This window comes from Pimephales promelas, chromosome 2 (assembly GCF_988280905.1).
Source record: "Pimephales promelas chromosome 2, fPimPro1.hap1.1, whole genome shotgun sequence".
NCBI classification, from domain to species: Eukaryota; Metazoa; Chordata; class Actinopteri; order Cypriniformes; family Leuciscidae; genus Pimephales; species Pimephales promelas.
The window spans coordinates 4,208,310-4,342,912 of record NC_142770.1 but is presented as its reverse complement, the minus strand read 5'-3'; the positions used below and the strand labels follow the sequence as shown (position 1 = coordinate 4,342,912).

Genomic DNA, 134,603 nt, shown 5'->3' with positions numbered 1-134,603 from the left:
CGTTCCGATAGGCTCTTTTATGGCGTTCCGATAGGCTCTTTAATATGGCGTTCCGATAGGCTCTTTAATATAACTTTGCAACATGCACTCGTCTCAGTGAACGTGACGTCTGCGTCTGCCGAACGTGACGTCTGCGTCTGCCGAACGCCTCGTCTGCGTCTGCCACATCACTCGTTCGTCTGCCGAACGTCTCGTCTGCGTCTGCCGAACGTGACGTCTGCGTCTGCTGCGGGGGGTGGTGTACCAAATGGAATGCATAGGCCTACTGCTCTTCAATTATGTTTGTTTATAAATTAAGTGTTTTTACCTTGCTTATACATATATATTTTTTTCAAATAGTAGCCTAAATATTAGGCCTAATTCACACAAATTATCTTATTAAAATTTTGTTTGACATAGTTTCTTGTCAATATTCCCAAAGAACAAGATGTTATTGCATCATGCCTATTTGAGAAATGTAAGCATATTTACGGCATTTATTTTAAAATAATGAAAAGGGTAATCTAAGGACAGGGTGACCCTGATATTTATGGAAATCCGTCGTAGGTACTCCCATAGCGACGCATAACTTGAATCCCTGAATATGAAAGTGTATCACTGAATATTACATATTAGTAAATATATTGTCTCACATTTTTAAATATATGAAAATTTCTTAGGTAATATGCAATATATTGTACTAACACCTTATAATTCTGTATATTTTCAAATATAGCCTACTGTTAAACCATGCAGCGTTTCTCAAAGTGTGGGGCGCGCCCCACTGGTGGGGAATAGAAACATGACAATTGGGGCGCGACAAACGGGAGAAAATGTGGTTATTTTTTTATTTTTTTCCATCTCTATTAATTCCTTTATATAGGCTATTGAGCGTAAACTCAAAACAAAACAACGACATAAAGACTACACATTTTATTTTAATATTGAATTGTTTCTATAAGAACGCTTGAAATGTATTTTTATTGAATTTCAGGCTTTAGAAAGCTTGAACTTTCTTTAAACGAAACAGTTCAAAACTAAAATAAATAGATTACTCTTTAGGCTAGGCCTATTTCTAGTTTCGTTTCATTTATGACGAGATGTGCTTCAGTTAACGAGTTACCGCGGCCCCGTGCAACTCCATGCTTATGGCTGTCTGTTATATTTGCTTTATTTATTAAATCCAGGCAATTGATTGATGAAAAAATTATTAAAATGAATACAATTTAGGCTATACAAAACGAAATTTACTTCAAATAAAGCCTTTCTTCTAAACAAAACTTAATGAAGTGGTCAAAATCATCTCTGTCGACCCACATCTCTCGATATATATTGCCTATCTATTTCCATAATCACAGATGAAAAAAAATAACATTATAACAAATATGAAACTAATTGCAGACTCTTTTTTTTATTAGAAATGGCTGAACATTCATTTAATTCTGAAGTTTACAAACAAGTTGAAAGGCATTCTTTTGTAATATCTGCAACATTTATCAAGTACACAGATAATTTTGCATGCATTTATAAATTATTATGGTAAATCACAATAAAGTAATAAATAAATATGAACGCAACTCGTTTAATTACACGTTATTAAGCATTTTACTCCCATAGAAAATCATTAAAAGAACGTTTAAAGTGGTTTAATGCAGATTAGAAAGTGGTTTAATGCAGATTAGACCAGGGGTTTGTGTGTGGACCACTATTTAATCAAGAATTTTTTTATTCAGTCTGGTTGAAGTCCCCATTAGGATAGAAAAACATGAACCCAATTCCTATTACAGACGCAGACGTGACGTTATAAGGCAGACGCAAGTGTCACGTTCATTGAGGCGAGTGCATGTTGCAAAGTCATATTAAAGAGCCGATCAGAACGCGCGATACACTCGCTTCACTGAGCCGTGCTGTACTGTGGATAGCGTGTTAAATACGTGTAACAATAAATAACTTCACTGCCACACGTGAATAACGCGTGACGTCTGACTCGACACTTCACTGCCACGCGTGATTTGCGTGACGTCAGCGTCACGTCAGCGTCACGTCTGCGTCTTAAGTTGAATAGAAAGAAATAGCAGAATAAAAAAAAAAATAAGACGTTGAGTGAGACGTTCATTGAGACGAGTGCATGTTGCAAAGTTATATTAAAGAGCCTATCGGAACGCCATACTTTAATATAACTTTGCAACATGCACTCGTCTCAGTGAACGTGACGTCTGCGTCTGCCGAACGTGACGTCTGCGTCTGCCGAACGCCTCGTCTGCGTCTGCCACATCACTCGTTCGTCTGCCGAACGTCTCGTCTGCGTCTGCCGAACGTGACGTCTGCGTCTGCTGCGGGGGGTGGTGTACCAAATGGAATGCATAGGCCTACTGCTCTTCAATTATGTTTGTTTATAAATTAAGTGTTTTTACCTTGCTTATACATATATTTTTTTTTCAAATAGTAGCCTAAATATTAGGCCTAATTCATACAAATTATCTTATTAAAACTTTAGTTTGACATAGTTTCTTGTCAATATTCCCAAAGAGCAAGATGTTATTGCATCATGCCTATTTGAGAAATGTAAGCATATTTACGGCATTTATTTTAAAATAATGAAAAGGGTAATCTATGGACAGGGTGACCCTGATATTTATGGAAATCCGTCGTAGGTACTCCCATAGCGACGCATAACTTGAATCCCTGAATATGAAAGTGTATCACTGAATATTACATATTAGTAAATATATTGTCTCACATTTTTAAATATATGAAAATGTCTTAGGTAATATGCAATATATTGTACTAACACCTTATAATTCTGTATATTTTCAAATATAGCCTACTGTTAAACCATGCAGCGTTTCTCAAAGTGTGGGGCGCGCCCCACTGGTGGGGAATAGAAACATGATTGGGGCGCGACAAACGGGAGAAAATGTGGTTATTTTTTTATTTTTTTCCATCTCTATTAATTCCTTTATATAGGCTATTGAGCGTAAACTCAAAACAAAACAACGACATAAAGACTACACATTTTATTTTAATATTGAATTGTTTCCATAAGAACGCTTGAAATGTATTTTTATTGAATTTCAGGCTTTAGAAAGCTTGAACTTTCTTTAAACGAAACAGTTCAAAACTAAAATAAATAGATTACTCTTTAGGCTAGGCCTATTTCTAGTTTCGTTTCATTTATGACGAGATGTGCTTCAGTTAACGAGTTACCGCGGCCCCGTGCAACTCCATGCTTATGGCTGTCTGTTATATTTGCTTTATTTATTAAATCCAGGCAATTGATTGATGAAAAAAATATTAAAATGAATACAATTTAGGCTATACAAAACGAAATTTTCTTCAAATAAAGCCTTTCTTCTAAACAAAACTTAATGAAGTGGTCAAAATCATCTCTGTCGACCCACATCTCTCGATATATATTGCCTATCTATTTCCATAATCACAGATGAAAAAAAAATAACATTATAACAAATATGAAACTAATTGCAGACTCTTTTTTTTATTAGAAATGGCTGAACATTCATTTAATTCTGAAGTTTACAAACAAGTTGAAAGGCATTCTTTTGTAATATCTGCAACATTTATCAAGTACACAGATAATTTTGCATGCATTTATAAATTATTATGGTAAATCACAATAAAGTAATAAATAAATATGAACGCAACTCGTTTAATTACACGTTATTAAGCATTTTACTCCCATAGAAAATCATTAAAAGAACGTTTAAAGTGGTTTAATGCAGATTAGAAAGTGGTTTAATGCAGATTAGACCAGGGGTTTGTGTGTGGACCACTATTTAATCAAGAATTTTTTTTTCAGTCTGGTTGAAGTCCCCATTAGGATAGAAAAGCATGAACACAAGTCCTATCACAGACGCAGACGTGACGTTATAAGACAGACGCAAGTGTCACGTTCATTGAGGCGAGTGCATGTTACAAAGTCATATTAAAGTATGGCGTTCCGATAGGCTCTTTAATATAACTTTGCAACATGCACTCGTCTCAATGAACGTCTCACTCAACGTCTTATTTTTTTTTTATTCTGCTATTTATTTCTATTCAACTTAAGACGCAGACGTGACGCTGACGTGACGCTGACGTCACGCAAATCACGCGTGGCAGTAAAGTGTCGAGTCAGACGTCACGCGTTATTCACGTGTGGCAGTGAAGTTATTTATTGTTACACGTATTTAACACGCTATCCACAGTACAGCACGGCTCAGTGAAGCGAGTGTATCGCGCGTTCTGATCGGCTCTTTAATATGACTTTGCAACATGCACTCGCCTCAATGAACGTGACACTTGCGTCTGCCTTATAACGTCACGTCTGCGTCTGTAATAGGAATTGGGTTCATGTTTTTCTATCCTAATGGGGACTTCAACCAGACTGAATAAAAAAATTCTTGATTAAATAGTGGTCCACACACAAACCCCTGGTCTAATCTGCATTAAACCACTTTCTAATCTGCATTAAACCACTTTAAACGTTCTTTTAATGATTTTCTATGGGAGTAAAATGCTTAATAACGTGTAATTAAACGAGTTGCGTTCATATTTATTTATTACTTTATTGTGATTTACCATAATAATTTATAAATGCATGCAAAATTATCTGTGTACTTGATAAATGTTGCAGATATTACAAAAGAATGCCTTGTTTGTAAACTTCAGAATTAAATGAATGTTCAGCCATTTCTAATAAAAAAAGAGTCTGCAATTAGTTTCATATTTGTTATAATGTTATTTTTTTTCATCTGTGATTATGGAAATAGATAGGCAATATATATCGAGAGATGTGGGTCGACAGAGATGATTTTGACCACTTCATTAAGTTTTGTTTAGAAGAAAGGCTTTATTTGAAGTAAATTTCGTTTTGTATAGCCTAAATTGTATTCATTTTAATAATTTTTTCATCAATCAATTGCCTGGATTTAATAAATAAAGCAAATATAACAGACAGCCATAAGCATGGAGTTGCACGGGGCCGCGGTAACTCGTTAACTGAAGCACATCTCGTCATAAATGAAACGAAACTAGAAATAGGCCTAGCCTAAAGAGTAATCTATTTATTTTAGTTTTGAACTGTTTCGTTTAAAGAAAGTTCAAGCTTTCTAAAGCCTGAAATTCAATAAAAATACATTTCAAGCGTTCTTATAGAAACAATTCAATATTAAAATAAAATGTGTAGTCTTTATGTCGTTGTTTTGTTTTGAGTTTACGCTCAATAGCCTATATAAAGGAATTAATAGAGATGGAAAAAAATAAAAAAATAACCACATTTTCTCCCGTTTGTCGCGCCCCAATTGTCATGTTTCTATTCCCCACCAGTGGGGCGCGCCCCACACTTTGAGAAACGCTGCATGGTTTAACAGTAGGCTATATTTGAAAATATACAGAATTATAAGGTGTTAGTACAATATATTGCATATTACCTAAGAAATTTTCATATATTTAAAAATGTGAGACAATATATTTACTAATATGTAATATTCAGTGATACACTTTCATATTCAGGGATTCAAGTTATGCGTCGCTATGGGAGTACCTACGACGGATTTCCATAAATATCAGGGTCACCCTGTCCTTAGATTACCCTTTTCATTATTTTAAAATAAATGCCGTAAATATGCTTACATTTCTCAAATAGGCATGATGCAATAACATCTTGTTCTTTGGGAATATTGACAAGAAACTATGTCAAACAAAATTTTAATAAGATAATTTGTGTGAATTAGGCCTAATATTTAGGCTACTATTTGAAAAAAATATATAGCCTATGTATAAGCAAGGTAAAAACACTTAATTTATAAACAAACATAATTGAAGAGCAGTAGGCCTATGCATTCCTTATGAGCTATTTGGTACACCACCCCCCGCAGCAGACGCAGACGTCACGTTCGGCAGACGCAGACGAGACGTTCGGCAGACGAACGAGTGATGTGGCAGACGCAGACGAGGCGTTCGGCAGACGCAGACGTCACGTTCGGCAGACGCAGACGTCACGTTCACTGAGACGAGTGCATGTTGCAAAGTTATATTAAAGAGCCTATCGGAACGCCATATTAAAGAGCCGATCAGAACGCGCGATACACTCGCTTCACTGAGCCGTGCTGTACTGTGGATAGCGTGTTAAATACGTGTAACAATAAATAACATCACTGCCACACGTAAATGACGCGTGACGTCTGACTCGACACTTCACTGCCACGCGTGATTTGCGTGACGTCAGCGTGACGTCAGCGTCACGTCTGCGTCTCAAGTTGAATAGAAATAAATAGCAGAATAAAAAAAAAAATAAGACGTTGAGTGAGACGTTCATTGAGACGAGTGCATGTTGCAAAGTTATATTAAAGAGCCTATCGGAATATGGCGCTCGCTTTGTGTCATTCGATTCCTAGCCAAGCTTAAAGACGTGTTAACGTGCGTGTGGAGAACGTCTGTACGTTTTAACGACTGCCTTTCTGGACGTCTGCCCGTCTTAACGTCTGCCCGTCTTAACGACTGCACGTCTTAACGTCTGGAGCTAGGCTATCTCCATTCAGCTTTTTTTTAATTATTATTATTCAGCCAATGACTGAATGGCGATCCGTCTTAAGTTGTGGGTTTCTATCGTTGTTAGGACTATGTTGTAGCCTAGCTCATTTCGTTTTCATATAAGGGGGCCAAATATTTTTTTATTATGATCTGAGAAACAGACTTCTCACCGGCCTATTATTACTGAAGTAGCTAGATAGTCCATCATACAAACTAGACCACAGCATTATAAATATAATAATGTTTCGATGTTTCGTTTTGTGTAATAAAGCATATCCTATAGCATAGCCTATCTTTCTGACAGGCGGAGGGTGAACCAAGACGCTCTTCCCATTTAAAAACAAGTTTCAAGTTACTTTTCACGTGACTGTCCGCTCAATATCCGATCAGTTTCACATTTGTCTAAATATTACAATAGGCTTTTGTTATTTAATTTTCATTTATGTTGATTATGAACAGTGAACAGCATGAGTAAGAGCAACATATAGGATGCGATATGACGGGAGACAAGTGGGTCAGACATGATTTTGACCACTTCATTAAGTTTTGTTTTGTTGAAAGACTTTCTTTAAAGTGAATTTCGTTTTGTATCAATTATGCACGAGCATGCATGGGAATAGGCTATACAGGCTAATAATAACACAAAAAATATAGATATAGTAGAGTGGCAGCTGGTGGAATTATATTCTGAAATTCAATGTTATAAAAAAAATCGTTATAACGAGTTGTAGCCTAAATCCCGAAATAAAGGAGCTCGGCCAAACAAATATGAAACTACTAATTATAAATATAAAACCACCAGTAGATGGCGGCAAGGCACTGTTCTATTGACATTACTGGTTAATGTTCAAACTATTCTTTCAAAAAAAAAAAAAAAAAAAAAAGAGGCTATATATTTAATATCCACAGAACTACTCCTTTAAGACAATTGCAATTGTTCTGCTGTGGTGATGTTTGGAACAATTTTTTTTTTTTTTTATTGTGTGAAATGTCATTACCATATAGTTTATTTACAGGCATTCTGGTTTTCTAATGATTTTTTCAAAAGCTAAAGACTGCTCATTACAGAAATATTAAAATAAATATTTACAAATGTGTTTTTTACTTGGTATTTTTTTCTCAGCAGTTAATTTTCATGTATTGCGGGTTGATATTTTCCTAATTATGTTACCCAGTTAAACATGTGAATTTAAAGTGACTGTGTTATAAATTGAAATATAGCTAGCCTAAATATATATGCCGTTATTGGTTCCAATGACATGCTACATTTTAATGTTTTAATGACAGCAAGCATTTCTTGGCTATACATTTTGCATTTCACCAATGAAGGGGAATGTAAAGCATTAAATCAACCAATGATCAACCAGTTCTCTGAAGTAGCTCAGAGGTGCATCTCATGAAGCTTCATCTGGATATCTGAGTATCTGATATACTCGAGGCATGCAGACTGTTGCTGGCTTGCTGCAGAGCATTAACACATCTGAAACACACTAATATATAATGATAAGACTCAGTTTTTCTGATTTTTTTTTAGCCCATTTTATTTTTTTTATCTCTGAAGATCGAATAATCAAAATACATGCCATAGACTTTTATTAAAAAGTTACATCATTGGGATACCAAATGTATGGTACATTACCAGACATTCAGCATTATAAAAATAAGTGTATCATAGTCCTACATAAAATGTGCCAAAATAAGTCTTGTTTGTAAACTTAGATTGTGGCAGACGTGCAGACGTTCAGACGTGCAGACGTGCAGACGTTCAGACGTGCAGACGGGCAGACGTGCAGACGTTCATACGGGCAGACGTTCAGACGGGCAGACGTGCAGACGGGCAGACGTGCAGACGTAATCCACACGTTAAACTTTTAACGTGACGCCGCCGTGACGTCTGCATAGATCAACAGCTACACGTTATTGACGCGTCTACGTGACGTGATATTTGCGTGTACGTCTCCATATAAAACAAATGGAGACGTACACGCACGTATTCACGTGTGTTATCTGTCTTGCTTGTCAGTCTCGTCGCCGAATGGAACATTCCGAGCGCCATAATCGGAACGCCATAATTAAAGAGCCTATCGGAACGCCATATGACACAAAGCGAGCGCCATACATACAGCCGACCAATCACCGATCTTGCGTTCCGCGTCGTCGCGACGTGTAGTTACATTTTTGAAGAGGTGCGCGTCAGGCGACGGCGAAGGGTACGCGGTGAACCTGATTGTCCGAATGAGCCAGCGAGACGGACTGGGGAGCGCTAACGAGGCTCTCAGAGACTGTACAAGTGGGACGAGTAGGGATATTGAGAAGTACCCAAAATGTTCCGCCTCAGACAGTTTGCCATCTGTTGCGATGATGGGAGAAACAAATCTTTTCATTTTGCTTCACTGTTTTGAATCGCTGCACGCTGGGGACCCCTGCTGCTCAGAACTGTGAAAATGCAGGGAAAACTAGGTCCAAACATGCATAAACTCTTCACAAAACGATTGCAAATGTTTATTAAAGGTGTAATCTGTTAAATACAATAACCATCTAATACGATTAAATGTAAATGGCTTTAAAATATTTAATTTTATTAAATTTTAGGGCTGTTTTGGTCGTTTAATAGAGAGCATGGTCTTTCTGAATGTGTAATATCAAACATAAAATAAACACTTTATTTCTCCGAAGCTCCGACCTCTATGTTGCAGTACAGTAAAAAAATAATTAAATGAGATCCTCTTTTCCCAGTTGACCTGATGGCTTGAGAACCAGGTCCCTGTGTTCACACAACTGGTCTCGCAAGTGGGCCAGGATGAGCCAGTCGTCGAGATCCCACAGAGGGGTAAGGGTGACCGGGATAGCCCGAATGGGACGACCTTGTATTGGTATGTCTGTCTCGAATGCAAAGCGTAGGAACGTTTCGCTACTAGACCACTTTGGACATCATCTGACCAAGGGACCACACAGTGACTTTCTTCTCACTGAACAGAGGTAAGAAGGACATCCTCCACACTGAAAATCATTTTGTTTAGTTTTATAAAAGTGCAAGTGAAAAGTTCAGTCGCCAGCACTTAGACATTTTGTTTGTTTTTCATGTCCAGACATTGAGATCAATAAATCATCGATAAATAAACATTTATGAACAGAATTGTTTTATGACTAAGAATCACATTGTGTATTTAGAGCAAATTGATCTGATAATGTGGAGCGCCCCCTTGTGGCTCATCACCCCACTGTGGAAAAAATATTTTACATTTGGGAAATCTAAATCTCCTTTATGATATGAGTTTTTATTATAGCCTTGTTTGTCTAATCATTAGACCCCTACTGCGTTGTCATCATGTGCTACTGTTAATCATGACAAAATAAAAAAACTGAATAAAGGAGCTCAGATGTGGTAGAAACTGGACGCATTGTGTTCTCTTTTTTTGAATATTTGTAAATAACAAATAATTATGATAACATTTCCAACAATCAAGATCATGTTTGCTCTGTCCAGTGTTTAAAGGCCACATTAGGTCACACAAAACTCCAGCAGAATTGACGGACAACACTAAAGTCTAAACTTGTGTTTGGAGAAACGTGTGCTATTTTCTGGGGTTTGTTCATTACCGTTAAGCCTTCGGGTAAAAGAAGACAACATATTAATATACCAACAACAACAAGGTAAGATAAGAACTTCATTCAGCAATATATAGGCCACAATAATTGTTTTCTTTAACACAAATACAGAAAAACAAAAGAAACCAGAATGTGTATGAATGAAACAGTGCTCAGCTGGGTTAAAGGAACTAAGGTTTGTGTAAGTACACTCAAATAAATAAAAAAACGAGGAAGGTTGTGCACTTAATATATTTATATTTAGTTGACATGTTTATTTTTTTATGAAGGTCCACATAATTATGTCTTAACAGTCCAAAATCCTAATGTTGTCTAAACACAAACCATTTATGTTCAGTAAAAAATAATTACATCCACAGTAAAGTGCGACGCCAACTGCCATTTTGCCCGAACTTAATTTGATTGTGTTCAATCTGCTTAAATCTATGTAAAATTTAACATATATTACATATATTATACAAAATTTAACACATTAAATTACATGAATAATTTGTCAAACAAAATCTTTCTGAGAGTTAATCTTAAACTGAAAATCAACTTCAGAAAACACAACTTTAGATAGCTTTGATTTCCAACCCGTTTTAGAGTTCAACATGTTTCATAAAATATACATTTTAAATAAAATAATGTTCGTAAATCATTTTCAAAAACTTTTTTTTTTTGGGTCAACTTTTACATTTATTTATTTATTTATTTAAGCAATAATCTGCTACGGGTCTTCTTTAAAATGAGACCAGTCATATGGACTTGTGCAACTTTTTGTAATTGATGCTCAAAGGCTAAAATGACTCCCACACACATTGACAGATGAAAAAAACAAACAAAAAAACGGGTTGGGGTAAAGTATGAGTATATGATGCATATGCACACAACTCATATGCTATTTTCATATTTTGAAGTAATATCTCTGTATAATTGAAGACCTTTAGTCAAACAGCAGTATTGATGAGCTCAGCGTTTATAAAGCAGGTATGGTGTAGAGCAGAAGTCAAACAGTTCCTGGAATGGAAAAAGCCCTTCAACCGCAGTCTATTCACAGACACACTATTCACAGCAGATGCACATCAAACACACACATCTAGCAGAAGACACTTTCTCATGAACATGCAGTCCATCACAGCAGATCAAACCATGTTTATTTCAATAACCGAGACCGCAGCAGCTTCTCACCTCTTGAGGAGTGTGTTGAATCTAATGAGACTTACACACATGGTCTATTTAAGACCCAAACATTACATTCTCCAATGGGCCAAACGATTTAGATCATTTGTTAAATGTCCTCAAGTTCTTTGGCAGATTTTAGGAGACCGTTTCATGAATCATCTTTAAGCATCACACTTGAAAATGATGATTGATTCTCACCAAAAGCTCAGCCATAGACTCAGACTTGAAGGTTGTTGCTGGTCACACAGTTCGGTCTTGATGCTTTTCTCATTCCGACTGGTGTATAAAAAACACGATCCTCCTCTTTTACTTCCTGTAAAAAAAAATAAAAGAAGATCATAATAATTATTGTGATGATAGGTGTGATAGGTTCATCCTAAAGATTGCAATGTGATGCATAGGTTTTTTTTCTCTCTAAGTAACGTGTTTGATAACCTTATCTGATAAGGTGCTGTTATGTGTGTGTGATGATGATTATGCAGACAAAAACACTGATCTCCATCTGACTAGATGCAGAAATGATACAAACACACTCAAGAAAAATAAATAGTCTTACTGATTTGTGTGTGTTCCTCTTGGAGAACGCTGGTTCAGCGTAAGTGATCTCGTCTTCGTGAGTCTCGACTGTTTCAACAACATTAATAGATTAGCATTAAAACTACAAAACTCAATCTGATTCTTCACAACATGTGTGTTATTATTAGGACTGTCAGAAATAAGACTTTACACATTTCATTAATTGTTTAACATTGCCATTTTTAAATATTTAAGGAAATATGGGCCTTTTTCCCATATGTTCGTCATTACATTTAGAGAGACTTTCTTTAATCATCATTTATGAAACCCAGTAGAGAGTGACATTCAGTGTCATAATACAAAGAGACAGGTATTCTGATGAATGTAATCTACATAAATTGAATTTTAGTTTATTTTTATATACATGATCTAGAAGCTGCTAACTACAAAAATACATGTTTAAATGATAATGTACGGCTAAAATGGCGATCAGTCTACAAAAATATAGTACACAATGATTAGTTATAGTCAGTTTGCAACTCTTGCCTTCTTCGCCTGTTTTTCTTTCTTTTCTTTTTTTGCAGATCCAGAAGATCCCGACAGCAGCAATCATCAGAGATCCAGCCGAGATCAACACTATCAGAGACACTGACACTGGAGGAGGAGGAGAGAGACATTAGTGTGAGTGAATCAGTAAACACACACACACGTATATGATGAGTGGTGGTGTACCTGCACATGTGTGTCTGCAGAGTGTGTTGATGTCCAGATGTGTGGTCTGGTTGCTGATGGGATTGTTCAGCACACAGCTGTAGGTGTTTTTATCCTGATATTCCACCTCCAGAGGTAGAGAGAGACTGATGCTGAGATCACACACACTGATGCTGGACAATACACTCATTCCTGCGTACCAGGACAGAGTCGCATCACACACACTCAACACTGATGATGAACACACTACTGAACATGGTGATGATGATGAAGGACAGTGTGAAGAGTTACTGGTGATGACAGGAACAGGCAGACGAGCTGAGAAACAAAAGCAAAATCTATTTGACAATCATATTCTCCTCAGAGCTGTTCTCATCCTCAGATTTATGCATTTCTATATCAACAATATCAACGGTGAAATGAGTCTGCAGCAGTCATGTGGTACGAGTAGAGCTCTGTTAGTTGTTTATGTTCAGCATTGTAATGTTCTGTGCTTTGAGACATGAGGTAATGTAACGCCGTCTCTCGTGACGTTCTGCTGTGTGTGTTCATGTGTTTTGATGAAGGAAATGTGGGATCTCGACATGCTTTCAAACTCTGTTATTGCTAGCCGTTGTGAAATAGCACAGTACCGTACCTTTAAACTTTAATAATAAACTAGGTTTGACAGAAGAATTAATGCCAGTGCCTTTATAAAATTATAAGCTTCACATTTGTGCTTTTAAAGGGATAGTTCGCTTTGAAATCTCACTCTGAGGCGCGGAGACTTCGGAAGTGATCTCTCACACGGTTGCGAAAAAAATTCAACATTGTCTGTTGATGTATCGAAATTGTCTTCCATTGCGATTTCCTGTATATCTAAATATGTTTAGATCTTCACAGTGAAAGGTAACTTTTACGAAATCTCTGTGTAAACAATGAGTGACGTACACACGCGAGAGATCAGTTGGACGTGGCTGAGGTAAAAACGATATTAATACTGTTACTCGTTTCGTGTCTTAGCCCATCAATGTATACTTACATTTACGACTCATTAAATCATGTTTAATTTGGACTTCTCTGTGCATGCTCTTTGAGGTGGTGACCATAGACCTGCATTATATGACTGACAGACAAGAACGGTTTGACCTAAAAATGTCAAGATTGAAAATACTGCGGAAACAAAGACACCTACATCTTGGATGCCCTTGAGGTAAGATAAAACATACCAAAAATTATAGTTTTAAAATTTTCCATTGTCATAAGCGCCTCACCGTAACCTTGAGTTTTGCTAGTGATTAACATTATGGCACAAATACTGTTTGTTTAACTTGTTCTGAATATTCCTTTAATAAAACAAGAATATGTGAAACACAAGACAAATGATCTCGACTCACCATAGACAGAAACATTGAATGTTTTTGATGTTGTTTTTGCTCCATTTTTCTCTAGTTTATAAACTCCAGTGTGTTCAGTTGTGGTGTGTGTGATGGTCAGAGATCCAGTTTGATCGTCCAGCTTCAGTCTGTCTCTGAATCTCCCATCAGTAACATTATCATATGTGGAGAACATTTGCTGCTTCTTTTTTATTTTAGCTAATAGAGAGTTTCCAGGTCCATATATCCACAGTATATCTTTATCTTCAGGTATTTCAGTAAGATCAGTGTTTAGAGTAACAGAATCTCCCTCCATCACTGACACTGAATCACCAAACACACCTGATGAACACACAGATTTACACAGATTAAAGATTCTGATGGTTTACAAAAGCCCCAAAACAGCAGTAGATTTTGAGATCATTCAATGTTTGTCGCATCACTCAATGTTAAACACAGATTAACAAATCAGGGATTATAAATCTAACCTGGGATTTAAATTAATCTACAGTTTATTTTGTCCACCATGACGGATTCGCCATTGGAAATAAACAATGTTTGTAATATTAACAAATATTAACAATGTATACAATGTAATATTAATATAAACAATGTTAATATTCAATTTCCTTTTTTACTGACTACCAGAAACGTCTCACTGACATCTCTTGCAGAAAAGAAAAATAAATGTGTAAAAGTCTTTATAAACCTTCGTTAAGGGGGAGATCGTCAGAATCAAGCAGACAGAAAACATTGCTAAAAAAAATTGAAAAAAAAAAAAAATTTGAAAAAAAGGACAATTACCAGATTGTTCTGCCCAGATTAAGAACAATGTCCCCATTCATAGCGTGTTTGATCCTTATTATTGATTTCACAAATGTAAATTTAAAACAAGTACATAACCAAACTACATCTGATTTTCATACTAAATATTCCAGGTATTATTGCATTAAGAAAATAATCCATTATTAACCCAGATATGAACTCAACAGGTTTCTAAAAACAGCATTTGAACCTTTTTACTGAGCATGTGGCAGTCTCTGTATTACTCTAGTTGAAAAAAATAAATAAATGCATATATATATATATATATATATATATATATATTTATTTATTTATTAATAACTCACCAGTCAGACTCCTGTAGCAAAAACAGAACAAAACAAACATGTGAAACATATCTCCGGTAGTTCAGTGTATGATGAAACTTTCCACTGGAAACACTCTGTCTATGTGTGTGTGTGTGTGTGTGTGTGTGTGTGTGTGTGTGTGTGTGTGTGTGTCAGTCTATATGTGTGTATCCTCCCACGACATGGCTTGACCCTCCTTCACAAGTTGTTTTTGAACATCATATAATGTTATAGTTCATCTGGCCCTTATAAGACTTTAACTCTTTGAAAAGTAGTTGTATGACTGTGTTAAATGGCAAAAGAAGAATATCTAGTGAACTCTATGAATTCGAGTGATTTTAAGATGGTTATGTATATTTATGCAGTTCTCAATTTTTGTGTTTTTAAAATCTGAAGTAAAAAGCTAAAAGTGTGTGTGATCCCAGTAGCAGTTGTATTGAAGCTCATCTTCTGAGTCAGACTGAAACCATGAGTGGTGTACTTGAGCAATGTGGTGTGATCTGAACCATCGGCTACGTGAGAGTGTAGGCTTGTTTGAGATGAGCAAATTCTGCGCAGAATCGATCACCGGTGATCAGCGCGAGATGCATGCCGGTTAGAAATGTGTCCGAGAACGGTCCGCCTGGCTCTGATGTCATGCCGACGTATGTCAAAAAACTCTCGCGAGCGCAAGGCGGAAGGGTCGGATTCTGCAGTCGCGCGCAGTTGCTCTCCACCGACTGCGCTGATCAAAAGCATGATGGGAAACGACTTGCTGACGACACAGCTTAATGCTCATTGGTTTAAACAACATGATGAAGGTAAATTCCATATTCATTAAGCTAAATTCTCCAAATCAAGGCCATGTTTTATTTATTTATTTATTTATTTTTTCAAACTGAAACTGATAGGCTATATATTGTGAATCTCTTAAACGGGTTAAAAATAAGAAAGCTATAGTCAGTAACTCAAATATACTAGGCCTACTCTAAAATGTTCAAGTGAAAAATAGCTCTCATTTTATAGATGATGAAGTTTGTAAGTCTGTCTATTTAAGCTAAGCTTATTTTGATTTATTTTATTATTAATTTTATTCTGATGTTTATTTATTTGTCGCTGTGTAATAGGCCTATTTGTTTCACGAATTGTGGTGCTTGTAGGTAGGCTATGTTTGTAACTTGCATTCTAATAAAAAAGTAAAATAAATAAAAATAAAAGAACAACAGATGAATTGTTCTCTTTTAAAATGTTTGATTTTAAAACTGATATCATGTTTTATGTGTATACATATGGGTGAATAAACTCTCTGACAGTGCCATATGGGTTATATTTCATTTTTGTTAAAACAATAGGCTATATAAAAACACGTCTGTATTAAAGAAAAAAAAAAGATTAATAAACACATATTTGGAATGTAATTAAATAACAAGTAGTCTTGTTCATTATATTTATTTTTATATAAAAGCAACAGAACTTAAATCACATCCAGTTTATTAGCAACACGTGCACGAGCGTGAATCCCGTTAATCCCGCGATATCCGCCTTTGATCTCACAGGTGTCTGATTCACTGCGAGAACCGAGATCTGTCCGGCTTTATTGCGCTTTTTTCACTCCTCCCCTCACTGCAGCCGCCTACTCTCGACTACATTGCAGGCGAGGCGAGGCGCATCTCAAACAAGCCTTGTATATTCAGTGTGTGTGTGTGTGTGTGTGTGTGTGTGTGTGTGTGTGTGTGTGTGTGTGTGTTTACTATAGGTGAAGAGTTTCTTCCTGCCCTGCTTTTTATGAAAACGAGCAAGAAGGCCGCACACTGAATTCAGTACAGAAGTCTATCAAGTCTATTTCTGGATTGCATAGAGAATTAAAAACAAATGAACAAGAGCAAAGAGGAAAATAAAATCAGCTGTTTTTATGAAGTTCACAGTTAATACTCTCACAGAACAGCTTTACATTAAAATAAAATAAAATAAGCCTAACAAAAGTCAAGTCAGATTCAGATTCAGAGGTCAATATTGACTCTCCCACCCCTGAACAATCCCGAGATTAGGGGTACACACTACTTTATACACAACCTGAAGTTAGGAAAACATGTTCATGTAACTTTTTGTCCCGCATGGACTTGGTTAAAGTGTGTAGATTGTGGTTGGGACAATGTGGGTTAAGTTCTTTGTGCATTGTGGGAAAGCATGTTTGGCTTGTATGAGTGTGGGAGTCATGTTTCCGAGAATCTAGAAGGCAGAAATAAATATATTCTTTGTTAAACTGCCAGGACTCGGAGTTAAGGCTTTTTATCTTTTATCTTTGTTTGGACACAGTGACGATATAATCTGATCTCCAGGGCAGATTCAGTTCTTGTATAACACAGGATTTCTTTGTAAAAATTCAGTTCATAACTTTGACCAGTGGAGGGCAGTAATAGGCAGCGTCTACACTGCTGTAATACTCCAAGAAGAAGGTCTACACTCAAAAAAATGAACTAGGGAGGTTGTGCACTTTACATATATATATATATATATATATATATATATATATATATATATATATATATATATATATATATATATATATATATATATATATATATATATATATATATATAGTTTACTTATAACAATTGTGTTTTTTGACTTTAAATGTTTTTTTTTCTATTTTTGGATGTAATTGTGTCTCAACTTAACAGTACAAAATCCTAATGTGTTGTCTAAACACAAACCATTTAAAATGTGTACATCCAGAGGGTGGCAGTATAGTGCGAGCCGACTTTTTTTTTTTTTTTTTTTTTTTTACATTTTGCCCGAACTTAATTTTATTGTGTTCAATCTGCTTAAATCTACGAACAACTTAAGTTTACTTAATCCGTTTGTGTTGGATTACATGATTGATTTGTGTTGCATTAACTGAAACTGGGCAGTGCTTTTAGTTCCCAGCATGCTTTGCATATGGTTGAATTAAGAGAGAATAAATGTCAAAATTAAGTGTTATTTTATGTTTTTTGAGAAATTTAGAAAAGGGGAAGACTTGATAGTGTGTAATAGTGTTTAATGTTAAATTACATTGGAATTATTAAACCATTTCAATTAGAGTGGGTTACCATTTTGGAGAAGAGTGGAGCATTTTGTTTGTCTGTCGACTGATTTTCATCATTTTCAATTGCTTTGAATGAATGAACATGTAAATCTTAGCTATGAAGGTGCTAATATGTGCTTCTGCTAGCATATAGCTAGCTAAAGTCTATCAATTTAAATAAATCTCACTGAATCAAATAATATATAAATGGATGAATGAATATAATAAAATGCCTTTGAATCATACCAGGTCGCCTTTAAAGGCTTTAAGGAAGGTCCCGCCTTTTTCGCCTCTGATTGGCTAGAAGGGCTCTCCTCCGATTGGTTATTTGATTTGGCCGTGAAACGTCATCTCACGTTCATCATGGCAGGCTGTCTGCTAGCAGAGCCCGTCTAGTCTGTTTTGACACTACTCCTAAACCTACCCAACAGACATACACACACACACACACACACCTAAACCTACCCAACCCAAAAGACACACACACATAAGCCGTTTCTCGCCAAGTTCGACTCAGGAGAACGAACTCCCGTGGACGAGAGGACGCAAGTATATTTAAAATGTATTGGTTAACTTTCAATGTACATCACTCTCCTCACAAACCCATCAACCAGACTGACTGAGCCAACAAAGACTCGTTAAGGTTAAAATGTGAGGCTTCATTTGTCATCGATCACGTGACTCCGGAAAACCAATACACACCCCGACCGTCTCGCACATCCAAGCATCAGTCTCATACGTAACATCACCATCTCTCACACAAACCGAATATAACCATTATGTCATCTAGCCCACTCGCATTGTGATTTCACTATAGGCGACGTTACACACTAGTCCACTATGGAGGCTCCCATGTTTATTTCACTGCGTTTTCTTTAATACAGAGGAACAGAATGATCAGAATCAAAACGTGCTGCAAATGAATCTTCTCTTTTATTCGCTCTCGGTGGTCTTCATTTTACTCCACAATGGTAAGAACTTGTTACAATCTCTCTCTCTCTCTCTCTCTCTCTCTCTCTCTCTCTCTCTCTCTCTCTCTCTCTCTCTCTCTCTCTCTCTCTCTCTCTCTCTCTCTCTCTCTCTCTCTCTCTCTCTCTCTCTCTCTCTGCAGTTAATGCTTTTATTTCAGTTTTCTGCTTTTTCTGTTGGAGTTTTTATTTGTGGTTTCAAATACATCCGGAGACACAGATTTAGGTGTAAACTTTTAAACTTTCTGCTAGGCCAAGCTAAAATGGCAATTTATAGCACCAGAAAACATAAAATTGAACGTGACACGAGCTATAATTTGGAAGCAGTGTTTTTCAATTTAGTGAAATCCAGAATTTTAATTGATTTTCAATATTTTAAAGCCATGAAAGATCTTGTATCTTTTGACCAGATTTGGTGTACAAAGGGGGCTTTGTGTGAGATTATTGATGACAACCTGTGTTTTGCACCCCTTTTAAAATAATTTAGTCTTGTCTGTGCTGTAGTGTTTTTTTTTTTTTTTGTAAAAAGTAAACAAGGTGTTAATTGACTGGACAATGTTTTAATTTTTGTAATAAATGGATTTAGAAATTCGAAATTCTCTCTCTCTCTCTCTCTCTCTCTCTCTCTCTCTCTTCAAGATAGAAGATTCTAGATAGGTCGTCAACGTATTAAAGATATGACATAAAATTTAGCAAATCAGCGTCCTCTAATATAATCTAACAAGGGCGCTTAATATTAAGCATGTAGGTAGCAATATTCAATTTGAAATGTTATATGTAAAATGACAATGCAAAATGTGAAATGGCATTGCATTCTGTTTTTAAATTTACATTTTACATTCTAGCAACGTTTGGTGAAAAATGAAATTGAGATTACATAATTTGCAATTGCCATTACATGCACTAGTTTTAATATGCATATTGAAAAGCTTAATAAGTTGCAAAATGAAAATGCATTACAGAAATGATGTGTAACATGTTCAAGAAAAAACTGTGGCAAAAGAATATCTTCGGAAAAAAATACAACCCTTCTATGAGGGTTGTATTTTATAACTCCCGTGGTCTGCATGTTGGGCAGGATGCTGGAGCTAGAGCCCAACGCACTGTTATTGTTATTGACAAGCTCTTTGAGAATGCTGATGTGGTGTGTTTGCAAGAGACTTTTTTAGCTATTCAAGATCTGGATAAACTCAACACTGTGAACAATGACTTTCATGGGGCAAGGGAATCTACAACAGACTTAAACTCCAGAATTTTGCGTGGTAGGATCCCAGCAGGTGTGGCACAAGAAATTTGACCCTTTGGTCACTGTGATCAGGCTAGATGTGGACTGGTGCATAGGAATTAAGGTGGTGCATAATAAGAATGTCTTTATAATCTTAAATGTATATACTCCTTATGAATGTCAAAAAAATGAAAATGAGTACTTGAATAAGCTTGCTTTTATAGGGTCTTACATAAGGGAAAGTGAATGTACATCCATATTTGTCTTGGGGGATCTGAATGCTGATATAGCAGATATTAATTCACTTTTTGGTCACAGTTCTGCGAAGATAACAAGGTTATTCTGTCCACTAAAGAATTACTGCCAGCAGATAGCTATACACATGTGAGTGAAGCGTGGCATACTACATCTTGGTTGGACCATTGTATATCTACTGCTGATGCACATGATTGCATTAGATCCTATATGGTTTGGCCACAGCAGACCATATTCCTGTCTCAGTGTTTATAAATATTAAGGGTTTACCTGAGCTTGTCTATAGTGATAGCCATAAATTAGGTGAGATATTGGACTGGACAAGGCTTACAGAAGATGATCTGCAATATTATATTGGGGGTGGTTTATGTGTCTATGTGGATACACGCTGGGCCACCCAGTACACCGTCCGGGAACGTGTGTGTACACATGACTATGAAATCCTGGTCATCTCATTTCGCCCTTTCTATCTCCCGAGGGAGTTTGAACAGATCACTATTATATTGGCCTATGATTTTGTGGGAGCTGCAGCCAGGATAGCAGAGAGCTATAACATCGCCCTATCCCGTGCAGTCAGTCAACCTGTCCTGTTACTCGGGGACTTTAAATTCTGTAACCTGTCTGATCATTTACCCACCTTACATCAATATGTGGACTGTCCCACTCGCCTGGAACGTACCTTAGACAAGTGCTATGGCAATATACTAGACGCCTATAAATCCATCTGCAGGCCTGCCTTGGGGAAATCGGACCATAATGTCGTCCGCCTACTTCCACGTTACAGGGCTAAGCTGAGACGGGAAAAGACTGTGATTAAGGAAATTAAGATCTGGACTGAGGACTGTACGGAGGAGATGAGATGCGAGCTGGAGACTACTGACTGGACATTTCTTAAATTATGTGATTCACCTCATGAACAAATTGACACTTTTACATTTTATCTGTTGTTTAATGTAAGTAAAATTGCTCGAACTAAAATTGTTAGAATATTTCCTAATAACAACGTATGGATGTCTAGTGATCTTAAGGAATGTATTCGTAAGAAAAAACAGGCGTTCAAAAGTGGTAACATCGAGTTACTCAAGGAAAAAAGAAATGAACTAAGATCGAAACTGAGTAAAGCAAAAATAGAATAAAAGGATAAAGTTGAACGCCATTATTTCTCAGGAAATGCTAAGAAAGCATGGGAAGGTTTAAATGTGATGATGGGTCGGGAAACTAAGCAAAACCGTATCCCTCTGTCACACTTCTCTCCATCTTTTGCAAATGATCTAAATGTCTTTTTCAGTCGTTTTGACAAAAATGATTTTAGTGTAGAACGTGACAGTGTGTGTAGGTCCATTTCGGGATATGTCCCTATTACACTGAAAGAACATGATATTATAGCCAGCCTGTCAAGTATTAAGTCCAATTCAGCACTGGGGCCAGATTGCCTGAGAGGGAGAGTTTTGAAAGAAAATGTCCATGAATTAAAAGGCATTGTGCTGGAGCTATTCCAGTACTTGGTTAATTCCTAAATCATGGAAAATGTCTTATATTGTGCCTATTCCGAAAAGATCTGGAGCTACTGAACTAAAAGATTTCAGGCCCATTGCCCTTACTTCCATCTTAGGGAAATGTTTTGAGAGAGTTATAAGCAAATATATTACAGCATCAATTTCTAATAGTTTAGATCATCTCCAGTTTGCATATAAAATTAGGAGGGGAACCGACGACGCAACTGTTACCATGTTTCACACCATGGCAAAGCACCTGCAAGCCCCCTCTCACTTAGCTAGGGCTCTGTTTATCGATTTTACATCTGCTTTTAACAGCATGCAGATCCATACTTTGCTGCAGAGACTGATTGATATAGGAGTAAATGGTGGTATTATTTCTGACCGCCCCCAACAGGTTTTGGTTAATAATAATCGTTCTGACATCCTTGTGCTTAACACCGGTGCCCCGCAAGGGACTATTCTTTCCCCATTACTCTTCTCCATTTACACAAACGAATTCCAATTAGATCAGGAAAATTTTCGTTTGTTTAAATATGCAGATGACATGGCCCTGGTTGCTTTATTAAAACGGGGGGCCATACAGTAGTTGGTGAGGAAGTATATAGAGCACATGTGTCATCTTTCCAGAAATGGTGCTACGATAGTTCCTTGGAGATAAATGTAGCGAAAACAAAGGAACTTGTTTTTTATGATAAGGAACCTGTGCTGCCCCTTATAATTAGGGGGAAAATCGTAGAGATAGTAGAAAAGTTCAAATACCTCGGCACTTATATTGATTCGAATCTAAACTTTGGTGTAAACACAGATTATATTTTTAAAACCTGTAATCAACGTCTCCACTTATTGCGCAAGCTCAACTCCTTTAGAGTGAGCAAGCACATTATGGAAATAATTTATAAGAATCTTATGGAGAGTATTTTAACTTTTAACATGGCGATGTGGTACGGTAATTTAAATGTAAAAGGGAGAAGCAAGTTGCAGAGAATAGTGAACCTCGCCTCAAAAATTCAAGGCAGAAACAACTAAATTCCATGTACGAGGAAGTCCTCGGGAAAAAAGCTTTTAAAATAGCAAAAGACCCTACTCATCCACTCAATAGGGAGTTTGAACTTCTCCCTTCTGCCAGACGTTACAAAGTACTTAGGGCAAATCGTAATATCTTTAAAAATTCTTTTGTTCCTAATGCAATTCGGACGTTGAACACCAAGTCTCGTTGATGCACTGTAACATGATTGCTACTGCTGTGCTGCATTTTGCCCTGAAGATGTCTGTGTGTTATTGTTCTTGTTTGTTTGATTGTTGTTTTTATGAGACCGAAGGGAAATTTCCACAGTGTGGACAATAAAATGAAATGAAATGAAATTACAAGTTACTGACTGATGTGTACTTGAGAAATATTGAGTTACCGGTTGATGCAATTATGTGTGTGGATAGCTGCTGTAAGAATGTAAGTCACAATAATGACCTATGTGTGATGTATGATAGAATTGTGAAAAGATTAGTTGATGGATGTCAATCACTAAGAAGTAAAGTGGTGTAAAGACCAGGGTGGAATGACTATGTCCATGATGTTGAATATGGAGGCAAGAGATGCGTTTAGAAGATGGGTCTTAGCTGGTAAACCTAGACATGGCCCAGTCTGTGAGCACAAGGTATGGTCCAATGCTAGGTTTAAATATGCTGTGCGTTTTATAAAAAGAAATGAGCAAACTATGAGGGCAAACTCTATGGCGAGAAATTTACATACTAATAATGTTTATGAGTTCTGGAAGGAGGTGAAAGTGGTTAACAACAGCAAAATGCCACTGCCTTCTAGTATTGAGGGCATTTCTGAACCTGAAAACATTGCAGAGCTATGGAGGAGACACTATGAGAACATTTTTAACTGTCTGAAGAGTGATGTGTTTAACATAGGAGAGATACCTCACAGTGATCATGTAGTCATTAGGCCAGAGGAAGTATTTTATGCTATTGACAAACTTAAAATGAACAAAGCCTGTTGGCAAGATAGAATAGCAGCAGAACATCTGAAATACGCTAGTCAAAGTATTTCAGTTTTACTCGCTGTATGTTTTTCTGGGTTAATGAAGCATGGCATACTTCCTGGATCCATGTTGTCTGTCTTGTTAGTTCCTGTAGTTAAAAATAAGACTGGTAAATTAACCTGTTAACTGTCACCCCCCTTTTTTGAATAGACATGAAAATGCACATTTCGAACTTAAATGGTTGTAATTCAAGAATGCTTTGGAATATAGACATATGATTGGTCTTGTTTTAAAGAAGACATTTGGCAGATTTTTGTAGAAGTGAAATAAATTAAGAAAGTGAAACAGAAAAAAAGTTATAGAGGTTTGAGTTTATGGAAATGTACAATGCAAAAATATTAATTATTCATATTTTACATAAAATATATATTTTCAAAACCTGGGCTACTCTAAAATGGCAGAAAAATCAAAGCCAAAAATCTGAACAAGTTGTGTTTCAAATTTTAGGTTGATATCTCAAAAAATGAGCTTTCAGTAAGATTTTGTTTGAGCGCAGTACCAAACTTTTTCACTAGGGCACAATCAGACTCCATTACTGCCCATATAAGGGCGCCTGCATTTCCATTTGTGTTTTGAGTGATATGAACCATTATTTCCACAATTTTCATACAATTTCTGAAGTAGAGATCCTATTCAGAAGTAGCATGGGAAGTTTGGCAGATTTTGATATGAATTGAACCTCTAAGAAACACATACAAAGAACACGCATGTAAGTCATAGCTAGCTGCCACGTCACAAATGGTGAATTTATTATTTTTTTCTTGATATTTCAAACTTTTCAGACCTTTTTTTTCCAAAATAATTGAATGGATTCTATCTTTTGAACTTTTGGCATGAAAACAAACTGCGGTATCTACCATTTTTTCATGATTTTTCATGTTTACTGCTATTTTAAAATAAAGGTCTGAACACGCCTTATGAGTATGAAAATATTCTTGTTTTACATTGATAAATTATGGCTCCTCTGTAATATATTTTGAAAATCATTCACCAAATATGGAAACTAGAGATTGTAAGCTTTCAAATGATATATAGTTTGTCAATATTATTTAAGGTATTTACTAAGATATTATTGTTTTAAAAATATAGTGGCAAACGTCCCACCTGTGGGACGGTGACAGTTAAAACTAGTATTGATAACTATAGACCTATTGCACTTGCAAATACACTATCTAAGGTGCTGGAAGGGATTCTTTTGGATAGGCTTGCAGAACACATAGCTTCAACAGATAATCAGTTTGGTTTTAAGAACAAGCATGGAACTGATCTGTGTATTTATGCTCTAAAAGAAATTGTCCATAGGTGCAGATCTCGCAATAGCACAGTCTTCATGTGTTTCCTGGATGCGCCAAAGGCTTTTGATCGTATCAACCATGGGAAACTGTTTGGTAAACTACTTGAGCGTGGTGTCCCCTCTTACTTAATTAGGATACTGCAGTTTTGGTACTCTCATCAAACTATGCAAGTCATGTGGGGGGTGAGTTTGTCAACACCTTTCTATGTCTCCAATGGAGTGCGGCAGGGTGGAATTCTGTCTCCGTTGCTGTTTAATCTGTACATGGATAATTTATCTAGGGAGCTGAAGGGCTGTAGAACTGGGTGCTTGGTGGGGGATAGTCTCATCAATCATATGCTTTATGCTGATGATTTGGTGATGCTGTCTCCCTCCAGTGCTGGCCTTCAGCAACTTCTTGGAATATGTTCTCAATACGGTCTAATGTTTGATATAAAATTTAACTCAATGAAGAGTGTGGTACTGATCGCCAGAACCAGGGAGGATATGAAATGTGTCTATCCTTCTTTTTTATTGGCTGGTGAACCCCTAGAGGTTGTAAAGAAAGTGAAATATCTGGGCCATGTGATAAGAGATGACCTCTGTGATGATGATGATGATGATGTGCAGCGTCAGTGTGGAAAACTGTATGGGCAGGCTAACATGCTGGCACGCATATTCCACATGTGCACTCCCGATGTTAAAATCTCACTCTTCATAACCTATTGCACTTCACTGTATACAGCCCACCTGTGGTGTAATTTTAGTGAGTCAAAAATGAAAAAACTTAAGGTGGCTTATAATGATGCGCTGAGGATTGTGCTTAAAATTCCTAGGGGGAGTAGTGCCAGTGAAATGTTTGTGGTTAACAATGTGCCCACTTTTAAGGCTGTTTTAAGAAAGTGTATGTACTGTTTCATGTGCAGACTGACAGGGTCTAAGAATATGATCATTGTGTCTATAACTGATGTTTCTAAGAGTGACACAAGGTATACATCTTGCTTTTGGAAACATTGGACTCGAAGCCTGTACGTGTTTTATAAATGATGCCTCTTCAATTTTACTGTTTTTAACTGTTTGTATTGTTATTTATTTATTTAAATATCTGTACTGTGTTGTCTCTATGGACCTTTGTGTCTGGAATAAAGTTGATTGATTGAATACCGGTCATACTAAATTGGTCACGGAGGTATTTGCCATATCATACACTAGTTGTAATATTGAAACGCTTTATAAGTTGCAAAATGAAACTGCATTACAGAAATGATGTTTCTCTGTTCCCGCTCCTCTTCATCTGATAAGAATTTAACGCCCGTATTATCTCTGCCGCAGCAATTTTTTCAACACCTCAAAACACGTAACAGCCATAACATGATATGTGTATCTGTCGCCGAGCCCCTGATATACAGTGATTGACAGATTGATCGGCTCGGAATGCATTTTCAATGTGCACATTGAATTTTCAACATTCATTGCGGGACATTTCATGAAAATACAATCGCAATTGTCTTGATTGTGAGTGGAAATGCAATTAAGAAAAATAACATTTGAATGATCTTTTTGCCACAGTTTCTTTCTTCTCTTATCATTTCTGTAATGCATTTTAATTTTAATTTACCAACTTATAAAGCGTTTCAATATGCATATTAAAACTTTACTAATGTAAATTATGTAATTTATTTTTAATTTTGCACCAAATGTTGCTAGAATGGTAATGTAATGTAGAATGCAATGCCATTTAACACATATCATTGTCATTTTGCATTGCTTTGCTTCCAAAGCTTGAGGGTGCACGATCATCACAGTTCAATAATCAATACTTCAATGTCACTTTGAAAAGACAACTTAGGCAGAAAAACTAAACAAGCTGGTCCAGACCAGCATACAGATTTTTTTTTTTTTTTTTTTCCATCACATTGATTTTTTTGGTAAATTTTAGGTCTCTTTTCTCAACATTTGATAATGTATTAACTAACAGGAACTAACAATGAGCAATACATTTGTTGCAGTATTTTTTAATCTTACTAAATTTTAGTTAATAAAAATCCAGTTGTTAATAATTGTGTGTTCATGTTACTTCACAGTGCATTAATGTTGAAATAACGTTAATACATAGTGTAGAAGTATTGTTTGTTCTTAGTTCATGTTAACTAAAGTAGTTTACCAAAGTTAAGTAGTTTATTAATGTTTCATACATTTTCCTCTGTCTTATTTAAATGGGTCATGGAGGTATCCAAAATTTCATTGAAACTGGTTAACTCATTATAGCTGTTTTTATGAATAACCAGAAGTCAAGCAGATGTTCTTTAACTTTTCCTGTTCTGCAACAGATTGTTCGATAAGCCACATTCCCACCTATTAAATTATTCACCAGCCGCCACTGCGTCAACGCTACACATTTGTACAATATCTGAACCTAAAGGGTACTTGTTGTATGATAGGCTAATAATATGCATTTGTGCTCTTCACGTGTCAGTCAAAAATGACTGAAATTGTTTTTCCAATGAAAATTAAATCAATGTACTATATTTCAGTTCAAAAATGTTTTTTCATTAAATATTTTGTATTTTAAGGGGATTTCATTGTCGTGAATTATATTTACGCTGTATTTATAATTAATTTATTCACTCTTTGAGCATAGACTGTCGTAATTCCTGAATGCTTTAGTTCAGAGCAGACTTTTTCAAGAGAAACATTTTTCAAAGACGACACTAAGTGAAAAAAGTGAATTTTGTTGAAAAAGTGAAAAGTTACAGAATTTTACGTTTACTGTTATGAAAAATGTGCAGAAATACTATTTTCAATTTTCAAAAACATGTTTTACTCTAAAACTGAGAAAATCAAAGTCTTAAATCTAAACAAGTTGTGTTTAAAATATGAGACGGTGCCAAAAGTTAACTCTAGATAGAGTTCTTCTCCCATTCATTTCCCTGTTAACCTGTTGGAATCGTGTCTTTTGTGTGTTTGTTCACATAGCAAGTGCCAAAACCTTTACCAAGTTTCATACCATTCCAAAGAAGAAAAAAAATAAAAATAAAAACAAATGTACAATGTTTCAGACAAAAATTACGGAAGAGCACCAGATGTAATACTTTACTAAAGAATAAAAGTATAATATGTTTGCAGTCAGACATGTACTGTATAGAAAACACACTGATCACAGTTTTTTCTAATAATAATAATGCGACAGGCGTTTATTCTTCTTTGAAATGTGTGTTCTGTGTCAGAATGTCTGATAATGTTTTGGTCTGTGGGATTCTGCCCAGTAGTATTTCGACAGCTCGGGTCGCCAGTTGATGGAAAGCACAGCATATATCACAGTCATGGAAGCCAATGAACAAACCGGGTCAGAGATCACAGATCCTACCCGACCTAAAAAAGCCTCAGTATCCATAGAGAACCGGTTCAGATTCGCCAGTACATTTGTGTTTTTTCATTCTTAGTGTGATTGAATGATTTAATAGCACTTAAATGAATTATAGCACCATCATATGATGTAATGATAGGATGCCAAAACAGATGCTGCATTAACTGTTAAATATTTGTTATACTGAACCAATAAATCGCATACTTTAAAGTGTTGACTAATGTAACTTGAATCTAATATGAGAAAAGCTTCTTCCAAATTAAAATTTAATATAGCTAAACACTATTGATGTGGGAGATTCAAATTCAGATTAAACTATATTGTGAATTTGTTAATATATGTTAATTTCTTCTCCAGGTGTTTCCGGTGTCGGATCAGATGAAGTGTCAGTGATGGAGGGAGATTCAGTCACTCTATACACTGGTGTTCAAACAATCAAACAAGAAGATATTAAATGGTATTTTAATGACACTCGCATCGCTCAAATCAATGGAGATCTCAATAAGTCCTGTACAGATGTTCAGTGTAATAAAGGCACTGAGAGATTCAGAGACAGACTGAAGCTGGATCATCAGACTGGATCTCTGACCATCATGAACACCAGAAACACACACTCTGGACTCTATGAAGTGAAGATCATCACCAGCAGAGTCAGTGGAAATATCTTCAGTGTTTCTGTTCATGGTGAGTTAGTGAATGTTATGTTTAAACTGATATTGACATCAGCAAACCGCTCAACAACACAACACCACACACGCGGTCTGCCATCTGCCCTCTACAGTGAAAACCGGGATTCATCCTTGAAGAGAACAACTCTCCGAAGTGCCAGACGCCATCGAATGTGATTTGTCAGTAACGACGACAAACTCAAGTCATGTCGAGACACTGATGAGGGCAATGAGTATGCAGATGAGCTTCCCTGAGACGGTTTCTGACAGTTTGTGCTGAATTATAATTGGTTTTGATAACTGATTGTTGCAGCAGCTGTCCGGCCGTCTGGTCTCAGACAATCTTGGAGGTGAAGATGCTGGATGTGGAGGGCCTGGGCTGGTGGGGTTACACGTGGTCTGCGGTTGTGAGCCTGGTTGGATGTACTGCCTATATTCTCTAAAACGCTTATGTTAGAGAAATAACATTCAGCTCTGGTGGACATTCCTGCAGTCAGCACGGCAAATTGCACACTCCCTCAAAACTTGCAGCATCTGTGGCATTGTGCTGTGTGTTGAAATGGCACATTTTAGTAGTGGCCTTCTATTGTGGTCAGCCTAAGGCAATAATCCTGCTGTCTAATCTGCATCTTGATACGCCACACCCGTGAGGTGGATGCATCTAGGCAAAGGAGAAGTGCTCACTTTTGTGTACATAGAAAAAGTCTTAGGCCACGTCCACACGGACACGGGTATTTTTATAATCATGACTTTTTTACGCGGTTCGGCCGTTCGTCCACGCGGAAACGCAGGACACTGAAACCAAACATTTTTGAAAACCCCTGCTAGGGTGAGGATTTTGGTGATGTTGTCGTGTTTTTGCCTTGTGACGTCAGAGAGTGCGTCTGCGCTGCGCCGTTATCTGCCTACTTTAACCTGTAATAACTTATTGTTAGGCTTCTGATTGGCTAAAGTGGCTTTACGGTTAGGGTTATATCGCCACCTGCTGGTGTGGCATGCTCTTTACAGCGCTTGATGGCGTGTTTTTGCGTTTTCATTTGGACGGAATTTTTTTTTAAACGCTGGAGGAAAAAATACCCGTGTCCGTGTGGACAAGGCCTCAGATCTTTGAGTTCAGCTCATGAAAAATCACTAAATTAAATGAATCACTTTTTACAACAAAAATCTAACTTTTTAAGGACTGTGATGGATTATTTTCCTGTTATCTCTGTAAAGCTGCTTTGAAACAATCTGGATTGTAAAAAGCGCTAAATATAAATAAATGTTACTTGATTTGAAATAAATGTTTGTATTTTTCATCTAAAGAACTTTAATCATCTGTTGGTTTGTGTTTCAGGTGTATCTGCTGCTGAACGAGATGAAGTGAAGAGAAAGTCAGTGAAGGAGGGAGAATCTGTTGCTTTACATCCTGGTGTAATAAGAAAACCAAGTGATGTGATGATGTGGTATTTTAATGAAACTCTCATCGCTGAAATCACTGGAGATCAGAGTCAGATCTGTACAGATGATCAGTGTAAAGAGAGATTCAGAGACAGACTGAAGCTGGATCATCAGACTGGATCTTTGACCATCATGAAGATCACAAACACACACTCTGGACTTTATAAACTACAGATGATCTTCATCAACAGCACCTTCAGCATCACTAGGGTGAAGAGATTCAGTGTTTCTGTCATTGGTGAGTGTATAATTCAGCCATCAAATGCATTTTCTTTTGAGGAAAAAAAAAACAGTTCAATATTTTTAATCAACCCAATAACTGTTTGACACTTTGACTAATGTTATTAACATATAAATGCAGTTTTCCAGTGAATATTGTAATTTTAACGGCTGTTGTTAAAATAAACAGAAGGTGCCATTTATAAGTTAATTCAATATCATACAACTGATGACCAGATGTATGTGTAATATAGAAATGTGTAAATATGAGTCAAAGATATTGTTAAATACCGGATGGATTATCAGTCAATCTCTAGTAATAATAATGTCTGTTTCTCTTCATCTGTTCCAGGGTCAGGTCTGTCTCCAGCAGCTGTAGCAGGAATATGTGTTAGTGTTCTTCTGCTGGTTTCTGTAGTTGTGGGTGCTGCTGGTGCTGTGATTTACTATCGTCACCACGGTACACATGCAGGAGAACCACAGAATGTAAGTATTACATCAGATGATTTAACAGTAAATATAAAAAGAAAAATATAAATGTAAACCGTGAATAGTATTTTTTTATCCTTTCTTTTTTAACACTACAGTTCACCAGTGAGGCAGTCAAATTAACACTCACAAATTAACTAAATAACGGTTCATATAATACAACAGTACAACTTTTGTCAGAGAGCCAGTGTTTTGTTAGAAATCACCAATATAACAGTTTAAGCGTTTTTTAGTGTGATATTTAAATCAAAATACTTCAATTTTTGTATTACTGAAGGACAGGAGATGATAGTTTAATGCAGGTTTATAACTGAAAACATCTGTTCATAAAACACAATATTTTTGTTTTTGTGTAACTGAAACATCTATCCTTCTCATCACTTTAACCTTCTGTGAATCTGTGTTTTCTTACAGGAGGGTGATGCTGATAACCCACCAGCTGATCGCAGTGACATTCCTATGGAGGACATGCAACATCCAGGTGATGCTGATAACCCACCAGCTGAAACTCTTTAATTGTTACGATTCCAAGATTTCAGTGATCGGTACCAATACGAGTGAAATTAGCATTTAGCTTTAAACTCTACATGACTGTAGAACTGAGTGAATATGGGTAAAAGTCTTGACCTCCCTACAACTTCAGAAATCCATCTAATTTGAATTAATGTGCTAAAATGACCTTCGTTATCTTAGTTTAGGGAACAAGCTTCTGTTTGGGGAGACAGTTGTTTTCACCTCAATGACACATCTGTACCATTTCCTTCACACAGATGCTTTCATGTACATGCTGTTGATCTACTAGTGTGCCCTAAATTGTAAGTCATGTTTAGTCTCATCTGGCAGCTTATAAACTGAACTGAATGGTGCTGAATTTAATAGAGGTTTTAAAGTATCTAGGTGTAATGCTGCAATGTCTATTTATGCGTACAGACGTATGTGCATGTAATGTGTGTTGAATGTTGCTGTCTGGTACAGTCTCTGAATCTAAATGTTCAAGGATCTTGCAGGACGTCGCCTGTCTTTACACAAAAGTTTGTGTTTCGAGGTGTAAATGACACGCCTGATAGTAGTTGTGTGATTGGTTGTACTAACCAGATGAGATAAGAAACCTTCACAGTGTAACGTTACACGTCTGTGCAGTGATCACTCCATCACTCAAGGTCATTTCAACATTAGGTTGAATACAATGGGTGTATGATCATGCAATTAATCGTGTCTTTAAGTTAACCTGTAGATTCATCAATCAACGCCACCAGCTGGTTCGGCGAGTCAGCTGTTTGTCAAGGCTAACTACGTTCACACCAAAATTCATTGAAAAATGAATGACTTCTGGGAACTTTGACAGTTTGACGCTCTTGCTGGTGGCGGTGTAAATGAAGCTGTCGTATTTTGCTAACAACAACAAAAGTGTTTGATCGGTTGTTTTGAGGTTTGTGATATCTATGGTTTTCAATGGGAACAGTAGAGCTAGATTATTTACGGAGGAATTATTACTGCTCGATTATCCAAAAAAAAAACTTTGTCTGCTTTACGCAGTTTAACTACCTTCACCTTGGAGTTAATCCTAGTCTATATGCAGCTAGCTCGCTAACAGAATTAATAGCTAGAAAGACCTGGAACTACTGGACTCTACGTTGAAAAACCCGTTTGTGGCCCGCCAGGCGTCCATGCTAGTCACGCGATTGCGAAGTATGAATTAAACTGTATATTAAAACCTTTCTCTAAACAACTTTGCCTGCTTTGAGAATCTCTCCTTTTACACTGATAATGTTGAAAACTAAAGTGTTTGTAACTTTCGTAATCTAAACGTTCACGTTAAATCATGCTTTCCTATCAGAAAGACTTTTACGTTTTATTTAATATGGACATAACAACAGCATTTGATGAACCAGATACCTTGTTTTCAGTGTTAGCAAAATTGCTAAGAATTTTAATAAGAGAATAAAAGTAATTTATTTTCCATTTAGGGGTAAATGAGGTACGCGAGCAGTGATATATATATATATATATATAAACATCTGATGCCACTCACACTGCTGAGAGCGATGGTTCGATATGTAAATATGTGCTGCATGCTTTTCTCTCAATAACAAAATAAGCACAACAAATTTGGGAAAACAGCCAGCATTTTAATCAAGCACAGAAATCAAAGAAAGGAAACAAAAACACAATCAGCTGATGAAAAGTGAAAATGCAGACCAACTTTATTAAGAAGAAGATTATTAATATAAGGCCTTATTAGAAGACCTCATTAAAGTGTTTAATCTCTTTGCTAATTATAGCAAGAATATAGAGAGCAGGAGTGCAAAACCCAATTCCTGGTTAGCCACATCCTTGCAGAGTTTAGTTCCAGCTCTGCTCCATCACATGGGCTGTGTCCCAATGAGGCCCGGCTCCACAGGGGGGCGAGGGCTGGCATGACCCACCCAATCAGGAGCTTGGCCCACCTGACCCACAGTAAACAAGGACTGATTGCAAAACTGATGTTATGTTAATAATAATAATAATTCGTTACATTTATATAGCGCTTTTCTGGACACTCAAAGCGCTTCACATAGAAGGGGGGGGGATCTCCTCAACCACCACCAATGTGCAGCATCCACCTGGATGATGCGACGGCAGCCATATTGCGCCAGAACGCTCACCACACACCAGCTTACTGGTGGAGAGGAGACAGTGATGAAGCCAATTGGTGTATATGGGGATGATTAGGAGGCCATGATGGACAGAGGCCACTGGGCAAATTTGGCCAGGATGCCGGGGTTACACCCCTACTCTTTCGAAAGACATCCTGGGATTTTTTATGACCACAGAGAGTCAGGACCTCGGTTTAACGTCTCATCCGAAGGACGAATGTTCAATTTAGCTCTAGATTTTGGGGGAGTTCGTGGTTTTCGGTTTTTGCTGTTCGATATCAAAATTTGGCTTGTTATATGTTAGTGTAGAAACAGTATTGTAAACTGTGTTGTATTGCAATTGTAAAGCAGTATTTCTTTGCTTTAGAAGACTCGAAAGAAACCCAATTTTGAAACTGCACGCTGTTTTCAGTGCACATATCAGCATATTTTCATCATTTTTTTTTATATTCAGCGCATATTTTGTGTATGTATGTACATATTTGTACTCTTATAAACATTTTGCTGTGGCTGGTCATGCTTTTCATTTGGCTAATCCCATCTCGGCCAAGAGCTTTGTACCTCCTACATCAACTTGTTCAAGCCTTCCTAATATTTCCTTTACACAACTCTGGTAACACAGTCTCATCCCAAGACGTCATATAACTGACGTCTTTTGACCATACGTCAATATCCGCCTTTTTAGGGCCCCCTTCAACGTCGGTAGATGACGATCCTGGGCCGTCATACAACTGACGCTTTACCTTTAACGTCAGTTAGGTTTAGGGTTAGGTTTAGGTCTGGGTTAGAGTTAGGATCCCATAACCTCATCTACCGACGTTTAAGGGGGCCCTAAAAAGGCGAATATTGACGTATGGTCAAAAGACGTCCCAAAACGTCAGTTATATGACATCTTGGGATGAGACCGGGTTGACTCCGGACAGCCGATGTTTTGTAAGAGCTGTTCAATCTGGACCCTTTCTTTTTAAAAACTATCAGCTAAAATTATTGAGACTCTGATTAACAGCCTATTCAAGCTTTCTTCTGTATTCGTGTGAGATCCCTAGAGACTGGAAAGCTGCTGTGGCTCTCTCTTCAAAGGGGGAGACACTCTAGATCCAAATTGTAATAGACCTATATCTATTCTGCCATGTCTAGTTTGTGAATGCCAGATTACTGAATATTTTGAATCCCATTGAAGGAGGTGGATCCACTTCTGCTTCAAAGTATAGTAATGATGAGTAATTATAATCAAGGTATTAATCAGTATTTTTTTTCTTCTAAATATTAAATGAGTTGAATGACTTCTCTAGCCTTGTGCGATTTTCCTTTGTTATAGAAGTTACCAGTGTGATTACTGAAATGTTCTTTGCATGTACTCTTTAATGTCTGTATTTGTGCTTGCTCATTTAGCCCGGCTTCCAGAAATGAAATAAGGATTTGTTTTGTGTTTGAGAAAGGTCTTCAAAGTGTTAAAACATATAGGGGTAATTGAAGCCAATAGTTTCAGGGACCATTTCTTTTTTAAAGTTTTAATTTCCAGTTAGTCTAAAGTTTAGCTATCCTTGAGAGAAAGAATGCATTATCTTGATGTTTTGAGACGAGTCTCCAGTTTATAGTTAGAGCCTGGCCAAATCCAACCTTGGAAAAGCAGTGTGTCGGTGTGTGTTAGTCTTCTTCGCTGCAGGTTAAGGAACCACTGGCATTATTGGAGATTGACTGAGTTGTTGTTCTGGACATACTGGCGCCAGCAACCCAAATCTGTGACCTGGAGGGTCATGATGAGCTTATGAGTCTCAGCATAATCCATGGAGATATGCTTCTTCTATCTGTATATGTGTGGAAAATTACTGTTTTTATCTATTTCTTAGCCAATCAGAATCATTCAACATGTAAGCAATGACAGCTTAGACCTTGTAAATGGTATAACTGCTGTGATCTTTGTAACTGTAAGAAGGCGGCCTACGAACTCCTGTGAAAGTGCAAACTATCTTCAGTAAAACTTTTCTTTATAATTCTGACTCCAGGTCTTCATTCTTCAAATCCGCTTCCGGGTCTTTGACTGTATACCCCGCCCTTACACCATCGTATTTTCTCTGCTATGCAATCTGGTTTTCGAGCTGGTCATGGATGCACTTCAGCTACGCTTAAGGTACTTAATGATATCATAACCTCTATTTATAGGAGACATTACTGTGCTGCCATCTTCATAGATCTTGCCAAGGTGTTGAGTCTGTCAACCATCGTATCCTTATTGGCAGACTCTATAGCCTTGGTTTCTCCAGTGACTGTCTTGCTTGGTTCTCCAACTATTTCCCAGAGTTCAGTGTGTAAAATCGGAGGGTCTTCTGTCCAGTGCCCCAGGGTTCAATTCTTGGGCCAACCCTATTTTCTATATACATTAATGATGTTGCTAGTTCACATTAACTATCTCAAATCCAACATTAATTCTGTCACTTGGCCCACCTTACACCTGACCCCTGATATAGTCCATTTGTATTTTCTTGCAGACGTTCTAAACCTGAAGCTGTATCTGCATCGGGCGGATACATGTTTGCAGACCCATACTATATGATATTGTACCAACTTAATTGATAATATGCTGACATTTTTAATAAAAGTGCATCTCATATGTTGTGAGGTTTTTGTTTAGAGTTTTAAAATCTTTATTATTCAAACACTGAGAGCTTTAGCGTTTTTGATGACAAATGGTATTGAAGTGTGAGAGTACTCTTAGATAACAAAGAGATAACAAAAATCTTGCAAGATCTCATACCAATATAATGTCACGCTCACACACCGATCTAATCTGATTATAATCAGCATGTGATCGTGAGGCAGTTGAGAGGTTGAGCCCAAAAAATTGGCCTTTGACTTCAAGTCATGATGCAAACGTTGCCTTTGGTATGGACGTAACTTTAGGGTCATCCAAATAAATTTATTCAAAACACAAGTGAGATCATGTTTTTCAGAAATATCATCATACATAATCATGTTTTTTTTTGTTTTGTTTTTCAAAAATATGCCCACCCACCAATGCACCAAAAATACTCTAGAGCCTAGTACTCTAGGGTAAATATGCACATATCACATACAAATTGTGTCATCAGATTGACTTTACTTATCTTTTCGATCAAAAAATGTAATTTTGTACTTAAGCAGTAAAGCTATACTTCTGTACATTTGTAATTTTACAATTGGACATTCTTGTAGGAAATCACAGGCAAAAGAAGAGTAAGACCTTCCATTGAGTTATCAGCGTATTTCAGGGAAGTGCTTGTATATTTCAGCAAAACCACATACTTCAGATAATACAACTGCAGGTGTCCGGGTGTTGAATTGGCCCGCCTGCAGTCCAGATCTTTCACCTATAGAGAACATTTGGTGCCCCCGTTCCAACTATTTTGAGACCTGTAGCAGGCATCAAATTTGAAATGAGCTCATTTATTAGATAAAGTGTACAATTACTCTGTTTGAACATTTGTTATGTTATCTATGTTCTATTGTGAACAAAATATTGGCTCATGTGATTTGATAGTTTTCATTTTATTAAAAAAAAAAAAAACGTCCCAACTTTTCTAGAATTCGAATTGTACATTTCAACACATGCTATTGCTCACAATCTTGGACCATCCAGGGAACACCCTAACGGGATGTGTGTGACACTGCCTCTGCAAGAAGACAGCCTGGTCTGTGTGCCACTCCCTGTCTGAGATCACTTCAGCTGCTCTCTGGCACAGATTTGTCCTGATGCTCGATGGTGTATCTGAGGACAACATCTCAACTGTGGATGCTGCACGACTCTCCCTCTTCTTCCTCAAAGGAAAAGACTTTGACACATGCCACCAAGCAGTGATGCTCTTCATCAGCACCTCCATCGAGAAGCTCATCAGGTAGGGGCATAACATACACATGGCTAAGAATAATGAAGGGCCTTTGTATCACTAATAATGTTTCTCTTCAGAGTGGACATGTATGGGGGAATACATCACTTGTCAAAGACCATGCAACAGTATCGCCGTCTCTATGGGATGGCAGCAGGATTCCCCAGACTCCTCAGGGTCACGCCAGGGTGAATCATGTAATCCAACACCCTAAGAATTCAACAGCCTGCATGGCTACAAAAAGTCTAGAGTTTATTGCCTCTTTGACACTTTTAGGGGTCCAACACACACATGCAGCTGTGCGGGGTGTTTCCAGACATCTGAGACCTCTGCATGTCAGAAGAGCTCACTCCAAAAATAATAGAGATATAGTCATGAATGTGAGTGAGCGCATCAGTCTGATCTACAACAGAAGACAGAGATCAGGTCCGTAAACACACACACACACACACACACGTATATGATGAGTGGTGGTGTACCTGCACATGTGTGTCTGCAGAGTGTGTTGATGTCCAGATGTGTGGTCTGGTTGCTGATGGGATTGTTCAGCACACAGCTGTAGGTGTTTTTATCCTGATATTCCACCTCCAGAGGTAGAGAGAGACTGATGCTGAGATCACACACACTGATGCTGGACAATACACTCATTCCTGCGTACCAGGACAGAGTCGCATCACACACACTCAACACTGATGATGAACACACTACTGAACATGGTGATGATGAAGGACAGTGTGAAGAGTTACTGATGATGACAGGAACAGGCAGACGAGCTGAGAAACAAAAGCAAAATCTATTTGACAATCATATTCTCCTCAGAGCTGTTCTCATCCTCAGATTTATACATTTCTATATCAACAATATCAACGGTGAAACGAGTCTGCAGCAGTCATGTGGTACGAGTAGAGCTCTGTTAGTTGTTTATATTCAGCATTGTAACGTTCTGTGCTTTGAGACATGAGGTAATGTAACGCCGTCTCTCGTGACGTTCTGCTGTGTGTGTTCATGTGTTTTGATGAAGGAAATGTGGGATCTCATGCTTTCAAACTCTGTTATTGCTAGCCGTTGTGAAATAGCACAGTACCGTACCTTTAAACTTTAATAATAAACTAAGTTTGACAGAAGAATTAATGCCAGTGCCTTTATAAAATTATAAGCTTCACATTTGTGCTTTTAAAGGGATAGTTCGCTTTGAAATCTCACTCTGAGGCGCGGAGACTTTGGAAGTGATCTCTCACACGGTTGCGAAAAAAATTAAACATTGTCTGTTGATGTATCGAAATTGTCTTCCATTGCGATTTCCTGATATATCTAACTATGTTTATATCTTCACAGTGAAAGGTAACACTTCTGAAATCTGTGTAAACAATGAGTGACGTACACACGCGAGAGATCAGTTGGACGTGGCTGAGGTAAAAACGATATAAATACTGTTTGTTTTCTCACACAAACCGCTCGTTTCGTGTCTTAGGCCATCAATGTGTGGTTACATTTACGAGTCACTAAATCATGGTTAATATGGACTTCTCTGTGCATGCTCTTTGAGGTGGTGACCATAGACCTCCATTATATGACTGACAGACAAGAACGGTTTGACCTAAAAATGTCAAGATTGAAAATACTGCGGAAACAAAGACACCTACATCTTGGATGCCCTTGAGGTAAGATAAAACATATCAAAAAATTAAAGTTTTAAAAGTTTCCATTGACATAAGCGCGTCACCATAACCTTGAGTTTTGCTAGTGATTAACATTATGGCACAAATACTGTTTGTTTAACTTGTTTTGAATATTCCTTTAATAAAACAAGAATATGTGACACACAAGACAAATGATCTCGACTCACCATAGACTGAAACATTGAATGTTTTTGATGATTTTTTGACTCCATTTATCTCTAGTTTATAATCTCCAGTGTGTTCAGTTGTGGTGTGTGTGATGGTCAGAGATCCAGTTTGATCGTCCAGCTTCAGTCTGTCTCTGAATCTCCCATTAGGAACATCATCATATGTGGAGAAGATTTGCTGCTTCTTTTTTATTTTAGCTAATAGAGAGTTTCCAGGTCCATATATCCACATTCTTGTTCCTGTATTTCAGTGAGATCAGTGTTTAGAGTAACAGAATCTCCCTCCATCACTGACACTGAATCACCAAACACACCTGATGAACACACAGATTTACACAGATTAATGTTTCTGTTTGTTTACAAAAGCCTGAAATCAGCTGTAGATTTGAGAACATCCAATGTTTGTCGCATCACTTAATATTAAACACAGATTAACAAATCAGGGATTATAAATCTAACCTGGGATTTATATTAATCTACAGTTTATTTTGTCCACCATGACGGATTCACCATTGGAAATAAACAATGTTTGTAATATTAACAAATATTAACAATGTATACAATGTAATATTAATATCAACAATGTTAATATTCAATTTCCTTTTTTTAACTGACTACCAGAAACGTCTCAGTGACATCTCTTGCAGAAAAGAAAAATAAATGTGTAAAAGTCTTTATAAACCTTCGTTAAGGAGAAGATTGTCAGAATCACGCAGAGAAAACATTGCTAAAAATTTTTTTTTTTTTTTAAAAAGAAAAAAAAATAATTTTGAAAAAAAGGACAATTACCAGATTGTTCTGCCCAGATTAAGAACAGTGTCCCCTTCATAGCGTGTTTGATCCTTATTATTGATTTCACAAATGTAAATTTAAAACAAGCACATAACCAAACTACATCTGATTTTCACACTAAATATTCCAGGTTATTATTGCATTAAGAAAATAATTCATTATTAACCCAGATATGAACTCAACAGGTTTCTAAAAACAGCATTTGAACCTTTTTACTGACCCCACCCAAATCGGCACTTGACTCCTCACTTTCAATACCCTAGAGCAGCCTTTCTCAAACTTTTTTCAGTCAGGGCACTTCTGAAAAAAGTGCATAAAATCTCAAGGCACCCCAGTGTAAAATATAATTTAAAAACACTGCATAACCCAAATTTAAATGCAAATGTCTTGTTTAGTTAGACAGAACAGTAATGAACAGAGCATAATATGAACTGTAAATAACAATAATAATAAAAAAACTTTATAGCACCTTTAAAAACACAGGTTTGCAAAGTAATTCACAAAATAATTAATCAGAGACACAAATGCCATAAAACCGTAAGAGGTGGACCGCCCAATACAAGAACCCAATAACAAATCCAGACCAGGAGAACTCAAATGAAGTGCAGGATGCAGATAAAATAAAATAAAAATCCCCGGCTCTTATGGGGATTTTCTTTTCAAAAAAAGATCCATAATGCTGTAACTAAAGTGGCCAAAATTCACGTTTATTTTTACGTTTCTGTCAGTCTGAGGTGTTGCTATAACGCGTTGCTATGGATTGCGTCACTTGCGTCAAGTTGTGTGCGTCTTGCTTCGGTCTTGTGAGACGGATTTTTTTTTATGATTAATTTTATATATTTATCTAAAATGAACTTACAATTTTATTAATATGTTCATATGTTTAAAAAGAAGAACGTAAATATGTAAATTCCAATATATTTATATATGAAATGTCAGCTGTTTTTTTTCTGTTTTTTTAGCCTACGTAATTTTTTGGCGGCACCGCTGACACAGCTAGGGGGCACCCCAGTGTGCCGCGGCACCCACTTTGAGAAAGGCTGCCCTAGAGACCATTTTCTCTCTCTCTCTCTCTCTCTCTCTCTCTCTCTCTCTCTCTCTCTCACACACACACAGACCATTTGTCATGTCTTCTACTCGCATTGTGACTTCACTAGTGGCGACGTTACCCTCTATTTCCATATTAAGGAGGCTCCCATGTTAATTTCACTGCGTTTTCTTTTAATGCAAAAGAATGATCAGAATCAAAACGTGCTGCAAATGAATCTTCTCTTTTATTCGCTTTCGGTGGTCTTCATTTTTCTCGACAATGGTAAGAGCTCTCTCTGTGTGCATGCTGGGAGTGTTGGGGCGCGCTTGAGGGTGATCACGAGGAAAGGACGATTGTTTTCGGAGTTTTTTCCTCTTTTTGTTTATGAATGTTTTTTTTTTCTTTCTTTCTATTTTCTTTCTCCTTTTGAAATTTAATTTTGATTTGTTTTGTGAGTGTTTGTGAGTTTTGTTTGCGGCGGCAACGTGATGGCGTCTGTCCCTACTGGGACAGCGTCGCAGGTGTCGCTCCGCCATGGAATCGTGTGGGCGTCACTGTCGAGGATGTGTTGCCGGTGTTGTGCCGAATTTCGACCCCTGCCAAATTATTACCCCCCTAGTATTGGTAGGTTTAGGATTAGTTGTGGGGGAGGGGTTAAGATTAGGGGCGGGGTTGGGATTAGGCAATCAGGTACGGACTTCAACGAGGGGGGTAATAATTTGGCAGGGGTCGAAATTCATAAAGGAAAAGCATATTTTATTTACGCAAACACTGGTAGTATGAAATGTTTTGAGTGCGGGGACATCGGGCATAAAAGGCACACATGCCCACACAAGGCCCAAGTTACTGAAGTCGAGGTGAGGCCCAGTACTTCTGCTGATAATGAGAGTATAGGGCAGTTTCTGAGGACGTGCAGCCTCAAGCTGAATCACAGAGGGACAACGAGATTGATGGAGTGATTGAAAGTCAGACTGAGAACGTTCATGAAATGGTTGATATCGGTAGAAATCATGATGTTTCTGAACTGGATGAAAATAGTGCAACGGATGATGCTGCTACGGTTAGTGTTGAAAGGGTTTCTAATGAGAAGTCTGAAATGTCTAATTCTGTGGAAATGTGTAGCCTACTGATGCTGATTTTGGGGGTGAGAGATGATGATGATTTCTCGGATGTATCTGACATTGGATCACAGTGTGGGAGTGTGGACGATGTGTAGACAGTACAGGCTATAAACAACTTTCTGGATTTACCTTAGTTAAAAAAGATTTTTTTTCCTGATGAAAACAAATTCATTCATACGGTAAAACTTTTGCAGAGAAATGTTAGTTATGAGGTGTTTAGTAAACAAAGGTTCAGATTGAAGAAAATGTTAACAAAGCTAAGAAAGGACAAAGCGAATACGTTACAATACAAATCAAATGGTTAAGTCAGTCACATGGGGTGTTTTTTTTCTCTGCGTCTTTTTGTTCTTTTTCTATCCCTTTCATATTTTCTTTCTTCTATGGAGCTGTTGAGCTTGGGCTCTTTAAATATGAATGGGGTAGATGGTAAGTTAACAAAGCTAAGAAAGGACAAAGCGAATACGTCACAATACAAATCAAATGGTTAAGTCAGTCACATGGGGTGTTTTTTTTCTCTGTCTTTTTGTTCTTTTTCTATCCCTTTCATATTTTCTTTCTTCTATGGAGCTGTTGAGCTTGGGCTCTTTAAATATGAATGGGGGTAGATGGTAAGTTAACAAAGCTAAGAAATGACAAAGCGAATGCGTCACAAAACAAATCAAATGGTTAAGTCACATGGGGTGTTTTTTTTTCTCTGCGTCTTTTTGTTCTTTTTCTATCCCTTTCATATTTTCTTTCTTTTATGGAGCTGTTGAGCTTGGGCTCTTTAAATATGAATGGTGGGAATAATTCATTACGGGTAATAAATAAAACGCTAATGTACAGAGTAAAAGCAATTCACAGATGTAGCTTTGGGTGAAACGCACGTGGTAGCATTGAATGCACACATGTGGTAATATTAGACTGTAAAACAGTTTCAGTTCATAAAAATCAAGAGTAAAAGTTAGGAGACAAATGTTTACTATTGAAGTTTGTTCTTGTTTAATGTAATTTAATTGAACCTAACCTAACTGCAAATGGGATCTATTCTGTTTTATTAAGTGAACAATTAAATGTATGTAAAATGTATAATGTATACAGAAATACTCGTTTAATGAGAGATAACAGAGAAGGTGGTTTAGAGAGAGGTTGAGGAAATATGTGAAGATACATTTATGTGGAAATGTACATTTTTACGAATATGTAATTTCGTGTTATCCAATTGTGGATATTACCTGTGTTTCAGTACAGAGCAACCAAAAATAATAGGAATAATTCTCTATGGCAGATATAAGGTTGAAATGTTGTTAATAAAATCATATTCCGGTTGAATGGAAAAAGAGCAACTGTTGTCCCGTGTCTCTTCTAACTAAGTAATATATTCAATATTTCCAGAGCACTTCGACCAGGAGTATCAATATATATCTGCTAACGGACTCCTGGCTGGGATCCGTTACACTAACAATAGTAATACAAACAAATAAAACAAACTTTGGCGGAGTTTCCTTTGCAGCGCCTGGTACGCGTTAACGGCTATACGCTTTACGCAGCAGTTCGCGCGAGTCAATATTGAAACAAGCTGCAGCCGGTAACGTTGTTTAATCTAATACAGAACATTTGATTTATCCTACCATGCTACTCTAAAAGTTGCGGCAGCATGCGAGTTATACTAACTAACTCGATTACAGACGCATTCTGAGTGATTATGTCAGTGGTTTTATCCAAGTGTTATTGGCTTGGGGAAATAAATCTAGTTAAATTAAATCTTAAGTCCATGTCCTGCTTTAAATTGTAAGGAATTTTATATCTTTGATTTCATAGTAACGCTTTACATTTTAGTTAATAATACAATGTTAACGTTAATTGTTTATTCGCGTTATGCCACAGTCAGTGCATTAACTAATGATAACAAATACAACATTTGATTTTAATGTTTTAGTAAATGCTGAAATTAATATTAACTAAGATTAATAAATGCTGTAGAAGTGCAGTTCATTATTAGTTAATGTTAACTTATTTAAATAATGAAACATATAATTGCAAAGTGTTACTGATTCATGATAGCTACATTTAAAACATACATTAAATTTACAACAGCAAAACTAAAATTGAATTTTCCATAATTACCTTCTTGATTCTCACTGTTTTGTTTGGTAAAGTAAATACTATTTAGTAATTTTATCATAATTCCCCTATTTTCATTTGATGTGTGTTATGCATTCTGATTGAATCAAACACATTTTCTTAGAATGCCAAGGAAAGAAAGAATAAAATAAAAATAAAAAAGTGTTTAGTGTCCTCCTTGACCCTGAGGAGGTCTCTGCACGCCACTGGTGCACAGTCATCAAACACATCAATACTTCAATGTCAGTTTAATACAAGAACTTTGGCAGAAAAACTATAGAAGAGCTTGTTCTAGACCAACATGCAGATTTTTGTTCATCACATTGATTAATTCACTTTAAAAAAATCTCATTTGTCAACATTTGTTAGTTAACCCTTAATATGTGCTGTTCACTACTACGCTTTCGTTATGTTTGTGGCTGAAAACCACTATTTTAAACTGCTTTAAAAATGTATCAGATAAATATATTTTTTTTCTTTTTTGCATATTAATCAATCTTATTCCTGATCATAACTAAAAAAAAAACAGGTTTTAACTCTCTTTAATTGCCAAATTTACAAACGATGTCTCTGATTTGGGGGAAAAACACAGAAAATGACTTATTTTCAATATAAAATGTGATTGAGGACTGGATTGTTATTATTTTTTACTTTTTATCACAGTCTTGGACATGTCAAAGATTAGAAACAACATTGGTTTTAATGCATTGTTAGTTTTTGTGCAACTTTTTCTCCCTCATTTACGCGTTCAGTTCGTGGCTGAAAAATCCAGTTGTTAATTGTTTGTTCATGCTACTTCACAGAGCATTAATGTTGAAATAACGTTAATACATGCTGTAGGAGTATTGTTTACTAATGTTAAGTAGTTTACTAATGTTTAGTGTACATAACTTTTCCTCTGTCTTAGTTAAATCGGTCATGGAGGTGTCAAATTTCATCGAAACTGGTAAATGAACTCATTATAGCTGTTTTTATGAATAACCAGAAGTCAAGGTCAAGCAGATGTTCTTTAACTTTTCCTGTTCTGCAACAGATTGTTCGATAAGCCACATTCCCACCTATTAAATTATTCACCTGCGTCAACGCTACACATTTATACCATATCAGAACCTAAAGGGTACTAGACGTATGGTAATAATATACATTAGTGCTCTTCACATGTCAGTGAAAAATGACTGAAATTAGTTTTTTTTTCAATGAAAATGAAATTAATGTACTATATTTCAGTCAAACAAATTGTATTGAATATTTAGTATTTTTAGGGGAAAAAGTGAAAAGTTACAAAATTTTACGTTTACTGTTATGAAAAATGTGCAGAAATACTATTTTCAATTTTCAAAAACATGTTTTACTCTAAATCTGAGAAAATCAAAGCCTTAAATCTAAACAAGTTGTGTTTAAAATATGAGACGGTGCCAAAAGTTAACTCTAGATAGAGTTCTTCTCCCATTCATTTCCCTGTTAACCTGTTGGAATCTTGTCTTTTTTTTTTTTGTGTGTGTGTGTGTGTGTGTGTGTGTGTGTGTGTGTGTGTGTGTGTGTGTGTGTGTGTGTGTGTGTGTGTGTGTGTGTGTGTGTGTGTGTGTGTGTGTGTGTGTGTGTTCACATAGCAAGTGCCAAAACCTTTACCAAGTTTCGTACCATTCCAAAGAAGAAAAAAATAAAAACAAATGAACAATGTTTCAGACAAAAATTACGGTAGAGCACCAGCTGAATGCAATACTATACTAAAGAATAAAACTATAATATGTTTGCAGATATACTGTATAGAAAACACTGATCACAGTTTTTTTCTAATAAAAATAATGCGACAGGCGTTTATTCTTTGAAATGTGTGTTCTGTGTCAGAATGTCTGATAATGTTTTGGTCTGTGGGATTCTGCCCAGTAGTATTTCGACAGCTCGGGTCGCCAGTTGATGGAAAACACAGCATATATCACAGTCATGGAAGCCAATGAAAAAACCGGGTCAGAGATCACAGATCCTACCCGACCTAAAAAAGCCTCAGTATCCATAGAGAACCGGTTCAGATGCACCAGTACATTTGTGTTTTTTCCTTCTTAGTGCGATTGAATGGTTTAATAGCATTTAAATGAGTTATAGCACCATCATATGATGTATGATAGCCAAAGGATGCCAAAACAGATGCTGTTACTTGTTATACTGAACCAATAAATCACATACTTTAAAGTGTTGACTAATGTAACTTGAATCTAATATGAGAAAAGCTTCTTCCAAATTAAAATTTAATATAGCTAAACACTATGGATGTGGGAGATTCAAATTCAGATTAAACTATATTGTGAATTTGTTAATATAAGTTCATTTCTTCTCCAGGTGTTTCCGGTGTCGGATCAGATGAAGTGTCAGTGATGGAGGGAGATTCAGTCACTCTATACACTGGTGTTCAAACAATCAAACAAGAAGATATTAAATGGTATTTTAATGACACTCGAATCGCTCAGATCAATGGAGATCTCAATAAGTTCTGTACAGATGTTCAGTGTAATGAAGGCACTGAGAGATTCAGAGACAGACTGAAGCTGGATCATCAGACTGGATCTCTGACCATCACAAACACCTCAAACACACACTCTGGACTCTATGAACTGAAGATCATCACCAGCAGAATCAGTGGAAATATCTTCAATGTTTCTGTTCATGGTGAGTTAGTGAATGTTATGTTTAAACTGATATTGACATCAGCAAACCGCTCAACAACACAACACCACACACGCGGTCTGCCATCTGCCCTCTACAGTGAAAACCGGGATTCATCCTTGAAGAGAACAACTCTCCGAAGTGCCAGATGTCATCGAATGTGATTTGCCCACTCAAGTCAGTAACGACGACAAACTCAAGTCATGTCGAGACACTGATGAGGGCAATGAGTGCAGATGAGCTTCCCTGAGACGGTTTCTGACAGTTTGTGCAGAATTATAATTGGTTTTGATAACTGATTGTTGCAGCAGCTGTCCGGCCGTCTGGTCTCAGACAATCTTGTAGGTGAAGATGCTGGATGTGGAGGGCCTGGGCTGGTGGGCTTACACGTGGTCTGCGGTTGTGAGCCCGGTTGGATGTACTGCCTATTCGGTTGTTAAGTCTGACGTCACGCGTGACGTTTAGCCTCTTCCAGGTCCAAGCGCTCCGCTCGTCCATATCTAATTAACGTTACAACCCATAACGTTAGACTAAGCCCTTTTCTTAAAGGACTGGCTTCGCTTCAGCGCCAGTGGGTGTTAGAGATAAAGGAAAGAATTGTAACTTACCTTATCAACTGCAGCCATTTTCTCTTTTCTTTCTCGTCACAGGGAAAGCGGTAGAATGACAGTTGAATGTCACTTGTTTTTTTTAACTCCGATCTATTTAAACAACATGGGACACAGCACTGCGGCATGTTAAAACTCGGGCAAAAGCGGTAAGCAGATAGAGAGGACCCAGCATTTGGACCCGGAAACAGTATTATCAGAGCGTGATTACGTCACGACTTAACAACCGAATATTCTCTAAAACACTTACCGCATGTTAGAGAATTTAACATTCAATTCACAGGTAACAGCTCTGGTGGACATTCCTGCAGTCAGCATGGCAATTTCACGCTCCCTCAAAACTTACAGCATCTGTGGCATTGTGCTGTGTGTTGAAATGGCACATTTTAGGGTGGCCTTCTATTGTGGGCAGCCTAAGTCAATAATCCTGCTGTCTAATCAGCATCTTGATATGCCACACCCGTGAGGTGGATGCATCTAGGCAAAGTGCTCACTTTTGTGTACATAGAAAAAGTATTAGGCCATGTCCACACGGACACGGATATTTTTATAATCATGATTTTTTTTTTTACACGGTTCGGCCGTTCGTCCACACAGAATCGCAGGACACTGAAACTGAACATTTTTGAAAACCCCGGCCAGGGTGAGGATTTTCAGAAACGCCGGTTACAGTGTTGTCGTGTAGACGGTAAATACGGGGGTTTTGCCTTGTGACGTCAGAGAATGCGTCTGCGCTGCGCTGTTATCCGCCTACTTTAACCATAGACAGTAAAAGAAATGGACAGAGCGATCTCATTGGAACTCCATTGAGACGATTGAAGCTTGTTTTTTAGCACTTCCGTCCCTGACGCGCAGACTCAAACAGAGCTTGACTACGTAATGTGACGTGAGCAACCCGTGTCTTCTAGTGCTGTGGCATGAGAAATCTGAATCATTCCGTTCTGAAACTTGCAGAGGCGGAGAGTGTGAGTAGGAGCTGTCCATGAGCTAGCAGAAGGAAACACTTTTGCTAGGTATTCTGATTAATTATTTTGTCATTTTGCCTCCATGTTTCCCCAATTGCGCGTGAGCTTCTTCTCCTGTCCATACGGTAATCTCTCTACTGTGCAACAGAGAGTCGTGTGGGTATGACGCAATCGTTAGCCTACTTTCACTAAAACTGCTTCAACGGGGCCATAACATAAGCTACAAGGTAATGGAGCTATTTATACATTGTCATGTTTTTTTAGAAATAAATAAAGGACAAATGGGGTCTTCAAACGCCTCAGATGTAAAGTTATTCAACGCCAAAATGAATGGGAGTCAATGGGAATGCTAACGCAAGTGAAGTTCTGCTACAAGATGGCAGCTCCCGCGAGGCTTCAACTTCCGGTCGATGGATTACCCCCATGACTTTAACTTGTAATAAGTTTTTGTCAGGCTTCTGATTGGCCGACGTGGCTTTACGGTTAGGGTTATATCGCCGCCTGCTGGTGTGGCATGCTCTTGACAGCGCTTGATGGCGTGTTTTTGGGTTTTCATGTGGATGGAATTTTTTTTTAAACGCTTATAAAATATCCATGTCCGTGTGGACAAGGCCTCAGATCTTTGAGTTCAGCTCATGAAAAATCACTAAATTAAATGAATCACTTTTTCCAGCAAAAAACTTTTTAAGCTGGACTGTGACGCCATTTTCTTCTGGAAAAAACTGTGTTGTATTATAATTTATTTTCATGTTATCTCTGTAAAGCTGCTTTGAAACAATCTGGATTGTTGGTTTGTGTTTCAGGTGTTTCTGCTGCTGAACGAGATGAAGTGAAGAGAAAGTCAGTGAAGGAGGGAGAATCTGTTACTTTACATCCTGGTGTAATAAGAAAACCAAGTGATGTGATGATGTGGTATTTTAATGAAACTCTCATCGCTGAAATCACTGGAGATCAGAGTCAGATCTGTACAGATGATCAGTGTAAAGAGAGATTCAGAGACAGACTGAAGCTGGATCATCAGACTGGATCTCTGACCATCATGAACACCACAAACACACACTCTGGACTTTATAAACTACAGATGATCTTCATCAACAGCACCTTCAGCATCACTAGAGTGAAGAGATTCAGTGTTTCTGTCATTGGTGAGTGTATAATTCAGCCATTAAATGCATTTTCTTTTGAGGAAAAAAACAGTTCAGTATTTTTTAATCAACCCAATAACTGTTGGGGAATGGAATGTTTAAAAAAGCGAACTTTGACTCAAGGACACTTTGACGAATGTTAAAAATGCATTTTTCCAGTGAATATTAAATACATATTTTAAGTGTTATTAAGATTAATTAATAAGAAAAAAAGTAGATCAGATCATGAGCTGCCTAAAGATTCCCATCCCTACTCTACAAAGATGTACAAAGATTGATTGCTTGTCTTTGTCGACTAATACAAAAGGTAAAGAACTTTTTAAAAAATCGCATATTAAATCCCAATCGCAATATTGGTTAAAAAAATCGCAATTAGATTATTTTCCATAATCGTTCAGCCCTAGAATATTTTGATTTTAACGGCAAAGTTAGTTCAATATCATACAACTGATGATCAGAAAGGTGTATGTATAAAATAGAAATGTGTAAATATCAAAGATATTGTTAAATACTTGGTGGATTATGATTATCAGTCAATCTCTAGTAATAATGTCTGTCTGTCTTCATCTGTTCCAGTTTCAGGTCTGTCTTCAGCAGCTGTAGCAGGAATATGTGTTGGTGCTGTTTTTCTGCTGGTTTCTGCAGTTGTAACTTTTGTTGTTGTGATTTATCGTCACCACAGACATACAGCAGAACAAATACCACAGGATGTAAGTATTACATATCAGATGATTTAACAAGAAATATGAGAATAATTCTATATATAAACATAAATGTAAACGGTGAATAGTATTTTTTTGTCCTTTCAATTTTTTGACACTACAGTTCACCAGTGAGGCAGTCAAATTAACACACACAAATTAACTAAATAACGGTTCATATAATACAACAGGGCAACTTTTGCCAGAGAGCAAGTGTTTTGTTAGACATCGCCAATTTTTTAATGTGAAATTGAAATCAAAATACTTCAATTTTTGTATTACTGAAGGACAGGAGATGACATTTTGATGCAGGTTTATAGACTGTGTTAAATATTGAAGAACTGAAAACCACAGTATTTTTGTGTTTGTGTAACTGAAACATCTATCCTTCTCATCACTTTAACCTTCTGTGAATCTGTGTTTTCTTACAGGATGCTGATGACCCACCAGCTGATCCCAATGCCATTCCTGTGGAGGACATGGAACATCCAGGTAATGCTGATAACCCACCATCTGATCCGGATTCCTTTCCTTTGGAGGACATGGCACATCCAGACTCAGGCCGAGGCTCCTAATAAAATAATGTAACATCATTTATAATTTTGATGCACTGAAGTGGACACTGAAGAGAATTTGGAAATGATGGAAAAAGATCAGCTGAAACTCTTTAATTGTCACTATTCCAAGATTTCAGTGATCGGTACCAATACGAGTGAAATTGGCATTTAGCCTTAAACACTACTTGAACGCTTGACCTCCCTACAACTTCAGAAATACCTCTAATGTGATTTAACGTGCCAAAATGACATTCGTCATCACAGTTTACTGAAGCATATCTGGTGAAAGGGAACAGGCTTCTGTTTGGGGAGAAGGTCTCAAATAGAGGTCTTAAACTATCAAGGTCCAATGCTGCAATGTCTATTATGTGTGCTATGTGGATGTCATGCGTGCTAAATGTTGCTCCTGGTAAAGTCTGAAAACAAATGTCTCTGAATCGAAATGTTCTTTCGTACCGTATACACACCGCACATGCATTGCACACGGATTATGTGTGAAACCTGTGGTAAAATAATGGGAACAGACTTTTCTGTGGGGAGTTGGCTGAAAGTTTAGCCTATTTATCCTAGCTAACCTCTCCTGCGCTGTCTCAACCCTTCACGTTTTCTGACAGTCCTCGCTTGTCCATTGACAGACTGACAGTTTCTGGATATGCAGTATTTGATGATCAACTTTCTTTGATTTCTGCAAGGAAACAAAAACGCAATCAGCTGATAAAGTGAAAATGAATTGCAGACCAACCTTATTAGGTAGAAGATTATTAATAGGAGACAAGACCTCATTAAAGTGTCTAATCTCTTTGCTAATTATAGCAAGAATGTAGAGCAGGAGTGTAAAACCCAATTTCTTATTAGCCACATCCTTACAGAGTTTAGTTCCAGCTCTGCTCCATCACATGGGCTGTGTCCCAATACCTGCTCCGCAGGGGGGCGAGGGTTGGCATGACCAATCAGGAGCTTGGCCCACCCTGACCCACAGCAAACAAGGACTGATTGCAAAACTGATCAGTCTGAGTTCATGGTTTTAGGTTTTCGCTGTTCGATATCAAAGTTCAGCTTGTTATATGTTAAAAGCAGTATTGTAAACTGTCATGTGTTGTATTGTAGAATAGGACTGTGGTTTCTTAAGTGACTGCCTTGCTTGGTTCTCTCTATTTCCTAGATAGAGTTCAGTGTGTAAAATCGGAGGGTCTTCTGTCCAGTCCTCTTGCAGTCTCTATGGGAGTGCCCCAGGGTTCAATTCTGGGGCCAATCCTATTTTCTATTTACATTAATGATGTTGCTAGTGCTGCTGGTGATTCGATTCGACACCATTTTTACATACATCCGGCCCTTCTTTGGATTGTGTTAATTGATCTTTAAACTAGTTTCAATGCCATACAATTCGCTTTTCGTGATCTCCATCTGTTTTTAAATGCTAGTAAGACTAAATGCATGCTTTTTTAATTTAGCATTGTCCATAGCTGCCAACCAGACTACCATCACTACTCTTGGCTGATTTAGTATATGTGGACTCTTACAAATATCTAGGAATGTGGTTAGACTGTAAACTTCACATTAATTATCTCAAATCCAAAATTAAATCTAGAATCGGCTTTCTATTTAGTCAAAAAAGCATCTTTCCAGATATGTCCTTGTAAAACTTACCATCCTACCAATCTTTGATTTTGGCGATGTTTTTTACAAATACCCTCTAAAGCTCTACTTGGTAAACTGGATGTCATTTATCATAGTGCTATCCGTTTTGTTACCAAAGCTCCATACACTGCTCATCACTGTAATCTTTATTCTCTTATTGGCTGACCCTCACTAATCCATTGGCTCCAAGTCATTTATAAGTCCTTATTAGGCATATCCCCGCCCTATCTTAGCTCCCTGGTAACCATAGCAACATCCACTCGTAGTATGCGCTCTAGCAGGTATATTTTACTGGCTGTCCCCAAAGCTTATATACTTCTTTTCGTCGCCATTCCTTCTAGTTCTCTGCTATGACTGGATTGAATTGCAAAAATCCTTGAGGTTCTAGAGGTTCCTATTTCCTTTACCAATTTTAACCCAATTTTGGGCAAAATATGGACTAACCCAGCCATTGGGTTAAAAATTTAATTTAAAAATGTAACTCAATGGCTGAGTTTGTCCATATTTTACCCAAAATTGGGTTAAAACAACCCAGCATTTTTTAGAGTGTAGTGTTATACTATATTTTGCTTTTTTTGATGGATTGGTTCATTGATTGTATGTTTGTTTATACATTTATACACTTGATTTTGTATTATATTGTGTTTTTGCATGTGTATTGGTTATTTTTGATTGTTTACTTATTTCTATGTTTATCTCTGAGTTGCTGTTTCGCTTTGTCTGCCAGGTCGCAGTTGTAAATGAGAAAATGTTCTCAACTGATTTTACCTTTTTAAACAAAGGTTAAATAAAATAAATAAAAATGTTTTTATTAACTTATTTAGTGGGGCTAGTGACATTTTTGGAAGGGAAAGTAGGCCCATGAACACTATTGAGCTCTGTGTTTTTATAGAGTCCCTTAAGACTAATGCTTTTGTTATAAAAATAAAGTTACAACATTTATTACTAGGGAACATTTTTTAAAAATAATGTTAAAACCCCGGCTCGCCAGTAATGTCACTTAGCTTACCTTACACCTGTTTTGGAAATTTTAATAATTAGTGAAGATTACTAGGTAGTCTGAGCCATGTGTTTCCACTGAACCTATTCCATGAGTAAAACACTGTATAGATGTGTACGTGGTTGTGGGTGACGTTTCAGGAACATATGGGACAGGACCTCTGACCTTAGGGACGGCCAGTTTACTTCAGTACCAGTTTGTGTCCATAAGTAGAGACTAACAGCAGTAAGGGCCTTATCTGGGTGGGTGAAAGGTACAGCGGGTGAAGAGAAACCTTGAAAATAATATAAGAGCTGTCTCATGTCTCCCTGAAGGCGTCTCACTCTCTCCACAGTGTAACTGCTGTGTTCGCGACTGGGCCTATTCTTGCAAGAATAAACACTTCTCTTTCTTTACTAATTTGACTCTGTCTCTTACGCAGTGAGATAAGCGTATCTATTTATAATTAGCTGGATCAGGTGTGTTTAATTAGGCTGTGGCCCTACAGAAACTGAGGTTTGACCCCTGATATAGTCAGTCTGTATTTTCAGACGTTCTAAACCTGATGCGTCATCGGGCGGATACACGTTTGCAGACCCATACTATATGATATTGTACCAACTTAATTGATAATATGCTGACATTTTTTTTAAAGTGCATCTCTTATTTTATGAGGTTTTTGTGTAGAGTTTTGAAATGTATACGCAACCGCTTGTGAAAATCTTTATCATTCAAACACTGAGAGCTTTAGCGTTTTTGATAACACTCTTACTCTTAGATAACAAATAGATAACAAAAATCCTGCATGATCTCATCCCAATATAAATTCACACTCACACGCTGATTATCTGATTATAATCAGCATGTGATCTTGAGGCAGTAGGGAGGTTAAACATTTGAAAGTGAAAATGCAAATGTCGCCATTGGTATGGAAGTACCGTAGGGTCATACAAATAAATGTATCCCAAGACACAAGTGAGATCACACTTTGTCTCAGAACTAATCATGTTTTTTTTTCTCTCAAAAACATGGCCACCAATGCACCAAAATACTCTATAGCCCATATCTTTGCTTCAGTTATCGCGTTAATGAAATTTTTGGGGTCATGGAATCCAATAAAAATAGTTTCAACTTAATATTTCAAATTATAATTTTCCCCATACCACGACAATTGGGGGTAAATATGCACTTTTCACATACAAATTGTGTCATCAGTTTGACTTTACTTATCTTTTTAAGCAGTGCATTTAAGCAGTGCAGCTACTTTTGTACATTACATTTGTAATTTTACAATTTGACATTCTTGTAGGAAATCACGGGCAAAAGAAGAGCGAGATCTTCCATCGAGTTATCAGCGTTCAGTCCAAAAGCCGCATCTCTGATGGTATGGGGGTGCGTACTGTAAGTGCAGACGGTTTGGGCAGCTTGCAGGTTTTGGAATGCACTATGACAGCTGAAAGATATATAATGCAATAAAAGAGCAACGTATGCTCCCGTCCAGACGACGTCTATTTCAGGGAAGGCCTTGTATATTTCAGCAAAACCACATACTTCAGCTAATACAACTGCATGAGTCCGGGAGAACATTTGGTGCCCCCTTCCCAACTATTTTGAGACCCGTAGCAGGCATCAAATTTGAAATGAACTCATTTATTGGATAAAAGTGTAAAATTACTCTGTTAAACATTTATTATGTTATCTATGTTCTATTGTGAACAAAATATTGGCTCATGTGATTTGAAAGTCTTAAAGCTTTCATTTTATTCAAATTCAAAAAAATGTCCCAACTATTCTGGAATTCGAGTTGTACAACACATGCTATTGCTCACAATCTTGGACAATCCAGGGAACGCCCTAACGGGATGTGTGTGACACTGCCTCTGCAAGAAGACAGCCTGATCCGTGTGCCACTTCCTGTCTGAGATCACTTCAGCTGCTCTGGCACAGATTTGTCCTGATGCTCAATGGTGTATCTGAGGACAACATCTCAACTGTGGATGCTGCACGACTCTCCCTCTTCTTCCTCAAAGGAAAAGACTTTGACACATGCCACCAAGCAGTGATGCTCTTCATCAGCACCTCCATCGAGAAGCTCATCAGGTAGGGGCATAACATAAACATGACTAAGAATAATGATCAGCCTTTGTATCTCTAATAATGTTTCTCTTCAGAGTGGACATGTATGGGGCAATACATCACTTGTCAAAGACCATGCAACAGTATCACCGTCTCTATGGGATGGCGGCAGGATTCCCCAGACTCTTCAGGGTCACGCCAGTGTGAATCATGTAATCCAACAACCTAAGGATTCAACAGCCTGCATGGCTCCAAAAAGTCTGGAGTTTATTGCCTCTTTGACACTTTTAGTGGTCCAACACATGTACAGTATGCAGCTGTGTGGGGTGTTTCCAGACATCTGAGACCTCATGCGTGCCAGTTTGCCCATGTCATATTGGAGATCTATGATTTTATCATAGTATTAAATTAACTATAAGTGTGTATAATTATGCATTAAGATGTATCTTTGTAATTCCTATTCTTTTTCACATCTTCTAGGTATCGTTTTAATCATCTGGGTCTCACTGAGTCAGACACCTACAAGAAATTACAGTAAAATGTGTTATTCTGTGCGCAAAAGCTTTCTGGTTAGAAATCACATCTTTTAGCAGATGACATAGACTATGCAGACGAAAGACGAAATAATTCTCTCCCGCGCAAAGTTTCCGAGTGTTATTATTGGTCAGTTCACCCAGGAGATGCGTGAGCTAAGCTTTCCTTAATACAAGGTGACCATTCGATATTCAAGATCATACGATTATAAATTGACCCCATGCAAGATTATCCAGACAATGGATCTATCTTAGACAATTGACATATTAATATTTAATTATAATTCGTTGTGATTAATTATTGATATATACAATTGATCTAATTTTGCCTGCCTTTATGGAGAACTGAATATAATTTGTTGTATTCAGATGACCGTTGGAAACTCTATGTATGCGATAATTGGACATATTCATGACCAGTTATTAAAATTATATCCCCTTTATTTGAGCTAAGAATTGCTACACCACCAACTCCTGTCTACAGCTGCCATTATTTCAAAGAACTCGCCAAAACTTGTCATTTGCAAGTGTAAGACTGACTTTAAGACACCCGGCAAATCTGCTGCATGCCGACCGAGTCTGCCTTGCATGTTTCTCTGGGGATGCTGTGGCTCATGACGTTCCCACAGTGGTGCAGACATCTAAATTTATTTACACTAAACTATAAGTCTTCATCATTAGAATATGGTAGGTCTGGCTTTGCTTACTTATAAACTGTGAGCATAGTTATGAACTTGTTGTCTCACTAATCAGTTCATTTGCACCCATAATACACATATTCAACACTTTAAGTTGTTATTTATTAAATTATTATTAAGTTGCGAATGGACTGTGTGTTTGGCATGTGTTTTTTTTAAAGTGCATACTACCCCTCCACTCACTCAGACAAACAGTCGACATTCGGGGACAGGCGCTATGGCAGCTGTCACAGTTGGAGGCATTTCACAGGAGGCAATTGGTGATTTTTGGTGACAGAAATATTATCTTCTTGAAGTCACCTAAAGGGCCTTAAAGGGATAGTTCACCCAAAAATAAAAATTAAGTCATTAATTATTACTCATGCTGTACTCTTGTCTCAGGCCCAGTCAATTTTTTTCACGTTTTGGATTTTCTCCATATAATGGACTTCAATGGGAACCAAACGGTTCAAGGTCCAAATGAGAGTTTCAGTGCAGCTTCAAAGGGCTGTAAACGACACCAGACGATGAATAAGGGTCTTATCAAGCAAAACGATCGCTCATTTTAAAAAATAAGTAAAAAAGTTTAAGTTTTATAAGCACAAATGCTCGCCTTGCTCTGTTTTGTGATGCGCGTTCGTGACCCTCCTGTTCGAACTCGTTCATCAAAATGAACAAATCTTTTTTCGAGACATGACTCGAAGGGCAGATAAGACCCTTATTAATCGTCTGGTGTCGTTTAAAGCCTTTTGAAGCTGCACTGAAACCGTTTGGTTCCCAATGAAGTCCATTATATAGAGAAAATCCTGGAATGTTTTCATCAAAAACCTTAATTTCTTTTCACCTGAAGAAAGAATGACATGGACATCTTGGATGACATGGGGGTGAGTAAGTTATCAGCAAAAGTTTTCTTAAAAGTGAACTACTCCTTTAAGAACAGAAAAAAAAAAATAATAACCTGATTTATGGCCGTTTAGGCTACTAGTTCAAGGGACTGTTGCAGATTTGATTTTGTGATTTTAAAGTAAAATAATAATGTAGTGTTCAAATCTCGTTAACGGACAGAAGTCTACAAATTCTTTAAAATAATAAAATCCACGCCTCGATGTTTAACAAAGCACGACGAATCCCCTGGCTGCATGCGTGTTAAACGTCACACCCCTTCTCCTCGTCATCGCGCGCTCCTCTATGAAAGTTTAAGTTATTGTTTTCATTAAAACGTCTCAAATAAAACAGAAGAACCATTTTATGGATCGGAATTAGCGGTCATTTTTCCGAGTGAAAAGTGCTGAAAATGAAGCTTTTCATTCATTCGTTCTCAATGATCATGTTTTTTCTCGACCATGGTAAGACTTTAGAATCTCTCTTTGAGTCAACGATAAAACCGATGCATGAGTGAACATATGTAGATAGCGAAAGGGGACATTGTTGAAATCACACAATATGTTTTTGTTTGACTATTTAACCGTTTCTTCCTCAGGTGTTTTCGGTGTTAGATCAGCTGATGAAGTGTCAGTGCTGGAGGGAGATTCAGTCACTCTATACACTGGTGTTCAAACAAACCAACAAGATGATATTAGATGGTATTTTAATGACACTCGAATCGCTCAAATCAGTGGAGATCTCAGTAAGATCTGTACAGATGATCAGTGTAATAAAGACACAGAGAGATTCAGAGATAGACTGAAGCTGGATCATCAGACTGGATCTCTGACCATCACACACACCACAAACACACAGTCGGGAGTTTATAAACTACTGATTATCAGCGGCGACAGGAACAGTGAAACGATCTTCAGTGTTAATGTTCACGGTGAGTCATTAATGTTTATTATTTTAAACTGTATGTAGCCTACTTAAATCATATCGTTAATGTTTATTATTTTCACAACGATATTAAGAGTTATTTTCTTAATCTGTAGTTTTTAATTCACATATAGTATAAAGATAATATTTACAAACTTGCTAGCTTAATTGTCTCAGCACGTTAATCAAAAAGTTCGTTTTGATTTAAAATAAAATAATTTCTATTTGCAAGCTATTTGTTTTAAAAGTATTTTTGTAGGCTAAAGGAAGTTGTATTTTAGCTCAGATGACCGTGTTTAATCACATATCTGATCTCCTGATTAAATGTGAATACAAATATGCAAAATGGGTTTAAAACAGGCATAAATGGTTCTTTTCAGATCAATAGTTAAGAAGGGGCGTGCATTTGCATTCATGTGCAGTTCGTTCTTTTGTCCTGTAGTTTATTTGTTTTCCTCAAAAAGATCCTCTGCAGCTGTTGTTTTGTGTTTCAGGTGTTTCTGCTTCTGAATTATATGAAGTGAATAAACAGGAGGGAGAATCTGTAACTTTAGATCCTTGTGAAATAAGGAAACCAAATGATGTGATGAGGTGGTATTTTAATGACACTCTCATCGCTGAAATCACTGGAGATCCAAATAAAACCTGCACAGATGTTCAGTGTGAAGATGGTGATGAGAGATTTAAAGACAGACTGAAGGTGAATGTAACCAGATCTCTGACCATCACGAACATCACAATCACTGACTCTGGAGAATATAAACTACAGATCATCAACATCAACAGCAGCTTCAGCATCACTAGAGTGAAGAGATTCAATCTTACTGTCATTGGTGAGTGTATAATTATCAATGCATATCCATTGATTATTTTTTAAGGGATAGTTCACTTTGAAATTAATTTTTGGTATGTTTTATCTTACCTCAAGGGCATCCACGATGTAGGTGTCTTTGTTTCCATATATTTTCAATTTTGATATTTTTAGGTCAAACCGTTCTTGTCTGTCAGTCATATAATGGAGGTCTATGGTCACCACCTCAAAGAGCATGCACAGAGAAGTCCAAATTAAACATGATTTAATGACTCCTAAATGCAAGTACACATTGATGGCCTAAGACACGAAACGAGCGGTTTGTGTGAGAAAACGAACAGTTTTTATATTGTTTTTACCTCTTGTAATCACAGATTGTTTTTATATGATCCTCATAGACTAATAGCTGATATTACTATTGATAGTTGTTTAGTAATGCAATGTTTTAAAGTCTTAAATTGTGTGCACCTGCCCGGGGACTGTGAATGAAAATTAGCTTCGGCTAACTCTGGCACAAAGCATCTCTTCGTAAGACTAATGTATTTTGTGCATTGTCCCTGATAAATAAATAAAGGGAAAAAGAGAGTCACAAAGCGCCCGCGGCCTCACTTGAACGTGACAAAAACGATATAAATACCGTTCGTTTTCTCACACAAACCGCTCATTTCATGTCGAAGGCCTTTTTTTACGAGTCATTAAATCATGTTTAATCTGGACTTCTCTGTGAATGCTCTTTGAGGTGGTGACCATAGACCTCCATTATATGACTGACAGACAAGAACGGTTTGACCTAAAAATATCAAAATTGAAAATACTGCGTAAACAAAGACACCTACATCTTGGATGCCCTTGAGGTAAGATAAAACATATCAAAAATTAATTACAAAGTGAACTATCCCAAAGTTCACAATGCTGAGAAGCTGTTTTAGCTGCTGTTGCTAAAAATTACAATTAATATGTTAAATCAATATCATATAACTGAAAATCAATGTAAAAAAGGTGTATCAGTCAATATTGTTACGCACTGGATGGATTATCAGCCGCTGTTTCTCTTCATCTGTTCCAGGGTCAGGTCTGTCTTCAGGTGTTGTAGCAGGAATATGTGTTGGTGTTGTTCTGCTGGTTTCTGCAGTTGTTACCGCTGGTGAGATTTACTACCGTCGCCGCAAGTTCAAGCAGTACCAGGTATTACACACCGCTGATTTAGCAAGACATGACATTTACTATGCAAAAATCCTTTAAAAGAATAGTGATATGAATAAATGTCATATTGTTAAATAATTACAATTCATTTTTAAACATAAGGTGGTAAAAGTTATGTTGTTTTTTTTTATTATCAAATTATTTGATTGACATGTGTTTAACGTTGCTCTATATGTGTATTTAAGCCCTCAGTTCTTTCAATTTGTCGATGTTTAGCTGATTTCACACAGAGATTCCTGAAAATACACTGATAATGTGTCCTGGATTCGTCCTAGTATCTGCTGATTTTGGTTCATTCACACTGCCAGTGATTTCACACACATCGTGACATTAGACTGTCTTGTTTGACAGATTTTTTCACCATTCCTTAATTCATTGATGAACACAAACTTTTCTCTTTGTTCCTACAAATCCTGTTCATGTGCTGCGTGAATGTTGGGCTCGTCCCGGGACTGATCCCAATGTTACCCAGTCCCCATTCTGGGATCGATCCTGAATCTCGGGAAGTGTTTGTGTTTGCACAGAATGCTTTCTCCATGGCAATTTTCTGTGATCAACAGAGTGTGAAATGGGTTTCTGCTTGTTGAATAAGTCTTTAATTTCACAGTTCCATGAATATAGCAATTGCAGACTTAAGCCGTATTCGCACGGGATAAGCATTACCTGGTGACGTCTAGTCATTTGTAATAATTGCAGAGGTTGCCTGAGATCTTAATCCCATTCAAATCGGACATAAGTTGTAAAGAATGAATTACCCCGGAAATGACCTACTATATTTCACAGAACACGGAAGTCCTGTGATAATATTAGTCCCGTGCAAATCAGCATTTTACCGGATCGAATATATTTTCTCCAAGGTTTTTGTTTCATATGCGCCTTTTTATCCATCTTTCGCAAAGAATGAATTCAAGAATTTCAGATGCGATGTTAAAATCATACTACTTCACTTTTTTGATTATTGTAGTATTATATTGTAGTATAAATATTTAGTAAAAGAAAACCTCTGTACAAACAACTGAAAAAAAAAACACAATTTCAATTTAATTTATCCTTCTCATTTCTTCTAACCTTTTGTGAATCTGTGTTGTCTTGCAGATGCCTGAATGAACGAGATGGGAAAGGGGATTGAGGACAAGACAAACTATAGAATAATCATTGAATTGAACACTAAAGAGATTTAGAAAATGATGGAGAGAGGACGATCAACTGAAACTATTCCAGGGATGGGTGCCAAAAAGTACAAGTAAAAGTACTACAGTCAGATGTCTACTTAAAGGAGTAGTTCACTTTAAAAAAAAAAACCTTTTACTGATAATTTACTCACCCCCATGTCATCCAAGATGTCCATGTCTTTCTTCCTTCAGTCGAAAAGAAATTAAGGTTTTTGTTAAACATTCCAGGATTTTCTCTATATAATGGACTTCATTGGGAACCAAACGGTTCAAGGTCCAAATGAGAGTTTCAGTGCGGCTTCAAAGGGCTTTAAACGACACCAGACGATGAATAAGGGTCTCATATTGTTTGCAATCTGGATAGAATATTTCCTGGAAACTGAAACAAGGAAATAATTTACATTTCTTTAATGTTCATGATACAAATAACAAGATTCATTCATGAAGTCTGTAATCTGTGTCTCTAAAATATGTTTTGTGTGTGTTACCATTACCAAGTAATAATGAATTATTGAGTTATACATTATTATAACACTAATGCACTAAACTTTTACCAACAGTTATTAGTGATTACAGTAAAACTAATATTAGAAAAGAAATTGGAATTTTTTTTTAAAAAAAGACAGTTTTTTTAATAGTATGTATAATAACTGTAGTTTCTGGGGGAAATTATTAGTATTATCATTTGCTTTATGGTTTTTCACAATTAATGCATATTTTTTTTAACAAGTTATGAACAAAATGAATAACTCTAACCTTTAAACACATACTGACCGCTCAAACTCTTCCAGTAATACCCAATACTCATGCAGAACCTGTTCACTCAACAGATCGCAATACATTTTTGGTACAGATGTAAATGCATGATCTGAATTAGTTTTGAGGATTCAAGAGTCAACATGCTAAACTGATCATACAATACCAATAATTGGTAAAAGTCTTTGTATTTAGCACATTCTTTAGATCAGACTGAGGCTGTCGCTGGAGATCTGCTACTTTTTAAGATTTAAGTTTATTTATTTCTCTCATGCTGACAGGCACATAATCTACGTGATCTTCCTCTTCAACTTTCTGTAAAAAAAAAAAAAAAAAAAAAAACACCACAGAAGATAAAAAAAATGTGTAAAATTCTTCCTGATTGCTTGAGAGACAGAGTGTTTGATAAAATCCTCATACGGATGAGATGACATGAAATTGGCAAATTTGAGGAAAAAGTTTACTGACACTGAATCAGATGATACCAGGTGTTGATACCAGGTGTTGCTGCATTGCTGACATTGATAAAGACCTGTATGTTTATGTTATCATTTTAAGATTGACATCATGCTGCTATCACATACTTAAATTGTCCTCTCCGGATGCTAATTCTTACATACACCTTTTAATCCAAGGCTTTTAAACTTATTCTTACAGCACATTTTCTGTAAGTGTAAGTATTACGTGTAAGTTTTTGATTTACTCTGAGCAGGCGGTGTATTTAATGTTAAAATTTTATATTTCACTGTCATTTGCCAAAAACCTTCAAGGCTCGAAAGATATGTGTGTATGTTCATGCGATAAATGGCAATTAAAAAAATCTAATGAACATTCTTTGAACAGTGAATTCCTAGTTTAGCCACTAGATGGTGGTCTAACACAGCATGCATATGCTTGTATCAGTAACAGTAAACCAGCTTGTTTATAATTAAGACAATATAGCATAATTTGGTAAGAAACATTACCAGACTTGAGTGACTTAAAAGAGAAATGACAAAATGTATATTTAATTTATTTTATTTTCTTTGAACTGTTATAATCAGAAAAATACATGCAGCAACTATTTTGTGGAGAAATATAATTACCATGTTCAATCGCTCTATGGCAATGGCAAAGTGAATATTATTAATAACCTTTATAGAAACAGTAGGATAGTAATGTGCCGAAGTGATGACGTCACTTTGTAGGACAACTCGGAAGCTAGCGGCGCACGGGTTCCCTCGGTCGAAAAGCAATGCATTTTCCCCATAGACTTCTGGAAAATCGCAAAAAAAAGATCTGTGTTTAACAAAGAATTGTGACCCTTACACGTTTTGTCTATCAAGATAATCTTTACAAGTTAAAACACAATCAGACACAATAAAGTTGAAAAAAAAAAAAAACCACAAGCAGGTTATAACTGTGTGTTCTATGTCATAGATCAAAACGTGGAAATATTTAGAAGTTTTGTTCACCACAGACCTTATTTCAGGCGATTTAGCAAAAACCCATTCAAAAATCCCATAGGCTTTAGAGCGAAGGAACCGTAATGCTAAAATGCTAACTCACTTCCGCGTTTTGGCCCACAGAGTGAGTGGGAATATGATTAATCCCTCTAGTGGTCAAGTGTTGATTTTGATCTTTGGAATAGAAATACAGAGAGGTTTGAACAGAGGAAATTATTTACGTTTGGAAGAACATGACAGCTCTTAGTTATTCATTGTCAACAACCCAAAGTAAGAACTTAGACCGTTTCATGCTCTTTATTTGATAAAAAAAAAAACGAATGTTTTTGTGTAGGCTACTGGATTGTTCGCGACATCTTTGAGCGGGTTCCATTTTTACTTATCAGTTTCAGTCCTGTGTTCCAGACATGAATGAGTCCTAAAATAATGTGTTGTTGAGGAGACGTGTTATTCTTTTCACTGTCCAGAGTTAAGATTTTAACCCGAATGAAGATGAATCAGATACACATTGAAGGAGGGAACCGAGACATCAAACCAGAAGATCACAGAGACTGAGAATAACACAGAGATGTGGGCACTTTCACTTGTAAACAACACTCAGAGCACCCTAGGTACTCACATCCACCACCAGATGCATTTGCTAATAATATTAATTTATCAAATAGCCTATATATATATATATATATATATATATATATATGAAGACTCAGTTCAGATGCAAAAGCCTCTAAATGCCATTTGAAATTTTCTTCTAAAATGACCATTTTTATCAAGCTTGTATATTTAAGTTCAGTAATTTCACTTAAATGACAATTAATAGGTAATCTTCATTGCCATTTAAGTGAAATTACTGAACTTAAATATACAAGCTTGATAAAAATGATAATTTTAGAAGAAAATTTCAAATGGCACTTGTTGTCTGAACTCTTCATATATATATATATATATATATATATATATATATATATATATATATATATAGGCTATTTGATAAATTAATAGTATTATATTATAATAATAATAATGAAAGTATATATATATATATATATATACTTTTATTTAAAACAAGTAATTTGTATTGTTAAAAGGATTAACACTCCTTCACACTAGTGTTTTGTTCCCTGATTCCTCATCTGCAGGTGTTGGTTACACAACTGGAACTGGAGCAGGAGTGGATATCTTGAGCTGTCCTAGCTGTATCTGGACTTTACCACTATCAATGACATTAAAGGTGAGATTTTCTGTCTAATTAATTATAATCTTCATCTCATTTTATAATTTCCAACCTTAATGTCTTCTGCTGAACACAAAGGAAGATATTTTGAAGAATGTCAGTAAGAGAGTTGACGAGTCCCATTGACATCAATGGATTATCCAATCATTATCAATGCGTAAGAGATACTCCGAATCAAACTGTCTTTTGTAAAAGTATTTATTCTTGCATGAAGGACTCAGAAGTTACGCAGTGGCACGAGTGAGACACTGAGAGGAAGAGCCGAGCAGCTTTTATATTATTCACAAGGTCTTTATTCGGCGGGTAAATGGTCTGCATTTATATAGCGCCTTCATAGACCTAATGGCCATCAAAGCGCTTTACATATTGCCTCACATTCATCCATTCATACACCGACGGCGGTGTCAGCCATACAAGGCGCCATCCAGCTCATGGGGTGCAGCTGGGGTTAGGTGTCTTGCTCATGGACACCTGGTCAGGTGGAACCGGGGATTGAACCACCAACCTTTCGGTTTGTAGACAACCTACATGAACCACTGACCCCGTTCACGTTCAAGATACGACACATTCTGTTGTATATCCTTCTATTCATCAAGACTTAGCACTTAAGACCACTAAAGGTAAATACTAGTGTAAATACTAGGTCAAAGGTCCCTTCCCAGCTGTTCCCAAAGTGTCTTACCCCTGCATTACCGTAGGTGTACAAACATACATTTATCTTGTTCACATATCACAATAAAAACATATGACCCACACTACTTTGTAATACCTACTAAGGATCAATGATTATAAAAAATTCCACAAGACCATCAACTGTTTGATGACCAACATTCTTTAAATTATCTTATTTTGTGTTCAGCATAAGAAGCAAAAGTGTTCATACAGATTTGAAACAACTTGAGCGTGAGTAAATTATGAGTCAATTTTCATTTTCAGAGTTAATAAGGCACCTTTTGAAAGCGTATCACCCCAGTGACCGCTTTTGTATTTTTCTTTTCTGGGAGTTTAGTTTCAGTAGTTATTTCCAGCTCTAGCAATAATGTAGCACTGCTTAACTTCAGGATCACTGCATGTGTATTTAAGACTATCTTGTTTATGCACACAAAGCATGTGATATTTAAATTTCTCAAAGTACTATCATAGTTTGATTTGAGATCTTTTTTTTGTCAGACATAGTTCAGTATTTTGCACTATTCTTTTTTTTTAGCAGAAGTTAACGGCTTCATGTGAGCAGGAATGGAAAAAACACCTGCGACGACATGCTTTTCACACAAACGCTCAGACTGACACCTCAGACATGCATCCACAAAAACATGCAATTCACACCTCAGAGATGCACTCACAAACTGCCATCAAACATGCCCATGCAGAAGCTGTTTGTCTACCCAACAGATCAAACCACATATCTGTGCAGATGTCTAAAAAAGAGACCACATCCAGGGTTTACTTTGACTCCTTTTGACAAATAGTTTGCATCTACGTTTTACACTTTGACTTTAAGAGTAACACATAAAACTGCTCCAATGGGCCACAGGATTTATATGATTTATTTAATTAATCCATTGTTAATATCACATTTTAAACTCCTTCGGGATGATCCTGCTGGATGTCTGCTGTGATTTGCTCAATCCCAAAACTCATGGACTCAGAGTCTGAGTTTTTTCAGCAGGTTCCCTGTGAAATGGTCACACAATCTGGGTCTTGTACTCAGATTCGTGCATAAACCACACAAGTAGTATAATCTTCAACTTTCTGTAACAAAAAATGCAAAACACAAGATATAATAATAAGAATAAATGAGATTGTGTATGTGTGTGTGTCACGCTCCTGGTGGCACAAGCACACGATGACCAAGATGAATAAAAAATCAAGTCTTTTATAAAGATTCTAAAAGAGAAAACTTTTCTCAGGATTTAGGGACTTTGGAGTTGGTCTACGTGCATTTACACCTTAGGAACTAAATGAAGTTCTGGGTAAATATCAGTGTTGGGAGTAACGCATTACAAAAGTAATACAAGTAGCATATTACTTTTTGCTGTAGCGCAGTAGTGTAAGGCATTACTAATCAATTTTCAGTAATATTTTACTCGTTACATGTTCAGTGAGGCTTGTATTACAGTGTAGCTATTGTCTGCTTTTACTTCTTAAAGGCAACAGACTATGTGAAAGTTTTAAAGCAGTCTTTTAGTGCCAGTTCAGAGCGGTCGCATCTGTAACATTGTTTTTTCCTCATAAATGCGAACACGAAAACTAAAATAAAATGAATATTTTAAGGTCTATGGAGACTGGAGAGCCAACCCTTCCTCATCCGATTTGCGCAGTGTAATTACAAAAAATATATTTTGCCTCCTATTTTTTTTTTTGTCACGCATGAATGTGTGTCTTTTCCCTAATATTAAAAATAAAACATAGACTGATATTTGTTTAATGTCTGGAGTCCTTTAAGGAAGTATATATGTTTCAATACATGAATTTTCTGAGAATTTTTATTTCAAGTTTTGACTGCAAATGTCATCATGTCCATAATGCTGGACTTCCCCAATTTTAAATAATTTATCCTCAACTAGTTTGTGGTGTAGGTCCACGTATTTTATAATGTTAACTTCAAATAATTTAAAGATAAGGCAGCATTGGATCTGGACGGTAAGGAGAATAACGCTGGAGTTGGAAGAGGTGTGTCGGGATTCTGTAGGTTCGTGGATCTGAGTCGTGTGGCGAATCGCGATTTCGGTTTCATATTGCATATCGTTACAGCCCCAAAGTTAAGTTCTACTTAGTTATTTTGGTGAAAGTAACTCAAAAGTAATACATGAGTAATGTAACGCATTACAATTCTGAGACAGTAATATTGTAAGGTAATGAATTACTTTTAAATAACAGTAACAAGTAATACCTAATGTATTACAGTTTGGAAGTAACTTGCACAACACTGGTAAATATTTCCCCCTTCAAAAGTACCTGCTCACAAGGTATACTTTCTCCAAGTTCAGGAACTGTATTTGGCCCTCACTAAAAAAAGTTTGGACACCCCTGGTTTAGAGTTTGTTTTCAGTCATTGCCCTTTTTCCACTTGTCTGAGTTCGTCATTTCTTACCATGTTTCCTTTTTTGATTACTCATTCTGTTCAACTGTCTCTAAAGTAGTTCCCTTTGTTTGTATTTAAGTCCTCGTGTTTCATTTGAGTTTTTTTTTCCGATCTCGTCAGTAATTACGGTTGTTACCTTTCCTCCTATCTACTGAGGTTCATGTTGTGCAGTGTTGTAAGTTACTCCAAAAAAGTAATTAATTACTAGTTACTAATTACCTCTTCAACAGTGTAATTAGATTACTGTACTAATTACTCTCTCTAAAAAGTATTTCATTACTTTTAATTAGTAATTACTTTTAAAATCCCATATCAATCTCAACCAGCTGAATAATACAAGGATAGACATGAATCTGTTTTAATTCTTTCAAATAAATACTATAAAATTGCATGAATTATCCTTAAACTGACCACGGTGGAAATTACATTTTAAAAACATACTTTTTAGCATCAGACAATACATTTTGATGTTAAACCCACTATTGTTTTATGTCTGATCTCATGACATTTCACACTTTTTTCGTACATATTTTCCAATAATTCATACGAATTTGTACAAGTGCGGTCGTACTATTTTAGACACCTCATAAAATGCATACCAGTCGCTGTGAGATCGGATTGATCTACACACAGTATTTACCTCAATTACATCAGAAGTAACTGTAATTAAATTACAGATAAATGAAGAGTAATCCTTTACATTTTCAAGGAAAAAGTAATTAAATTACAGTTACACCCAACACTGATGTTGTGGATTATCCATTAAACAGTCCCACCAGGATTTCACGATTTTTTTGTGTGATTTTTGCGATCAAAATGACTGATTTTGTGGTGGTAATTTCCAAAAATTTGTGAAAAAATTTGCGATTTATATATAACATTTACCATAATAGTATTTAGTCCTTCCAAAAAAACGCTGAGTTTTTTTTTGTGTGATTGTTGCGGGCAAAAATTGATTGATTACGTGGCCCGTTTTCTTTAAAAATGCGATGGAATATGCGGGATACTTATGCAATTTTATGCGATGAAATTGCAGGAATTTGCAAAAATTGAGGGAACTTGCAAAAATTGCGGTTTGATGAAAAAGAGAAAAAAAGTGATTCCCCCAACATCCTGTTCTCACTAGGCTAATGTAAGAGTCATTTCTTATTACTTCCTTTGATAAGCAAGCATACTACATCATAGAAAGTGCTGGGAATATTTAATTTCCCATCTTGTTTTATTTCAGACTGTAACGAGTGTAAATAAGGTGTGGCCCCTTTAAGAGCTGCGCGCTCCCTGTTGAACTCTCTGCCGTGTTATATGTGCGCCTCGAACACCCCATGTGTGCGGGTAATTTCTGTTTGATGCTACTTCTTTTATATTATGTTGTTTATTAAGTAACGATGTGACGGTAGAACGTGTGACAGACAGTTATATGAGTTCGATTTGTGAGATTTCAATCGCCTCCTGCGATTCTGTCTGGCGTCGCGTAATTGGGTCACTTCATAACGTTCCCATGGAAACAGGGGGAAATGGCTGCTCTTGTGTGAAGCAAACGCAACATTTTTCAACTTTCTGCTAAGATACATGTGACTTTTTTTGCAACGAAAATGCGAGGATTATGAAATTATGCAAACCCCGCATATTTTGCACGGAAATCGGCAATTTATGCGGCGAAAGTGCGGCGTATTTGAAAAATATGCGGACCTTGGCTGATTTTGCATTGAATTCAGCGATCGCATAATCGCGTTTTTCTGGAGGGACTGATTAAAGACATTTGATGGATAATCATATTCATATCATCATATCATCTCTGTTGTTTGTCATCAACAACCGTATGTGACAGAAGACCAGACCGAAGACAAGATATTCGCGGCGTCGCAACAGTGTGAGGTTTATGTGATAGATCATTATTATATGAAAGCCCATTTCCACCACATAAGAAAAAAATGTATGCTCTGATAAAGTGAAAAATATTAGATACAAAACTCAAAGTTATGACATTCTAAATCAAAATTATTTTATAATTAAACATTTGAAGTCAGAATTTCGACTTTGTGATATTTTCGAATTTTGAAGTGCTATTTTGACTTTTTAATCTCATAATTTTGATTTAGGATGTCATGATTATTTTTTTTTTGTCATTATTATGATTTACCAGAGCGTGATTTTTTTTTCTAATGTGGTGTAAATGGGAGTCCATATTATGCAGACAAAAACACAAGCACACAAATCTACATCGGACTCTCTGCTGAAATGAAACAAATACTCAACAAAAAAACAATTGTCTTACCGATTTTTTCTGTGTGTTTCTTTTGTTGAATGTTGCCTCAGTGTAAGTGATCTCTTCTTCACGAGTCTCAACTGTTTGAACAATAATGGATGCATTAAAAAAACAACAAGATTCAAACAAGATCTGGTTCTTCACAAGCTAAATATGTCTATGTCATTATTAGGGCTTTCTAAGTTAACAGCATTAAGTGGTCAAAAACGGCATTAACAAATTTCAATTGGATTAGACCTACAACGTTTACCACACACAAAAAGAGTATGTATCGTGAAATTTGGAGAGACACATAAATGAGATGTTTACTTGAAAAGTAAAGTATTTTACATTATTTGTATTTAAAAAGCTTTTAAACCCAACAAGCGCAACAAAAGTCATCATTCATATATATTTTAATCTGAGCACTAGAATCATCTTTGCACAAGTACGCCTACATTCAATAATGGAGACAGCTTTAACAAAAAATAAATAATAAAATAAACATTTATGTTTTTGCATTTGCAGTGTTGATGCTGTTTGAGAAATACAGAATCAGTTTTTTTTTTGTGTGCAAGTGAGACGCGTAGCCTAAAGAGCGACATTATGTCATTATATAGAAATAGACATGAATTCTGATATGAGTGTGATCAACAGAAATTGTCAAACACAATAATAGACATTAGTTTGGTTTCAAAGGATGAAAACTAGAACATTATGCATGAGAATAATTTTAGTTAAATAATTTAGGCTAAAAAATTTAGAGCATATTTTCAAATGATTATTTGTTATATTTCTTGTTTAAAAGTAGAATATAATACTTGCCTTCTTTGTCAATTTTTCTACATTTCCTGCAGATCCAGAAGATCCAGAATCCTGCAACAATCATCAGAGATCCGGCCGAGATCAACACTATCAGAGACACTGGAGGAAGAGTGTGTGTGTCTGTGTAATGATGAAGAAAGAAGTGAGCGCATTAGTCTGATCTACAACAGAAGACAGAGATCAGGTCAGTAAACACACACACACACACATATATCTGATGAGTGGTGGTGTACCTGCACATGTGTGTCTGCAGAGTGTGTTGATGTCCAGATGTGTGGTCTGGTTGCTGATGGGATTGTTCAGCACACAGCTGTAGGTGTTTTTATCCTGATATTCCACCTCCAGAGGTAGAGAGAGACTGATGCTGAGATCACACACACTGATGCTGGACAATACACTCATTCCTGCGTACCAGGACAGAGTCGCACCACTCACATTCAACACTGAACACACCAATGAACAATTTGATGAAGATGAACAGTTTCTACTGATGACAGGAACAGGCAGACGAGCTGAGAAATGAGAGAATGAGCAGAAATATGAATTAGTGAATAGTAATACACTTTGTGTTGAGTGAGTGTTTATGTGTTCATGGTCAGTGAATGTGTCTATTATCTCAAACTATAAAATGATAAAACATTTGAATATGTAAACAGAATATATGAACGTTTGGACAGATGATCTCTACTCACCATAGACAGAAACATTGAATGTTTTTGATGTCAGTTTCGCTCCCTTTATCTCTAGTCTATAAACTCCAGTGTGTTCAGTTGTGGTGTGTGTGATGGTCAGAGATCCAGTTTGATCGTCCAGCTTCAGTCTGTCTCTGAATCTCCCATCAGGAACATCATCATATGTGGAGAAGATTTGCTTCTTCTTTTTAATTTTAGCTATCAGAGACTTTTCAGCTCCAAATGTCCACAGTATGTCTTCTAGTTCCTGTATTTCAGTAACATCAGTGTTTAGAGTAACAGAATCTCCCTCCATCACTGACACTGAATCACCAAACACACCTGATGAACACACAGATTTACACAGATTAACGCTCCTGATGGTTTTAGCCTGAAATCAGCAAATGTTTTGATTTAATATTGAGATCATCCAGAGCATAAGAGAAACACAACATGTAAAACGTCAACTGTCTTTATAAGCCGTTACTGTTACAGAGAAACTGTCAGAGTCCAACAGAGAGAGAAAACACAAATGTCAATTTTAAACAACACAACCCAACACAGACTATTTAATACATTAAAAACATGAATGCACAAGATATAAACTCAAAGAAAACCAAAAACAGCAACAACCTTTGCAGTCATACAGCTTCTCGAGGAGTTTAATTTAAAGTATCTTAAATGTAAAGTAAAACCAGTTTTGTAAGTCCGGTGTAACAGCATTATTATAGATAAATCTTGATTTAATCTCGATTGAAACTTAATCTTTATAGTGCATCACATCCTTAATCTTAAAATTTGTTTTAACATTATTTATAGTTTTTAAAGTTACATAACATCTTGAAAATTAATACATGATTGAAAGTACCGTTTTAATTGGATATTTTAATAATATTTCTTAAATAAATGAGATTTACATCATTAGATAGTCTGTGTATTAGATCAACTTAAATGAAAATAACCTGATTTGAACAATAGCAGGCACTTTCTTTTTTTTATGTTCTTAATGACTTACCAGTGAGACACCAGCCACACACACAGAAAACAAACATGCGAGACATTTTCTTCAGTTGTTCAGCATCAGATGTGACAGCAGAACTGATGTGTGAATCCTCCCACCGCCGCTTAACCCTCCTCACTCACTGCGTTTGCATAATGTTAGAGATCATCTGACCCTTCTTTTAAGACTGTATACATATTTTATATTTTTATTAAAAGTCAATAAAATCAGTATCTTAAACCTGTGTACCTTATAATATAATGGTTCATATTTGATTTAGAATCAGAATTAGCCTCATTCGCCGAGTGTGTGCAAGATGAGAAACTGTTTAACACTGCATGAGGTAGAAAAATATAGAAAAAATATCATATTTATCTTTTAAAAAGTTTGGAATACTTTTTTTTAAAGTGAGGGGGCCGTGATGATGAATTCAATGCATTTAGTGGTTTAAAACTGCTGTTATTGAAAACACACCAGATGGCGCCACTCAAAAAAGCAATGACAACAGACATTTTATTCTATAAACCAAAGTAATCTGTGTTTAATTGAGTTTGTTATAATAGGCATCAGTAGGCAGTGCAGTGATCAGGTTGGTCTGTTTCTTTTATAGTGTATTATATTGTTTCTTATGAGAACAGCAGTAATAGCGCACCCTATCGGCTAAAAGTAGCACTGTTATTAGAGAGATGTGATTTTCTGCTTTAGACACTAGAGAGCGATAATGTGTGTGGATACTGCTTCATAATATTGATAATATTCCGTTTTCTATTCATTTAAACAGGAGTAGATTATGTGATAGAGAACAGTGAAGTGTGGGATCAATGTTTAATAAAGTCTACAATCTACATTTTCCATGTGTATTAAATGAATACAGCAACAACATTTCAGACATAACTTGTGCATGTGCAAAAGAAAAAAAAAACATTATAACCAGACAATGTGATACCAGAGTGAAAACAAAACAAACAAAGAAGTAAAAGATCCTGGAAAATAATACATGTGAACTAAGGTGTGTGAGTCAGCTCATTTGCATACACAGCTTGATGCAACAGTTTAAAAACATTTTTTTTTTTAAATATATAGAATAATTGTCTTCAAGTTCACTCAGAGTGCTCTGTAAAACTCTGTAATATATATATATATTTATATGAAGAGTTCAGATGCAAAAGCCTCTAAGTGCCATTTGAAATTTTCTTCTAGAATGATCATTTTTATCAAGCTTGTATATTTAAGTTCAGTGATTTCACTTAAATGACAATGATGATTACCTATTAATTGTTATTTAAGTGAAATTACTGAACTTAAATATACAAGTTTGATAAAAATCATCATTAAAGAAGAAAATTTCAAATGGCATTTAGAGGCTTTTGCATCTGAACTCTTCATATATATTTTTATATATATATTAGGGCTGTGCAAAAGTTAATTGCGATTAATCGCATCCAAAATAAAAGTCTGTGTTTACATAGTATATTTGTGTGTGCTGTATATAATTATTTTGTATATATAAATACACACACATGCATGTATATGTTTAAGAAAATGTGTTATTCCTAAATAAAATATTTATATTTATATAATATAGATTATGTATTTATAAATATATACAGAATTTAAGCGCAAATAATTCTTAAATATATACATGCATGCATAGGTATTTATATATACAAAATAATTATATACAGCACACTCAAATATATTATGTAAAACAGACTTTTATTTTGGATGCGATTAATCGCAATTAACTTTTGCACGGCCCTAATATATATATAAATATAATATAAATATATACATATATAAATATATAATATAAATATAAAATATATCTGTAATATATATATATATATATATATATATATATATATATATATATATATATATATATATTTATTTTTTCCGACTGGTCATAGTTTTAAGAATTGAAAAAAAATAATTGATTCATAATTGATGTGTTGTTTAATGTTAGCTGTCGTCCACTTGATGTATATTTTCATCGGGACGATATTTAATTTTTGGATGAAATATCCCTTTAAATACATCAACGTCATTGCATTTTGGGAGGTTTAATGATAATTCTCGCTATAGGCTGAGCTGAAAGTGATTGACAGATGAGACCGAACTGATCTCAAATGTATTGATGGTGTCTGGGAGGCTCAGTGTTGATAACACTGTAGCCTACGTCGTGATAACTAATTTGTTTTCGATAATGTTGATACTTGACAAAGGTAAGAACTTTATTTGTTCCAATCGCTCTTCCGCTGTTTTCTGTGACCTATGAGGCGCCGGACTGGACAAAAGCGAAGCGAACTGCGCGAGAGAGAACGAGCGTTTCAGTGCGCGCGAGAAAGGCCGAGTGTTTGCGCGCGAGAGAGGCCGAGCGTTTCAGTGCGCGCGAGAGAGACCGCGTGTGTGCGGGCATTAGTACGTAGCCTAATTAATTGTACATTATATATTTACTATATAAGAGGCATGGAAGTTCGATTTATGGACAACAATAATCAGTACAAACGTCTTATAGTGTTTAGTTAACATAAATAATTCGAGCAGATAAACGTTCATAAGGAGGATTAAATAAGATTGAATTTATGTAGCCAATAAGATTTCATAACTAATCACTGAACCATAACCAGATTTTTCGTTTCTTGGGCGTCAAATAAAAATAACAATGACTCTGAATTGTATTCACCAAAATCGGGATGTTGTCTGTGCAAGTGTTTCCATGAGAGCACCAAATCAATAGGATAATGGCATCTGTGCGAAAGATGATTAAATCTGCAAAGACTGCCTTTAAAGAGAATACAGCAAAATATCTAACTGCCCTGACTTGTAGGCCTATAGCTACAGGAAATGTTAAAGTGTTGTTGTTGTTTTTTTCGTTGTTTTTTTGTCAAAGATGTTATAATCTTTAACAAAACGTTTAACATTATTTGACAAGCACGAATACACAAATACATGGACACAAAAGACACCGATGCACAGAAACACTACACCAGTTAATTTTAATTGGATTTTTAATTAAATATTCGTTAAAATTTCTATTTTATGAAATTGTTGTGTTGTTGCTATATCACACTAAAGACAACCGTGTCAATTTACTGTTAAAAAAATAAATACAGAATTACATCATCAAAGTATGGTAAAGTACTTTGATGCTAAAAAAAGCAACGTTTTCTATTACCATCCAATAAGCCATGCATGACATATATAGGCTATTATTATAAATTAACATGAGTCTCTAAAACATATTGAATTTTTAAGCGCAATAATGTTAAAAATTATGAGTTAGAGTATCAGCAGGTACCTTCGTGAGCCATGGAACAACATTCAGGGGCCAATACAAATAGAACAACACAGGTAATTTCGGCTGAAATCACTTTATTTTGAATAGTAAATTGACACGGTTGTCTCTTGCAGATTTAACCATCTTTCTCACAGATGCCATTATCTTATTTGATGCTCTCATGGAAACACTTGCACAGACAACATTTGGTGAATACAATTCAGAGTCATTCTTATTTTATTTGACGCCCAAGAAACGAAAAATCTGGTTATGGTTCAGTGATTAGTTATGAAATCTTACTGGCTACATAAATCTTATTTAATCCTCCGTATGAAAGTGTATCTGCTTTATTATAAATTATCTATATATAATTATTTATGTTAATTAAACACTAGTTAAAAAAGACGTTTGTACTGATTATTGTTGTCCATAAATCGAACTTCCATGCCTCTTATATAGTAATTATATAATGTACAATTAATTAGGCTACGTACTAATGCCCGCACACACTCGGTCTCTCTCGCGCGCTGAAACGCTCGGCCTCTCTCTCGCGCACTGAAACGCTCGGCCTCTCTCGCGCTCACACACTGCTCGGTCTCTCTCGCGCGCACTGAAACGCTCGGCCTCTCTCGCGCGCACTGCTCGGTCTCTCTCGCGCGCACTGAAACGCTCGGCCTTTCTCGCGCGCACTGCTCGGTCTCTCTCGCACGCGCGCGCACTGAAAACGCTCGGCCTCTCTCGCGCAGTTCGCTTCGCTTTTGTCCAGTCCGGCGCCTCATAGTGACCCCTCTGTCACACGGGTTACTCCGTTTGCGTTGCAGCAGCATGCGCCATTTGTGCTTTCTCGTCATAGACTGTGTAAATAGTTTCTCATGCTGTCCTTGGACGGCACAACTGAGCCTACCACAAAAACACAATTTATTCACTTTATTAAATCATTTCAAACTTTTATTTTCAGCACATATTTTTTTTATTAAAAAAAAAAGTTTATACGCACCACATGGTTCTCACTTCTTTTTGTCGGGGCTGAATCTCTGATCAGTTTTATACATTTGTTGACGTTTTAATTCGACATTATTAAAATCATGGTAGTTGGTCTCTTATTGGATTGTTTAGCTGAGTCATTCACAGAACAGGCACGACAACGTTTTTAACAGTGATTTTATTTAGCATGAAATGATTTTGAAGTGGAAAAATAAAAACTGTTAGCTAATAATTGTGTAGCATAGAAGTAGCCTAGTATACTTGTTTAAAAGCATTACACAACTGCTGAAACAAAGTCTATCACAGATAATCTTGGGGTAAGTGAACTTTTTTTTTCGGGGGGGGGGGGGGGGGGATATTTACCTACGTTGGCTGAAAACACAGCATATCATAGATCACAGTCATGGCAGTCAGTGAACAAACTGGGTCAGAGATCACAGATCCTACCCGACTAAAAAAGCATCATCTCTTCAACCAGAGCTGTTCTACAACACAGAATTGTTCATCCGCGCTTGAATGGTTTAATAGCACTTGAATGAATTATAGCATGTAACGCTAGCCGAAGGATACCAGGACAAAAAAGCATGAGAGATTCAAACAGCGGGTTTACAAATACATTGTAGAAAAAAACTGATCATTTCTTCTCCAGGTGTTTTCAGTGTCGGATCAGATGAAGTGTCAGTGATGGAGGGAGATTCAGTCACTCTATACACTGGTGTTCAAACAATCCAACAAGAAGATATTAAATGGTATTTTAATGACACTCGTATAGCTCAAATCAATGGAGATCTCAGTAAGTCCTGTACAGATGTTCAGTGTAATGAAGGCACTGAGAGATTCAGAGACAGACTGAAGCTGGATCATCAGACTGGATCTCTGACCATCATGAATATCATAAACACACACTCTGGACTTTATGAACTGAAGATAATCAGCAGCAGAATCAGTGGAAATATCTTCAGTGTTTCTGTTCATGGTGAGTTGAAATGCAGTTTATATGTTTAAACTTGTTAATTTGCTTGATGTTTTTGCCAATGATATTCGGTTATTCCAGCTATAAAACTTACAGTATTCAGATCTCATTTTCCATTGGCAAGTTGTTAGTTTTAACAGTTGAAGCTGCAGTTGAGCTCAGAGGGATATGACAACATATAATCATCTCATCAGCTTCTGTTATTATCTGTTTAAATGAGGATTTGATGTAAGTTATGTAAAATGGGTTTTAGTACAAAACAAATAGTTTCTTTTCAGATCGAAAGTTAAGACGGGCTTATGCAGTTTCATTCGTTCTCTGATGTTGTGGCATTTGTTGTTTTCATCTAAAGAACTTTAACCGTCTGTTGCTTTGTGTTTCAGGTGTTTCTGCTGCTGAAATAGATGAAGTGAAGAGAAACAAGGGAGAATCCGTCACTTTTGATCCTCCTGTAGCAAGAAAACCAAATGATGTGATGATGTGGTATTTTAATGGCATTCTCATTGCTGAAATCACTGGAGATCCAAATAAAACCTGTACAGATGTTCAGTGTGAAGATGGAGACGAGAGATTCAGAGACAGACTGAAGCTGGATAATCAGACTGGATCTCTGACCATCATGAACATCAGAAACACACACTCTGGAGAATATAAACTACAGCAACATCATCAACAGCAGCTTCAGCATCACTAGAGTGAAGAGATTCAATCTGGCTGTCATTGGTGAGTGTATATAGTCATTAATTGCATTTTCTTTTGAAGAAAAAAAAAACAGTTCAATATTTTTAAATCAACCCAATAACTTTTGGGCAATGGACTTTTTAACTCAATGACACTTTGGCTAATGGTATTAACTAGAAAAATGCAGTTTTTCAGTAAATATTGTTTTCTTTATTAGTGATTTTAACTGCTGTTTTTAAAGGGATAGTTCACTTTGAAATTAATTTTGGGTATGTTTTATCTTACCTCAAGGGCATCCAAGATGTAGGTGTCTTTATTTCAGTATTTTCAATTTTGATATTTTTAGGTCAAACTGTTCTTGTCTGTCAGTCATATAATGGAGGTCTATGGTCACCACCTCAAAGAGCATGCACAGAGAAGTCCAGATTAAACATGATTTAATGACTTGTAAATGTAAGTACACATTAATGGCCTAAGACACGAAACGAGCGGTTTGTGTGAGAAAACCAACAGTATTTATATCGTTTACCTCATGTTGTGGCTGTGGTTACAAGAGGTAAAACAAAATAAATACTGTTCGTTTATAGTTAAATCAATATCATACAACCGATGACCAGAAAGGTGTAAGGTATAAGGTATGTGATATGATATGTGTATAAGATAAGGTATAAGATATGTGTTACGGTCCCTGGTCTAGGTCAGACAGTAACATAAACACCAACAGCGATTCCTTCAGTTAGCTTGAATTTATTACCATTCTGGATTTGTTTTAAAAGCAGCATTGCTTATCATTCACCAAAACAATATCTTGAAAATAAATTAACAAAGAAAACAAACAGGAAAAAGATTAGAAGCAAGATCTTCAGGGGTGAGCTAATGCCAAAATAATAAACCAAACAGAACTAACTTTCCCCAAAGAAACTACCTTACCTATGAATTAAAAGAAAAGAAAAGAAAACATACAATGGGATACCCTACCTCCTTAACTAACAATAAACAGAAGAAAAACAACGACCTTTCGGCCTACAAAAGAAACATGGCACTCACCCCCTACGGCTTCTCAAATAATCAGATGCATACAGATGAGATCATCAACACTGGCGTTTTGATACAAATCACTCAGGATCAATAACCATACAAGAGCACATTAATCACATGATTGGGCTACATTTTCACAGAGAGCAAACACACAGTACAACCTCAGTTGCAAACAATGGCAGAGCGCCCCCTCTAGTGGTATTCCAGGGAATTTATGGTCCGGGCCTCTCCTCTGATCCAATCACCATCAGCATGTTGTTAGATCCAGGACCAATCCTAAAGGAGAAGGAGACAGCAGCAACAACAGCAGAACCAACATAGCTGCATTACATCACAACCGTAACATATGAAAGATATGTAAATATGAGTCAAAGATATTGTTAAATACTGGGTGTATGTATTGTCTGTCTGTCTGTAGATGTTCCAGGTTCCGGTCGGTCTCCAGCTGCTGTAGTAGGAATAGTTGTTGTAGTTCTGCTGGTTTCTGCAGCTGCTGCTGTGATTTACTATCGCCACAAGATCTATACACCAGTACAGCAGAACGTAATTATTACAATTAGCTGATTTAAAGGAGAACTGCGGCGCAAAATGAACCTTTGGTCTAATTACACATCGGTATCTAGTCGACCGTTCTCTGAGATTTGTTTTCATGATAATCAAATGTAAAGAGTTTTAGCTCTAAAAACTGTTTAGCGTACACGCTAGTACTGGGGGCATTTACTAAGTAAAAAGAAATCGCTAATTTATACCACTAACAAGGCTCAAAATAGCCCCACACTAACACAGCAGGCTGATCTCATGAAGTAACGTGTGTATGACACGCCAATTCGTATTTCCATTTTTGGCGTGCTATCAAGACGCATAATCGCTTTTCAGCGTGTTTATGAACGCCATTGACTTAACGTTATATAAATATATGACTTACCTCAACCCCGTCCCTAAACCTAACCGTCACTGGGGTTAATGGCATTTATGACTCGACATTGTACACGCGGAATGACACGAACGTTAATGGCGTAGACATACACGGATAGCACAAAATGCGTAGAGATAACACGGCACTTGACTCGAAAGTGGCGTGTATGTTTACGCAAAAGGCATGATGTCATGTTGAACACAGTAACATAATGATGGTCCATACATGCAAAACGAAGCATTGAGAACTTTGTAAGTTTGAAACGCCCAACATTCAACCCGAAAATCGTCATATAACCATTGCAATAACGTGCTATTCAGTTAAGGTAAAAAAAAAACTGCTTTAAAGCTACACTGTGTAACTGTTTTAGTTTATTCTTAGCTAAAAAACACAGTTCTTTCAAAAATATATGTGCTCATTAATGTATATTTACTTCGTTCAAGTAATAAAGTATTCTCGTGAGTGTATAATATGCCATTGAAAATACTTACGGGAAAGGGGTTCTAATGTCGGTCGCCATGTTGCCCCTCCATCTTGAAAGTACATTAGCCAAAGAGGGACATATCCATTAATTCAAGCTTCGCCTTTCGTGTTTACGTCTGAGTTAACACTCATGGACGAGGTCGAACTGGAAGCCATGTTAATCTTGGACTACATTGGCCAGTTAAAACGAAATCGGAATTGAGAGGAACAGAAACTAATATTCACTGGATGGTCATATACCTTTTCACCACTAGATGGGGTAAAAATCACACAGTGTAGCTTTAAGCATTTTAGATGTGATCGAAATCATAATACTTCAATTTTGTATTAACGAAGCACAGGAGATGACAGTTTGATGCGGTTTAACAATATTTAGGAATCACAAACCTCTATATAAAACAATTCCATGTCTGTAGTGTTTGTGTGTTTGTGTAACAATCCTCCTCATCACTTTGACCTGTGAGTCTGTGTTTTCTTACAGGAGGGGGATGATGACCCATCACCTGATCCCAATGACATTCCTTTGGGGCAGATGGGACCTCCTTAAATCAGACTCAGGCCGAGGCTCCCAATAAAAAAATGTAACGTCATAATTTCGATACATTGAAATGGGCACTGAAGAGAATTTGGAAATGATGGAAAAAGATCTATTCCAAGATTTCAGAGGTCGGACTCGGTACCAATACCTGTGAAATGTAAATGGGCTGAGTGACGTAGGGTCTCGACACTAATTATTCATTATATACAAAGGTTTATGAAACTCCAAAACTAACATCCCAAATGAAACGGTGTCGTGTTACGGGGCTGATAAGGAGATTTAACGACCTCCAAAAGGAATATGGCCACATGTAGCCTGACTTCGTCATACTGAAACGGCTCCATAGGGCTTTGATTATGAGGCGTGTCTTAACCGAACAGTCGGTAAACCTACAACCAATCAGAGCAACGCAGTAATTCAACTACTTTGCATACAGTTGTCAACAGAACTTACTTATTTTAGGAGTAAAATAACGAGTGTTGCTTCTTTTACTTACTCCTCCATGAGTGCGACCAAAGGAGAAACCACAACGACCACAGGCTTTTCATTACGTCCCATCTTCTTAGCGACCGTCGGAGCCAGCTGATAAGTTACACTTTTGCCGAATCATGTAGGAAGGACGGCAAAAATATCTTTCCGATCGACAAATGCCTTGATTGCAGTTTTCTGTTCGTCCATTAAAATTAATGCGCTGTTGATTTATTTTACAACAAACGCGACAGTGGAATCTATACATCTCAATTCTCCAGCTGCAGTCATCTCTGAGGGAAACCAGTGAAGCGCTATTTGATAACGTGGTGGTTTACTGTCTTGTGTACTATTATTATGGCATATAACCAACGATCGATGTGACCTCACCTGTATCATGCCTCATACCTAATTAAACCTCATGTAATGACTCACACTTTGATGTACATCACCTTCTTCTACAATGCAGTGAGGATGTGTTATATCTATCTGAGCATTAATGAAGGTATAACCACGCTTTGGACAACCCTTAGGGGTTGGATCTTCCTCAGACTATATTAGAGACAGTCCACAGTGACCTCCCCCTATTAGTTTTTCATCAGAGCCCGTATGAGCTCTAGGATCAGATCCAGTATGCAGTATGTGCACGTTAGTATAGTTATAGCCTACGTCACATTCACCGCCGCCCCTTGGGTGCTTCTCAATATCCCTCCTCGTCTCCTCGCTCCTCCGTCCTCCCTCCTATGACCCGGAAACCGATCGAGCTCAGCCATCTTGAAGGACATCTCAATGCTCTAATTGCACCGTAGGAGATAGGAGGCTTCCTGAGGAGTCATAAGCGAGGATACACAGGTGCATCCTATGCGGAACTGTTATATTCACTAAACGTGACGCACGTGTCAATTCTCCTCCCCCTTCACATCGGTCACAATCATTTTAATTTATACTTTACCTTTGCAGTTTATATAAACCACACATCTCAGATATTTCAACAGTATAGCCTATCTTTATTATTATTTATTATGAATTTATTAAATAACCAAACTTCAACATCATAAGGGCAGATCCTTTTAGCGCTGCTGATGACACTGTGGAGAGACGCTCGAGTGATCAAGTACTCCAATGTATATGAAAAAGCTTTTATTCGATTCCTCTGTCCTCCTTTCCTTTCCTCACTTCCCTCCCTCGTGTCCTACAAGGGGTGGAGCTGAGACGCAAGGAAAGGTAGCAAGGGAAGGAAACGAGGATGCACAAATAAGAAATGAGAAGCACCCCTTGTATTCGTCGTCTCCGTCTTTCTTTCACTCCGACGCCATTAAAGCAGAAGAACAAATAAGGGCAACAAAGGTGGGACCAAGAATTAAAAAGGAAGACAAAAAAAAAGAGGAAACAGGAGAAAAGAAACTATAACCAGATTAAGAATAGGACATACTAAATTAAATAGCACTCTTCATATAATGGGGAAACATCTAACTGGGTTTTGTGATCAGTCCCAAATATCTGAGACTGTATAGAACATGTGCTTATTAATTGGTCAAAATATGAATTACAGAGGATAAATATGATAAAAGACATGGAAGATGGGTATCAAATGAAATATGTGTCTTTCTCTGTCTGAATTTACTTGTGCAGATACAACTGTCACACACATAGTTCATTAATTATTCATAAAATGTTTGGATAGTGACAGTATAACACTGTGTTGAGTGCAGTGAATGGAGGGAGTTTAATAAAGTAAACTGCACAGAATAGTCTGGAAAAAGACTTATTTCTGGTGTGTTTTGTGCTGTGAACTGTTACTAGTTTGAGTCCATTGTTATTTTTATGGGACTGCAGATTGGGGTGGGAGAAGGAAGGGTTACAATAGATGTTTATTGAGAAACAAAAAATGTCTCAAGTGTGCTGGGGTTTAGACGATTCCTGTTTTTCAACAAAACCTGGAGAGGAGGTTTCCAGGGAACCTTTCACAGAGAACAGTGGATCCAGGGGAACATAAAAATGCCAGTGCCAGCTGGTTTAAATGAGGACACTGATGCTGCTGTTGAGCCCCGTGGAGGACCTCCTCTTTTTCTTGCTGGCTCCATTACCAGGACAAATGAAGAGTCGCAAAAAAAAATCCAAAAGTATTCTAACCTGATTTGATAATATATGGCGCTAACACGACACAATAACAACAATGGCAATGATATTTATCTGACTCTCTGAGTCTGACACTACTAGACCTGCTTCTGCTACTCCTGCAACACCCAGAAGGTGGCGCGAGTTTCAAACCCCGTTTATCCGGAAACGAAACCGGATAGTCACGTGATTTAAAAAGAACGCAGACCTCCGCTCGCAGCTGATCGCAGCTTCATCTGGCACGCACGCCCATTTTTGCTCGACACACAAGCTCCGACGTTTAAATATCAGATCATTAAAAAGACGAATGATGAAAGCAGAAGAACGGAACACTTTTATGGATCAAAATGTGTCATTTTTGTAGTGAAAATGAAGCTTTTCATTTGTGTGTTCTTAGTGATCTTGTTTTTTCTCGACCATGGTAAGACTTTGTTTACAACACTCTCTTCCGGGTTAACCATAACAACGATGTATTGTCAATAATATTCGTTTTGAGTCCATAAATACTTGGTTGTGTGAGTTAAATGTTGCAATGTATAGAAAAGCGAGGCTATATTTGAATCAAAGCACTTTTGTCTGTTTTTGTTTGGCTTATGTTTACTGTTTCTTAGGTGTGTTTGGTGTTTATGACATCGTGTCAGTTTCAGTGAAGGGGGGAGATTTAGTCACTCTAAACACTGGTGTTCAAACAAACCAACAGGAGAAGATTAAATGGTATTTTAGTGACATTGTCATCGCTGAAATCACTGGAGATCAGAGTCAGATCTGTACAAATGTTCAGTGTAATGTGAGATTCAGAGGCAGACTGAAACTGGATCGTCAAACTGGATCTCTGACCATCATGAACATCAGAAACACACACTCTGGACTTTTTAAACTACAGATCATCGGCGGCAGTGGAAAGATCTTCAATGTTTCTGTCTGTGGTGAGTCATTAAACTAAATACTATAGTATAACCTAAAATTTTGTTTGTATATATATATACTGTATATATATATATATATATATATATATATATATATATATATATATATATATATATATATATATATATTATGTAGCCTATGTATGTATGTGTGCGTGTTTAAATCACATTTTTAATGTTTGATTTATTTATTTTTTTTACAATGTTAAGAGTTATTTTATTTACCTGTATACTATTTAATAACGTGCTATTTAAGTGCAGTTTATAGTTTGTCTTATAGATGATATCGGAAGGGCATTAAATGTAGTCACACAATCCTTGTTAAAGGACAACTGCGGCGCAAAATGAACCTTTGGTCTAATAACACATTGGTAGCGAATCAACCGTTCTCTGGGATTTGTTTTCATGATAACTAATCAAATGTAAAGATTTTCATCTCTTTGCGTCAAAAGCGTGAATGTACCAAATAAAATCATTTGCATAGGCCTAATTTGCGCCGCAGAACCTCTAGACATGCGTAAACGCGTCTTTAACATTGAAATCATTCACGCCAGGCACTATATTCGCGTTTGGTGTGAACTTACCATCAGATGTACTGAAATACGTCCACGCCGCAGACATGTTGCTTCAGACACGGTTTCTGTTTGTGTCAAAATTTTGGGTGGCCAAATATACTGTGCATCCTAATCTGCGCTGTGCCATGCCGAGGCACAACTCATGTAAAGTTGGTAATTCTGCGGATAACTGCAGATTTCAAACAGAGGAAAAACTGCGAACTGCAGCTATAAGTACTGGATGCGTTATCATTTGCTCTCCTAATGAGGACTGTTTCTCTTTATTCCAGATTCAGGTCTGTCTCTAACTGCTGTAGCAGGAATATGTGCTGCTGCTGTTGTGGTCCTGCTGGCTGGATTTGTAGCTGGTGCGGTGTGGGACAGGAAAAATATTTACAACTGCTTAAAAAATAAGAAAAAAGAAGATAATGTAAGTATTACATACAGCTGATTTAACAAACGGGAGATTTACTGTGGAAAAATACCTTAAAAGAACAGTTATATGAATTTATTTTTATGTTATTAAATAATTACAATTTTTTTTTTAACGTGGGGTTGTAAAAGTTCTGTTCTGTTATGTTGTTTTAGTATTATGGTGTTTTGGTCTCCATGTTTGCTTATGTGTTCTGTTCCCTGTGCTCATGAGGCCACGTTCAGACTGTCAGAAATCAGATTTTTGTGCATATCCGATTGAAAGTAGAATTAAGTTCAGTTCAGTTTTTATTTGTCAATTCTTACTCCATGTACAGAACATAAAGAAGATTGAAATTTCGTTTCCCTCAGACCCATGGTGTTAAAAATCCCCAACACATCACTAGACAATCAAAATTTTTATATAAAATCACAATACAAACATTCAGCACATATTGTTTCAATAAATTATAAGTATAAAAACAGCAAAATGTATGTATGTGCATGTATGTATGCATGCTTATGTGTGTGCATGAATGTATGTGCGTGAATTAGGTCAAGTGAACAGCAAAAATTAGATTTTTACTAAAAATGCGGTTTGAAATTTCGCGTTTCTGGAAATCTGTTTCTTTCTGACTGCTCTGATCGGATTTCGCGTGTTTTACGCGAAGAGACTTTCTCACGGCACATAAAACAAAGTCGTTGCAGAAACAATGCTATGTTTTTGCAAAGTGCCGGAGGAACAGAAAATGACAATATAAAGGAGACATATCTTGAAACCGGTGTTCGATTTTTGCTGCCTTGTCGAAAAATGCTACCGTAGCGCGAATTGATCACAGAATTCCGATTAAAGTCGTATGAAATACAATTATGATACAATTCTAAGTTATGAGTAGCTACTGTAAACTGTAGACTACTGTTTTTATTTTTAAAATGATGTGAAAAGTAAAAATTATCATAAAATATTCATCTTTGACTTGTCAAAGTACACCTTTCCTCATAGTACTAAAACTTTAAGTTATTCTTTTTCAGCTGGCTGACCGTACAAATATTCATATGATAGTAAGCATTTTTAAAGGGAAATTATACATTATAACAGGAAAATGTACCTTTTGTAAAAAAAAATAAAATAAAAAAAATGTAACTCTGCACATGCGCATAACCGATAAGTAGCAAATCGGCTGGCGCGTCCTCCGTATCGTCGACGTGTCTGTAGTTTTTTAACACTTTTTACTCGTGTTTGTAGTTCTAACCGAATCCTCGTCCAACGCGCAATGGTTTGTGGGCAATATCAGCCGTTAGAGTGTGCATCGATCTACACTTCGGATTCTGACCGGAAAAAGTAGACCATCCGGGTATCTTTGAAACACTCATTTCAACATACTACGGTTTGGGACGTACTAATTCTGTTTTCGAATACTATTTAGGACGGATAGTATGCGAATTGGGACGCAGCTCTGCCTCTATCGCAAACACCGCCATGTTGCGATTGCTGTTGTTTTGGGTGTATGCCTAGCCTGGGTTTCCCCATAATGCCTTTTTGCCGCGCGATTTTATTCACGCTCCAGGACACCATGGACCAAATTTTTGCCTCAGCGAGTGGATCAATCACAGAACGGGGAAGGAGCAGCAAGATGATGATGACGTCTATGCGACACACTGAAGCAGTTTGTTTATACCTATAGATCAAACATGGCAGCAGACGCGGAGTTACCTTTCGATGCAGACTTAAGATATTGTACTAAGTAGTTTAGAACGCAAATAAATCTCGGACCCATCGTCTACTTTGCGTCGCTCTACATACGTCATCTGATATCATTGACCCGATTGACCCACGTACAGGCACATTTGATAGACATTCGTAGCGCCCAATAAACGGCTCTGGGCATTCTTAAACCACGCCTCAAATACGAGAAAATTAACATGTGGTCAATGAGACGTGATCTGACGTTAGCAAGGCTAGTATATGCCTACAACTGCAATGTTATTGTCATAGTCAATACAGATTTTCACTCTGAATTCACATTGTGAATCTGTGTTTTCTTACAGGAGATAACAATTACAGAAGAACAGAACAAACTTATGACACAGGAAGAGACAAAAAAATCGACAGTGTAACTACATTTCTAATGTATTTGCTAAGGAGAATTAGGAAACGATGGAGAGACGATCCACTGAAACGGTGTCGGGGTTTCAGTGGTCGGCACCTTAAAAATAATATAATATTGCATAATATAAATATAATATTGAACTATGATGTAAGAAACAGAGCAACAGTTTCCAGCGATCAGCGAGAGCTTGATGTTTCTCTTGTTTATTAAAGCTGATGTACTGATACAGACACACAGAGACAGTATCTCTGCTTCTTGTCATTTGCACTTTAATGCTGCTCTAGTTTGACATATCAGATATTTTGTGACATGTTTCTGCACTGGATCCAAACCCTGCTTAAACCTTAATAAGCTTGGTATAGCACGGTTTTATTTTAAAGTTGGTTCAGTGCCTGTAACTGGACTCGTATGTGAAACGTTGGTACTCTTAAACTTGAAATATATTTGATAGAGGAATGTTTCTGCAAAATGAACACAAATGTGTTTTTACTGGTACTTGATAAAACAATGCTTTATTTGTTTTGTGAGTCTTCATATACATCTTCAACATTGAAATGTGCAAAATGAGTAACATGAAGTGGAGAACAAACATCAGTAACATTTCATGAGATTCATTCTTTCATTTTATCTGTTGGCATGAGGATAGTTTTTAGTTTTTTTAGTCTCTTTAAGTTTTATTAATGATGTATGTTCAGCTGTGATTGGTGAGTTTGATTGTTTTGGTATTTTGCTGGTACGCATGTTAGAATATTGTCACTGATTTATAGAGATGATAGTTTTCTCTTTAATACTCAGTTTGGTCCGTTTAGCTTTTTTTTGTGTTTTTAGTTTTATTTTTATTTTTTATTTTTTTGGCTTAAGGGTATTTAATAAGCTGTGTTGTAAGACATATTGTTTGAATATTGCACTGAATATTTCCTTTCTATTTTTCATATGTTTACATCATTCAAGGGAAAAGTGTCTTGAGGAGAATCCCGCGTAAACTCTTTTTTCTTTACTGAAACAATGTACTTGAAAAAATCTTTGAATGTTAATGATAAATATTAAAAGCATGATTCATTCATAAAGACTGGAATCTGTGTGTCTTTAAAATATTTCTGTGGGTTATCAGAAAAAAATAGAGTAAATCATGGAGTTATAAATAATTTTAACACTAAAATATATAAAATATATCTGAAAAATATCTTACACTTTTTAAAGAAGATTCCACCGCAAATTATCATATAGTAGAAAGAATAATTGGAGAAAATGAATAGCAGTGTCATTTGCTTTATGGTTTTTCACAATTAATGCATAACGTTCTATAACAAGTAATGGATACAATAAAAAACACAAATTAGAGTTGCTTGATTAAGCAAATATATCACATTACTTGCTTGATTTATTCTGTGTGAATATATAACTCAATCCTTCTAGATGTTAGATTCATTTATAATGCTATCATTAATGTTGCGGGTTTTATTATAATGTAGTGTACTATAGTGTCGTCTTAATTTACTCGCCCTCAAGTTGTTTCAAACCTGTATGAATTTATTTTTTCTTTCTATTTACGTGTGTCATGTTATCATGGAAAAAGTTATGACCAATTATAACAATGCCGACTCTGTAAAATATTACTAAATTTAAGGTAAGGCCGTCTATCTCTGGACAGATTCTTATTGCAAAATTAGGGCTGTCAAATGATTAATCACATCCAAAATAAAAGTTTTTGTTTACATGATATATGTGGGTAAACTGTGTATAATTATTTTCTATGTATATAAATACACACATATGCATGTATATTTAAGAAAAAAATATTTATATATTAAATATCTATATTTATATATAATATCATTTATATATAAATCTATATATACAGTATATACATGGAAATATTTGCTTAATATATACAAGCATGTGTGTGTATTTATATATATAAAATAATTATATACAGTTTACCCACATATATCATGTAAACAAAAACTTTTATTTTGGATGTGATTAATCACGATTAATCATTTGACAGCCCTATGCAAAATATGTTGAAAATCTGCAACTAGTGTTTTTCCTTTGAGCAGCACTGTATGCTTTTGTCAGAAGTAGTCACTGATGAATTTCAGCATGTTTTTCAGTATTTACATTTTTTTGTTTAAAGCAAAAGTAAAATTGAATTCCATGAAAGACTACCACACACTCATGCAGAACCTGTTTATCCACCAACAGATCAAGCCACATGTAAATAAATGTAAATGTCTGAATTAGTTTGGAGGCTTTAAGAGTCAGAAGGCTAAATTTATCCATACAATATCAATATTTGTCACAAAATAATAATCACTAAAAAGTAGATCATGAAATAAATTACCCCTCGCTTTAATGTAATGTACATCTAAAACATTTTTTATTTTATTTCTTTTTAAAAAATTGGATCTGCTACTTTTTAAGATTAAAATTTATTTATTCCTGTCATGCCGACCGGCACATAATCTACGTGATCCTACTCTTCTATTTTCTTTAAAAAAAAAAAAAAAAAAAAAAAAAAAAAAACACACACTGTGACACATTCTTCCTGATTGCTTGTTTGATAAAATCTTCATACTGATGAGGTAACTTGAGATTGGGTTCTCAGTGGTTTCACTTCTGGTCTCAAATTTTCCAAGTAATGACAAATATGAAAAAACAAGAACAACAAGTTTATTAAACAATGTCTTCTCTTCCATATCAGTTTGACGCAGACACTGAATCAGCTGCACTTCTGATACCAGGTGTTGCTGCTGGTACAATATTGCATTTGTCTTTTGTTTCGTGCTTAGATCTTGAAGCTTTCTGTCATGTAAATGTTTTGTACACGTCAGAGCTAAAATTCTGTAATTTGCTAAACCACTCCATAGCTTGAAAGATGTGTGTGTGTGTTCATGCGATAAATGGCATTAAAAGCATTTAATGAACATTCTTTGAATAGTGAATTCCTAGTTTGGACACTAGATGGTGGTCTAACGCAGTATACGTGCTTGAATTACAGACTTTATGTGGGCCTATTAATAAAATATCAGACAATATATTCACTTCATTGTTCGCCATGGAAGTAAGGTGTTTTCTGTGAATGTATTTTTTTTTATTTTGTTGCCACGATTTATATACAATTCTTGATTTCAATATCAAGCAGATATACTTTTTTTTATTGGTTGTTGCGTTAAATCTTACCCAGATACAATAGTGCTATTTTCTGATTGGCTATTGTGAAGCCAAGTTCTTTTTTTGATTGGCTGGTAAGTGGCAGACTTGACTAAACCATAGACAGTTAAAAATAATGCTTATAAAGTATCAATAATGATATTGTTTACGTTAGGAAAGAAAGCTATGTCTTACGTTACGTTTGGCAGCAGCTATGAAGTTATTAATTGTCAACAACCCAAAGTAAGAACTTATATCGTGTTATCTCTTTATGATTAAAATTAATGTTTCTATGTAGGCTATATTTCCATGGATGCCGCGATGGTCACGTGAAGTTATTATTAGCTGTTTCTTTGAGCGGGATCATTACAAACAGTTTCAGTCCTGTGTTCCAGACAAGAACGAGTCCTAAAATAATGTGTTGTTGTGGAGAAGTGCTATATTTTCACCTGAATGAAGATGAGGAATCAGACCCTCAGATACATTGAAGGAGGGAACCGAGACATCAAACATGAAGATCACAGACTGAGAATAACACAGAGATGTGGGCACTTTCACTAGTAAACAAACAATATATATATATTTCTAAAAGATAAAAAAAACACGTATTTTTAATAGGATTAACACTCCTTCACACTGGTGTTTTGTTCCCTGATTCCTCATCTGCAGGTGCTGGTTACACAACTGGAGTGGATATCATAAGCTGTATTTACCACTATCAAGGAAACTTTAGGTGAGATTTTCTATCTGATTATATTCTTGATCTCATTCTTTAAATTTCGACCTTTATATTTTACCTATGGACAGGATCACTTTTATGTTATAGGCCTACTGAAAAAAAAATCGTTAGCAGCAAGGTTAATGTCACTCACAACTGATGAAAACACAATCAATAAAATTAACCATCATCATACATAGTGCATTGTAAGTCATGCATTGCATTTATTCTTAAAATGACCCAGACACTGGCAAAAAACAAAATAAAAAAGAGGATATGACATCTAAGGGAAATAAAGTGATCAAGAATAGTTCAGCTAAGAGAGAACTGTTGCCAGATCTAGAAATAACTACTAAAACCAAATTCAAAATATCTTCTTTTGTGTTCAGCAGAAAAAGGAAATTAATGCAGGTTTGAAACAACTTGAGGGAGAGTAAATTATGACATATTTTTCATTTTTAAGTGAACTATTCCTTTTCAATTTTATAATTGGGGTTATATGTTACCTTTTTAAAGCATACCACCCCAGTGAACATTTAGTACTTTTGTTTCCTGAGAGTTTAGTTTCAGTTGTTATTTCCGACTCTAGCAAGAGGATCAGTTAAGAGGATCTTAACTGCAGGATCAGTGCATATAAGACACAAAGTATGTGATACTGTATTTTTATTTGATTTGAGACCTTTTTGTCAGACATCATTCTCTGTTGATCAGAAGTTAACGGCTTCATGTGAGCAGGAATGGAAAAAACACCTGCGACGACATGCTTTTCACACAAACGCTATTCACTCCGACTGACACCTCAGACATGCATCCACACAAACACGCAATTCACACCTCAGAGACGCACTCACAAACTGCCATCAAACATGCCCATGCAGAAGCTGTTTGTCTACCCAACAGATCAAACCACATATCTGTGCAGATGTCTAAAAAAAGAGACCACATCCAGGGTTTACTTTGACTCCTTTTGGCGAATATTTTGCATCTACGTTTTACACTTCTGACTTTAAGAGTAACACATAAAACTGCTCCAATGGGCCACAGGATTTATATGATTTATTTAAAGTCCCTGTATAATAGTTAAGGAAAATTCTTTTGAGGTTTTTAGGAGAGCATTTAATAAATCCATTGTTAATATCACACTTTAAACCCCTTCGGGATGATCCTGCTGCGTGTCTGCTGTGATTTCCTGATGAAACATATGGTGATTCTCACAATCCCAAAACTCAACCGTTGACTCAGAGTCTGAGGTTGTTCGGGAGGTTGTTAGTGAAATGATCGCACAATCTGGGTGTGGCACTCGGAAAAAGACTGAAGTTTGATCATCATAATCTCGTTGCGATTGGTGCATAAACCACACAATCCTCCTTTTCAACTTTCTGTAAAAAGATGCATAACACAAGATATAATAATAATAATAATAAATATAGCTGCAAGAAGCAATTAGCAGGGCCAAGCGCAAAAGACAAGACATGCCAACATGTCTGGGAGTGTCAGACCAACAAGTCTGGAGATACGATTCAATTTTGGTGAAAATTGGACAAATGGTCTAGGAGGAGTTCGAAAAAGTAGGTATTAAACAAAAATCAAGAAAGCGGACAGGAAGTTTGGCTGACTATGGCATCTATGGCATCTATGACCATTGGTATCTATGTTTTCGGCATAACCCAAGGAATCTATTAAGACCACTGTCATTGCAAATAGGCAAATTCATTCAAAAGTTATTAGCATTTTTGTACATTTAATTATACATTTTTTAACCAAAAGGTGGTGCTGTCTCAGAATATTTTAAGTATCTTCAGGGCAAAAAAGCAAAACTGTATTGAAGTCAACGGTAATTTCACGTTTTGTTCCATTATAGCGCCAAAAAATGGCACAATCCCACTATTTTTTTTCATGTGTCCTCAGGGTGAGCCCTTACATGTATGTGTCAAATTTGGTGAAAATATCTCATTTAGTTTTGGAGTTATAGAAATTTAAATGTTTAAACATATAAACCCTCACCTTATTTTGTTTGTATTTTTATGCCCCTTACTATTCATATTTTGATATTTGGGCATAAGCATATCGCCATCGACTTAAGTTTGTTTAACAAATGTTTTTTAAGCGTTAAATCACAAGCCGTAAAGCAACACCTAGCATGTTTGGTATCTGTGGACTCGGCAAGGATTCAGGAACCAAAGGAGACGACTCCCGTGAAAATCAGTCAACCACACCCAGAGTTATAAGCATTTAAAATTTAATTTTACCACTAGGTGGAACTGGTTCGAAACTTATCAGGCTCCTTTAGGGCATCGTACTGATGACCCATACCGAGTTTCGTAACGATACATTTAGACGTTCGGAAAATACAGCATTTTGGTACACAATTCAAAATGGCCGACACCTAAAATGGTCAATATGAAAACAATAGCAGTCGATTCGGCATGACGCCCTGAATCTAATAATACCACTTTATGATTTTTGGACAAACTGTTCATAAGTTATAAGCAAAAATAGCCATTATTCGTCTCGATTCGAAGGTAAATCGCCACCACGTATAAACGTATTTCTCACGTCCCATAGATGAGACTGGACAAACTCAAATGCAAGAGGGAGACAGGAAAGTAACAAAGGGAACTAATGAGGGAACAGAATGAGTAATCAAATGAGTAACCATGGAAACAAAGACAGCAAACATACTCAAACTGAACATAACTGTGACACTACGGCCCTTCCTCGCGCCAACAGTTCCAATGAGGGATGAGGCGGAGGTGGAGGACACGAACCCTTTTAATTTTTATCAAGCCTTTTTATCAAGACATTTAATGGATAATCATATAATCATAGCATCTTTGTTTATCAACGACCGTACGTGACAGAAGACAAGATATTTGCGACATCGCAACTGTGTGAGGTTTATATGATGGATCATTATACTGTGAAAGTCCTTTGACATTCTAAGTCAAAGTGAGTATTTCATAATTTAACATTATAAGTCAGAATTTCGACTTTGCAATATCATAATCTCAACTTTGTGATATTTTAGAAATTTTAGTGCTAATTTTGACTTTTTAAGCCCATAATTTGGATTTAGTATGTCATAATTTATCACAATTATGATTTACAAGAGCATGAGTTTTTTTCTGTCTAATGCAGTGTAAATGGGATTATGCAGACAAAACCACAAGCACACATATCTACATCAGACTCTCTCTGAAATTACAATATTTAACAAATTAACAATAAATTGTGTTACCGATTTCTGTGTGCTTCTTTTGTTGAATGTCGTCTCCGCGTAAGTGATGTCTTCTTGACGTGTCTCAGCTGTTTGAACAATAATGGATACATTAAAATATAGCAAGATTCAAACAAGATCTGGTTCTTCACAATATATCTATAAGTCATTATTAGGGCTTTCTAAGTTAACACAGCAGTTTTTAAAAATGCCATTAACAAATTTGCATTAGACCTACAACTTTTTCCACACAAAAAGTTCCCAAAACAGTGTTTATCATTACATTTAGAGAGACACATAAATGCACACATATGGGATGTTTGACAAAAGTAGTATTTTACATTATTCGTATTTATTAAGTTTTTAGGCTCAACAAGCACAACAAAAGTTATCGTTCATGAGCACCAGCTGCATCTTTGCACGTGTAAGATTACAGTGTGTTCATAAAATGAAGACTGCTTGTTATTTTTATTTATTAAAAATAAACATTTCTGTGTTTTTTTATTTCCAGTGTTGATGCTGATTAAGAAATACGTTTTTTTTTCAAGTGAGACGAGTAAAGAGCGAAATTCTGTCATTATACAGAAATAGACATGAATTCTGATGTGAGTGTGATCAACACAAATTGTCAAACACAATAACTACATATATTAGTTTAGTTTCAAAGAACGTTAACTACAAAATTATGAGTATAATTTTAATTAAATGATAAAATAGGACAATTAGTTGGCTAAAATATTTAGAGCATATTCAAATTATTATTTGTTATATTACTTCTTTAAAAAGAGAGTTGATACTTGCCTTCATTGTCAATTTTTCTTCTAGATTTCCTGCAGATCCAGAAGATCCAAAATCCAGCAACAATCAGCAGAGATCCAGCCGATATCAACGCTATCAGAGACACTGACACTGGAGGAGGAGTGTGTGTGTCTGTGTAATGATGAAGAAAGAAGTGAGCGCATTAGTCTGATCTACACCAGAAGACAGAGATCAGGTCAGTAAACACACACACACACACACACGTATATAATGAGTGGTGGTGTACCTGCACATGTGTGTCTGCAGAGTGTGTTGATGTCCAGATGTGTGGTCTGGTTGCTGATGGGATTGTTCAGCACACAGCTGTAGGTGTTTTTATCCTGATATTCCACCTCCAGAGGTAGAGAGAGACTGATGCTGAGATCACACACACTGATGCTGGACAATACACTCATTCCTGCGTACCAGGACAGAGTCGCATCACACACACTCAACACTGATGATGAACACACCACTGAACATGATGATGATGATGATGATGAACAGTTTCTACTGATGACAGGAACAGGCAGACGAGCTGAGAAACATGAGAAAATGAGCAGAAATATGAATTAGTGAATAGTAATACACTTTGTGTTGAGTGAGTGTTTATGTGTTCATGGTCAGTGAATGTGTCTATTATCTCAAACTATAAAATTATAAAACATTTGAATATGTAAATAGAATATATGAACGTTTGGACAGATGATCTCTACTCACCATAGACTGAAACATTGAATGTTTTTGATGTCAGTTTCAGTCCAGTTATCTGTAGTGTATAAACTCCAGTGTGTTCAGTTGTGGTGTGTGTGATGGTCAGAGATCCAGTTTGATCGTCCAGCTTCAGTCTGTCTCTGAATCTCCCATCAGTAACATCATCATATGTGGTGAAGGTTTGCTTCTTCTTTTTAATTTTAGCTATCAGAGACTTTTCAGCTCCAAATGTCCACAGTATGTCTTCTAGTTCCTGTATTTCAGTAAAAGTGTTTAGAGTAACAGAATCTCCCTCCATCACTGACACTGAATCACCAAACACACCTGATGAACACACAGATTTACACAGATTAACGCTCCTGATGGTTAGCCTGAAATCAGCAAATTTTTCGATTTAATGTTAAGATCATCCAGAGCATCAGGAGAAACACAACATGTAAAACGTCAAATGTCTTTATAAGCCGCTACCGTTACAGAGAAACTGTCAGAATCGAGCAGAGAGAGAAAACACAATTGTCAATTTTAAACAAAACATACAAACAGAGAAACATTTGATTTTCATACTAAATATTCCTGGCTATTTAAAACATTAAAAACATAAATGTATAAACCCCAAGCAAACAGATTTCCAAAAACAGCAACCACAATATAGCTTCTTAAGGAGTTTAATTTAAAGTATATCTTAAATGTAAAATATAACTTTGGTGAAACAGCATTATTATAAATAAATCTTGATTTAATCTAGATTGAAGCGTAGTCTTTACGGTGCATCCCTGAATCTTTCATTTATTTTAAAGTGATGCAGTGTTTAAAGTTACAAAACGTATTGAAATATATTCATTATTTTAATTGTGCTAGGTATTTAAAAAAATTAACTTAATTTTTTAATAAATTAACTTAATAAATTAACTTAATTTTTTTAAATAAATGAAATTTAGATCATTAGATGTCTGCACTATTAGGTTGTGTTGTGTATTAATTTAACTTTAATGAAAATAACTAAATTTGAATAGTAGCTTTTTAGCCACTTTTGTTTCTGCAAAAAAATCGGACAAAAAAAATAAACAAAAAAAATGATTTTAATAACTTACCAGTCAGACACCAGCCACACACACAGAAAACAAACATGCGAGACATTTTCTTCAGTTGTTCAGCATCAGATGTGACAGCAGAACTGATGTGTGAATCCTCCCACAGTTTAACCCTCCTCACTCACTGCGTTTGCATAATGTTAGAGTTCATCTGACCCTTCTTAAGACTTTAATTGCTCCTAATGCATTAGTATTTTATATTTTTATCTGTAAAAATCTGTATTTTTCTATCTTACTTACCCCGTAAGGGTTCATATTAGTACCTTATATGTACATATAATCAGAATAAGCTTCATTTGCCAAGTGTGTGCAAACACACAAAGAATGTGTCGTGGTTTTTCATTTAGTGTCTAAGCAGCTCATTTTAGTTACTTTAAAAGGACACCGCCCCAATGAACGCATGTTACCTGACCGTTTTAGAAATAAGTAAAATATTGTGTGAATTGTGGATGAACTAAGTAAGTATATTTAGGCTATTCTAACTTTTAGTGAATTGAAAAACCACAGTAAAAAGATAAAACCGTCTGCCACATCTTGACTGAAGTTCATCATCATGACTCAAACTGAAAGAGACTGCAGGTTTTTAAATGAAGTTCGATCTGCTGGTGGACAGACGAGTGTGTGACACTGGGCATTTGTGTGTTTAGTCTAAAGGTAAAGAGTTTCTTCCTGTCCTGATAGCTTTTCTGACTCTGTAATCTGCCAGGGGGAAAACGAGAAGAGAAATTGTTTGACTCAGCATGAGGGAAAACGTCACAACAATAACAGACGCTCTTCCGGGGGGCAAAAGCCGAAGCGTCCCTATGGCAACACTAGTAAATTGCTTGGAGGGAGACACAACGTCGGCAGTAGCCTAAACAACATTTCAACAGTTGATTAAAAACCAGACGTGATGGAAATTCAGACATAGTTAAGATGATCATTAGAGCTTAGATTCTTTGATCTAGAGACGTGCACTCCCAACGTAGCGCGTCGCGGGACTAGATCTGATGGCCGAGTGCGAGCACGGGCAGTAGCTAGGCAGTTTGCATTTACTCTGTGTGTGCGGATTGCGGGAGAATAAAGCGATTCGCGGGACTCCCGCAAACTAGAAATATCTATGAATAAAACAAATAAAAACGAATACATTTGTATTCATCTGTTGCAGAAAAGCAACAAGAAGAACTAAAACAAAATAGAAATGATTTACATGGTAGAGTTTCTTTTTATAACGTGACTGCAGCGATGTAGCCAATCACAGACATATGTGTTGATTTATTGAACGCAATGGCCAATCAGAAGCATTTACGATGAAGAAGCATTTACTGCTCAAAGAAAGTATCCTAACATAGAAAGTAATAACTAAGTTAGTTGAGAACGTCAGTTATATAACGACCCACGTATTAAAAATGGTTGGGTTTAAATCGGGCTCAGGCTCATAAGCAGAAGAAGACATGCACTTTTGACGACGTCCACTCGCTTTAACCACCTCACCCACAGGTTCGCTGGATAGTTTTACTTTTTTCTGAAGGAAATCGATAAAAAAACCTACACCTTTTGCTGTATATCTGGTGGCACAACCCCAAACACAACATGTTTTCACCGTTTCAACTTTGATCAACAACAATGATTTTAATTATGTAATTGTTCAGTTGCCGGCTGGATCTCTTCTGTAGTCAGTAGAAGCCGCTCGCGTTCTGCCACCCGGAAGTATCGCGGTGCCTATTGTTTACAAACATTCTGAAATGCCCTATAATAATAATTCCGTCCTCCCTCATTTCCGGTTCTGGCGCTTGGGTTCTGAAACTGGGGTTATGAAACTGGTTGCGCTGCGGGTCTGCAGCTGGATATATCTCGCCTTTTTCGCTTTCCGTACATCCAGCTGAGCTTCGTTGCAACTGCTACGCATGCGCTGTCAGGGGGAACAGGAATTCCAGTAGGGAACAGAGGTCGAAGGAGAAGCGAAGAATGGGGGAATGGCAACGCAGTAAATACAGAATGCAGACTGTGAAAAAAAATTTAGTTTTTATTTATTTTTTGTGTGAAATGGCGGATCGATTAAATGTGTTCTTTGTGTTAACGCTTTTATTCGACCATGGTAAGACATTTATGTTACAATCTCTCTTTTCCCGATAACGCGTCCAAAACGAAAGTGACCCGGTGTTCTGTCGATTTTTGCTGCCTTGTCGAGAAATGCTACCGGAGCGCGAATTTTATCACAGAATGCCGATTAAAGTCGTATGAAATACAAGTATACAATTTAACGGTGTGAATTTTCAGCCGAAATTTTTAAAGTTATAATAATCGACTCTGTGGGTCCTGGTTTGGTACCCTTTATTAACAAGTGCCTCAATACGGGCTCTGTTCCAATTAATCTTAAAGTGGCTACGGTCACTCCCTTGCTCAAGAAGCCTTCACTGGATCCATCTGTGCTACAAAATTACCGACACATCTCTGTCTTGCCTTTTATTTCCACGGTATTGAAGAAAATAGTGTTTAATCAACTCCAGCACTTTCTTCTAAATAACTGTATTTATGATACTTTTCAATCTGGGTTCAGGGCTGCTCACAGCACTGAGTCTGCCCTTCTGCGAGTGCTAAACGACATCTTAATCTCCACTGATTCTGGTGATTCTGTGGTTCTAATTCTCTTAGACCTTTCGGCAGCTTTTGACACCGTTGACCACCCTACCCTGTTGGCTAGACTTGAGACTGAGGTGGGACTAAAAGCTTCTGTCTTATCATGGTTTCGGTCATACCTTTCCGACAGAAAGTTTTTAGTTAAGATGGGTAATTTCTCCAGCTCCACGGCCCCTCTAACCTGTGGTCTTCCACAGGGCTCCGTTCTGGCTCCCTCTCTATTTTCTCTTTACATGCTTCCGTTGGGCACTATTTTAAGGAAACGCAGTGTATCATTTCATCTGTATGCGGACGACACCCAAATTTACATTCCATTCAAGAAAAATGACCCTGCAGCATTAAACTGTCTTCTACTATGCTTAGAGGAAGTGAAGGCATGGCTGGCCCAAAACTTCCTCTCCCTAAATAGTGATAAGACAGAGGTCATTGTCTTCAGCCCGAGTGAAAGGTCTCAGTGCTTAAGCCCAGACTTGGGGAGCTTAGCCCCCTTTAAATCGACAGGAGTGCGAAATTTGGGTGTTCTTATTGACCAGTCGTTAAAACTTGACAAACACATATCAGGTGTCGTCAGCTCCGGTTTCTACCAACTACGTCTATTATCTAAAATCAAAGGCTTTCTTACTCCGACAACCCTGGAAATGGCAGTTCATGCTTTCATCACGTGTAGGCTCGACTATTGCAATTCACTCTATTGTGGGATATCTGCTTCTCAAATTGCCCATCTTCAGCTGGTCCAAAACGCTGCGGCAAGACTTATTTCCAACTGTCGCAAATATGACCACATCACTCCAATTCTTGAGTCTTTACACTGGCTACCTGTCCGGCAGAGAATTGATTTTAAAGTCCTACTATTTGTCTTCAAATCGCTACATAGCCTAGCCCCAGCCTATCTCTCCGAACTTATTCATCCCTATATTCCATCCAGAAGCCTAAGATCCCACGACCAGGCTCTGCTGGTAGTCCCTCGTGTCAGACTTAAGCGCAGAGGGGAGCGTGCTTTTGCTGTGGCAGGGCCCCGTCTGTGGAACACCCTGCCCCTAGAGATTTGAACGGCCCCAAACCTGTCTATTTTTAAATCTTTGGTGAAAACCTACCTTTTCTCTTTAGCATACTGATCTCCTTTTAAGTATTTTATTATGTTATGGGTCTCTGACAAGGCTATTTTTTTTCTGTTTTTAATTCTGTGTTCTGTAAAGCACTTTGGTCTGTCTGAGCGGCTGTTTAAATGTGCTATATAAATAAATGAACTTGAACTTGAACTTGAAAAGTAAAAATTATCATATTATATTCATCTTTGAGTTGTCAAAGTACACCTTTCCTCATAGTAAGTGAAACTTTCAGTTATTCTTTTTCAGCTGGCTGACCGTACAAATATTCATATGGTAGTAAGCATTTTTTAAAGGGTAATTATATATTATAACATGAAAATGTACCTTTTGTTAAAAAACAAAAACAAAAGTCTGCACATGCGCACAACCGGTAAGTAGCAAACTCGATGGGGGTAGCATGAATCGTCAGAACACTTGTTCTTCACACGTGATTTCAAACTAGTACTTAAAAATAAAAACAATGTTTTGTAATTTAAGCACTTAATTTTTCTGGCTTATAGACCATTTCACAAGATGTAAACAAAACTGGTCCAGAAGCACTTCCTGTTTCAGTTTTTTAACACTACATAAAAGCTGGGATAAAATACAACCAACAGAACATTTAAAACCGAATCAAAAAGTTAAACAAACATCTTTAAGATTTTTTCTTTACATGTGAAATAAAGAAAACAGTTACAAACTGAAACAGGAAGTGCTTCTGGACCAGTGTTGTTTACATCTTGCAAAATGGTCTATAAGACCCTTTTACAGTTGGTAAACATGGTGACGTTTTTTTGTGGGCGGAGCTTAGGTGGAGACTGAAAGATCCCTCTGGCGCTTTACTAACGCTAGTTAGCAAGGATTGTTAGCTTGTTTTTTAATAATGACTGGAGAAAATCCGATATTATCTTAATGTGTAAGGTCACTCAGTGTCCAGGACCGCAATTGTTATTTCCAAAAGTTATTTTTAACGGACGGAACCAGATTGGCCGACCCGTAGCCACCTACACGCTCACTCGATGCATGGATGATCTGACTGACAGAATTAACGTACGTTACCTCGGTTGAGTGGCCTGACTTCTACACCTACAGTACCTTATAGAGAAACCGATCGTAAATAGAAACTGAGGGCATATAAATCTTTAGATGCCTATAGACCATTTTGCAAGTTGTAAACAACACTGGTCCAGAAGCACTTCCTGTTTCAGTTTTTTAACACTACATAAAAGCTGGGATAAAATACAACCAACAAAACATATAAAACTGAATCAAAAAGTTAAACAAACATGTTTAAGATGTTTTCTTTACATTTGAAATAAAGAAAACAGTTACAAACTTAAACAGGAAGTGTTTCTGGACCAGTGTTGTTTACATCTTGCAAAATGGTCTATATGGTCCTGTACAAGACTTGTAAAGAGTGACATTACAGTGCGATTTTAATGATGTGAATATTTTCTAGAAATAAAAGTTCCAGATACAGCATATTAATTTTTCATCAATTCTTGCGCCAAACAACACAACAAGATGACATTTAATAATAGTAACAATTATTTAAGCTCCTTATTATGTAGCCGAATCTGTGCTGTTTTACATTGGCCACCAGTTTACACTTTGTTTTGCCTCCAGCTAGCGCCGTGACGTAACTGTGACGTCGACGCAAAAGGGGTCTATACGATGTTCATCAATTTTAAGATCATTCACTCATTTTGTCTGAGTGAAAATGTAAATCAATGATGTTACATTATGAATTCAAACGAATTTCATCATTAGATAAAAATTTTCTCTGCTCTTACATGTTGTTTATTTTTGTGTGGCTCATAAATAACACTTTTCTTTTTCAGTTCTTTTCCTTCCAGATATTGCCGGAGTGTCAGTAATGGAGGGAGATTCAGTGACCTTGAACACTGATGCTAAAACAAAGCAACAAGAACATATTAAATGGTATTTTAATAACATTCGAATAGCTGAAATCAGTGGAGATCTCAGTGATATCTGTACAGATGTTCAGTGTGAAGATGGAGATGAGAGATTCAGAGACAGACTGAAGCTGGATCATCAGACTGGATCTCTGAACATCATGAACATCACAAACACACACTCTGGACTCTATGAACTGAAGCTCATCAGCAGCAGCATCAGTGAAAAGATCTTCAATGTTACTGTGTATGGTGAGTCAATTAATGAATATTAGCAGGTTGAATAAGTTTGAATAAGTTCAACATTCAGAAGTGTTTTTTTTCTCTTGTTGTATTTGAATGCTGTTAATACGGTTTGCTTTGCTCACGCTTGTTTGAAAGTGTGTTGATCCCTTTACTTGTCTATCCCATTCAGTGACTGTTAAAGGATTTAATGTAATATTAATGTTTTTTTTTCATTTATGTTTCTTTTTAAAGAGTATGAGCAATTGTTCTTATATCGACAGTGCTTTTCCATTGTTGTTAATCCTTCAGTCGTCTGTTGGTTTGTGTTTCAGGTGTTCCTGCTACAGAACAGGATCACAAGTCAGTGAAGGAGGGAGAACCCGTTACTTTAGATCCTGGAGAAGTAAGAAACCCAAGTGATGTGATGATGTGGTATTATAATGACATTCTCATCGCTGAAATCAGTAGATATCAGAGTAAGGTCTGTGAAGATGATCGGTGTAAAGAGAGATTCAGAGACAGAGTTGAGGTGAATCATCAGACTAGATCTCTGACCATCCATGACATCAGAATCACAGACACTGGACTTTATAAACTGAATATCATCAGCGGCCTTCGTCGTATCAACAGCGGTGTCAGTGTGAAGCGCTACGATGTCACTGTCAGTGAGTATTACTTAGTTCCCATGAGCAATTTTAAATTATAGTTATAGTTTTTTTTTATTTTTTAGAAAAAGGGCAATTAGAAAAAAATATATAGTATGTCTGAAAATACATGAGCAGCACATGGTTTTGTGATGCTGTTTTAGATGCTGTTATTTATTTATTATTAAAAGATGCTGCCAATTAATAGTTAAATCAATGTCATACAACTGATGACCAAAGTACAAAGGTGTAAATATCAGACAAAGTTATTGCTAATGCTGGTTATTATCAGTCACTTTCTAGTAATGATGTCTGTTTCTCTGTAGCGGGTCCAGATTCAGCTGTGTCTTCAGGTGCTGTCGCAGGAATAGTTGTTGCTGTTCTGCTGCTTGTTGTTGCTGTAAGGGCTGCTGTGATTTACTATCGTAAGCAGCAAGCAGGAAAATATGGTGAGTATTACATATAGCTGCTGAATCAACAAGATGGAAATTGTGTGTAAATAATAATGTATATATGTATTTTATTCTGATTAACAAAGTGATCTGTGTTTTGTTTTCATTATCATTAAACAGAGGGCGGAACGCGACAGGTAAGATCATACTATAGCCTCTTTCAAGTTCTGATCAGATTGTGACATGCAATGTGATTTTTACAAATCCGGTTTGATCGTCATTCATATGTGTTTCAGTCTGATAACATTTCACGTGGTTTATCCCACTTTCTCACCACACATAAAATATGCTGTCAATAAGGCCATGTTTACAATTGGTATTAAAGGGATAGTTCACTTTGAAATAAATTTTTGATATGTTTTAGCTTACCTCAAGGGCATCCAAGATGTAGGTGTCTTTGTTTCCACAGTATTTTCAATTTTGATATTTTTAGTTCTTGTCTATGGTCACCACCTCAAAGAGCATGCACAGAGAAGTCCAGATTAAACATGATTTAATGACTCGTAAATGTAAGTAGTAAGTACACATTGATTGCCTAAGACACGAAACGAGCGGTTTGTGTGAGAAAACGAACAGTATTTATATCGTTTTTACCTCTTCAGTCTTATATAAGTATATTAAGTTTACTTATAATGTATACTTAAAAATATACTTGAACATTACCTAAGTATACTTCATAAAATGAACTTGAAGTATCTTGTCTTTAGAGGTGTGTTAGGGTTGTTTTTGGTGTGTGAGATCCAAAAGACAAATTTTCTATCAACTTTATTCATCACAATGCTTGTAGATGTTAAACTCACAGTTCTGATGCACAAACACACAGAAAATCCCACAAGTTTGCTTTCACCCACAAAAATGTGCTTCACATTACACACCTGACTTTTCTTACTATAGACGAATCCGACGAGCGTTCTGTGTAGGCTGCCATCTTGTGGCGACGCCATTACTGAGCTGTTACACAGGCATATAGACACATGCACCGGTATGTAAACAAACCTCGGTGATAACGCGAACTCACCCTCGATGACAGCTACAGCCAGGCAGAATGACTTGTTGGTTTGATCTGTGACTGCAGTGCCCTCCAGTCACAGATGAAGGTACAAACGATCTTACAGATTAACGTCATTTATGAAAATAGCCTGGCAAGCTAGCTAGGCTAACGTTTGCTAACGAGGAAACTATAAAAAGATCTGTCCATTTGGCAACAATAAATAAATAAATGAATGAAATCAAATAAACAAATTCATGTTTTTCATTTGTGTCCATTATTTATCTCATTTTCACATTGCAACGGGCAAGGTTAAGGTAACGTTACAGCTAGAAAGTATACATAATATCGACCAATTAGTGTTTCTAAACCATGGAAAGAGGTCAATATAATAGCAGGAGAACAATTATGTCACATAACGTTACATTTAGCTCAGGAAAGCCATTTAATGACCATAGCATGTTAATTGAATAGAAAAAATAGCAAGAGAGGAGATTTTGCTGATCACTATATCACATATTTATTATATTTTTTTTACTTATGTCATTAAATAATTGTTATTATACTCGAATGTCCACATCTTGTACTCGCCCAGGAAATCTGTAAAGCGTACGGCACCAGACAGGGGCAGTCGACCCGGGGTATTCACAGTGTTTTCTCTTCAAAATTGAAATTTTACTGCCACAATTGAAACAATTTATAACGGAAACTGTTTACCCACTCGACATTATACAAGGGATAACGTTGTAACGTTAGTGACAGTCGTAAATCGCGGGCTGTTTATTCCAGTGGATGCAAGTTGCAACTAAAACAATAGGAGGCAATGGCGCAACGCTACCCAGCAACAGCTCAGTAATGGCGCCCGCTTACTTCCGGTAGTTTCGCCGGATTCGTCTATACTCTCTGGGTACCGTTATACCGGTTAAATTTCTCCACCCAGTGTCCAACAATGGAATTACAACAACAGACATTCAATGGCTCTTAAACAATGTGTTAAATATGCAGGAAAATAAAACTGTTCTATATTTTGCAAACACTGAAATAAATGCAAAATTCTCTGTGTGTGTTCCTTTAATCAGAATGAAGCTGAAGTGACTCGTGGCTATGAGATGCATAGGACCTACGTTTAAGTCAAACAGCAGGTTCTGATTGCAGGTTGGATTGAGTCTGAACTACCGAGACTTTAGATGTTGTTACTGGTATCTTTGCTCTTACTAGAAAAAAACTGATATTGTTATGATAGTTTGTGAAACACTTTACTGAGATTATATAATGCTGTGCAATAATGAAATTGCAGTTGTGCTGCTCCTTTAAGAAAGCAGGTAGAAGAATTACTACTTCGCGCTGTTTGTCTCTTTAGACTTGCCGTAGTTCTCAATGTTTACAACAACCCTTGAAACACAGGTGAGCACTTTTCATCATCCTTAACACGTTTTGTCTTCATAACTCTGAAGAACTTATGTCTGTAAGTGATCACTTAAGGTTGTCATAAAAATCCACTTTAACGAAGATCGTTTGAATTACATATTTGTGTGAAAAGTGTATAAAAATAGTAAAGATGCTAATCGCGGTAGCCGGTCTATGGCGTTTTTCATGCTAATCGGTATATAACCATGTGTGGTTAATGGGTAAATGTTACTGTATTTTGTGTTTTTTAAAGTGGTATTAATCCTGTGTTAATAAGAATTTAACCTATTCAAGTTTATTAATAAGTACATTTTGTAGTTTCACAGTGCTTCGATAAAGCATCCTACTATACTGCTTCCTGGGTAGGGTGGCCATACGTCCGGATTTTGGCCGGACAGTCCGGATTTTAAGCTCCGTGTTGGGCGTCCGGCGCAGCCTCAAGCCGGACACTCATTTTGTCCCCCTTTTTGAGTTGATCTGAATCGGCCAAAAAAAAAAACAAAAAAAAAACGCTCTAGAATCTTTATTGAGACGCAGCAGCATAGCGTCTAATGCCGTAAGATCTCTAGTCAAACACATGATTGAATCCAGGGTTGCCAACTCTCATGCTTTGAGCGTGAGTTTCACGCAAAATTGAGCCAATTCTCACGCTCTCACGCCACACACACACCCAATTTCTCACGCTGAAGTGTGAACCCGGCCGGTCAAATCCCTGAAAGATGAGTTTATCTATAGATCTACCTGATGTGCCACTCGTGATCGACTAGTTTTACCGCAAATTAGTTAAAAAATACACTAATCTAGAGTTTAGCTCCTAACGGCGCGGACGCAAAGCCAGGACTGGAGCAAAAGCCCGTTTCTCTCTGCACTCTAAGCGTTCTGTTATCACTCCGCTCTAATCCACTACGGGGTTTCCAGTCTCACTCACAGGCAGGCACGTGCAGAGGGGGGGGGCGTTGGGTGCTCGAGCACCTGCCCTTTTGCCCCTTGGTGCCCAAAGTGCCCTTTTGTCAAGACAAAATTTCATCTCCTTTTTTTTGTATTTAAAGGGCACTTTTGTGGATGCCTGCCCCATCTAACTAGTAGTAAAATGAATGAATAATAATTTAGCCGTAAATAAAATGACCCACATGATGACCTTTCACCTGATTCCTCACGCTGCACGCGCATTTTATAATTTCGCGCGGCTACGCGCAATCGCGCATTCCCAGAGGATATCTTCAACTCTTGCGGCTGCTGGTAAGTGGTGTTCTATTCTCAGCGAAGTGATTTTGATGTTTGTTTACTTATTATTATTATTTTACTAGAACGACGTGAAGAGAGCATGCAGAGAGATGTTGTTTGTATTGCTGTGTGTATGGCTGTAGAAGTAACGTTAGCTTGCTGTTTGAGGGAGAAATGCTTCACGGGCGTGGAGGGGTGTTATTTGACTAAAAACTATTATTATTTGTACTTTAAACTATTATTATTATTACAGTATTTATTAAAAAAAATATTTTCACATAAAAATGATTATCACAACTCTGGTAAGTTATCACATAGGCTTACCAGTATCTTATGTTTTGTGTGCAGAAGCCTCTGTGAACATCTGCCCTAGTAACGTTACTATTATATACTATTATTGTATTATTTTACTATAGCAGCCTGGGCAGAATCTGTAGCTTTAGCAGGTCAGTGAACTAGTGAGCCAGTTCCAAACACTGTCAGCAATCTTTACATCTTGTCATGGTCACATAAAAATGGTTTATTCAGCTACCCTATTTCTCTGTTTATTTTAATGTCTGCAGTCTCAGATCAACTCCAGCAGTATCAGCAGCAGCAGCAGTAACAACATCAACAGCAAAGGCAGCAAACTCACTTAATGACTTGAGTAAGAATTTACCAGAACAGGCATCACATTAATGTTAAAAATCTTGTAAAGTATTAATTGCTGTTTCTGTTTGCTTTGTTTTTATTTTCATTGTATAAAATGTAACTCTTGTATTTTTGTAAATCAGTTTTTGCCATGAAAATAGCCACAGATGCTGATATGCCATTAAATAAAACTATACTCTACTGCACGAAACATGGGCCACGTTGATTTTGTCCTATACAGTTCACTATAACAGCTGTTCTTTATTATTCTGTATAACTGAGAAGAAAAAGCCATCAGGTTGGGACAACTTAAGATGCTTCAGTTTCTAATCCCAGAGTTAGGCCTATATATAGAGCACATCAATTATTTTTTTTAATTTTAAACTTTAAATTTGTCTTTTCTGTTCTGGTTCTTTTTCAAAACTCCATCAATGCATCTGCTGCTGTATCGATGCAGAATCATCTGTATTGATATATTACTGTATTGATATTTTGAGCACAGCCCTATAAAGCCTTGTTTCCATGTGCCCCATTTTATACTTTGAGCACCTGCCCCTACAGAGGTCTCTGCACGGCCCTGCTCACAGGATAAAACTGCTCCGTGTTCAATCTAATTTAAAAAAGATAATCTTATGTTTTATTTTTTTATATATCACAAACGTCTGAATTTATAATACTATATGTAATGTTCTGGAAAGTATTCTACATGTTTAATAAATGTTCCAGCTGCTTACACAAGGAAACAGTATGGGAAAGCGCCAGGTAAAAATAAGAATTTGACAAATTCTACAAACAATCTTAGTTTGCCAACAGTTAATATATATAATAGAATTATAGATGCAGCACGCGCATGATGACAGAGAGTTTGCACGCGCACGACGCAAACCCCCAAACGTTGATTTTATGAATGGGAATATGAATATTATATGAAATATGAATATGTATTGGGTTTAAAACCATACAGATTTTTGAAGGCTGATAAAACTTTTGAAGGCTTGGTGGACATGATGACCCTATGGTGCCAGATTATTTGTTTATTTATGTATTTCTATTAATTTTTATGTATTTATCTTATTAAGTCCAGAAATGTTTTTTTTTTCCGGTACTGTGCACCCCCAACACCCCCCCCCCCCCCCCCTTCAGTATTATGGAAATGGCCGCCCTATTCCTGGGTGTTTATTGAAGAACCTGTTAGCTGTCTGCCAAGCTAGAAGTCCTACCCAAATTTTAGTAGGGGCAGAAAAGCGGTTGTTAAATGTATTGAAAATACCAATGTGATCGATTTCCGAATACATTTCATTCGCTGCCGGGTTCTTTCACTTGACATGTCTTTAGGTTATGTGTGCAGACATTATTTGATCATTTTTATTCTGAGTTTATTGATTTTGTATTGTTTTTCAACTCAATTTGTGAAATTGTATTACTTTATACATTGCAATGTTTACATTTCCATGTGGTGCTTTTGTAGCAGGTCCCAGCTATGTCTCCGCTGGCAGATGATTACTGCCACCCTGTGTCCATTTTACATGTCATTGTGCTTTTTCCATACCCTCTCATGAATGTGCAATTATATAAACGAAATACTGTTACAATTAAAGAAAACAAAGTATAATCTCAACAAAACTGTCAAATCAAATGGGTTTCTTCTAAATAAAACTCATCTGTGTGACAAGTTTTAACTTTGTCAGTTTAAAATAAAGTGTAATTCCCTTTTGTTAAAACACCTGGCTGTGTAAGATTATTTTGACGGACGTAGTGCTTGGGGTTCAACTAGGTTTATTACAGTATTTTTATGCTTTAGTACAGTCAAAACCTTGCATATGGTTTAAGAATCTTAAGTTCTGATGAAGTGGGTAATTTTGAGAAAATTGCTTTCAAAGATTTATATTACAATTTAAAGCTACAGATGCAAATTAATTGCAATAAAATAAACAATTGTATTTTTTTTATGTTTTCTTAAATTTAAGAATAGTAGTACTATTACAGTTAAATTTCATGTTAAATACTTAATCCTTCATTTTAAGCAAATAAAATAAGCTTACGGAAAATAATTCGTAAAATGAGTCTATTTCCAAAAAAAAGTGGAGTATCCCTTTAAGTGGGCAAAAGGCATCTTTCTACATTGACAGGCATGTATGTATCCATTCAAGTATAAAAGATGTTTCTTAGAATAGAGTTGTTTTTTCCCCTGTTGCTGAAAGAAGTTTCAATAGACCATTTCACAAGATGTAAACAACACTGGTCCAGAAGCACTTCCTGTTTCAGTCTGTAACTGTTTTCTTTATTTCACATGTAAAGAAAACATCTTAAAGATGTTTGTTTAACTTTTTGATTCAGTTTTAAATGTTCTGTTGGTTGTATTTTATCCCAGCTTTTATGTAGTGTTAAAAAACTGAAACAGGAAGTACTTCTGGACCAGTGTTGTTTACATCTTGTGAAATGGTCTATATTGAGTCAGCAGTCACATGATATTATATCTCAGTTTTAGGCTACACACCCACAAAGACCAAACAATGTTTCGTTGGATATGAATATGATCTTTATAAAACAGGGACAGGATGTGGAGACTAAAGGTGTGAGATCAAGAACAGTTGAAGCTTTCTAGAAATAACTTTTGCTTATTAGAGCTGGATAAAAAATATAGACACTGGCAACTACAGGAGTATATAGTAAGATGAATGATAGTGATGCATACGCCCTTAATATTTTACAATCACACTGTAAGATCGCAAAATAATGCCACGGTCTAAAGTGCCAATCTTTTTTCTGCCATACTCAGTTTCAATGTAAAGCTGTGCAGAGCGGAAGTCAAATGCAGAGCTTCAAATGTGCAGAAATGGAAACATCTTCAACCACATGGCGCATGCAATTTCACCTCAGATATAAACATCCTACGGTGGCCGCACGATTATTATGAAGTTGTCTGTCCACCCAAAAGATCAAAACATTTCTGTACAAAATGAAGCAGGCATGACTTTTTCATAAATTTGTTTTCCAGATGTAGCTACATGTATGTCTCCTTTAGTTGAGTTAGTTAGAAGCTTCAATTTGCATGCTTGATGCACCAGAACCAATGAGGTTTCTTAAATTTTTTTTAAGCTTAAAAAAAGGAGACTTTCAATGTGTAACAAGTGGCTCGCGACACCAGTTATAAAACACTCGATTCTTGGCTGTGTAGCTTTTTCTGGATCTTTTATTCCCCTGATACAAGACAAAAATAAGCACCCTTGAGGTAATGAGGTATGAGGAAATTGCCTTGTTTTCTCTCCCATTCAGTTGCAATACAAAACGGTAAAAACAGGAGCCGTACATTGTGTAAAGAAAAATCACATTACAAACAAAAACAGTATAAAACAGAAAAAATACTTGATACAAAACACAAACACAGTCTCTTTGAGTGAATTGCACTTAATATTTTTATAAAATAAATATGATGTGTAATTGTCATCATCTTTTTTCCACATATTTTTACCAGGAGACAAAAATACAACTCAAAACGGGTAAAATAACAAAAAATAATCATACAAGTTAGTAAAAAAATAACATTATATACATTAAACAGAGTGCAAATATAGACATAAAAGCATGGGTCAAACAAGGCTGGTTCTTCGCTGGAATTGGGATTCTCGCTTAGCGACTTGTGCATAAACAACATGATTCTCCTCTTTAACTTTCTGTAAAAGAAAAAAAAATCACACAAGATATAATACCAATAAAATTATGTTATTAAAAATATGGCTGAAGAATGATTGAGATTCTATAACAGCAATGCAATTTGATAAAATATTTAACAACTTCTTACTGCTAAGTAGGGCTGTCAAAAGTTTAATCGCGATTAATTGCATCCAAAATAAAAGTTTGTGTTTACGTAATATATGTGGGTGTGCTGTGTATAATTATTTTGTATATAAATACACACACACATTCTTGTACAAATATATTTAAGAAAAAATATTATTTATATATATAAAGTATTTATTTATATATAATATAAATTATATATAAATCTATATTCAGTATATACATGAAAATATTTCTTAAATATATACAAGCATGTGTGTGTATATATATATATATATATATATATAAAAAATAATTATACACAGTGCACCCACATATATTATGTAAACACAAACTTTTATTTTAGATGCGATTAATCGTTTGACAGCCCTACTGCTAAGCGAACATGAAGCAGATTGAGTTCTCAGTCGTGTTGCTTCAGGACCCACATTTTAAAGTAATGACGCAAAATAGTCAATCTTTCAAAAGTAAATTCTTTTTTTATAAAATCAAATATTGAAATTAAGCAATATTACACTGTCGATCTTGTTCGGAGCAAATTTTCGTCTTAAAGGAGTAGTTCACTTTAAAAAAAAATTTTGCTGATAATTTACTCACCCCATGTCCATGTCATTCTTTCTTCAGTCAAAAAGAAATTAAGGTTTTTGATGAAAACATTCCAGCATTTTTCTCCAAATAATGGACTTCACTGGGAACCAAAAGGTTCAAGGTCCAAATGGGGAATAAGGGTCTTATCTAGCAAGACGATCAGTCATTTCAAAAATTATTAAAAATGTGCGTTTTTGACTCTCCTGTTCGAACTCGTTCATCAAAATGAACGAATATTTTTTGAGCCATTTCGTTCATTTTGTTCGTTGAATCAACCAAATGACTCGAAAAAAGATTTGTTCATTTTGATGAACGAGTTCGAACAGGAGAGTCGCACAGGACAGAGCAAGGCGAGTAAAACTTAAAGTTTGTGCTTATAAAACGTAAAATATTTTATTTGTTATTTAAATGAGCGATCATTTCGCTTGATAAGACCCTTATTCATCGTCTGGAATCGTTTAAAGCCCTTTGAACAGTTTGCAGTTTGCAATGAAAGTGTCTTTTGGACCTTGAACCGTTTGGTTCCCATTGAAGTCCATTATATGGAGAAAATCCTAGAATGTTTTCATCAAAAACCTTAATTTCTTTTTGACTGCAGAAAGAAAGACATGGACATCTTGGATGACATGGGGGCGAGTAAATTATCAGCAAAGTTGTTGTTTTTTTTAAACTTAACTACTCCTTTAAGAACAATTATTGAGCAAAGAGTTGAGTACAGAAACCACCGGTCAATTTCATCGATTTTTGAAAAGCATTCGACAGTGTACTTCATTGCACATTTTGGAAAATTGTTCACTCATACGGCATCCCGGTTCATTTTATTTTACCGTTATGTAAAGTCATCGATAGTTAAGTTTTCACATTGAATGATAATGTAATGGCTTCTATAATATCTAATATAATGCTGTTGCGATCATGATACAGACTAAATGCAGAGATTAAAATATCTTACCGATTTGTGTGCATTTCCTCTGTTGCTTATTGTGTCAGCATACGTTATTTCTACATCACAAGTTGTCTCTGTTAAAAGAATAATAATCAAAGATGAATTAGCATTCATGAATTTGACATTATAGCAGAGCATGCAGTAATTATATTTAAAACAATATTTTAACACGTAATTTTCGATGAACACATTGTCATTCATAGCAATTTTAATTTGATCACCAGCAGAAAGCTGAATCTTTACACATGCACCATTACATTCATAAACTGTATAAACATGTGTTATTATTGAACTAATGTAGATAAGCATTCTGTGTGTGTATTTACAGTGTAATTTGATTTAGTTTATGAGAGACGAGTAGAATGTGGTCCGGTGACATTTTATGCATGTCAAATTAACATTTGCCGAAACCCAGGAACTGCCCACGTCACCCGAAACCAATAAACTGCTGTTTGTTCAATTAAAAAGAAACTAAAAGGCGTTTACTACTAAAAATATAACATTTAAAGTATTTTTTTTATTTATAAAAAAAGCTATAGGTAACACTTGCCTTCTTGATGTTTTAATCTTTGTTTTTTACAGATGCAGAATATCCAAACTGCAACAATAATCATCAGAGATCCAGCAGAGATCAACACTATTAGAGACCTTAAGACTGGAGGACCTGAAGGAGACATTAATGTAAGTGAGTGCATCAGTGTGATCTACACCAGAAGACAGAGATCAGGTCAGTAAACACACACATATCTGATGAGTGGTGCTGTACCTGCACATGTGTGTCTGCAGAGTGTGTTGATGTCCAGATGTGTGGTCTGGTTGCTGATGGGATTGTTCAGCACACAGCTGTAGGTGTTTTTATCCTGATATTCCACCTCCAGAGGTAGAGAGAGACTGATGCTGAGATCACACACACTGATGCTGGACAATACACTCATTCCTGCGTACCAGGACAGAGTCGCATCACACACACTCAACACTGATGATGAACACACCAATGAACAATTTGATGATGATGAAGGACAGTGTGAAGAGTTTCTGATGATGACAGGAACAGGCAGACGAGCTGAGAAATATAAGATAAATAAGAGAAATCTGGATAAATGTAATCAACAATCATATTTTTGGATCAGTATGTTGAGTGAGTGTTTAGTGTGTTGACAGTTAGTTATTGTGTTGGTAATATCATAAAATAAAGGATGAAACATTTATATATGAAAATAGTCAACAAGGCAGAATTAGTGATCTCTACTCACCATAGACAGAAACATTGAATGTTTTTGATGATTGTTTCACTCCTAATATCCGTAGTTTATACCCTCCAGTGTGTATCCGTAGTTTATAAACTCCAGTGTGTTCAGTTGTGGTGTTTGTGATGGTCAGAGATCCAGTTTGATCGTCCAGCTTCAGTCTGTCTCTGAATCTCCCATCAGGAACATCATCAGATGTGGAGAAGATTTGCTTCTTTTTTATAATTTTAGCTATGAGAGAGTTTTCAGCTCCAAATGTCCATGTTATGGCGTCATTCCGTATTTCATTAATATCAGTGTTTAGAGTGACAGAATCTCCCTCCATCAAGTACACTGACTGTATTGCATTTGTTTCGGCCCCAAACACACCTGGAGAACATTATGATAGACAGATAAAGATTGATTTACAAAAACTGAAATCAGATATAGATTGAATTGTTCAAATATGAACAGAAGCAACAGCAAACACACAAAAGCGAATTAAAAAGGTAAATATTTTATGTTTATTATTATTATTATTATCTACTATAAAGTCAAATCAATGTGTGAAGTTACATAAAATATATATAAAAAAAACAATACATGATGATAATAATCACAGTTTGAAAGTACAAGTTAAATCCTGCTGGAAATATTCAATATAGGAAATTCAATATAGGAAATCTTTGAAATTAAGATAAAGAAAATCACCAAAAAACTTTGAGACATGAAAGTGGTTCAATTGAGGTTCTGAATTTCTTAGCGACATAAATTGTATGGTCACAAAAAAAGGCCTGGAAATTTCCACTTAAAAAGAGACCTGAATTTAAAGAAACACGTCCAAGTAGAAAATAATGTAATCTGAACTAAGGTAGCAGCTTTATTTCCCTGAAACTTTATTTAAACCATAAAATGTTTTTTTTTACTTACCCATCAGACTCCAGCAGCAGAAACTGAACCAAAAAAACATCCGGAAAATATTGTACAGTCCTTCAGCAAAACGAAAAGATATGATCGTCTTGCTAAAAAAAACTACTGCTCAACCTGTCTTTGAAACTTTCGATCCTCCTACTTTACAAACACACACACACACACACACACACACACACACACACACACACACACACACACAGGTCTATATCTATATAAGGTATGTATATTTATTAAGTGATAATGGTGGTAGACATTTTCTTCTTCTTCTTCTATTAACTACATTTTTGAAAGATATAGTTGTGTGAATATGTAAAAAAAAGTGTGAAATGTAGTCTAACCCCTAGTGGTTTAAAAAGGGTTGTATATATTCAGTTTATTCAATTGTGTGAAAAGATCAAAGTATAAAGTGGAAATCTGTCTGGCATCTTACATAACCAGTTTGCCTAAAGCTCAGCTTTTGAGTGAAACTGAAACTTCTGCGGTCGTTTGTCTTCAGAAATGTTGTTTGATCTGATGGTGGACAAAATTATTTGTGTGAGAGAGAAAGGGTATATAGGGCATGTGTTTTAGTTTGGCGAGGGGCATTTTCCTGCTTCTATGCAAAGCTCAGACTCTTTAATCTACAGATAAGAAACTACGAGATAAGAAACTACCGTTGAAAAAGACAAGTAGGCGAAGCATCAATTTTGCTCGGAAATCTGTCAGTGGGAGGGGCTTGTGGTCCAAGTGGAAGCAAGTAGGCGGAAACCTCCAAACGGTTAACTATGTAGACACAACGAATTATGGCAGAAACGAGCAATTCGAAAGTAATTGTAGTTTAGTTGTTTAGCTTCCACATGTGCGTCACATTCTTTATTGGTCCAACTGGGAACAAAGCCGCGGTGATGCCAAACCCCCTTATGGAAGAAGAAAGTCACGTTTACAACTTTGACAATGAGCGCTTATTAGGATCGAATAAATGCAGTTAATGCTTTCAACAGTATATGGAGTTCACGGCATAGTCTTTAAAAGACGTCCAAGAGTTTTGAGGCACTGTGGTAAGGGTGGGAGCTGTGGGAACTAGAGCCAAACCGATTTATCGGCAGGCCGATATTATCGGCCGATATTAGGCATTTTCCAAACTATCGGTATCGGCAGTTATAATGGCCGATAATTAATATTTCAAAAATAAAATAAAAACGGACGAAAAACGCTTCAACCATGTCATGAGTGTTGGAGTTGTATAGTTTGTCCACCAGAGGGCACTCTACACCGTCCCTGTTGGCAACATACATTCCTGAACATCCCCATCAGTTGTCTTAACTCAAATAAGCATGACAAATTTGTGACTATCATGTCCAGTTTTGCTGCTGTTAAATAAGCCGAGAGTGAAGCGGAATTAGCTAGTAATAATTACGTTACGTTGTTACAGTGTAGTTGACTGACTGTCCTTTTAACTTTTGACAATGTGACTGAAGTATTTCTTTAATAGCTAGTGACAGTTATAGCAGTGAATGAGACGTGTCATCTCTCCTTGTCAGGTAAATGTATTATTACAATGTCATGCTCCATTGAAAGATAATTAATGCAAACCATCAAATGTTCTAGAACAAAGAGGAAAATCTGTACGCGACATTATGAAATACATGAACTCCACATTCATGGGTTGATCTGAGATACAGAAAAGGCCCTGATCTCTAGTTGCATTTCATTATATAGCCAGACCTCATTTCATATGTAAAACATGGGTTTACAGTGGAAATTTACTGTGTTCATCCACCAGACAAACTGGGGGCAGAAGTTGACCATTCGCTAACAGTGGAAATTAGCATTGAGTTCACTCCTTCTGTGAGCAGGGGGGTTTACCCACCCACCTCCTTATATGATATCTAAAAACTCTTAAAAACCGTATTACCTTTTGTTTTACTTATTTGGAAATAGGACACTTGTACCAGTTGCACTTGTAGACATTTCAAATAACACATGTATAACTGTATGATGACCATATAGATTCTTGTGTGAGTGTGGGTGATCTCTGCAAGAGTGGGGGATGCGGGGAGGAAGTGTGTGTGTGAGATGTTCAAATGTTAATTTGCCGCAAGGTCTTTCGTCTCATAGACCATAAGTCATGCTACATACCTCATCAAACTCCTCGGTAAAACTCGGCAAACTTCGACAGTTCCGACGACCAACTTCAGTTGTGCATTTTACGTCATCAACCCGGACCTTAAATTCGAATCAGTTCGATCGATTAGTGAACCGGTTCGACCATTTATTTCGTGAGAACCGGTTCAAAAGAACGATTCGTTCATCCCTGACGGAACATTTTCGGAAAACAAAACATCAGAATCTAACCCAGATAGCAAACTGACATTGAATCAACGTGGAAATATGACATCGAAACAACGTTGATCTGACATTGTTTTGCTCATCGAATTAACGTTGAACCAACGTCAGACGCGTCATTCTTTCAAAACTAACGCAAAATCAACTTGAAATCAACGCGTTGTTTCAATGTTACGAAAGCAAACCAATTTTCGATTTTCATTTAGCTTTGAAGAATGCCGCGTCTGACGTTGGTTCAACGTTAATTCGATGAGCAAAATCAATGTTGTTTTAATGTCATGAGATACGTTGCCCAGACAGCAAACTGACATTGAATCAACGTGGAAACGACGTCTCTCATGACATTGAAACAACGTTGTTTTGCTCATCGAATTAACGTTGAACCAACGTCAGACGCGGCATTCTTCAAAGCTAAATGAAAATCGAAAATTGGTTTGCTTTCATAACGTTGAAACAATGCGTTGATTTCAAGTTGATTTTCCGTTAGTTTTGAAAGAATTACGCATCTGACGTTGGTTCAACATTAATTCGATGAGCAAAACAATGTCAGATCAACGTTGTTTCGATGTCATATTTCCACGTTGATTCAATGTCAGTTTGCTATCTGGGAACCCTCTGTAACTCTCAAAAAGATCTGCTGACGAATGACAAATTAAAGTCAACCTGACTTGAAAGTAACATTTGCAAATGCCTGATAGCCCACCGAGGCTGAAGCCTGTGTCGAGAACTGGTGCTTCCCGCCGGAGCTCCGTTTAGTGAAATGACGTCAGCGGTGACGTTGGAAGCATCGTTTGAGTGCAGTCCTTAGAGAAGGGGCTCACATTTTGCGGAACGATATTTTTTTCCCCCTCTCAAGTTACACACAAGCACTTCCACATCTCTGTCAGTCCACCTTAATCACTTTCACTTGTATCTAGTCTAAAGAACTTTCCAATCCGTATGTTCAATAAAAGCACTGCCCAGTTACAAAATTCTGAAACATTATGAAACAACACTGACCATAAATACTTCCACACTTAAGGCCAATTTATACTTCTGCGTCGAGGGTACGCCGTAATGTGCGGCGTTGGCTACGCACGTAGGCGACGCCGTTATGAGCATTTATACTTCTGCGTTCAGGTCTTGGTTGCTCTGCAGTACTGCTCCGAAACGCTAGTTGGCGGCGGAGAGTTTTAATGTTCCACTGTGTTTAGATTCCTCGCGGCTAGGTTACTACGAGTGAAAGAGAGCTGATCATGTTGGAATTGGAGCTTATTAAGGTGGAAAAACAGTTCACTTTAGTGAAATTACTAAAACTGAAAGGCAGAAATGAGAGAAGACTTCGGAGGAGATGAAACTTGTGGAAATCATAGACAGTGGTGGAAATGCGTGAGAAGGTACGTGCGGAAATGCGTAGGAGGAAATGCGATGCTACCAAGCCAACCAATCACCGATCTTGCGGTCCGCGTCGTCGCGACGTGTAGTTCCATTTTTGAGGAGGTGCGCGTCAGGCGACGGCGAAGGGTACGCGGTATGGGACGCGTCTGTGCGTATGCTACGCCGTACCTACTGCGCGCACCCTACGCAGAAGTATAAATTGGCCTTTAATTCCTTCACCAACCATTATGTCCATTGACCACCAGGTGTCAGACCAGAAGCCTCGAGAAGTGAACCACTGCTATTATTAAAGGAGATCCTCTGCTTTGAACGCTAGAGAGCGATGATGTGCTTGTTTTTGCAAAATATCCAATAGTATCCAGCAGAGCTTATCGTGTCGGTGTGTGATGATGATACTGTAACAAATGCATGTACTTAATATTAAAAAAATATATATTTTGTTAAAAATAAATTAAATGTGACTAAAATGAGAAAAGTAAATGCACAGTGAAGGGTGTGATTAATTTATTAATGTACTTTAGGTACTCTTTAGTCGGGACTCTTGGACGATGAGGGCGTCAAGGAGAGTTTGAAACATAGGTTTAGTGAACTACGGTTCAGCGGCAACCTCCTCTTGAGAGGATTAACACAGTCCTGTAAACTTTGGTTCCGTCCGACCACATTAGTTTCCAAGTAAAATGGAGAAGAGGTTGATGTTGATCATGTGAATTTGGTGCTCAACACTATTTATAGGAAACATTTTTCCCGCTAGAACTCTTGTTTTCAGCGGGAATGCGATTAATTTGATCAAAACAACACCGATTCGACAAATTGCATTAAGGTGATACTATAGGCTCCACACGTTGTTAATGTTAAATACCAAGGCTAATAAACTTCTCCTATAAACTGCATGTTGATATAGCACTGAAACATGAACACAAAAGCCACACTTTTGTGTTCTATATTTTTGTGTTTTAATTGGTTTCATTAGCAAATTGTATCTATAATTATGAAGTTCTTTCTACCAATCTTTTTTTTTTACTTTCACATTTAAAAGATTTCATAAGGTTAACTTGCACCCTAGGCTACTTGTGCTCAGTCTGCACAACGATCAACATATGCTTGTTTGCTTTGCGGCCCCTTTAAATAAAGTTTTTTATTAAGTAAGTATTCGATCTACTACGTCATGACAGTGTTCACGAATCTTTCTACAACGTTGATATGTTATCATTGCAGGGCAGCCAGAGCCAGAGCGAAGTTTGACGCTCACGCCTGCGGCGTTATGAACAGCAGCAGGCGGTGATAACAACATAATGTAGACCCTGCATGTAGGAAGAATGTTTTTCGTAATTGACGAATCTGCTGTTGTTCGTTCACATCTGGAGTCACAACTTATCACAGACAATAAACCATAAACACCGACTCAAAAGTAAATTCACCCAGCCTATTCATGTGCACATGTTCTATCAAGTTGAGAAAATGTTCTTAGTGTTAAATAACGATTGAGGAAGAGGCACCACTTTCACTTCAAGCCTCCCCTACCGACGGAAGTCTTTATTTACCGTGTAATCCGAGATGATACGGAATAATCTGTTCTCCGAAAACACAAACGGTGGCGTTAGGTAGAAAGTTATAGGAATTGAAAGTTACCATTCACTTTTTAGGTATGGAAAATCACGTGAAACATTATGGTGAGTAACTTGATTTTTATTTTTTGGATGAACTCATTGAATATAATATTTTAAAAAGTCAATAATAAGCTGGTCAGTTGAGTCTTATTTGGAAATGTCTTGGCTAACCATTTGTGATAAGTTCACCGAATGGAAATGAACTTCTCTGTCGTTCGCTCGATTTCCGGATGTTAGTACAGGCTTACATTTTCAATAACAACTTATTGCTAAGCTGTCAAAAGAGACATGTGTCGCTCCGCCCACACCCGATTTTATTGGTTTAAAATGCAGCAATCTTATTGGCGTATGCGCTTGAGACATGAGCATGCGCAGATCCTTTATGTGCGAGTTTATGAATGATCTACTACGCTGTAACCTTGGTGATTTCGGTAACGAGTAGATGAAGTTACGGTCAAACTGTATTCGTAAAGTGCACCATGGTCATTTCACATTGTTTCAAAGCAGCTTTACAAAAAAGTTATATTTTAAGCTTTAATATTGAGCAGGGCTGGGCGCTATCACGAAATATATTGCTGATATAAACAATAGACTGTTTGACATGTAGCCTATATATTATATTTAATAATTTACCCAGCATGTCACTTTTAGTGGGCAGTGAGCATGACTGCATTACTGGCATTGCAAAGGAGATATTTTATGGACTGATAAATATTCTGTAGAAAATATTTTCAGCATGTCATGCAGGGCTCTATAATTTTACATCATTCATTTATGCTTCTTAATTTTTCCATTAGGGTCAGTGAATAAACACAGACTCCGGTATTTTAAGACAAATGATGATAATTCACTGTATTTCAGTAAGACATCGGATAAATCCGAAAGTGTGTTTTATTTTATTTTATTTTAAAGCAAAACGACGGTGACAAATAAGACAATAATAGGGCTACCAAATAGCCTACAAGTCCTTGACCATATGGTTTTGTGTGTACAATGGGAATAAAAACCTTGTGGTGCTGAATTGTGAAAATAGATGTTATATCTATAGGAAATATTATTATTTATGTGCTCAAGAGCGTATTTAAGCAATATATGTTCATATCACTTCTCAGGGTATTTTATTATTTTAATTTTATTATATTATAAAAAAGGCCCTTTCTACGGAGCCCGTAAAGGGATGTGGTGGTGGAATAAAATTTAGGATGGGAGAATTTTTAGTTTTTTATTCAAATCTTTTACGTTCCTTCGCAAAATATTTACGTTCCCTCGAGAAACGTTGCGTTCCTTCGCAAAACCTGCTGTGAGCTCGGACAGACACTTCCTTAAAATAAACCATCACATCCCTTTAGGGGATCAGTGTTTAGAGTAACAGAATCTCCCTCCATCACTGACACTGAATCACCAAACACACCTTATGAACACACAGATTTACACAGATTCTGATGATTTTATCCACTGTAAAAAAAATATTGTTGGTTTAACTAAAAAATTAAGGAACCTGGTTGCCTTAACTTTAAGTTAAGCGAAATTGAAAAATTGAGTTAATACAATGAAGGAGATTGATTTAATAATTAGAAACTCAAAATATTATGTTATCTGAACCACATAAATCTCTATCTAAGTTGATTTGACAGAAGAAAAAAAGTTATGATAACAAATCATGATATTTTTTTTTACAGTGTATTACAACAGGAAAGATTGAACTCTTCTTCCTTTCAGTGCCTTGATATTGTGTACATGTGACATTTAGATCAGTAGATAAAAAAGGATTCCTGCATTTTTTTTTGACAATTTAATTTATATTACTTGTATTGATGCACTGTAAAAAATATTGATGGTTTAACTTAAAATTTTAAGGCAACCAGGTTACTTACTTTTTTAACTGAAAAAAGTGAGTTAATACAATGAAGGAGATTAATTTAACCATCAGAAACTCAAAATGATATGTTATCTGAACTAAATAAATTATTTAAGTTGATTTGACAAAAGAAAAAATGTTGTGATTACTACACTGTAAAAAAATATTGTTGGTTTAACTTAAAAAAGTAAGTAACCTGGGTTGCCTTAAAATTTTAAGTTGATTGAACTGGAAAAAGTGAGTTAATACAATGAAGTAGATTCATTTAACCATCAGAAACTCAAAATAATAAGTTATCTCAACTAAATAAGTTGATTTGACAAAAGAAAATATGTTGTGATAACAAATCTTCAAAATATTTTTTTTTACAGTGTGTGCATGGTTACTACCGAAGTGTTTTTAAAATAATAACTTTTAATAATTAAAGAATCCTCCTACGGCAGAGTCTGACACTTCTATGGGTTGAAATTACTCTCTATGAAATATACAGTATATGTTGACATATAAATGCTCTTCTGGCTCTTATTAAGACTTACAAAACATTCTTCATTCTATTATTTAACACTGAGCATAATTCAAAAGTAGGTCTTACTGTGTTAAATATGTAAAGTGGAGTATTTTGTTCAGAGCTTATTAAAATGGTTTTATAATCCACTTCAATAAATCAATTATCAACTATAGTGTATTGTAAGGTTAAAAAAACCAACAACACAAAGCTTAATATTGTCTTTGATGTCTCATAGATGTGACTCCAGCTGTTCATCTGACTCAAACTGAAACCTGCTGCGGATTTCTTCAGAGATGTGGTTTTATTTAGAGAAACAGTTTGTAGGTAAGAGTGTTTCCTGCCCTGCTTTTTGTGAAACTCAGTTTCGTAAAAACTCAGTTTCAAAAGGGGTTTATTCTTCCGAATCAGTTTTGTCACTGTTCACTGAAGTACCTCTCTCTGTTTTAGGGCCTATCTATCTTGTCTTCCTTTTTCCGGCTGCAGTCGGCATCCCGGATGCTGGCGACGGTAAGTTGTTGCAGGTTTATAGAGTACCAATTCTTGATGCATCATTTTCTGGACAGTCTGTCATGACGACTATGTAGTTTCTGCAACACTAGTGGCGCCTAACAGCATATTTCAAACAATCTTAGTAATCCCCCAACTCACAAACACAGATTCTTGTAACGTAAAGGCTTGTCTCTACGGGTAAAAGTAGGTTTCACAGCTGTTTGAGGTCTGGAGCAGCATGAGGATGAATAAATTATGACATTTTCATTTGTTGGATGCACTATCCCTTTAAATATTATCGCATTGCATTTTGGGAGACGCTTCAACCTAGTGACTGCAGACAACGCATTGCGTCAACGAATGCAGGGGAATGAAGAGCTGGCTGATGACATGGCAAAAAAAATGCTGTACATAGAAATGAAGTAGAATTGGAAGTAAGTAATGTATGGAAGGGTTGATAAATGTAAATATACAGTATTACTCAGCAAGAACTAATGAGATTATGGCAAACAGAATGGGAAAAGGGAAATAAAGGCAGACGTTATTTTCCTATTCAGTCTACAGTGAAACATTCGATAAAAATAGGTTTAGGAAGGAGGGATAGTGTGGTTATAACTAGACTTAGATTAGGCGTCTAGACATCTAGACGGGAGATGTGTAGATGTGGAGAAGTAGAAACTGCGTGCCATGCACTAATGGACTGTTTATGCCATCGTACAGAAAACAATCTCATGTCCTCCGTCGGAAGCTGGAATTTCAAGTTATTCAAATCAAAGTAATGATTTTATTAGACAAAACTAAGGACTATGAGACAACAAAAAATGTTATCAACTTTTTGCACCGGACTGGACTATATATAAGGATATGAAGAGTTCAGATGCAAAAGCCTTTAAATGTCATTTGAAATTTTCTTCTTGAATGATGATTTTTATCAAACTTGTATATTTAAGTTCAGTAATTTCACTTAAATAACAATTAATAGGTAATCATCATTGCCATTTAAGTGAGATCACTGAACTTAAATATATATCTTATATATATATCTTCTTCAAATGAACTGAGGAGGGCAGCATTGCGTCATTGGAGCGTCTCTGCCACACAAAAATATCCAAAGCAGAAGAACAAGAGCTGGTAAGTCACGCCCAGTGGACCTATAGGTTGAAAAAGCGTCAATGCAAGTGAATGAGAGAAAATAATTATTTTCTGATCCCGTTTGAATTGTGCCATGAATGTGACATATGTTGTCTGTGAATTTTTTATATAATTTCTCATGTAACGAGTTTGTATGATTCTTTGGCTAGCAGTTGTGGAATAGACATAACGAGAAAGACTACACGTCATTATATATACAATTATATTTAAAAAAATTCACAGACAACATATGTTGCATTCATTGCACAATTTAAACGGGATTAGAAAATAATTATTTTCTCTCATTCACTTGCATTGACGGTTTTTCAACCTAGAGGTCCAGAGGGGTTAGCGGAAGGGGCCGGACTTACCAGCTTTATTCAGAATCTGCATTTATGTTCTGTGAAAATGAAGCTTTTCGTTAATTTGTTGTCGGCGGTCTTGTTTTTACCCGACTATGGTAAGAGTCTTTCTGCACCCTGGCTGCACCACCATCCGATATCTGTGACTGAATCTGCACCGGAAGTGGTGTAGCGCGAGAGTCTAGGGCGGTCGCATTTATCGATTGAAACGATATTTTTTATTTATTTATGTATTTTTATTTGCATTATGTACAGAACAAGACAGGGAACATACAAAAAACTGTAAGCCACTTCCATTTAGATCAATACGATTTAGAAAGATCGATTGAAACGATATCAAGTTCCAGAAATACACACAGCGCCCACAAACACAAACGTTTCAGAATCAGACCACAAGTTTTAGTAAGAATGAAGACGACCTATATATTGGTAACAATATAGCTCGTATTAGATTCGCGACACCTACAGTGTTTTATCGTCATCTTTGATGCGATTTGATGGATATATCATGGGTTTTATAGGATTTATATGTACAATATACCTTAATTACTACATGATGTGATTATTTTATTGATATTCATTTTTTTAAAAAAATGTAGTTAACTAATGTATCATTATAGTTTTTTTATATGTAGGGTTATGAGATAATATTCACTTCGTGTTCATTTTGTAATACAGTTGAAACTCGAAAAATGTATTTATGTCGTCAATTACTTGCCCTCAAGTCATCCTGATCAGCAAATTTGTAAAGCAATGTTGTTCTTCTGCTGTTTGTTTCTATATCCATTCCAATGTCATATCCAGACCTTAATGATATGTACAAAAAAAAAAAAAAAAAAAAACAATTTCACAGCACTATTATATATTTTTTGTTTGGTTTGTTTCTTCTCCAGGTTTGTCAAGTGTTGATAAAGTGTCAGTGATGGAGGGAGATTCTGTCACTCTAAACACCGGTGTTGAAACAACTCAACAAGAAGAGATAAAATGGTATTTCAGTGCCACACTCGTCGCTCAAATCAGTGGAGATCTCAGTTATAACTGTACAGATGTTCAGTGTAATAAAGATACTGAGTCATTCAGAGACAGACTGAAGCTGGATTATCCGACTGGATCTCTGACCATCACAAATATCAACACAACACACTCTGGAGTTTATGAACTGAAGATCATCAGCAGCCGAATCGGTGGAAATATTTTCAATGTTACTGTTTATGGTGAGTTACTGTTACTGTTTATTTGATGTGCTTTAAACACATCAGTTTATGAGTTTAAAGCACATTGTTAAAGTGTTTATGAAATGGTTTTTTTTCGCCTGCATTTTAATTCACTTACAGTACAGTATAGATAATCTCTTTACTGTGCAACTATCTCACTTTACATCATTAAACACTTCCTTTTGATTTAAAAACAGCTTTTTTCATAAGAAGCTGTAGTTGAGCTCAATTATGTAATCCCTGATCAGCTACTGTTATCTGTTTAAGTGAGGATTTGATGTAAAATAAGGTCAAATATTCTGAACACATAAATAATACATTTACCCTTTCAGATCAAAAGTCAAGAAAGGTCATGTTAGCGGTTCTTTCATGTTGTGAAGTGTTTTTTCTCCAGCATCTGTTGATTTGTATTTCAGGTGTTTCTGCTGCTGAACGAGATGAAGTGAAGAAAAAGTCTGTGAAGGAGGGAGAGTCTTTTACTTTTGATCCTGGTGTAATAAGAAAACCAAGTGATGTGATGATGTGGTATTATAATGATATTCTCATCGCTGAAATCACTGGAGATCAGAGTCAGATCTGTACAGATGATCAGTGTAAAGAGAGATTCAGAGACAGACTGAAGCTGAATCATCGGACTGGATCTCTGACCATCACACACACCACAAACACACACTCTGGACTCTATAAACTACAGATGATCTTCATCAACAGAACCTTCAGCATCAGCAGAGTGAAGAGATTCAATCTTACTGTCATTGGTGAGTGTATAATTCAGCCATTCAAAGCATTTTCCTTTAGTTCAATATTTTAAATCAACCCAATAAATGGGCAGTGGACTGTTTAAAAAAAAAAGTGAGCTTTAAGAATGGCACTGTAATGCTATTAACATGAAAAATGCAGTTTACCTGTGAACAGTGTTTCTTGCTGATCTCTCAGTGCTGATGATGTTTTAACTGCTGGTGATAAAGACAACAGATGGTGCCATTTATCAGTGAAATAACTTAGGAATAAAGTTGAAAGGTGTAAATAGATATTGGTAAATACTAGATAATCATTCATTCTCGTAATAATGACCGTTTCTCTGTATATATGTCCCAGGTTCAGGTCTGTCTTCAGGAGCTGTAGCAGGAATAGTTGTTGCTGTTGTTTTGCTGGTTTCTGCGTGTGTAACTGCTGGTGTGTTTTACTATCGTCACCACTGTAGGCGTAGATACACACCACCCTCACAGACCGTAAGTATTCCAAATCAGCTGATTTAGCAAAATATATAACATTTAGTTAGTAATTATCCTTTATATTCAACACTACACAATCAGATATTCACCGGTGAGGCAGTCAACACAATCAACAACACTAATAACTCCCAGATTCACTAATAACCAATTCAACAGAAATCTGTATACTTCAAGTTTTATATGACTGTGGTACAAAATATGTGATGCTGTTTAAGACAGTGTTAAATATTTAGGAGCTGAAATCCTGTGTGTGAACAACAGACGAAAACACAATTCCAAGTCTGTAGTGTTTTTGTGTTTGTCACTGAAACATCAATCCTCCTCATTACACTAACCTTCGGTGAATCTGTGTTTCTTACAGGAGAGTGATGATGACATGTGATAACTCACCATGTGATCTGAATGACACTTCAGTCTGAGGAGGAGGACGAGTCCTTAAAGGGATACTCCACTTTTTTTTTGGGAAATAGGCTCATTTTACAACTCCCCCAGAGTTAAAAAGAATATTTTTTTAAGAATATCAGTAACCGGACAGTTTCCGGTCTCATTGAATTCCATAGTATATTTTTTTCCTACTATGGAAGTCAATGAGACCAGAAACTGTCTATTCTTCTAAATATCAGAAAATCGGCTGAATGGATTCGAAAACGGTAAAACTCGACTCTGGGGGAGTTGTAAAATGAGCCTATTTCCAAAACAAAGTGGAGTATTCCTTTAAAGCCCCATTATGTTACTTTTGAAATCGTGCTCTCGGAGTCCCCCTACAGTTGGGAAACAGTATTATCTTCTACTCCTGTCTAAGATCTGTCATGGTTACACCAGGGAATACACGCGTGCATTTGTTGACAAGCAGAAGGAAGGAGTTCGCACATCTTGGGCAGACTCCAGCGTTGCGTGTGAAATGTCTTCATCCCAGGTACATTGGCATATATTTCAGCTTGTCACATGAACATGATGTCATTTTTTTCAAACGTCAAAAGATCGTGTTCCTCACGTTTACAAGCCAGCGTCTTTATAGTATCGTTAGCCTATTGGCTACTGTTTTACATAATGGATATGCTAATTTAATTCAATTTTTCTTGGTAGATATTAATAGCCATGTCGTCACAAAATCGAAAAATTTATTTTCATTATAGCCTGAGGCAAGACACGTTCACCAGAAAAATTAATAACAAACATGACTATCAGCCTGCAGACATGGGATAGTTATCCTGACCGATAATTTTGTTCGTCTAATCATGTATTATGTACTTGCAAGAATGTAGCCCCTACCAAACTCAGTAATCAGTATACTTTCACGTTTTGAGCTGGCGCCCCGGCTCTACGGGGATCCTTGAGTGTGTTAAGCGCCCTCATTGGATGCGGCGAAGAGCGAAGCTACACAACACATTCAGGGCTCCAGACTAACTTTTTGCCTTGGTTGCACTGGTGCGCCTAAATTTACAAAATTTAACACAAAATTTAGGTGCATTAAAATTTTTCCTCGTCTCACGTCGCCTTTAACGCCACAATTTCAAGGTCACCTTTTTATCACGCACCATATATTCATATATATTATGTAAATGCTTTTAAACAAAAATAAGATGTTTTTTTACAACAAGCACAATTTTTGTAACAAGCACAATTGTACTGTATATAAAAATCTAAATCTTAAAAAAAAATTTAAAGTGCTTTTTTTACATTGTTCAAGTTAGGGCAGAGTATTGACAAAATTTCACAATTCTCAAGGAAAACAAATCTCAACTAATGCTGTAAACTGGGAGTCAGCTGTAGCCCACTGTTTCATTACCCTTCTATAATATTGAAGGTAAAAATGACCTGATTTGTACACAAACACTTAAATAACACTTTTTACTTATTTTTATAATAAAAATGTTATATGAAATATAAACGTTTAAATGGTGGCTGCATAAAAACTTGTCAGATTTTTTTTCAAACAACATGCGAAGAGTTCAGATGCAAAAGCCTCTAAGTGCCATTTGAAATTTTCTTCTAGAATGATAATTTTTATCAAGCTTGTATATTTAAGTTCACTTCAGTGAAAACCAGTCAAAATTCTAATGATTTAAATAAGTTAACCCATTTAGGGTTAGATTTACTAACAGCTTGTGTCAGCGCAAACCCTATTTTGGTGTTAAAAAAAAGAAAAATTATTTTCGTAAACTAGTAAAAGTGTGGACAGGATTATTTTCACATCTGAAATTATTGCATATGCATTAATGAAAATGAATTGGTCATTAATAATAGGTCAATTTAACAATTGGTCATTGTGGAAATGATCTGACTGCGTCTGTGTTGTTTAATTTGCGCGTCATGCCGTTGACAGTATCACGCACAGAACTTTTCACACCCATCGTGTATTTTTGGATTTGCACTCTCAAGCTAAATTGCCCTGTTTTGTAAATCTGGGCCTCAGCCTTATGCACTAGACCAGCCTTTCTCAAACTTTTTTCAGTTAGGGCACCTTTCAAAAGTGCATAAAATCTCAAGGCACCCCAGTGTAAAATATAATTTAAAAACACTGCATAACCCAAATTTAAATGCAAATGTCTTGTTTAGTTAGACAGAACAGTAATGAACAGAGCATAATATGAACTGTAAATAACAATAATAATAAAAACTTTATAGCACCTTTAAAAACACAGGTTTGCAAAGTAATTCACAAAATAATTAATCAGAGACACAAATGCCATAAAACTGTAAGAGGTGGACCGCCCAATACAAGAACCCAATAACAAATCCAGACCAGGAGAACTCAAATGAAGTGCAGGATGCAGATAAAATAAAATAAAAATCCCCGGCTCTTGTGGGGATTTTCTTTTCAAAAAACGACCCATAATGCTGTAACTAAAGTGGCCTAAATTCACGTTTATTTTTACGTTTCTGTCAGTCTGAGGTGTTGCTATAACGCGTTGCTATGGATTGCGTCACTTGCGTCAAGTTGTGTGTGTCTTACTTCGGTCTTGTGAGACGGATTTTTTTATGATTAATTTTATATATTTATCTAAAATGAATTTACAATTTTATTAATATGTTCATATGTTTAAAAAGAAGAATGTAAATATGTAAATTCAAATATATTTATATATGAAATGTCAGCTGGGTTTTTTTCTGTTTTTTTTTTTTTTCACATTTTTTTTAGCCTACGTAATTTTTTGGCGGCACCCCTGACACAGCTAGGGGGCACCCCAGTGTGCCGCGGCACCCACTTTGAGAAAGGCTGCACTAGACCATATGAGCAATAAAATAAGTAAAGTATTACTATCAAAAATTCAGCGGCAGCTTGATGTTTTTCAGAGGTTTAAATCTGTTTCTATCCATTTGTATATTATAAGACATTATTTCACTAAGCTGCTTTGGCATGTGAATGATGTCTGTTTATAAAATAAGCAATAAAATAAGTAAAGTGTTACTATCAAAAACTCAGTGGGAGCTTGATGTTTTTCAGAGGTTTAAATCTGTTTCTATCCATTTGTATACTATAAGACATTAAAACACTAAGCTGCTTTGGCATGTGAATGTCTGTTTAAATCTGCGGTGATAGAAGTAACTGCATTTCCACAAATAACTCGCCAAGATAGGCATCACACTACAAAAGAAAAAAGAAAAAAAAAAGAATAAGAAATTTCAAATGTCATTTAGAGGCTTTTGCATCTGAACTCTTCATATATTATGTTTGTCATGTTTTCCATTAAATCAAGATTCATTTACTTAACAAACAAAATTACTTGAGGTAAAGGTCTTGTTTTCTAAAAAAATCACTTTAATTAAGTGAGTTTCCCTGTAAGGGTCAGGAAAAATAAACTTGATTCAACAGATTTGACAGGTATTCCCCCTTGTTTTAACCATAAGCACACTAAATTTTGATGCGTCTTAATTAATTTTACTTCTCAAGTAAATGCATCTTGATTTTTTAATGGATGTGTCAGAATAGGGATGCAAATACGGAAAATAAAAGGCAGGATTTAAGCTAAATTTGTTGGGCTTTTGTCTGGCCCAACCATACAGTGGTGGGCGGAGTTAGTGTAAATACTCTCAGCCAATAAGGCGGGCTAATTACACTTGGTGTAAATAAACACTCCATATAAGGACACAGGTAGATCAGAAAAACTCAAGACTCACCAGTAACCAAGGCAACAAACACAGTAAACAAACTAGAGCAAATGAAACATCCCCGAACAGAACATAATCCTTACATAACGTTTAGATAATAGTTTTGGAAAACAAGACAATTCAAAGTAGGAAAATGCATTGTATAACCACAAGTGCCCTTAACAGTCTGCATTTCTGATACCGCAAGTGTTCTTACTGGTATTGTTGCTGTAATTGGAAATGTTTTGTACCCAGTCGTTCATGTTTCTAATTTAACCACTAACACTAACCCTTGGTTATCCACCCTGATCACAAAGCAATGGTTGAATAGCAATAAAAGTGGATGTCCAGCAGCTTCTCTAGAACAAAAACCTGCATTAATAAGCTTAGAAACTCTTTGATTTATCTTCTGTTGAAACACTTTACTGGGAGCATTTATTCTGTTTCATGACCCATATATGATACAGACCGCATTAAAAAATGTTACTGTGGTGTTAAACATGTGAAGTACTGGATGTGATGTTTATCAGCATGAGTGTTCACAATGTTGTGCTATGAAAATTGATTGATGAAGTAAAGACTATTCTTAAAGACAATAATACAAACAAATATATTTTACTTTTTATGAAGTGTTGATCAGTTCTGATGACAGTTGTAGTTTACTTACAAAAAACTATTCGTTTTAGTAAGACAAATATTTTGCCTTTTACTTTTTTTTTCTTTCTGTTTTTCCTTATCTTTGCCTTGAATTAAAACCCACATAAAAACTGTAATGAAAAAAAAAACTGTATGAATGAATCTTTGTATGTTCACTGTATTTTATAAATAATATTGCATCATGATTAATCCATAAAAGTGGAGTCTCTGTGTCAC

The 134,603-nt window shown here is 36.4% G+C and overlaps 8 protein-coding genes, 3 long non-coding RNA genes and 1 pseudogene across 17 annotated transcripts; 8 read left to right on the top strand and 4 right to left on the bottom strand.

Moving 5' to 3' along the window:
• Window positions 1–12,049: 12,049 nt before the first annotated feature.
• LOC120486588 (uncharacterized) lies at window positions 12,050–14,202 on the bottom strand. Its single transcript, XM_089121757.1, is given in 2 exon segments — window positions 12,050–12,828; window positions 13,887–14,202. Coding segments are annotated over 2 exon segments (885 nt in total). The 5' UTR covers window positions 14,182–14,202; the 3' UTR covers window positions 12,050–12,238.
• Window positions 14,203–18,388: 4,186 nt separating this feature from the next.
• On the top strand, window positions 18,389–54,108 carry LOC148995739 (cell adhesion molecule CEACAM3-like). Its single transcript, XM_089121707.1, has 7 exons — window positions 18,389–19,012; window positions 29,031–29,357; window positions 30,678–31,019; window positions 47,218–47,544; window positions 49,918–50,259; window positions 50,836–50,969; window positions 51,392–54,108. Exons 1-7 carry the CDS (start codon window positions 18,961–18,963, stop codon window positions 51,533–51,535), a joined length of 1,668 nt encoding a protein of 555 aa, XP_088977833.1. The 5' UTR covers window positions 18,389–18,960; the 3' UTR covers window positions 51,536–54,108.
• Window positions 37,116–40,460, top strand: LOC148995740 (uncharacterized). Its single transcript, XR_016146930.1, has 3 exons — window positions 37,116–37,997; window positions 38,069–39,400; window positions 39,535–40,460. It is a non-coding gene; the product is annotated as an uncharacterized LOC148995740 (long non-coding RNA).
• A 1,845-nt stretch (window positions 54,109–55,953) lies between the features above and the next one.
• Window positions 55,954–57,112, top strand: LOC148995738 (uncharacterized). The gene is made up of 2 exons (XR_016146929.1): window positions 55,954–56,234; window positions 56,306–57,112. It is a non-coding gene; the product is annotated as an uncharacterized LOC148995738 (long non-coding RNA).
• Window positions 57,113–58,662: 1,550 nt separating this feature from the next.
• On the top strand, window positions 58,663–62,467 carry LOC120486568 (uncharacterized). The gene is made up of 5 exons (XM_089121723.1): window positions 58,663–58,766; window positions 58,901–59,233; window positions 59,721–60,059; window positions 61,104–61,222; window positions 62,336–62,467. Exons 1-5 carry the CDS (start codon window positions 58,715–58,717, stop codon window positions 62,345–62,347), a joined length of 855 nt encoding a protein of 284 aa, XP_088977849.1. The 5' UTR covers window positions 58,663–58,714; the 3' UTR covers window positions 62,348–62,467.
• Window positions 62,468–71,870: 9,403 nt separating this feature from the next.
• On the bottom strand, window positions 71,871–73,734 carry LOC148995737 (SLAM family member 5-like). Its single transcript, XM_089119110.1, has 5 exons — window positions 73,689–73,734; window positions 72,695–73,015; window positions 72,236–72,514; window positions 72,003–72,122; window positions 71,871–71,884 (listed from the first exon to the last, which is right to left on the bottom strand). The coding sequence occupies exons 1-5, from the start codon at window positions 73,732–73,734 to the stop codon at window positions 71,871–71,873; spliced, it is 780 nt and encodes a 259-aa protein (XP_088975236.1).
• Window positions 73,735–75,753: 2,019 nt separating this feature from the next.
• Window positions 75,754–83,470, top strand: LOC120486627 (uncharacterized; annotated as a pseudogene). The gene is made up of 5 exons (XR_016146912.1): window positions 75,754–75,898; window positions 78,587–78,913; window positions 79,294–79,633; window positions 79,938–80,044; window positions 82,510–83,470. The product of XR_016146912.1 is annotated as an uncharacterized LOC120486627 (transcript).
• Window positions 83,471–84,290: 820 nt separating this feature from the next.
• Window positions 84,291–90,221, top strand: LOC148995736 (uncharacterized). Of its 2 annotated transcripts, XM_089121655.1 has the most exons (4): window positions 84,291–85,573; window positions 85,764–86,078; window positions 86,923–87,062; window positions 89,093–90,221. In XM_089121655.1, exons 1-4 carry the CDS (start codon window positions 85,522–85,524, stop codon window positions 89,159–89,161), a joined length of 576 nt encoding a protein of 191 aa, XP_088977781.1. In that variant the 5' UTR covers window positions 84,291–85,521; the 3' UTR covers window positions 89,162–90,221. The 2 variants fall into 2 exon arrangements, with proteins under 2 accessions (XP_088977781.1, XP_088977780.1); XM_089121654.1 differs by lacking the exon at window positions 84,291–85,573 and having other exon boundaries at window positions 85,580–86,078.
• Window positions 90,222–97,020: 6,799 nt separating this feature from the next.
• On the bottom strand, window positions 97,021–98,891 carry LOC148995735 (uncharacterized). Its single transcript, XM_089119109.1, has 4 exons — window positions 98,846–98,891; window positions 97,761–98,078; window positions 97,288–97,578; window positions 97,021–97,172 (listed from the first exon to the last, which is right to left on the bottom strand). Exons 1-4 carry the CDS (start codon window positions 98,889–98,891, stop codon window positions 97,021–97,023), a joined length of 807 nt encoding a protein of 268 aa, XP_088975235.1.
• LOC120486595 (uncharacterized) lies at window positions 97,126–134,006 on the top strand. Of its 5 annotated transcripts, none has more exons than XM_039682729.2 (7): window positions 97,126–97,236; window positions 125,443–125,531; window positions 125,655–125,714; window positions 128,083–128,403; window positions 128,820–129,161; window positions 129,502–129,635; window positions 130,000–134,006. In XM_039682729.2, the coding sequence occupies exons 2-7, from the start codon at window positions 125,501–125,503 to the stop codon at window positions 130,018–130,020; spliced, it is 909 nt and encodes a 302-aa protein (XP_039538663.2). In that variant the 5' UTR covers window positions 97,126–97,236; window positions 125,443–125,500; the 3' UTR covers window positions 130,021–134,006. The 5 variants fall into 5 exon arrangements, with proteins under 5 accessions (XP_039538663.2, XP_088977485.1, XP_039538664.2 ...); XM_089121359.1 differs by lacking the exon at window positions 97,126–97,236 and adding an exon at window positions 116,034–116,100; XM_039682730.2 differs by lacking the exon at window positions 97,126–97,236 and adding an exon at window positions 122,538–122,904.
• On the top strand, window positions 100,750–108,068 carry LOC148995734 (uncharacterized). Its single transcript, XM_089121257.1, has 6 exons — window positions 100,750–100,922; window positions 104,394–104,720; window positions 105,026–105,358; window positions 105,664–105,786; window positions 105,910–105,926; window positions 107,857–108,068. The coding sequence occupies exons 1-6, from the start codon at window positions 100,793–100,795 to the stop codon at window positions 107,905–107,907; spliced, it is 981 nt and encodes a 326-aa protein (XP_088977383.1). The 5' UTR covers window positions 100,750–100,792; the 3' UTR covers window positions 107,908–108,068.
• On the bottom strand, window positions 113,214–115,456 carry LOC148995733 (uncharacterized). Its single transcript, XR_016146984.1, has 2 exons — window positions 115,380–115,456; window positions 113,214–113,712 (listed from the first exon to the last, which is right to left on the bottom strand). It is a non-coding gene; the product is annotated as an uncharacterized LOC148995733 (long non-coding RNA).
• Window positions 134,007–134,603: the final 597 nt, after the last annotated feature.

Excerpts from the sequence above, each read along its gene's own strand:
- LOC148995739 (XM_089121707.1), top strand. The coding sequence starts at position 18,961 with ATGAATCTTCTCTTTTATTCGCTCTCGGTGGTCTTCATTTTACTCCAC. Across the intron at positions 29,358-30,677 it reads CTTCAGTGTTTCTGTTCATG|GTGTATCTGCTGCTGAACGA; the intron begins GTGAGTTAGTGA and ends TTTGTGTTTCAG. Across the intron at positions 50,970-51,391 it reads CAGAACAAATACCACAGGAT|GATGCTGATGACCCACCAGC; the intron begins GTAAGTATTACA and ends GTTTTCTTACAG.
- LOC120486568 (XM_089121723.1), top strand. The coding sequence starts at position 58,715 with ATGAAGCTTTTCATTCATTCGTTCTCAATGATCATGTTTTTTCTCGAC. Across the intron at positions 58,767-58,900 it reads CATGTTTTTTCTCGACCATG|GTGTTTTCGGTGTTAGATCA; the intron begins GTAAGACTTTAG and ends TTTCTTCCTCAG. Across the intron at positions 60,060-61,103 it reads ATTCAATCTTACTGTCATTG|GGTCAGGTCTGTCTTCAGGT; the intron begins GTGAGTGTATAA and ends CATCTGTTCCAG.
- LOC148995737 (XM_089119110.1), bottom strand. The coding sequence starts at position 73,734 with ATGTCTCGCATGTTTGTTTTCTGTGTGTGTGGCTGGTGTCTCACTG. Across the intron at positions 73,016-73,688 it reads GTGTGGCTGGTGTCTCACTG|GTGTGTTTGGTGATTCAGTG; the intron begins GTAAGTCATTAA and ends TGTGTTCATCAG. Across the intron at positions 72,515-72,694 it reads ATTCAATGTTTCTGTCTATG|CTCGTCTGCCTGTTCCTGTC; the intron begins GTGAGTAGAGAT and ends CTCATTTCTCAG.
- LOC148995736 (XM_089121654.1), top strand. The coding sequence starts at position 85,685 with ATGTATAGAAAAGCGAGGCTATATTTGAATCAAAGCACTTTTGTCTGT. Across the intron at positions 86,079-86,922 it reads CTTCAATGTTTCTGTCTGTG|ATTCAGGTCTGTCTCTAACT; the intron begins GTGAGTCATTAA and ends TCTTTATTCCAG. Across the intron at positions 87,063-89,092 it reads ATAAGAAAAAAGAAGATAAT|GAGATAACAATTACAGAAGA; the intron begins GTAAGTATTACA and ends GTTTTCTTACAG.
- LOC148995735 (XM_089119109.1), bottom strand. The coding sequence starts at position 98,891 with ATGTCTCGCATGTTTGTTTTCTGTGTGTGTGGCTGGTGTCTGACTG. Across the intron at positions 98,079-98,845 it reads GTGTGGCTGGTGTCTGACTG|GTGTGTTTGGTGATTCAGTG; the intron begins GTAAGTTATTAA and ends TGTGTTCATCAG. Across the intron at positions 97,173-97,287 it reads CTGCAGACACACATGTGCAG|ACACACACACTCCTCCTCCA; the intron begins GTACACCACCAC and ends ATCATTACACAG.
- LOC148995734 (XM_089121257.1), top strand. The coding sequence starts at position 100,793 with ATGGGGGAATGGCAACGCAGTAAATACAGAATGCAGACTGTGAAAAAA. Across the intron at positions 100,923-104,393 it reads AACGCTTTTATTCGACCATG|TTCTTTTCCTTCCAGATATT; the intron begins GTAAGACATTTA and ends TTTCTTTTTCAG. Across the intron at positions 104,721-105,025 it reads CTTCAATGTTACTGTGTATG|GTGTTCCTGCTACAGAACAG; the intron begins GTGAGTCAATTA and ends TTTGTGTTTCAG.
- LOC120486595 (XM_039682729.2), top strand. The coding sequence starts at position 125,501 with ATGTGGTTTTATTTAGAGAAACAGTTTGTAG. Across the intron at positions 125,715-128,082 it reads CATCCCGGATGCTGGCGACG|GTTTGTCAAGTGTTGATAAA; the intron begins GTAAGTTGTTGC and ends TTTCTTCTCCAG. Across the intron at positions 129,162-129,501 it reads ATTCAATCTTACTGTCATTG|GTTCAGGTCTGTCTTCAGGA; the intron begins GTGAGTGTATAA and ends TATATGTCCCAG.